Source organism: Ammodytes marinus (assembly GCF_949987685.1).
Source record: "Ammodytes marinus genome assembly, chromosome: 21".
NCBI classification, from domain to species: Eukaryota; Metazoa; Chordata; class Actinopteri; order Uranoscopiformes; family Ammodytidae; genus Ammodytes; species Ammodytes marinus.
In genome coordinates, this window is record NC_137225.1 from 15482604 (window position 1) to 15624064 (window position 141461).

Genomic DNA, 141461 nt, shown 5'->3' on the forward strand with positions numbered 1-141461 from the left:
CAAGGCTCCCCTTCCCTCACCTGGAGGGATAGGCTTCTCAAATCGCGTTGTTGCGCCACACTGAAATCTGCGACCAATACGGATATGTGACCATAGAGCCTGCACGAGCGAACCGAAAATCGGACTGGGTGTGCGACCAGACCAAAAGCAGTAATAAAAACTATATAAAAACGTCTTTCTTTGCACTGATGGTCTCGTTTGCTGTTAAAGGTCATTTATGATTATCAGAGGAAACATGAGGCTGTTTAAAAGATATTTAAATGTTACTCGTAGCCGCTTTAAACTACAGCATAGGTGGCAGTATATATAGGGAGCTTGTTACTCATTTAATCTGTTTGTTTAAATATCATCAGCTAAGCAGGTTCATTTTATAATTAACATTATTTGTATTATCAACAATGACAGTGTGCTGAAAGGATGAATCAATTGATTTATTTTTGATCATTTAAAATTTAACTTTAAATAGATAATTATCAACTTACTTTATTGCTCTGACAAAAGTAGAGAAACCATTGAATTCTTCTTCTAAATATACCGTAAATATAAAGTTATACAAATACAAGTACAAGTGACGTTTTTAATCAGCTTACCTGCAGCTGGTCTGATAACACTTTATAGACTTCAACTTAGGCTCTGGTGCTCTATTTCCTTACATGAAAAATGGATATATTATTTTAAATAATTCAAATAACCACTGGTAGGTTGATGAACAGGTGTAGTGTTGATCCAATCACACAGGAGTTTCCAAGGGCATAATTGGAGGTATCGCTGAGCTTTTGCAAGATGTTTGCATTATTGTGTCCACCCCGCTGTGCTCACATTCTGCCTGTGTGTGTGTGTGTGTGTGTGTGTGTGTGTGTATGTGTGTATGTGTGAGAGCATCTCAGGATTTGTTTGTTTAGATAAGGAAGGAGGAGGGGAGAGCCCAGGGACCGTGAGAGTCCTGACCTCCTGGCTCTGAGCCCCGCCCTCCGGCTGTGACTGACAGATAGCATCAGTGCATGGCTCCTTATCAGCTCCCCCTGCCCTCTGATCTGGGATCTGCCTCCCAGCACTGCAACCAGGAGGAGGGGAGACATGCCAAGGCAGGAGGGCACACCAACACACAGAGTTATGCACATATATGGACAGGTAGAGAGTTATGATCAGGACACGAAGTTCTGTTTTGACACGTTGTTTTCTGTGCTGTGATTTACGCTGATTTACGTTTTCTCCCACACGTTACTCAGACAATAAATCAATATAATATATTACCAGACGGGGAAAGAAAGAGAAAAAAAAACAGACAAATTTCTGTTTCACCGTAGAACCAGGCAGCTTTATTACATGGCTTCATTCTCCCCACACTTTCTCCACTTTCTCATCAGAATTAGTCATAATGAGAGTTGCTGCCAGTGGACGCCTGTGTGTGTGTGTGTGTGTGTGTGTGTGTTTGTGTGTGTGTGCGTGTGTGTGTGTGTGTGTTTGTGTGTGTGTGTGTGTGTGTGTGTGTGTGTGTGTGTGTGTGTGTGTGTGTGTGCGCGTGTTATTGCTCGTGCATAGTGGGCTGTGCTGTGTTTGCGGCCTGTGTTTGGGAGTCTCTGTAAGTCATTTGGTGTGTTTTTTGGAGGGTGGTGAGATCATGCTTTGCCACTGACACTGAACATAAAGACGCATTCAGTGCAGCGGGGACCATAGGCCAAGTCTGGAGGTACGGGGGGAAACATGGAACACACACACACACACACACACACTCTCTCTCTCTCTCTCGCTCTCTCTCTCTCTTTCTCTCTCTTTCTCTCTTAGGGCAGTGAGTGTAGAGGGCTCCCGAGGGCCAGGGGGACTATCGTTTTCCCTGTTAATTATGACCGTCTGGCAGGCTGGAAAGCAGGAAGTCAGAGAGGGAGAGATGGAAAGAGGGAGGGATGGTAGATAGATGATAGGAGGGAGAGCAGGAGGGGGGGGGGGTCAAAATAAGGGAGGAGAAGCAAAAGCCAAGAATGATGATGGGAGGAAAAAAAGGGAAAACTATAAGAGGGGAGTCCAGGAAAAAGAATGTTGGAGTGAAAGGGAGACATATCCAAATAAAACCATAGGCAGGGAGGGTTTGGGATGATAAAACCAGGTGCTTGATAAAAGGTGGAATGTCAGATTTCTGTCGTCTTTCCCGTCAGCCATGTCAGGTTTTTTAGATGTTTTTCTCTTCCCTCCGCCTGCTGCTCTCTCTCTCTCTCTCTCTGGCGTTCACTCCCTGCCTTCTGATATACAGCTTACACTCCCCGACCTCGGCTTTCGCGCAACCTTTTGACCCTTTCAGCAACACCGGCTGTGGGCCTATAACTTAGCTTTACTATCCAAACCCCTTTTGTACCATCCAACTCCTCCGATGGGCCGTTTTTCAACCGAGAATCCCCGAGAGAGAGAAAAACAAGAAGAGAAGAGTATGTATGCTGCACAGTGGTTAGTGTTTGTTGTTTAAAAAGTGAAGTGCTGTAAGGACAGTTCAGGCCAACCCCTGTGGCCAAGTGGCTACATGAGCTGAGCAGAGCAGAGTGGGCCTGGGATTTAACTGGCTCCAGGTCCAATTAGGGCCGCCTGTCGCATCTGGACACAGTTAAGAGTCAGAGTCAAAACTCACACTTCACTCCAACAGGGATCTTAAGTCACAACCTTTAGACTACATGCGTCTTACCACAAAGAGCAGAGAATATTTACTGCTCAGCAACAGTCATAACAGGGTGCCACTGATAGAATTTGAGAGAGGAGGAGAAGGCAGTGTGAGATGGAGTGAGGCAGCTGGCAGATTGTGCCAATAAGAGGTTGTTTTTTTCTCCAAGTTGCAACACTGGCTATGTTTGAGGATTTTTCTTTTGCTGAGGGAAAACAATATCTGGAAAAATTGCATGACCATGGCCAGTTTTGCCAGTTTTGCCTTTGAACATTTAAGTGTACAAACTTGGTGCCAAGAAACACAGATACAATCTTTCTTTATGTATATACCTACGAAGCAGCTACGCTGATCGCGTAAAGGTTGGACTCAAACCAAAACAATTGTTTGTGTGTGTAATTACATTGTTTTGCTCCGGAACCCTACTAATTTTGGCCAGAGAGCGATATCCCTCTTCCCCCAGCCCCCGGAGACTGGCCTCAGCCTTGGGTCTCCAGCTATCTGCCTGCTAGCCCAGCTAGCAATCCACCTGCATCAGCCTGGGCTTTGTGGGTCTACAGCTAGACCTAAAATACATTCCTAAATTGAACCTGACTGCTTCATGTATATCTGTGCTTTTAGTAGTGGTTTGCCAGTTTGGGAAATAGCGCTAACTCACACTCTTGTCTAGAGTTTGCTAAGAGGATTGATTCCATGTCTTCCAGTACATCGGAGTTAAACAGTTTGCTTAGGTAAGGTAATAAAAAAAAGTTAAGTTATTAAATCTGCATACCAGCATCTGTAAAGCTCATTGATTAACATACTGTATGATATGTTGTTCATTTATTCCAAACACAAACCAAAGCTTAAAAAAAGGCAATTGACCTCATTACATATATCTGGTGCATTGGACATATTGTTGAAATAGGCATAGCTGTGTCCCCCCTTTCCATTCCTTATGATAAACTAAGCTAACCTGCGACCTTACCAGGCCTACCTCCTAGTGGTATCTTCATATAAAATAAGAGTGGTACCAATCCCCTAATCTCACTCTCTGCAAGAAAGCTACTAAGCTTATTTCTAGAAAAAAAGAAAATAATTGAGGCTCTAGCAAGAAATGTGTTGAATTTTGAGTTTTCACTGCCTTCAAATGCAGCCCTTGTCTCTGTTCAAAGCTGAAATCCAAAACTATTAGATCATATTATGACTGTGTTTTGGTCAAGCCTTGTTAAATGTCAAGACTGACACATTTACAATAGCTGATCTCGTTGCCTGTGCACTGTAATTTCGGTGTCATTGAAGTTTACAAATCTAAAAAAAAATAAGTCTGCTCAGACTATTGCACACTGAGTAACAGACATTTTGCTATTGCTTTTTGTAATTTGGTGCATTCATTTAACATGCTATGAGCAAAGGATCACACTCCTTCCATCCTCCTCCTGATTGTCTAACTTCCTTTTCTAGATTTCGTCAGATGGCAGGCCTTCTTAAAAAGTATAAGCTTAAATATATGTCAGGCTTCGTCCTGCTGCCCCAGATTTTTTTAAAGAAATAGAAGAAGCAAAGAAGCCAAATGAAAATTGCTTCTTTGCAATCCTTTTGCACCGTGGCAACAACTAATGCATGGAACACAATTCAAAACTGAAATGGAGAGTTGCAGATTTTGGCTCCGGGGTAGAGTTGACACACTGGAAAGACATTAAGATTCAAAATCTTTGGAACAAACAAGTAAACACTGTAAATAAAAATAAACCAAACGACTTTCAAGAAACAGATGCCATGGCTGCTGCCTCAGCACAAGAACTTGCATGCAATAAAAAACAGTTGCAGAAGTCTCGGTGGAGATACGAGGCACCTCTCTGCAGAAAAAACAACGTCTAATCAGAGCAGTCACACAGCACATTCCACATCATGACACACACAGTAACTCAGCCTGAGGTCCGACCCCACCTGAGCATAGATCTCTGTCTCAACAGCACAATCACACTGGAATGAAAATCCAATAACAGACTATTACCCTCCATATCCCTCCAACACACACACACACACACACACACACACACACACACACACACACACACACACACACACACACACACACACACACACACACACACACACACACACACACACACACACACACACACAGGGCAGCATCTTGTACTTCATCGTTGCCTCGGGAGCTTCTCATATCCGGAGATTTTATTGTTCTATACTGATGTAAAGCTTGCCTTCCGTGTGTGTGTGTGTGTGTGTGTGTGTGTGTGTGTGTGTGTGTGTGTGTGTGTGTGTGTGTGTGTGTGTGTGTGTGTAAGACATCTGAAAAGTAAAAGACGGCCATAAATCTTTTATCCCTGAGTTGTACGGAGAATTTTGATCGTATGTCTGGATGTGAGGCCCAAGGCAGAGTAGGAAAGTATGTTTATTCCAGTAAGGATTGGGTACTTTATTATATACATTTTGCAACTAAATTATACCTCATTACATTTATCTGATGGTAGTAACCAACAAGTATGCGTTGCCCAATGAATATTTATGCAAAACAAACAAGTAGGTTTTACTATCTTTTTTTGGTTGAAAATCCTGCTCTCTATAGTTTTTTATAAATAAACTCACTAAAATAAAAACTAAGTAGCTACTTGTTAGTTTTGTTGCATGGTTCTTTATCTTGCTAATGGAGGTGCAAAAGTACAATAGTACGAAAACCAAAGTTTAGCTACTGTATATGGGCAGAGCCAGGCTAACTGTGTGCCAGTTTTTGCCGAATGTTTACACACATGTTGCAGACTTTGGCCCACTGTGTCAAAACTTAACACACAGGCCGAATAGGACAAAGCACATGGAGATAAACTTCTAACTTATACGGCAAAATGAAACTCTTGAAACAAAACCTAACAATCCCATCTCAAAACTGTTTCTAGCATCAAAACAATACACACATGCACTTTTGATTTACTCTTTCCTAGCAGCAACAACACACAGATGTGCTTTATGCAAAACACAGCTGTATTCAGTACTTTGGATGGTTTTTGACTTTAAAAATCTCATACAGACTTTTTTTGTGAAAGATTGATCCACTACAGTTGTTCTAGACACATGAATACAAAATGTATACGCTTCAGATTTTTTATTTTATTTTGCCATTTCAGGTTTTTGCATGAGTAAAAAAAAAAAAAAAACACAAAGACACACAAGAAATGGTACCACTAGAATGTTCTACAAAACATAGTGTTGTAGGGGAATGATTGGAAAATATTTAGGCTATGGATCCTGTCTCCTGTTGGCATCTGGCCACATCACCTCTGACACCTCATCCACGTCACAGGCAATGTCCTCCCTTGCCAAGCAATGGGGGAAATATCGCCTATATCCAACCTCTTGCAGAATTTTTTGGAAAGATTGATCCACGATATTTTCAATTAGACACATGAAGAAAATGTAGAAAAGCTTCTGAAAAAAAGTTTACATTGCAATTTCATGGTTTTGGCCAACAAAAGAAAAAAAAACAACGAATAGGTATGATCGCAGTTCAACAAGCAATTCAGTGTGTCACTATGATCTCTGAAACATTTACAGTAAAAAAAAATAATAAAATAAGTGTTGTAAGGAATGGGGCGAGTGGATTATAAATCCTTTGGATACCGCCTCCCGTTTGCGTCTGGCTACATCGCCTCATCGACATCAGATGCAATGTCATCCTTTGAGAAGCAACAGCAAAAATATTCCTGATATCCAGTCTAAATGTCCTAATTATGGAGCTCTTATGTTGTTGGGCTGGAATCTAAGACCAGCATCCTATATTGTTTGGCCATGATCTATAACATGGTCCACTATAGTGACCCTGTCTCCGTCTGTTGTCTCCTTTGTCATCATCCTCCTGCCTCTCTCTCTTGTCCTCTTCCCCTGTCTCTCTCTCTCTCTCTCTCTCTCTCTCTCTCTCTCTCTCTTGTCCTCTTCCCCTGTCTCTCTCTCTCTCTCTCTCTCTCTCTCTCTCTCTCTCTCTTGTCCTCTTCCCCTGTCTCTCTCTCTCTCTCTCTCTTGTCCTCTTCCCCTGACTCTTACTGTACTGTCTCACAAAGAAGCTGAGCTCACCTGAGGTCTATTTGTAATGCTAAGGCTCACACTGATTGGTATTATATTAGCTTTATTTTTTATTTTTCATGTGTGTGAGTCTGTGTGCTTTTCCAATTTTAGTTGTGTGTTGTATTTTAAATATATGTGTTTTCCCAATGATTGCATGAGATTTCATTTTTGAAAAATGTGTCTTATGTGAAAAACAGTGTGTAGTGTTTTGCAAGAAGTGTGTTGGAGAATTTCAAACACAGTGCAAAGCACTTATTGTGTTTGTAGGGTTGGTGCTTGTGTTTAGGGCATGGTCACCAAAGTTAGAGGTTGTGATGCTTTGGGCATAGCAACCACTATTAGTGTTTAAGCATTAGGTAAAAACTGTAACGCTAAGCTAAGAGCAGCTGCTGCTTCATCCACAAGATGTATTTAGTTCTCACTAAAATCTTGACAAAAAAAAGCCAAACATCTTATAACTCAAATTGCCAAGATAATTATCTAAGGGATGAACATTTATTTGTTTTGTCAAGCAAAACTAACAATTTGGATAATCTTTTTTGATTTTTTTTAAATGCATCATCCCAAAGCTGACAACAGGGCTGCAACATTTCCATAAAGAAGCACTATCCTGGTTATATCCTCTATAGACTTTACTATGGACAGCTTTCACCATAATGTTGGGCAAATAATAGTTCTGTTTTAAAGAAAGTTGCATTGTTGGTGTGTGGAGAATCTGGACAAATCAAACACACTGTAGCTCTTGATGCTCTAAACTTTACACCTTCAATGTTCTGGGATTCTTTGTTTCTACAGTAAATTACACCTTCTTTTTTTACAACCAAAAGTAGTTTTTCACTTTCAAGTCAGATACATTGTCAGGAATGCAAGGCTGGTGTTATTTCACTGAAGTGAAGGAGTCGTGTCCTTTTCCCTCCTCCAATGTATCTTACATAAATCATCCGCTTGAAACTGCAGTGCAGAGGTCCACAAATACCATCATTCAGTTTTCTATCAAGACATTTTCCCATGAGCTCCTTCTGTGATATGTTCTTCTTAGTTAGACCAAGAAGAAGCTATGAAAAGAAAAAAAACCCAGTCCCTGCTTTGCATCCCCAATTGGACAGCTGTGACATGTGCTCTTCAGTTTTCTTTAGCTCACAATGTTTTATTTTTTAGACGTATAATGCTAAAAAAAACATCAGGCCGTAGGAACTCCTGCATGTAGCTGTACTGTGGACCTCCTATCATGCTTCATTGAATCCTTTATTCAGATACTGCAATGTTATTATGTGTCATGAACTGGTCATGAATAGAGAAAAGGCCTTATGGGATGACACCGGGTTGGTATAGTAACACCTGTTGTTTGAATGTCTGGTTATTGTAATGAGCTGAACCGTGACTGAAGGTGTTTGTGCAGCGACCAGCGGCACACATTGCTCCTGTTAGTGCAGATGAACCCTGAAACTCCCACCGAGCATTAAGTTGTTGTTGTTTTCACTGAAAAATTCCCTTTGTCCCTTGTTTTTTGGGTTTCTTAATAACTTTCCCACATGTCCAAAGATTTATCGGTTGCTGTTATCATTTTACTACGGTCTTTCGCCGGCCGTGAAGTGATGACTCCATAACATGAAAGCGATAGGGGACGTAATTCATCTGAAGACCTAAAAACACAGTGAAATGGCAGCACTGTGACGCAACAAATTGCAAGTAGAAACACGTCATCGACCCGCATCATCCATCTGCACCACTTTCATGTTTTGAAATGCAGCAAAACAAAAAAACAAGCTTTGGCTGGAGCTGCAAGACAGTTCTTTTAGTGGCCCTGTTTTTTTCTTCAACTAAGTATAAAGGGGCCTACATTGTATTCTGCATCATTTCACATCATATTCCGATTGGTTGGCTTGTAGCAGGGAATGTAGAAGCAAAATATAACATAGTATATGTTGGTCTGGTAGATTTAAGGTGTCATTATGCGTCTACTGAGGTGCGTGTCTGATACTGTGGTGGTGGTGGGGTCCAGTGCACATCATGCAGTGATTAGCCAGCTGTGCAGAGATGGGAAATTGAGCAGGGTTTTCTCTTTTGCAATTTTTTCATGCAATTATCTCACTTTCCCCCGTGCCTTAGAGGTAAGATTGTCCAAAACGGCGTGCTATTATCCCCACATATTTAAACGATTATCCTGTCTCACTCCTGTCTACCACACCTGGCTTTTCAAGTCGCCCTTCGTCTTTGAATGTGTTCGTCTGGAACAGCTATGAACATCTTTGCCTTCAGATGTGGTCAGAGGACAATTTGTACAAATAACTTCATTTTGATCATAACAACACCTTTCTCAGACTGTGGTCTTTGGTCGTCAAAAAGGTCCAACGAAAAGGCAGTGGCCTTTTATTTACCACAGAATGATCTACTGTAGATCTGCTGTTATGAACCGACTACCAAAGGGTTTGTTTTGTTTTTGTTTTTCAAATCTTGGGCGGCCTTCAAGTTCAGCTGAAGCCATGATTACACTTCAGCAGTCTGATATATCCAAACATTAAGTGTGCAGAGCAAAGTGAAACTTCAGTGGATACCAACTTTTTATGAGGTATCAATGGTAGGAGCAGGGGAAACAATGAAATGAGATCCAGGGTGTCCAGTATCACAGCCATGTGTTTGAAGCAAAAAACTACATATGGACAGACAGGAGGAATGATTACAATGATGTATATAGCACTTTCAATGCACATGTGTACAGGTTGCCTCTTCTGTCTTTCTTTCATGAATGTGAGAGTGAACTCGTGCTGATTTAGTACTCCTCTGCACCACAAAGCCCAAGAGTGTATGTGTGATTCAATCTGGTTCTGTCACACTGAGGAAGTGACACAGCTGCTAAGGTCAGCAGGATACTGAGAGGGAAGGAGAGAGTGGGTCGTTGTCATGGCGCCCAGCTCAACAATGGAGCGAGGAGGTCGCAGTAGAGACTGTGCGTCGCACAGTTGAGACCCTCGAGGAAAAATCACCTCAAACTACAGACACACACACACACACACACACACACACACACACACACACACACACACACACACACACTCCAATAATGACACACACTGGACAAATTCAATCACACCTGACAGTCGACACCCAAAAACTCATCGAGCTCCAACTCCATCTTACTCCATGCTTTGTTGGCCAGGCGCACAAATCACACCACATCCCCACACACCGCTGACACTCCGGACTCTCCTTCTCTCTCTCCATTACTTTCATAACAACATTTATAATCATCTACATGACAATCTGTGTGGGGCTCCATAGTGAGACTCGGGGGTGACAGGGGTTAGCACTGAAGGGAAGCGTTGCATGCTGGGATTGCGGCCTGCTGAGAGAGTGGCATTCTGGGAGGCGGTGTCCTGCGGGCAGGGCCTCTGGGGGATGCAGTATGGTTAATAGGCCTTTCATGGCCGGCCCACAAAGCCTTTTGTCCCGAGCTAATTCATCCAGCACTGCATGGAGAGATGGAGAGGGGGGAGGGGCACCGTGGTGAGTATTCTCCTTTTTTTAGGGGTTGGGAGTCCCAATTTTTCTCTCCTCTTCCATCTCTACTTTGCAGTGCAGTGCAGGGTGGCGCTATAGTGTGAGGGAGCCACATACAAACACAGAGCCCACTGCTCGGTAGCAACAACACCAAAACATTGGCAGGGCCTGCAAAGTTCTGGCAAACTGCAGCACAACACTGGAAAAACTCACACACGATTAATGACTCCATGAAAACATCTCCAAGCTGGAATAACCTGCTGTGCATGACGAGGGTGTGGAATTATTAATGTGGATTTTAATAAACTGAAAAGCCCCCAAAAAGTCCCAACATTGTGTCTGTTCACATCCAAAAGACACTTCCACCTGAACAAGAGCAGCAGGTGTCATAAAAGGCCGCATCTTGTCAGTGAATGGAGCCACAGCGGGGTTGCAATAACCCCTCAGGTGCATCATGGTGGGAGTTCCCACATTCACAGAAGCAAGACGCGGCGGTTTCCCACCAACAGACCCCCACTATCAAACCCTGTGATCTCGGAATAGTCAGTTATTAATGAAGTGGACAGGAACGGCTCCCCTCGTTTCAAAGTGTGCTGATTGAAGTGGAGAAGAGAATTCCAGAGAGAGCACATGGGAGGGGGGGGGGGGGGTCGAGCTGTGATCACTGTGTGTGTGTGTGTGTGTGTGTGTGTGTGTGTGTGTGTGTGTGTGTGTGTGTGTGTGTGTGTGTGTGTGTGTGTGTGTGTGTAAGCTGTCCAGTCCTGACTGGACTAGTCCAGTCCACAACAACACAACACAGCACAGCTGCACTGAAGGGCCTGCAGGCTTCAATGGTCGGGGGTCAATACAAACTCTTTGGGGACCAACGCATACCAAATCAGGGGGAACAGAGCAGGAGGAGGGGGAGGGGGCGCACTTTTCTCCTCCAGGACACCGTAGTTGTGAGGAAATAAAGTTGGAGTCGGAGTATTTTCTTCTAAAATGTACATATCTTGCTTTATAAATAGTGCATCGTGGTTCTTGTTTTACGCAAAACCTCTGCAAAGTCCTCGTGGTGTTGTGAGTCGGGATCTGTGGTCTGGAGAAACGGCGGTGCAGCAGTAACCCGGTTCTGGGATTTTGGGAGCCAGTCCCTATTGTTCAGATCCCTCCTCCTGCTTGGGAAGTGGGAGGACCCGAAAAGGCGTCGCAAAAAGGAGAATTGTTTGAGAGCTCAGTCATCCAAAAACGGCCTTTCAATGTGAGAACTTGGGGAGCCGAAGAAAATGTCGGTGGCATCGCAGTAAATTACTAAAGCAGCGAGGCTTTAGAGGGAAAGGAGAAGAAGAGAAGTAACATTTGCCGTTATTTGGGATTAAAAACTCACCGCAGAAGAGAGGCACAAGGAGGATCGGGCGGTTACAACGTGGTGTGAGCACCAAATACAGAAGTTTTGGTGAGTTTTTATCCCTTCATGCGGTCCGTGTTTTTGCGTTGTTACGCTTCGTATTACCATGTTTTTACAAAGTTATAGATACATGTAGAAGTTTGCTGTTTGTTGCAGCCTAACGAAAGTATTTTACCAACTCAGATGTTACTTCACTTTAAGAGAAAGTTTTCGATTTTGTGTTGGTTAACTTACTTATAGTTAATGCTGGTCTCTATACTTTGCTAGCCGCATTTGTTTTGTTTTTTCCACTTATTGGCGGACGTAAACTATGCTACAAACTCTCTAATGCACATCTTTGTGTTTTGGATGGTCGTTTGTGCGTAATTGGCGCCCGGTTTGGTTACTTTTATTAAAAGCGTTAACTTTGTTGTCGGACTTAGCCTGTTGCTGATTGGATGAGCTCCGGGTCCCGTATTTTCCCCAAGTTTACCTTAATTTTTTCTGCCATTATCTGCCGACTTTTCCAGAGCGATGGGCTACAAATATGTGGAGGGGGATCCGATTTATGTGACACGTCGCGCAAAATCCATATTTGTGTTTTTTGAGAGATACGTGCGTTTTTTTCTTCCAGGAAAAATGCCTCTGCGCTTTTGAAGGCCGCAGCCTATAGTCGCTCCCATAGGGTAACAGAAAACAGACATGGTGAACTCTGCCAGATTTACCCCCCACATTATCACCGAGCAGTGCAGCAATGTACTGGTAGGTTGGGGAACAGTGACCATTTTAGGGAAAGCAACAACAATGAATGATCAGCCTAGTTTCTGAATGACTCCAACTGATATACTTTACTATATTGTTATTACACCATAGGCTAGATCCCATAGTTTCTTAATGCAGAAGGTGGCCTGCTCAGATTGTATTGTTGGCACAAAGAAACCCATAACAACTCTACCTGAGTGCATTTCTGTAGTCCCCACTCCACCCCCCAAAACCAAATCTGGTGTCAGAATAACCTAATTAAAGCCTCCTATAAACTGACAGCTGCCTGGAGCAGCCAGGAATGCAGCATCTTGCCTCTACTGTATGTCAGGAGAGTCTCTCCTCATTTCATGTTTCTTAAATGAGAAAATGTTTGTCTTTATCCCCGGGCTGCTAATGAGTTGTTGGGTCGGGGGGTGTCACTTCAGTCACCTTGGGGGCCGGAGTACAGAGAGACAGAGGAGGGCTATGGTGGGTGCACTGCACACGGACACAAGGACTGAGTGAGTGCCCGCAGCAGGAACAGCCGCAGGGGCTCAAGTTTCCAACCCCAGGTGTTGTTTTGTTGTTTTGGATTACATTTAGCCTCCGCCGCCTTTGCCTCGCATGGAGTAGCCAGTGACAGACATGGCATCAGACAAGAGGGCCCGATTGTTACCCCCCTCCGCTGAATCAATGTCACTTGGATTAAAAGTCGAAACAAATGGGCCCCGGCCTCCCTCCAATCAGGCGCACAGCTTATGAGGGAATTAATTGGTCTCAGTAAGAAGAAGGAGCCTCTTGTTGGTTGTTTGATGGTTGTTGTTGATCATCTCTGGCTGTCGGGCGGATCAAAGTTTTAGACTAATTGATTCCAGTCTGATTATCTGCCTGTGTCTCACACTGTTTGGCCTCCTCTTTGATTAGCGATGCAGAGCCTGGGAACCCCACAATGTCACCAGCTCATTATCAGTCTCCAAGTATGTGACACACGTATAACAGAATATTTCAACGCATATGGAGCTACTGCAAACTGTAACTATTATATTTTGAATCCTACAGTCTCACTTTAGGGGAAAAGACAATAAAGACCATACAATAAAGTGGACCCAGTTCATTGCTGGATACCACAGTTACACTTGCACTGGAATCCCTATGAGTGTTTTCATGTTTTTAGTTCAAGATGTTATACTGAGTGCTTGCAGTTCATGCAGTTTTCCTTTGACACTTAAGTACAACAGAGAATTTATCAGCAGCCATTTTGAGGATCTGCTGCTTTTCCTTGTCGTTTTCTATCATAACTTTGGATTTTGGACTGTTGCTTGCAACGAATAAGAAGTTTGAAAGTTGTCACCTGGGGCTCTGAGAATCTGAGACATCATTAGACTGATTTACTGAAAGTAATTGTTAGTTGCAGCCACAAACCACAGTAAAAGTAGACTAGATCCATTATCGAATACCACAGACACACTTTCATTCCCTATAGGAGTATTTTAATATTGTGTTATTGTTCCATACAGCACGTTGTGATGAATGAAATCATGTCGAGCTGTGGATGCAGGCCACAACAACAGCTATAGCTACTTAAGGAGGCCTGCCAAAATCCTACCTAAACTATAATTGTGAATACCTGTAGGTGAAAATGGACCTGAAGCCCAGGACAGGAAACCCACTTTATTGTCTTTTTGTTATAGAGATTGATACAGTATGTGTCAGGATTTTGAAGCCATTTTTTGTCTTACTAATTTTTACCGGCTAGACCTTTTTTTTAACAATGTGGCTGGAACTTAAAATGATCTTTAATTGATCTTGGTTACCTGCCAAACAGAGATGTAGCGGAGCCAGAAACGCTGGTGGATAGATTTTCATCCCATCTATAGGAGCTGAGTTTTCATGTGTGTTCATAGCTTGTAAAGAAAAAGTTACTGTGTGGATTTAGGTGTGCGGCCAATAGCAGGAGAGTTTCTCACTCGTATCTTAATTCGCCGTCTCTGCCACATTGAACTATGACGTAAGTACAAGTGGGAGGGTAGGATTTAACTTGTGCGGCCTGGTGTGTTTTTACATCTGGCCGTGCACCAAAAGTCTTTGGATTGGGATGGATTTCAAGATGCATTTTGGAGATTACAAAACCGCCAGAAGTTCCATGAGGAGGACTGCTGTTACTGCTTCAGTTTCGTGTTTGTGAGCCAAAGTTCCCGAGCCATTGTTATTGTAGAGGGTGTAACATTGGCGTTAATTGACAAAAGAGGAAAAAAATCCTTCCTGAGGGCAAGCTTTCATCTCTTTGACGGCGGGTACACTCATGCAGTCATAACAGCCTGCAGGCAGAATCTGTGGGCCTTTGCTGCACGTGTGTGTGTGTGTGTGTGTGTGTGTGTGTGTGTGTGTGTGTGTGTGAGAAAGCTCCTGTCCAATCAGGATTATCTGTTTGGCACTGGAATGTATTGCTTGTCACTAACTCACTCACCTGGTTAGTCGTTTTGAGGTGGGAGTAGTTTGCACTTTATAACTCTGACTGCAAGACTTTTTTCAGGGTTAAAGTACTTTTCATAAACCTAGCAATTCGAACACACTTATCGCCAACTAAGGCCTCCTCATTTCCTGGAGCCGGACATTATTGGCCTGTTGACCTACGTTGCGTTAGTCGTCCAGTGCAGACATATTGGAGGCTTGAGGGCTTCGGGAGGGTTCCTGTGTCCAGCCATTGGATAACCAGAGAGAGGGACACCTGGGCCGGCAGGTGGCCGGGGTCCAGGCCCCCTCCCATGGGGTTGCATACCTCTCTCCTCCTGATCCTCTCTGTCAGAGCCAGAGAGAGAGAGAGAGGGAGAGAGAGAGAAGAGGAATGTGAGGTTAGAAAAAGGGAGGGAATAGTGAAGGAGAAAGTTCTGACAGGGAGTTGGAAAAGGCTTATTAAACAGTCCATGATCAAACAGAGGGAGATTATTGAGACGGGAATCAAGACCAACTGAACGTGAAGAATCAAGAAAGAAACCAGAGGAGAGACTGTTGCAAGAGGACATAGTATATGTGCAACTTTTCATGGTCTTCTTCAGGGCTCTAATAATACTCTGAAAACCTTATGGGGATGAGCGTCTGGTTTAGACCTATATCATGAATACAATCATGCTTTTCCCTCCGTTGTTAACTGCCTAATAGAGATTATCCAAAGCCTTTAAACCGGCTGAGTTGATTTGTTCCACTACTTAAAGTAAAAGTTAAGAAGCTCTTGATTGGATAATGAAGTTACAGAGGCCATACTCTCACTCTCACTCTCTCCTACACACACACACACACACACACACACACACACACACACACACACACACACACACACACACACACACACACACACACACACACACACACACACACACACACACACACACACACACACACACACACACACACACACACACACACACACACACACACACACACTCACACTCACTCACATTGTGAGTGCTGTTAGATCATTGATCAACTCCAGACTTGGGTAAAAAAAGCAGCGTGTGTGTGTGTGTGTATAGACAAATAGCCCTGTGTGTGCAAAGCAGATATTTGGACAAAGATTAGGGGGTGTTATTACGAGCCAAAAGCAACCCAGACGCTCTAATAGATCATTCACATACAGGCACAAGATTGCACCCGGACTGGGGCTGAATTTAAGCCTCGGTCACTCACTCTTTTTCCCCGTTTCCCATCTCTGATTACGCACTTCTCTGGAAATGCGTCTCATTTTGGTTAGCGTTAATAGACTTGTTCAAGCTCTACCAATGCAACATAACTCCTATACTATAACCTTTATAACATGCTGGCGTATTAAGTGCGTAATGTGCTCCTGTCTAGAGCATGTACGAACAAAACAATAAAAAAGCTCCACAGAGACAAAAAAACGTCAAGGAGTCTGGGTTTGCGTTCCAGACCTTCAACCAATAATCAGATTTAAAGTGTTGCCCCAGAGAAGAGGAAAAAAACTCATCATTCAAGAATGTCAAACTGGCAGGAGAAGACATGATTCAACAGAATAAATCACTGGGCACCAGATTAGTTCGTTATTGGGCCCCGGAGGTTATCGCAACTGGAATTTTCCATCGACAGTGCTCCTCTCTTCCTTCCAAAGTGTGTGTGTGTGTGTGTGTGTGTGAGAGAGAGAGGATTCATTTTATATTTCTGAGCCTTTCCCCTGTAGGATAATGTACTTCTGTGGCTGTGAGTGACATGACAAATGGCAGCTCTGCTTAACTCTCTCTCTCACAGTCTCACAGTCTCATATACACACACACACACACACACACACACACACACACACACACACACACACACACACACACACACACATACACTCACAACCAGCTTCTGACACTGAGAGCTCTCTCTTTGAAACGAGCCTCCTCCAGCTGTTTCTCCTCCTTGAGAGTCCTCTTTCAGACCAGCAGCTTTTGGCTTTACAACCGTGGAGCAAGCGAGGTCAGCGTCAGTTGCACCATCTCTCAATACGCAGATGACGCCCCACACTCCCTTGCATTTTTCTGTTTCATTTCCTGCCTCTTATCTATTTTTCTAATTCCTCCCCTTATATCTGTTTATCCTATAACTTTCTCCTTTGGCCGTTTCATAAAACTTTTTAAAAAATGTTTACAGCCTTTCTCCATTCCCTCATCTCTCTTTCCGTCCTCCCCCCTTTCCTCCTCTCTTTCTGCCTTATCTCAATTTCCTAATGCGCCCTTGTATCTGTTTTTCATATAATATTTCACCCTCTCTGCTTTTCTCTTCCTTCCTACGTCTCCCACTGAGAGTTGTCGAGCCAGTGGCCCCTCCCCCCCCCCCCAAAAAAAAAAAAACTCCTCTCCTGGTTCCTGCTGAATAATGGGGAGAAATTGCTCTTGATTTATAATTGGTTCCATTCACTCTGATGCATGAGCTGCCAAAGGGAATTGGGGTCTGCTTTCACCCCCCTTACGTACCTCCCTCCCCCCACTCACTCACTCCCTCCCTCCTTACACACAGGAACACACAAGGCGCAGGCTGCCTATATGTACAGCTATGAAAGTCTATATGAGCATGCGTGAATGCCGCAGCGTGTGTGTGTGCAGTTTATCTCTTGGGCCGCGGATAAGTGGTAGCTTGTTTTTTTGCGTGTTGACATTTGGTGTTGGAAAAACTTCCTGAGGTCTACATATTTATGGGCCTCTGTGAGTATACTTTTTACCATGTAATAGGAGTTTGTGTGATTGCTTGCCTATGTGTCATTGTGTGTGTGCGTGTGTGTGTGTGTGTGTGTGTGTGCAGGGAAAGAATGGTTGTGGCTAACTGAAATATGTAGCTGCATGCATGTGTTTGTGTTTGCTTGTTTTGATGAGCACTGTGAAATACTGCATGATGTTAGTTAGTTTTCCAGTAGTGTGTTGAAGAATTTGAAGACTCACACAAACTGTATATTTTTTAGCACTAATGACGTCTTTAAATGTCCTGAACCCTGTAAAAACAGAAAGTTAAGTGTTTGTTGCATGTATGATCATACCAAACATGTACAGTGTGTGTAAAGGTTTTTTAAGTGTTAGAGTTCAGAAGTTTTTTTGGTCCATCCTCTATTAGATTTGATAGTCTAGTCTAGTATTGTTTAGACAATTCTTTATTTTTACTATTCCTTCTATCTATCCAATATTTATTTCTTGCTTTCTTTCCATCTTATTATCTTCAGTGTCCACCCAGTCATCTTTCCTTCTACGGCCCATATCTCTCTGCTTTTAATCGTCCATCTATCCACCCTGTCTTCTGTTGTATGACTTCCATCCATCTTTCTTTCTTGCTTTCCTTTCTTTCCATCCATCCATCATCCTTCGATCCTTCTTTGATACATCCCATTTGGAATTGCTTCTTTCACTCTTATTATCTAGGTATTTAGGTATTTATTTATTTGCACACACTCAACACACTCAACAATTACATTAACACATGTAAAGATTAAAAGAGTATGTGCTGGAGAGGTCAGAAACCCGAATGGCCTTATCGAGTGACCTCACCATTTTATATATTAACAAAAAAAATATATATAAAAAAACAAAAAAAAATATATATATATAAATCTATCCATATTAATCTATCTTTCCTTTTATCCATCCATCTTGGCTTTGTTCTTTTTCTTCCATTTCTATCCTTTATCTATGTATCTTTTGGTCTTTCTTGCCATCCTTCCTTCCCTCCTATTTGATTGGCTAGTGGTACCTACCTACATCCTTGTCTGGTCCATGTATCTATCTGGCTCAAACTCCCCTGTTCCCATGGCCCCCGGTGGGCACACTGGCATCCCACACCAGGCCGAGGAATGTGGGTGGGTGTGTTCGCCGCGGCACGGTAATTAGCTCTCCGTGGTTAATTCAGCTTCGTTATCTAAATTATGCAAATGCTTTGGTGCCTAATTGATTAGAACGCCCCCTCCTCTACACGGCAGGCCCTGTCCAGATCCCTCTCGTTAATCCTCGAGACGCTCTGTAGCTCGTTAGTGTGGGTTTGGGGGCTGAAGAAGGGGTTGGACGGGCATATAGCTCCTTAATACTTTGTGAAGCGTGTGCATTAGTCTGTGTGTGTGTGTGTGTGTGTGTGTGTGTGTGTGTGTGTGTGTGTGTGTGTGTGTGTGTGTGTGTGTGTGTGTGTGTGTGTGTGTGTGTGTGTGTGTGAGAGTATTATGAAGTAGGAGGGGGTACATTCTCAGCCTCGTTAGGGATGCTTAGATGCTTTTGATGTGTAATTTTATGGCATGAGAACGAGTGATGGTCTCGAGTGGAGGATTTGGACTGAGCCCCTCTCCACCTGTTGGGCTTTGCTTCCATGCCAAGATAAGACTGGAGGAGGTTTCTCTTGTGTCCGTGCAAAGCTTGTGAGAGATGGATGGGAATCGATAGAGGATTTGTCCTCTGCCAAGTTTTTGCTTGTGTGAAGTGCTAAAGTGAAGATTCTCCACCTCAGTTTACATTTTCCATGGTGCTTCCATGAAGTTAGACACAGTTGAATCTCGCTCGCTATATTTCTTCATATCTTCCTATCATTTTTGACCCAATGATACGTGGCAGATACATTTAACGTATCTCCTCGTTTTTTGTAAAAGTCAATCACAATCAATAATATACTGTATACTTTTAAAGATATTTTTTGCAATGTTTCGCTTTATTAGACAGTTTGGTGAGATAGAGTTGAAATGGGGCAAAGAAGGGAGGACATGCGTTGGAGATAACCAACCACCGTATGCATTCGAAACCAGTTCTGATGCGATGAGGACTGAGCCTCTAGGGGGACGCTCTAACCACTACACTACTAGCGCCCCCATAATCAATAATTGATAACAACATCAGTGTTCTTATTGAAGCCTGTTTGATGTTTTGGAATTCAAGAAAACCTAGCTTGTTTCCTATTTAAGGCTGAAAGCATTAATCAGTTTGTGGATCAACCAAGGTTTATGTGATTAAATCATTAATCATGGAATGTATCAAATGTTAAGATATGCTACTTTTCTTGTTTTTCTACCATTGTAGATTGAATTACAGTTCAAATATTTTGTCACTTAATCAGTCAGTCAATGGACAGAGAATATAAATAGGAAGCTAATAAATCATACATTTTGAAGTAAAAAGGCCTACAATTATCTTTTTCAGTTTCTCAAATGTTAGAATTAATAAAAGCTCTATCTCTGATCCTTTCCCTCTCCTCGTTGCCTTCTTGTTGCTCTCTCCTCGTGTGATGCTCGGTAAGCCGGCTGCGTTGTCGATTTGTTAAAGCAGCCTCCCCGTCCTCCTCTGCTCCGGCCAAAACAGAGAGACCAGCATACAGATTGACTGAGTGAGGGGAAAATATGTTGGGACACTCAGCGACGCTCTCACACACGCTCTCTCAAACACACCCTCTCATTGACGAGGCCCTGCTCTCTCCTCCTGCTCGCCCGCCAGTTGACATCCTCTCTATTAATTTGAGTAGCCGTTCTGCTTTCCCAGTCAACCTCTCCACCCCCCCCCCCCCCCACACACACACACTCTTACTGCCTCCACAAACCCCCTTCACCCATCTCACATCAATCCATAAAGGCATTGAACCCCCCTCCCTCCTAGCCTCCCCAAAACTCTCCACACACTACTCTCAAACCCTCATGGTCATTGAGCCCCCCTTCCTTCTCTTTGGTCATTGAGCAGGGCCCATCAGCTCTTCCCCGGGCCCTTCAGAGCAGCGTCTCCCCTTTCTCCAGGGGTCCGCGGGGTCTTTGTCCATGCACCGGCTCACTGCTTTACAATGACTCTCCACTCTATTAAGGTGCGTTCTGCCTGTTAGCGTCGCCAGGGGCAACCGGCCTCCCGCATGGCAGCTATGCGGCATGGCATTGTGGGCCCTGGGCCCGAGCGGGGCATTTGAACCCCCGGCACTCCTCACACTTGACACCGCATGTGTTTATCTAAAGGGGGGGCTTTGTGGTGTTTGGAGAACCTCGAGGAGAGGGAGGGGGAGGGGTAAGGCACAGGGTGTAAATAGACGTAAAACCAGGGTAGAGAGGGAGGGCGAGAGGGGACTTTGGCAAAGTGCTAAATATTCAACAGCTCAGCTCCTCAGAAGGAGTTACTACCCTGCTACCCCTCCACCACCATGACCCCACCTTCCCCTCCTGTGTGTCCTCTTCATGCCAGAAAGCAGATGGAATGTGAGCGCTCAGGGAGGAGGCTCCAGTTTGGTTTTATCCAATTAGCAGGGTTGTCAAAATGAATTTATCCACGGAGGCAGGGGGACAATGGGGACTGGCAGTGGCCCCGGGAAGCAGGGGCCCTGGTGTCCTTACTTAGCACGCTCACAATGAACTTCTGTCAAGTGACTCTCTCACACAGCGACATATAAGGCACTGGCATACCTACACTCACGATGCATGCCTGCACACCACCACACCACAGGCTTCACCCGAGTCCCCTCAGTGACATATACACCAAACATGGATACACGCCACTGTCTTCAGAGGTTTTTTAAGTTGGGGTCCAAAGTCCAAATCACACCGCAAGTGTTCACTACCAAAATACAAGTCTAGATGCCTTCGTGTCTCTGAATATTTACCATTAAAATGACAGACTTTGAATATGTTCTAGTTTTAACGGTAGGGGATGCACCAATCCAGATGTACAGTCATATGAAAAAGTTTGGGAACCCCTCTCAGCCGGCATTATAATTGACTCTGCTTTCACACAATAAAGATAAAAGTGGTATGTCTTTAATTTACCAGGAACAGCTAAGTACTGGGATGTTTTCCAAACAAAGATTTTTTGAAAAGCAGTATTTAGTTTTATGAAATTAAATAAAATGTGAAAAACTGCTGTGCAAAAATATGGGAACCCTTGTGGTCTTGCTGATTTTAATGCATGTAACAGCATGTAAAACTGAGGACTTTAAACACAAAATTGGTTGGATTATGTTGTTAAGCCTTGAACATCATATATAGGTCTGTTTAATCATGATAAAAGGTATTTTAGGTGCCTAAATGCAAGTTCCACTTCTCTTTGACTCTCTGCAGAAGTGAGACAGAATGCGATCATCAAAACAGCTCCCAAAAGATCTTAAAAACAAAGATTATTCATTGTCATGGTTTAGCAGAAGGCTACAAGAAGCTTTCCCAAAGGTTTCAATTGTCAATTTCTACTGTAAGGAACGTTGTCAGGGAATGGAAGGACACAGGCACAGTTGCAGTTAAACCCAGGTCTAGCAGACCAAGAAAAGTACAAGAGCGGCATATGCGGCGGATTGTGAGAATGGTTGCACACAACCCAAAGATCACCTCCAAAGACCTGCAAGAACATCTGGCTGCAGATTGTGTATCTGTACATGGTTCTACAATTCAGTGCAATTTGCACCAAAACATCTGTATGGCCAGGTGATGAGAAGGAAGCCCTTTCTGCGCCCACGCCACAGATACAGTTGCATGGAGTATGCAAAAGCTCATTTAGACAAGCCAGCTTCATATTGGAAGAAAATGCTTTGGACTGATGAGACAAAAATTAAGTTATTTGGTCTTTATAAAAAGCAGATGTTTTGGTGCAAATTGCGCTGAATTGTTGAACGATGTACAGATACACAATCTGCAGCCAGATGTTCTTGCAGGTCTTTGGAGGTGATCTGTGGGTTGTGTGCAACCATTCTCACAATCCTCCACCTATGCCGCTCCTGTTTTTTTCTTGGTCTGCCATGCCTGGGTTTAACTGCCACTATGCCTGTGTCCTTCCATTTCCTGACAACGTTCCCTACAGTCGAAATTGACAATTGAAACCTTTGGGAAAGCTTCTTGTAGCCTTCCCCTAAACCATGACAATGAACAATCTTTGTTTTTCAGATCTTTTGGGAGCTGTTTTGATGATCCCATTCTGTCTCACTTCAGCAGAGAGTCAAAGAGAAGTGCAACTTGCATTTAGGCACCTAAAATACCTTTTCTCATGATTAAACAGACATTTCTATGAGGTTCAAGGCTTAACAACATAATCCAACCAACTTTGTGTTTAAAGTCATCAGTTTTACATGCTGTTACAGGCATTAAAATCAACAAAACCACAAGGGTTCCTATATTTTTGCACAGCCAGTTTTTCACATTTTATTTTATTTCATACAACCAAATACCGCTTTTCAAAAAATCTTTGTTTGGAAAACATCCCAGTACTTAGCTGTTCCTGGTAAATTAAAGACATACCACTTTTATATTTTTTTTTGTGAAAGCAGAGTCAATTATAATGCCGGCTGAGAGGGGTTCCCAAACTTTTTCATATGACTGTATCTTTCCCGATACTGATTCTGATACCTCAACTTATAGTCGATAGTATCGATCATACACCACTGCCCTCTTTTCCCCATATTCTAAAAACTGTATAAAATACAGCATGGAACTCCTTTGGATCAGTTTTATGTGAGGCAACATAATGCTGTGGCGATAAAATCTGAATATATAATTGAATATAATTTACTTTTTATGATGACATTGACGAAGACACTGTATTTAATATGGAATCAGTGAAGTCATGGCCAATGTCCAATCCACTTAAAGATTCACTGACGGCTGTTTCTTGTACATCTTTTTTTTATTATCCCAGGGTTTGACCTAGTACAAATATAAAACTTGGTTCGATCCTTGATTGCTTTCAAGTCAAATACTCTGGCAGTCAAGTCACATGTAAGTCAGGTCTCACAGAGGTCAAGCGTATGTTCCCCAGCAACATGATTACAGAAATAGCTTTACTCTTCCGTAATCACACTTTCTGCACTTTCTGGCAGATTTGAGCCGTTCACACGCTTATCCTCACTGAATTATGATTTAATACCACAAAAGCCGCTCTCACAGTGTGTTTGCCATGCAGTGTCGGTGCTCCTCGCCGGTAGATATGTAGAGCTGAAACAAAACAGTCGCACATTAACGCACGCATTCAACCCGCTCTTGATTTAGGGGAGCTGTCTGTTTGTGTGCCCTGGTTTTTATCAGTCTCGCTCACAGCGTAGGAGGCTCTTCTTCTCCCTCCTTCTCTGTCTGCGACTTCGCTGGAAGGGAGGCACGCATGGAAAAAGTTGAACATGGATGTCAGGCCAACTTTTCATCTGGAGGCAGGGTATCCGCTAAGCAAACACAGAACCCAGCTGACTAATGAATCAGACAGACAGGCGCAGAGGAGTTTTAGGGAGTGATGATGTACAAGGGGCGTTCTCATACCATATTACAACATATCTCTATTTTGGTTTCTGTCTCTCTTCTAATTCACTGTCACTAGTTTTATTTTTGTGCGAAAGGCAGAATTAGACAGTCAAGAGGTTGTCATTGTGGAGGTTGTGTGCCCTGCTGTGTCAAGTTGGCAGATTGACTGGTGTGGTTTACGGTTAGTGACTCTCACAGCTGGGACAGGTGCTCGATACAGATGTACGTGTCTCATATGGGCAGCTGTCCCGGGGTTGTGTCCATACAGCGACTGGCCACAGAAGCCACAGGCCTTCAGCTTAGCTCGCTCCTGGGTCCACAGTAGCTTTTCTGTTTGTTTACTGAGTGATCCCACCACTGATGGGCCACTAAATGCAGCCCTCCATGCACGTCGGGATGCAGACAAGGATGGAAGTCACAGTTTCTTAGTCCATGCTAACATCCCCGAAGTAAGCACTTCAGCTCTCTGAAGAGTGTTTGCAACTTTAAACATTGTTTTTGGGCCCAACAGCTAAAATACCAACTGTTTCCCTCAGGAGTTGGTGGTGACCAAAAACAGAGCTAAAAGGAGAGTGAATATTGGACTAGGATTCCTCAGGTGTTGAGAAAGACGTCTCCAAGTGAATGCTAATGTTGCTTCATGTGTCCTGGATGTGTAAAAAAGCAACTGCTCGCTAAGAGTTAGCCACATCAACTTAAATAGCGACACCAGTTGTGTGTTTGTAGCTTGTTTCCACCGACAATAAAATCAGTTATTGCATTTAATAAAGACAACAGTGAGTGATTCATCGACTTGTTTTCGTGCGAGCTGCAGAGAGTAGTCCCACATCGCTGCTCATGTCGTGAGAGTTGACGATCTAAAAATGTTAACACACATTCATAATATGCAATTAAAATGTGGCAGTTGGCTTAGTTAACAACTGTTTTTTTCCAGCAGCCTGCTGCTTTGCTCGTTTTCAATAAATGTGCCAGGCGGCTAAACATTTTCACTGCTGCCACTAGATGATGAAGGTGCAATGTAAGAGTTTCCATTCTCTTACTGTCCTGCTTTGGCTGTGTGTGCCTGTGTGTGTGCCTGTGCCTGTGTGTGTGTGTGTGTGTGTGTGTGTGTGTGTGTGTGTGTGTGTGTGTGTGTGTGTGTGTGTGTGTGTGTGTGTGTGTGTGTGTGTGTGTGTGTGTGTGTGTGTGTGTGTGTGTGTGTGTGTGTGTGTGTGTGTGTGTGTGTGTGTGTGTGTGTGTGTGTGTGTGTGTGTGTGTGTGTGTGCGCGCGCGCGCGTGTGCGTGCACGCGTGTAGTCCCTTCTTTCCGAGCATCATTAATCATCCACTTTCCATAATAAGACCAGGACAAATATGTATGAGAAAGTGCTGTGCTTCCATTTTTACTTTATCTGAGTGAGTGCATGTTGGGCGACATGCATGTGTGTTTGAGAGGCGGAGAGAGAGAGAGCGAGAGAGAGAGAGAGAGCGAGAGGGAGGAATAGAGATTCAGTTTTGCAGGACCACCCTCCTCATCCTGACGGGAAGTTGTTAGTTTAACCTGACAGGAAAGAATTCGGGAAACTTGGCAGAAGGCGACAAGGGAGAGAGAGAAAAGCTCCCCCTCTCCACATTAACTGTTAATAGACTGAACATAACCATCGTCTTCTCCGTTTTTTCCTCCCACTCCATACTGTGCTGATATAGAACACACACACACACACACACACACACACACACACACACACACACACACACACACACACACACACACACACACACACACACACACACACACAGCCCCCCCTTCTCCATCCTGCCTCTCATTACTTGTTCTTTGTCCCGAACTCCTGAATGCAGCCTGTGTGTTTTCCACTTCTCCCCTCCCTCCCTTCCTCCCTCCCTTCCTCCTCCTGGACCCTCTACCTGTATCGGTTACACCTGAGCGAGAAGGTGGCGGGGTCGGGTTACGGCCCGAAGAATGAGGGCGCCCCTTTGATGGAACGCGGGCTGGATGGATGGATGGATGGGTGCGGGTACAGGCGGAGGTGGAGGAGGAGATGGGGTTGGGCGCTGAGATGGGGGCCAACAGAAAAAGAAAGGCTTTATTTGTGTCTGGAGTTTGGCGGCTGAGGGTAGTGTAGCTACTGCAGAGTCAGTGCACCGCCCTGGGTTGTGTTTTGAATAATGGCTGCCCGTTTTGGTACATGTGTGTGTTTACAAGTAAGATGCAAGTAGAGAGAGCAGCTTTCGTTTATATCAAGATTAGATGGATGATGTAGTTGTGTTCTGGGGGCTTTGTTTTCTGTGCAGTTTTGTTTGTTTCAGTTGTTTAAGTGGTTTATGCTGTTTGTTTTGAGTGAACCAAGTCTGTAAATGACCCTCTGACCTTCCTCTGTGTGTGTGTGTGTGTTTCAGGGGGTAGTGTATGGAAGATGTCTGGAAAGCGAGACTGGACTCCGTGGATGAAAAAGAGAAGGGCTCCAGTGTTGTGCGCTCTAGGTGCAGTGCTACTATGCTGCCTGCAGGGCGGCGCCTCTCTCCCCGGTGAGTACAAAAACTGGATCTGCAGGTCAAAATTAATCTGCAGAAGTAAAATGCAAAAGTTTACGTTGTTGCGCTTTCTGTCACTGTTTCAAAATGCATACGACTGACTCGATCAATGCTCACTCTTGTTTGAATGCCTTTACATTCATTTTTCCAAACACCTGGTGCAGGATAAGTCTTGCCAGGGACAAAATATTCTGGCTCAGGCACAGAGAGGGCGGTGTTGTACGTGTCTGGCAGCAGCAGCAACAGCAGTTTATTTCAACTGAAGAGAGTGGGTAGTTTGCATGAGCCAATAGTAGCCGTCATGGGTGAAGTAAAGAATTAAGAAAATAAGTATTGTATGTAAAGCTGCAGCAAGTAGCTAGCTAGCCTATTCATCGATCAAAGAAAAAAATGACATTTAATGACATACTTGTTTGCTGTAGGATACTGTGATAGGGCCATATGCTTGATAAGAACAAATGCTTTATCAAAGAAATTACCAGCCGATTAATTGATAACAAAACTTACTGTTATTGCAGCCCTTATTGATTGTATATTTTCAAAAGAAGGGATTCAAAAGGTGTCACCCTACTGGCCACACTGTTTGACATGTAATGAAAAAGTAAATGTAGATGCCTTATTTCTCACCCTTTTTCGTCAAATCATTTTTCAGATGAGCTGCCAATGTTCACGGAGGAGCCCATGTCCGTGGTGCAGAAGCTGGGGGGCAGCGTGAATCTGCGCTGCGCTGTCCGACCCACCTCCGCCAACATCAGCTGGCGCCTCAACGGCCAGGAGTTCCTGGATGGACATATGGGCGTAGTGCTAGGGCCCAACAGCCTGCTCATCCCTGCACTCTCCAACCTGACCGTGGGCAGATACCAGTGTGTGGCCAGCACCGGCGCAGGATCCCTGGCTAGTGTGCCTGCCAACGTCACTGCTGCCAGTGAGTAGCCACCCACACTAAGCTGAGACAAATAAACACAAACACACGGGGGCCCCCTTTTTTGGGGTGGGGGGTGTTTGTCAGAGTATCCAAAGAACGTCTTTGAATTAATTTTACTTCAAGTGGAACAAACAGTGAAGGGGGCGGTATTTGTTTGCTTTATGTCTCCACCTAAACAACACTGCTAACCGTGTACTTTTCCACTGCTGTTTACGTCTTATCCGTACCAAGGTCCAACTAGACTTCTGATCATGGAAAGACACTGCTTGATCAGCTCATTGATGATCAGTGATAAACACTCCAGACAGTCCAGCAGTGTTTATTCAGTGTGCTTAGATGACAGCTGCTTTAATGGTGTTAAAGTGAATTATTCTCACTGCTGGTGTTTTTAGTGCGGCTGGCTGGCTGTTGTATTTGATATGCATCATGGGACTGAGAGGGCGCCTGAAGCTGTGTAACCTGAGCTGGAGGAATGAAGGGGACCCATGGGCCGGGGGCCAGTCAGAGCAGGGAAGAGGGGACCAGGACTCCAGCCTGGGGGCCCCCTGCTTCCATCGGCCCCTCTGCTCCCCACAACACCACATTCCTCTCCACAGGGCCCGACAGCAGGGCTCACAAGAAATTATGGCCCCGTAATTGGGTGGAGGGCGGGTTGGGTTGGGGGAGTGGGAGGATGTGTGTGTGTGTGTGTGTGTGTGTGTGTGTGTGTGTGTGTGTGTGTGTGTGTGTGTGTGTGTGTGTGTGTGTGTGTGTGTGTGTGTGTGTGTGTGTGTGTGTGTGTGTGTGTGTGTGTGTGTGTGTGTGTGTGTGTGTGTGTGTGTACGGACAGATACGGGTGTATACCACACCAGAACACACCATTAGGTAAAGAAAGAGTGCTGTTAAGCGTATTGCTTTACATGCAGTGATGTGATGTATGAGTCTGCCATAGCCGTAGAAACTAGAGGTGTTTTAGGCCAGTTGAGACAAGATCTTCACACAAGATGAGACGTGATGTCACATTCTCTGTCTCCCCGACGCACACCAAGACGCGCACATGTTCCTTCTTCATCTGCACATTCTTCACTCTTCACCCTGTCACTCTCTCCCCTCTCCCCTCCTTTCATTATCTCCCCTCTTTTGTCATCTTCACCTCTGGTGTTTTCTTATTCATTTCGCCCCTCGTTTGTACAAAGGCAGTTAAAGTTATAGATAGTTCCAATGGTTGATGAATCGTGTTGCGATAACCACATGTGGAGCCAGACTGTTCGCCCCCACCGCCTCCCCGCTAAAAAACTTCTCTAATTTAATAACGGTCTCTCCTCGGCCACCCCCAAACCGCCTGAGGAATTGCTCCACGGGGAGTGTGCATACGTGACTGCCTCTCCATGCGAGCCGTCTTAGTTTCATGCACATGTTTTTTGTGATCAGGATAGGTTGGTTCCAGACCCTCCATGCTATCCGACTCTGGAGAATCTGTGCTTTGCTGGCATAAATTAAAGCTTTTCGCTTGGATTCTAGTGCAGACAACCCCCACAAACCCACCACCACCTTTTCTGCAGAAATCGTAGACATGTATCTGCACAATGTGAACGCACAACACGTTGCACAAACATGTTATAATTCAGACACACAAACACACAGTCTCACAGGCCTCCTACTGCTATGCATAAAGATGATGAATGCACTGTCTCTCTAGAAATATTTAAGTCTGCCTTGCCAAGCAGCCCTGGTACGGGAGGTCTGCTCTACTTTATGAATACAATCAATCCTCCATCCCTGCAGGATGCATACACATGTACCCTCACATGCACACTCTCTCTCTCTCTCTCTCTCTCTCTCTCTCTCTCTCTCTCTCTCACACACACACACACCTGAGAGGCACCCATGCGGGGTTCTTCCTGTGAAGAATGCGGGGCGGTAGAGTTGTTGGCTGGGAGGGTTAAAAGGTGTAACTGGAGGAATTTGGGAGAAGCAGGCAGAAGGTAGGATGGGTAGATATGAGTGGGAGGCAGAGGGGGGCTGTAAAAACAGCACCTGATTGATTTAGCAAATGGAGCGCCACACGGTCTCTCTTTAAGGTCCCCCCTCCCCACCCCCCAACAAACACACAGCACTTAGCTTGACATGTCCTGGCTGGGATTCTCATCTTTTGGAATAAGAGTTAAAGTGGAGTCAGAGATGTGGCTGTATTTGCGTGTGTGGACCCTTATGTTCCCCATTTCTCCCTTCAAAGCTCCCCAGACACAGCGACAGATCCAATGCGCATGGTGAATAAATCAGACGCCCACCCGCAGCGAGGCTGTTGTTTGTTCACAGCTCTGAGTAAATCACTGTGAGGTCCCTATCAGTACATAGATACCCCGGCCTTAACTAAACGTTACTTATTGAATTAGAGTTGCATACAAAGCCTCATCAGCTGACTGTATATACCCGCAGCTTGGTTTTCTTGCCTGAGCGAGAGAGAGTGGTCGGTCCAAGAAAAACACACTTGTTATAGCACCTCTGGAAAGAATGGAGAGAGGCTGTGTTTGTCAAGAATGAATCAATAAAGGCTGGTGGACGTTTAATTACGTTCCTGAAGAAGTTTTATTTATCTTTCGTTTCACTTCTGGACTCCTTGATGACAAATTTTATCCAGTTGTTTTTTTTATTTTCTTCCTCCCCCCCTCCCTCCCCGTCCTGTGCTGTGTCCTTCCCTCTTTGTCTTTTCTTGGTCTCACTTTGGTTCCCTTCTGTTTCAAATCTATAAAATGGCAGCGTTCCCTCGCTGAGATTTTTGTGGTTTTTAGTCCCCCCCCCCCCGGGCTTCTTAAGAGCAGAGGGTTTTGCCGTTTCCTCTCAAACCCAAACTGGATATCTTTCTTTGAAACTCTATAGGACGGACACCTCTCACCTTTAACCCTGTGTTCAGGCCTCCGGGCCGCTCAGGCAGGGGGGAAAGGGGAAGGGGGAGGAGGGGGGGGGGGTTAGCAGGTCAGAGGTCACATGAGTGTCTGTGCTGTGCAGACTGTGTGTCTGCGGGACACAGTCGCCGCACATGGCCCCAGTAATCCCACTCCCCCGGTTTCCCACAGAACCTGAACTGGCCTCCAGTCTTAGTATAATGTTCGACAGGATTAATGACACCTACTCCAATGTTACAGACACCACTTTGAGGCTTTGGAGTTATCCAACATGACATGAGATGAGTAAAAACTGAAAAATTAGCTACACATGGCTTTAAAAGCAAATGTTACTTGAGATCATTTTAAGGTGAGCAGTGGGAAATAAATAACTAAATTGAGGTAAAGGTTTTTTATGTCAACAAGATGGAAGGATGTTGTGTGAATGTAGTTGTGAGACAATGGGGACAGGCTGATGTGAGAATATTGTGGTTTTCTCCTCTTCTAAAGCTGTTTAAATGTGCATTTAAGATGCTGAAAGAAAATGGCCAACTGTGCTGCACTGATGTGACAGTGCTGACTTTTTTCTTATTTTTCTTTTCAGAGCTGCGAGACTTCGAGCCCGATCACCAGCAGGAGATCGAGGTGGACGAAGGCAACACAGCCGTCATTGAATGTCACCTCCCCGAGAGCCAGCCCAAGGCTCAGGTCCGCTACAGTGTCAAACAGGAGTGGCTGGAAACATCCAAAGGTACTGGAGCTGTTTTGATTCATTAGGGCTCTCTCACAATCTCCCCACTACTTCCCTCTTGATTCCCATACTATCTTCATAATTTGACGGAATGCTATAATCCTGCTATCTGACTCGCCATAAAAGCGGTGATAAGGGTTTTTATCTCAACTATGTTGAAACATGGGAATGAAGTTGTTTATTTTTCAAACTATTTACTTCCAAGTTGCCTGAGAGAGGAGAAGAAAAGCTCCAGTGGTTTGTGTCTGGTATGCTGATGATGCCTGGGAGCTGTAGGTACTGATATCTGCAGCTTATCTGTGAGGAAATGAATGCCACATTGACAAGCATTCACTGACTATTCAGTCAGACTCTGGGGCGCCACCTAGTGGTCTCTGCAGACAGTGTAAACAGGCACTGGGATGGCAAATGGTACTCTAATTACACACTGTGTTGGACAGTATGGACTTGATCGTCCTCTTTGTCTTGGTCATATTCATGTAAAACCTGGTCTCATTTTAAGGCTGGAACAGTTTTGCACTGTGAATCCTTTTCACTGTCCCGCACATTTGCAGATTTGCACTAAAACTTCAATGAATAGTTTTCTTTATGACATATGGCACACATATTATCTATATTATTGTTCTTTATTGCACTGTAGGCTTTTTCTCACAACCTCTAGACCAGGGGTCCCCAAACTTTTTTCACTGAGGGCCACATACAGAAAAATCTACGAAGGGCCGGGCCACTTTGCAAAAATAACACATTTATCAGGACATGTAGCTGCTCTGATGTTTAGTTTCATAGTGTCTTCGTAAATTGTAATCCTTCTTCACGGCAACACTTTCCTTGCACATTAAACAGACACATTCCCCCTCTTGTTTATATGCCAATGATACACCCAGTGTTTTCTGCCTTTGCGTCCAATGTCCAGCAGGGTGAAAATAGTATCCAGCCGAGGTCCCGACCCTCCTAGGGGGGTCCGGGGGTATGCCCCCCCGGGAGATTTTTTAAAGTTTTTAAAGCGAAATGCATGAATTTGGTGCACTTTGAGAGGGAAATTAAGAGGCTAAATCTGAAGAATTTTGTATGAAAAAAAAATGGAGACACTGTGTCAGATGAATTAGAAGCTATTGGAGAAGGACACAGATTTTCCATAATAATATTAATTTAAAATAAAATATTATGCAGGGTCCTCTGGGATGGGCTTGTTGCTCATTTTCTTTTATGGGACATATTTGTCTGTAATATAATGAGTGCATTTAAATTATTTAAAAGCGCCATATTACATTATATTTTTAAAATGTGCCACGGGCCAATCAATCAGTGTTTGACACCCCTGCACTAGTGGGTTAACTAAGAAATGCAAAAAAAAAAAAAAAATATTACATTATATTTTTAAAATCGGCCGCGGGCCAATAAAAAGCGGGCCGCGGGCCGCATTTGGCCCGCGGGCCGTAGTTTGGGGACCCCTGCTCTAGACTGTGGCACAAGGCATTTAACTTGTGAGTAAGACTCAAAAATGGCTTTGAATCTTTGTCTTACTCTTGATTAATTTGTGAGTTTGTTTGTTTTTTTCCTGCAGGGAACTACCTCATCATGCCGTCAGGGAACCTGCAGATAGCAAATGCCACGCAGGAGGATGAGGGGGCGTACAAGTGTGCCGCCTACAACCCCATCACCCAGGAGATCAAGACTTCCACCTACGCTGACCGCCTGCGCATACGCCGTGAGTCTCCATCGCTCTCTTGAACATAGTTTTCATTAACTTTGTTCCTTATAATGCAAATTTAATTTAAAGATGTAGAAAAAGAAGTCTAGAGTCATACTGTGATATTGACCTGGTGACTACATCAGAGAAGATTATCAAAGAGCACTTAACTGTTACTGTAGCCACATGTGGTGCACATCTGTCCCACATTTGTAAATTCATCGAGACTTTTACAATCCGATCCTCTTTTAGTCGACAGTTGAAGACATGCACCAGCACCAATCATGCTTTTGCATCTTCAAAGTAATTGCAAACCAGAAAATGCAACCAACTCAAAGAAACGGGAGAAGGGTGGTAAAAAAGATGTGAGCTGACCGGCTTTTCACGTCATATTGACAAAACATTGTCTCTCATCTGTTTCAGGCTCCACCTCAGAAGCTGCTCGTATCATTTACCCGCCGGCATCTCGTTCCATCATGGTGACCAAAGGCCAGCGGCTGGTGTTGGAGTGCGTGGCCAGCGGCATCCCCACGCCACAGGTCATATGGGCCAAAGACGGCCTTGAGCTGCGTTCCCATAATAACACACGCTTTCTGCTCAGCAACCTGATGATCGACGCGGTGGGCGAGCGTGACTCGGGCACCTACATTTGCCGAGCAGACAACGGCATGGGCTCGGCCAGCTCTGCCACGGTGCTCTATGACGTTCAAGTGTTTGGTGAGTGGACCAGAGGAAACGTTGTGATAAATTATATGTTTTTTTTTTATATAAAGACCTTGAACTCATTTATCAAATGCAGGTTCCTTTAGAGGGTTTTCATAGTGAATGGATCTCCTTCATTTGACTACAGTCATTTTTTTGTTCTTTTACGAGTGGAATTTTGTCTGTGTCATGGATTTAATAATTACTTAAGACACACTCCTGTATGGCGGACAGAGAAGAATGGGTCTGTATGTGTGCATGCAGTTGAGTGTGTAAAGGAGCATATAACTCTGGGCGGTGTTTTTGGAGACAGAGCTCTCTATTCTCTATTTTGTAGCAGGACTTGATTGAGTGTGTCTAGGTTAGGGATGACTGTTTTTACAGTGATTTTCTATGTGTGTGTATGTGTGTGTGTGTGTGTGTGTGTGTGTGTGTGTTTTGGGCTTGTCTCGCTGCAGCTGGCTCTAATTAAAGCCAGAGAGCTGCTGCGGCTGTAATGAGCTCTGTCTTTCCCTGATTCACAAGCAGCCAACCATCAACTATATACCCCCCACCCTCCACCACTCGCTCCATACAGCCCCCTGACATTCAGCCTTTACACGCACATGAATATGAAAGTTTGGGCTTCGACTAAAGATTATTCTCATGATTAATTCATCTCCTGATTATTTTTTCCGGATTCATAGACTGATCAATTGTCTGGGGATTTTTCACTACTTTCTGTCACAACTTCCTAAAGGGGAGGTCTTCAGGGTACTTATTTTGTCAAACTGACGATCCAACACAGAAAAACGTAAAACATTTGAACGATTTTACCGCTGTATAAAACACAAAAAGCTGAAAATCTAAGATGAAGAGAGAAGCTTGGACCAAATCCAAAAGTCCATGAACAAATTACTTAATATTTGATGGAGATAGGCTGAGATATGAGCTGTCCGGCAACGCTCATAGATTCCTCGCTGTATGGGGCCCAGTGCTGCAGCACATCGGGGCCTGAAATGTCTGCCCCCTTGGCGCCACTTGTAGTGGACGTGTGAGGTTTGCCCAGTTTTGTTTTTGTTTTTTTGTGTATTTATAGCTTATTTTCTTAATCATTTTGTCTTATTTGCTTTTTTTATGTATTTCTTGTCTGTTTATGTGAGGGGGTGGGGGTTGTGTATGTATTGTATGTGTCTACTTATTCTGTTTTTTGTCTGTGTGGAAAAATTGGTAAAACCATTAAAAAAAAGAAGTGGAAGCAGATTCACAAAATGAGTTAGTGAAATGTAAAATAACAGTCATCTCTAATCAGTTGCAGCCCTATATAAGCTAACGCACAAGCCAGCTTACACACACAAAACAGTCGCCAGTAAGCGCATAGAGCAGCCTCTTGACGTGTCTTTGTTTTGGTCTCTTGCAGAGCCTCCTCGGGTGACTGTGGAGCTGCAGCAGCAGGAGGTGGTGTACGGGGAGAACGTGCGCTTCACATGCCAGGCCCGGGGTAAACCCACGCCCTCTGTGATGTGGCTTCACAACGCCCGGCCCCTCGCCCCGTCCCCTCGCCACCGGCTCACCTCCCGCATGCTGCGCGTCTTCAACGTGGGCCCTCAGGATGACGGACTGTACCAATGCATGGCTGAGAACGGGGTGGGCAGCTCGCAGGCCTCCGCTCGCCTCATCACTGTATCTACAGGTAAGAACTGCTGCTGCTGCTTGTGGTGATCTGTCACAGATGAGATTGTCTTTCAGATTTCATCATGCATCTCCTTTTTTATTCAACAAATGTTGTTAGAGAATAAACCCCTTGATATGCAGCATCTCCTTTTCAAGAGGGGTGGTGGTGGGGGGGGGGGACCAAGAACATTGAGTAATAATACATAAGCCATTAAAAAATGATAGAACAGAACAGAAGACAAACAACTAAAAAGCCACACAATGACACAGGGAGACCGTTTACAACCTTAGAAAAAAAACAAAAAAATCATCTATGAAAAATAAATAGTAAATATTAGTGACAAGGGGAATTGTATTACTGAAAACATAGACAATCACATTTTAGATAAAAAAGTTTAAAAAATAATTAAATACACGGAAGATGAAAGCAAACAGATTTTTAAAGGTAAATTATTCCAATCCTTCTCTTTTCTCTTTCCAGGGATTACATCCAGGGGAAAGTTGCCCTCCATCTATCGGCCGCTTAGCCCGGACAAGGTGCTGAGAGAGCAGGCGCCTGTGAGGCCAGGGGCAGGGGGCGCCATGTTGCCTCTAGACTGCTCCGAGCTGCCCGGACAGATCCTGCCTGCTGATGCTCCCATCATCCTCAGCCAGCCGCGCACGGGCAAAGCCGACTACTACGAACTCACGTGGAGGCCGCGGCACGAGCGAGGAGTCCCTGTGCTGGAGTATATGGTCAAATACAGAAAGGTAATGCATTCTTAAGTGAGAATATACCAATACAGATGATAGTATCTCAAACATGTCGATTTTATTCAGTCAGTTCTTTCTGTCAGTGACTCACACCCCCCTGTCTCCACCATTCTCAGGTAGGAGACCCTCTAGCGGAGTGGACCTCCAGCAGTATCTCAGGCTCCCTCCACAAGCTGACTCTGTCCAAGCTGCAGCCGGACAGCCTGTATGAGGTGGAGATGACTGCTAAGAACTGCGCTGGTCTGGGGCAGCCTGCTATGATGACCTTCAGAACTGGCAAAGGTACGACACTGTCAGAGCGGTCATACAGTTCTTTTAAATATGCCATTTGATTCAGCAAAACTATATTTTAATTCAATGATTATACCTCATATGACATACTGCATGACAAGCTGGGCATTGGCATGCAAGACCACGTTAACATCTGTGGAAACAGTATACAAACAAGCCATTAAGATTTTAGATAAAAAAACGAAAACCTATCACCACTGCAATATCTTAAAGAAGCACGATTTACTGAGTTGGCAAAACATGATCAAGTATGCAGACTGCACCCTGGTTTTTAAAATTCTCAACAGACTCGCCCCAGCGCCATTGCAAATGTTTATACAAAAAAATTAAAGTAGATCCACCAGGGCAACTTCTCAAGGTGACTGTATTGTTCCTTTTAGAAAAAGTGCCTATGGACAGGCTGTATTTTCATACCGTGCAACTCATACCTGGAACACACTACCCGCTGCTCTACGTGAGCTTCCCACTCTTGGCTCTTTTAAAAAAACGTCTTAAAGTATGGCTGCTGGAATCTCAAAACTGTTCACACAATCTATCATAGATTTTTATTTTATTTAATTTTTAATTTTTTAACATTATTTGAATAATTGTTTTTACTCACTTGTTCTGTCGGTTGCATGTTTTTTTTATTTCCTTTTAGATTGTCTGTTTTTATTTATGAGTACACGCGTATGTTTGTATTATGTGATTGGTGTCGACCAATCAAGGGACAAAGGATGCAAATTAGCACTTGCTACAATCCTGTATATTTACATGTAAATGTCTATTAATATGCAATGTCCCTTTTAAATAAATAAACTTAAACTTAAATATGTACACATGTTGTTGCTTCAAAAGGCAGTTCCTTGATTTAAACTCTGATGTAACCATTGGTGTTTTTTCCATCCTCAGGTCGCAAAGGGCAAATTGACCCACCGAAAACTCCTGCTGTTCCTTCTCCGAGCCTCTCTCGTAAGGATCCCTCAGATTCTGCAACTGACTAAGCCCCTTCGCAAAATCTGCCTCCGTTTAACTATAGGCCCTACTAACAAATACAAATCACTTCTACTGGAACCACTGTAACAAGATATTGGCTTGCAGCGACTTTTAACCATTCTCCTTTTGACTAACATTACATCTCTTTTTCACTTCTGTCTGAAGGATGAGCTCTGAGTAAGTGCTGCATGTAATGTGTTTTGCCTTTCGTCGTCAGAATTACAGTGTTGTCTTGGGAGTTTTTCCTATGTGTTCCTGTCTTTTTTCCTCTATCTGAACCGACACCATTCATCCCTCCCCCTGCAGCTCCCGAAGCCCCCGACAAGCCCACAGTTTCCACTGCAACGGAAACGTCGGCATACGTTACTTGGATCCCTCGCGGAAACCGAGGCTTCCCCATCCAGTCGTTTCGGGTGGAGTACAAGAAAGTGAAGAAGGCCGGGGAGGACTGGGTGACGGCGGTGGAGAACATCCCCCCATCGCGCCTCTCTGTGGAGATCACAGGCCTGGAGAAAGGTGGGCCATCTTTACACCTTATTATTCACCGCAGTTTAAGAAAAGAATGATGTCGTGCCGTATAATTACACTGATGATTAACATTCCCACGGCCTGTAAAATCATCAGCAAAATGAGTGTTGTTTCAGTTATTTCAGTAATCGCTGCCATCAGTCAAACCCGTAGCGGAGTTGCATATTGCTCTGGAAGGAAAAACATAAGTAATGTGAAAACAAACATGGGCTTCATTCTAGGCAGCTTTTATTCCCTGGAGAATAATTAGTCATGGTTATCCCTCTCACTATAGGCACGTCTTACAAGTTCCGTGTGGTGGCGGTGAACGTGATCGGCTCCAGTCCTCCCAGTGCGTCTTCGAAGGCGTACACAGTGGTGGGTGGGAGAACCCACGAGCGCCCTGTTGACGGTCCTTACATCACCTACAATGAAGCCATCAATGAGACGACTATTATTCTCAAATGGACGGTGAGAAAAAAAAAAAAAAGATTTTGTCTATGTAAAGTTAGTTTTCCCTTTGGATTTTGTGTTCATTGTGTAACATGATTTATTTACCTCTCCACAGTACACCCCCGTAAACAACACGCCCATCTACGGCTTCTACATTTACTACCGGCCGACGGACAGTGACAATGACAGCGACTATAAGAAGGACGTGGTGGAGGGAGACAGATACTGGCATTCTATCACCGACCTCCAGCCCGAGACCGCCTACGACATCAAGATGCAGAGCTTCAACGAGAAGGGAGAGAGCGAATTTGGCAATGTGGTGATCCTCGAAACGAAAGGTGAGGGCTATAGCGTAAACTCACACCGCCCTTTGTGTGTGTGTGTGTGTGATGCAGTTGAAATGTCTGATCTTTTGCAATATGTCTTTTCAACATATTTTCTCCACTTGTTCCGTGTCCTCAGCTCGTCTGAATCACCAGCGACCCGATCCGTCGGAGACTCCGGACCACGGGTTTGGACACTCCAGCGGGCTGGTGCCTAGGCCCGGTGACCTTCCCTACCTCATAGTTGGTATCGTGCTGGGAGCCTTCGTCTTCATCATTGTCGCCTTCATCCCCTTCTGCCTTTGGAGGGCATGGGCCAAACAGAGTGAGTGCTCCTCGCCCGTACCACCGAGTCCTTGCAGTCTTCAAAAGCGTTCGCCCGTGCATATTTTCAATTGTCTTCTCTATGATTATTTCAGAGCAAACGTCGGACTTGTGTTTTCCCGCCGTGGCCGCCCCCGTGTCCTCATGCCAGTACACCATGGTTCCTCTACAGGGACTGGCCCTGGTCGGCCACTGCCCACTGGACGGCCACATAACAGCTCCGCATGGCGTATACCCGGCTAACAGAGAATACACTCCCAACGGCAAATCTCACCACTCTACGCACTGCCTGCCTGGGCTCCAGCAGGTAGAAAGAAACTCTTCAGTATGGGTCGTATGACCATTGTTATGAAAGCCCAAAAGCATTGAATATTATGAACTAAATCCGCGTGTGTTTTGCAGGACGAGGTGGACTGTGACATGGAGTGCGACACATTGTTGCCACAAACGGTGTCAAATGGACATCTCCCTGTTTACCAATACACCTCCAGGTACGTTGACATATAAAACATATATACAGTACGTGCTTTGATGGAGGGACATTATCAAATAATTCATAACTAATATATTGACAGGGAAGCAAAAGCCCTACTTAAAGAAGAAAAAAGCTAATTTGTGGAAATTGTTAGCCACCGAATATTCACTTTGTTGATCTTCTTTTAAAAGATTTTAAAAACTTTACTGAATTAAGAAGCGGAAGAAAACATTTTACAGACCGATACTGAAGATAAGTTGCAGCCTATACTTAAACAGTTATCCTTCTGGTCTTCCTCAGTGGTTCGGACCATCATGAAGAGAGCTGCTGCCTTCCCGATGACTCCACTCTGCAGCTCCTCGACTCGTCCCCTCAGCGTCTCCACTCACAGGACCTGGGAGGTGATGACAACTTCTCTAGTGGAGACAAAGCAGAGGATAGCACCGCTCATAGTAAGTTTACTGTTGTCTGAAATACTGTGTCCCTGAGCAAGACACTGAACCCTAAATTGCTACCGATATAGTTAGCTTGCTCCCTAAGTGGTACCAAACAATGTAAAGCGCTTTGGGTCTGTGAAAAACCAGGGCTATATAAGTAGGAGTCCATTTACCATGTACCATTGGCTTCGGATATTTCCGTTTCTAAATGTAAGATAACTTGGAAGTGAACTATGAGTTGAGAAGATTTTGACTTAACTTGGAAGTTTTCAACATCTGCTTTACATTCTCTTACCAGTTCTCTCTCTCTCTCTCTCTTCTTCCCTTTCGCAGAGCCAACGTCCTTTCCTCTCCTCTCTCTAGAAGATGAAGGGATTTTCACCACGTCGTCCTCTTCCGCCGCCACCACGCCGCAATCCCAGGACACAGCGATACAGGAAGTGAACATCCTCCCAAATGAAGCATCCCTCCAGGACCAAGGCACAGACAACACCATGGATGCATAAGAGACTGTTGAATAAGCAGAAGAAAAAAACAAGAGAAAATATTTATTTTTGTATCACAGATATTTATATATTTATGCTTTTGTAAATAAGTGTCTGATTATACTGTATATAAGGTTATTTTCATATTGAAAAAAAAAACAGAACTCTTTATTCACACATCGTCACAGATAAAGGGACTGCCATGTTGTTGTGATGCTGAGCTCTGTCTGTCATTTCCTGGGGGAAGGGAAATTAGTTTTGGAGACGTTATTCCTCATGTGAAGAAAGATCAGTCAGGAGAGCCATTTTAATCTGCAGGGGATTTCTCTCACTTCAGCACTTCGTGTCTTTAGTCCTCGCGTCATTCGGACATCCCTCCATCCAACCTTAGGTACTTAGCTTTATGTCCGACAGAAACAAAGGGACCATTTGAAGCAGTCTGAGGCTGTAATTATGAGGGGCTTTTATTGCCGTTTTTAGTTCTGTTGCTTCAAATACGTCCGTCAGTCATTGTTGTATAGCGGTAACACAAATGTATTATGCATTGTTCATAATTAACAAACTATTAACAAGTGTATGCAACATAAATCATGCTGTTTCAGTAGTGTACAAGAGATTATATATTGTATAGTTATTTATTTTTTTCTGATTTTTTTTCTTCAAATCACTGAATGGGAGAGATTCTGGAAAATATCTTTAACTCAGTCATTGATAAGCTGAACTTCATACTGCAACCACTTGTGTGTGTTTTACTCATTTGTTGGGTTACCAAATGACTGCCAGGTGAGGGCGCTGTGACAGATGTGTCAGTATTATTCCTCCCTCATAGTTGGTGAATAAGTATTATTAGTCTTTGTCAGAGGCATCTGTAATCAAAATGAAGGAGATCCCAAATCCACACTCCCCTTATAGGTGTAGCCATCCTGTGGCTGCAAATGCTGGAGCACTATTGCATGTAAATAAAAGCTTATGAAAATTCACCCTACTGTTTGTTGCATCTTTTCAAATCTTGGAATATGTATGTGTGGAAACTAGTCAGCACTATGAATAAAAGGCTTTTTGCTATGTTTTACAGGGAAAACTAAACATTTGCTTTGTCAACTTGGTCTAAACCCTGATCTTAGAGGTATAAAGACACCACTCCTTTTCATTCTTTCTCCCACTGTTGGATTTTGCACAAAACCCCTAGAGCTAGAACAACACAAGTTAGTAATGAGTTCAAGTGCCATCTGATGAAGTAAGGAACACACAAGTCTGTAGTTGCCAGGAAATACAAATGTCTCCTTATAAACTTTATTAATCAATTTTGTATTTACAAATACACACATAATCTAGTAATTCTGATATGAAACATTGGTATTTACAAAATAGCTCTTGGAGAAAAACACATTCTGTACAGCACAACCTGATATAAGTTAGTTAATTACATTGGTAGGTCACTGTGCAGAAAATTCCTCAATGTCCCATGATACACTGAATTCAAGTTGTAAACCTACTTTATCTTTGTTTTACTTCCAAACAAAGAGCTTTGAAGGACCACATTTTCCTTTCACCTTAAAATCAAATGATTTTTGAAATGTTACAAGTCATAAACTTTGACATCATACTTATGCCACATTTGAGATTCATGATCACATTTTAGATTCAAATTGGGAACATGTAAACAACAAATATCACCAGCAGACTAATGTGCTGTAATTTCACTTAGAAACCGTTCAGCAGGTGCTTCACCACCGCTCTCACAACTTGTTTAAGGAAACACCACCATCTCACATTGAAAAAGAATCTCCACCGGTTCAGCAGAATGCAGCAGGACCTCTCCTCACACAGCTGAGCTACCATCGTGACCCAAAATGTGGCTGATATTGTGGGCAGGACGATTTGGCTGCTTGCCTGAGTCTGCGGACGAGTTGTTTGAGAGAGACAGCAGTGGAGACATGGGCATGGCCGACCCGTCGGTGGGCATACCTGTGGCGATCTCTGGGAACAGCGAGGTGAGGCTGAAGTTAGATATGTGAGGGGTGATTCCAGATGAGTTGGCAATAGGCATAGGGGGCATATCTGGAAGCAAGGGGAAGCTGGCCTGGCCAAAACCCACAGGTCGAGGTGGCGAGAGAATAGACCCGAAGCGGTTATTGAGTTGGGGAGCGCTGCCCTTGTCAGCGCCGGGGCTGGTAAACATTTGGTTTGGAAAGTATTGGAGGGTGACATCACTGGAAAGGCTGGGGTGAGCAGCTGGAGAATAAGAAGGGTAGAAGGAGGGTAAAGTGTTCTGAGGCTCCACGGGCAGAAGGGACGGCGTACGGGAGGAGTTGGGCTGGCTGACTGGAGGGATGAATGTGGAGTTTGCATTGATGGTAGGGGGGCCATTCATACCTCCCTCAGGAATAAAGGGGAAACCAAAGTTTTGGGTTAGGTGTTGGTCAGGAACCAGGTTATTGTCACTAGGAACCTGACTGCTATCTGCCATAAAGCGAACGATAGTGCTGCGTCGCGCCTCTCCACCCTGCGGCCTGCCCAGCAGCATCCCTCCCCCTGAGGGCAAGGGCAGGTGGCCTTCAGGCTCAAAGGGGTTGCTTGGTCTCAGAGTCCCTGATCGAGGCCGGTCACCAGGTCTCAGCTTGGTGGGCTGAGCGTCTCTAGCGATGTGGCGAGAATGCTGGCTAACAGCAGGTGGTGGTCTGGAGGGGGCTGAGGAGCGGCCTGGCTCAGAGCTGCTGTGAGGGGTCGGAGGGTGGGGGAGGCCTGTGCGCACACCAGGGCCTCCATGCATATTACTGCTGACCTGAGAAATATGGCCTTTGTTGGCGTCTCCAAGCCGCATAGCTGGGGCCTTCTGCGTCTGGGGCACACTCGGGCCGGAGGCCTTGGCCTGTATGTCTCCTGAAGAGCTTCCAGGCACACAGCTGTACTCCATACCGACCGGGGGACAACACTGCACTGCCCGCTGGTGGTTGCTCTGTTCGGGCAGGTGGGGGGAGAGGAGGCTTTGCATGAAGCTCTGGTGACAACCTTCCTGTTCTCGGGGCAGTGCTGGTCCAGCCTGTAAACCCTGTGAGCCGGGATGAGCCCCGCTATAGACACCACGGTTCCTGCCGTCTCCTGGAAGGCCAACACCCATCCTAAACCCTCCCTGCTGCTGGCCTTGAGGCCCTCTCTGGGAGGACGGCACTGACTTAGGGGCCATGTCACTACCACGGGACACCTGAGGCTCAAAACCAACCAGTTGATGTCCTCCTCCTCCTCCCATGGCCTTGAATGGCAGACACTCGGAGACCCGTTGGACATCAGCAGACCCTGTATGGTCGGAGAGCAGGCGATTCTGTGGGTTGTGTGCAATGTTGGCCTTCCCTCGTGACGTGTCCAGGTAACCGCGGAGATCTGTCTGCTCCTGTGTGGCGCCGCGGCCAGGCTGAAGGTGCAAACCCATGCGCTGTTGCTGTTCACCACTGGAGGAACTTTTACCAATGAGCGCCTCTGCAGAGTAGTTGGAAACACGGTGACGTTCCTGCCGTGACGGAACGCAGGCCAGGTCAGACGAGCGGGACACAGGATTGCTGGAAGGAGAGATGAGCTGCTGCTCATGAGTCCTAGAGCTCATCATCCTCTGCATAGCGTTATGGTCCTGACCAGGCTGAGAGAGAGAAAAGGTCCAAATGTCACATTCAAGCAAAAGTCTTAACTATTATCAATCTGTGCTTTTAGTTGGAGTGATATAAAACAATAACAGCAATAAAGCTGGATAAGGTGTAAAATGTTTGCCTATCATGATTGATGCTGCGCAGATCCAAAGGCACAAGTTAAACATTTTCCTGACTGTTCTCAGACACATATAGACACAGTATAAATGTACTGATAATACATTACAATAAAAACGATGGTATTTCCCTTGAAAAAACTGTGAAAGTTTTAACTGTTCCTAAATGGTGCTGGGCTGCCTTTTTACTGGCCCAGGACATAAAACAAAGCTAGGCAAGCATTTTGTTTTTGGTTTCAGTGCTTTTTGCCTTGACAGTGTAAATAAGGTCTGCTGTTGTGTATTTCGACAGATAGGTCTATGTAAGGGGATTACTGTTATCGGCCACAGTGTCAAATACGCTGGAAAGATTTAACGACCGGTCCCAAAAAATACCATTATACCAGTATAACCCCTACCTGAGGTAGTGATTATTTTCCTTTAAATCAAGTTGTCATGATCAAATAACTGTGCGATCAGCCATTGTTACATATGGTTTTAACAGTAAATACAATTGATTGTTTGTTTTTGTTTCTTTGAAGTGTGTATTTTGTTTTGTTTCGGATTGTGTGTGGTTGGGTGTGAGGGTGTGAGGTGGGTGGGGTGTGTGCGGGGTTAAAAAAGGGGAAAAAAAAATTGTATTTCATTGTGCTGCAACTGTTTTGCAACTGTTATTCAATAAAAAAACCTTTGAAAGAACAGTAAATACAATTGTTCTTTTAATTAGTTGGTTCCAAGTATACTCTTTCATCAAATCTATCAAGTGATGATTTTAGCACTGTCAATGTCAGTTAAATGAAAATACACAAGGACCTAAGTACCACTGTCCTTTTTATCCCAGTCCAAATAATCTACCATGTAACACTAACCTTGAGGTGGTCCTGCTGGGCCAGGTGGCTGCTGTGGTGAACTCTGGATCCTGCTGCCTGGGCTTCACAGCTCTTTTCCTGATTTCTAAAGTGCTGTTGTTGTTGTTGTTGTTGTTGTTGCTGAATCTGCTGCTGTAGATGCTGCTGGTGTCTGGAGTGGGAGCTCTGCTGCTGCTGTTGTAACTGCTGCTGTTGTTGTTGTTGTTGTTGTTGTTGATGTTGTTGTTGTTGCTGCTGCTGCTGATGTGTATGCTGTGTGTGCTGTGCATGCTGGGACTGTTGGTGTTGTGTTGGCTGTTGGTGGGACTGTTGATGCGACTGTTGTTGATGTTGCTGCTGCTGTGTGAGTTGTTGATGCTGCGTCTGTTGTTGTTGTTGTTGTTGTTGATGCGCGTGTTGCTGAACTCCAGACTTCTCCATGTGATGTTGCTTCTGTTGCAGGCCGGCAGGGGAACCGGTCTGACCGCCTCTGACAAGCCCTCGCTTCTTAGCGTGTTGCTGCTGCTCCTGATGCTGCTGCACGAGCGCCCTCTGGTGGAGCGAGTGGCGCTGTGCGGGGTCGGGCTGCGTCAGGTGGTGTTGCAAGTGATACAGATGGTGTCTCTGTTGCTCTTGTTGTTTCATGTAGAGGTTCCCTCCTCCCAGGTGCTGGCCGTGCTGGGTGGTGGCATGCTGTGGGTGACCTTGGGGCAGATGAAGCACACCCGACTGGTTCTGCTCGGGCGGGCCTTGAGGAAGGCAGTGGACCACTGGGCTCATGAAAGAGTTGGTGGAGAAGAGGGGGCCTCCGCTTTCCGAATTAATCCTCGTCATGACAGTAGAGGACGCAGGGGGCAACTGTCCCAACATCATCTGGCCGTGCTCTGGTGCTTTCACGTCGATATGGATAACAGTAGGGGCTGAAGGAGGGCAAGGCTTTGGTCGTTTTCCATTGTTTAGCATCACCTCCTCCTGGGCCTGGCGCTTGGAGATGATCTTCGCTTGTCGCTCGCCCACAGCCACTCCGACCTGGGTCCGCATCAGGGCAGTCTTCAAGGGGGTGTACTCGTTCAGCTGGCCGGAGCAGGGAGAGAGGTTGGTGTTTGAGGGTTGGGATATGTGCGCAGAGGTCCCCACAGGCGAAGGAACTGAGCCCTGTTGGCTGGCCAGACTGGGAGAGCTGGGGTAAGAAGGGTGCTGACTGGAACTGGGCCTTATGAGATTGTTGACACTGAGGCTGGCCACGGTGCCGCCCTGAGACTGGACCTGGGGGAGAGACTGAGACTGGGAGTACGAGATGTTTTGTGGATGTCTGCTTCCATTGGAGCCACTGACAGACACCTGGGGAGCAGGTTTGACCGTTACCGTTTCCATGGGTTTCGTTACTTTAGCCTGCTGTCCAGTAGTTGAGCCCCTTTCTTTACTGCTAGACACCGGTGAGTTTTTCTGGGGCTCCCATGAGGCTGTAGTAGGGTTTGCTAAAGGTGCGTTTTCCCCAGAGCAGCCTCCGCTCCGCCTTCCCGGACTGTCCTGTTCTAGCATGGCCAAGGCCAGCATTTCTGCCTGCTCGGAAGTGAATGTAAACGTTCCAAAGGAGCCAGATGATGTGGTCATACTGTGGCCCTGTGGAAGCATGGACGCCACAGAGAACCCTCTGCCTCCACCGCCCACCACAGACATGGGAGAATCTGTCTGTCTGCTAGATGTCAAAGGGTGTTCTATAGTTTGATTGTCAAGGTTTGTGTACACCTGTTGAGATAGGGCAAAGTCCTTTCTAGAGGAAGTGTTGTGAGTTGCTGCTACCAAGCCCTCTTTCTCTGCTGTTGTGGAGGGTCTCTCCTCCTGAGCCTCCCGGTCTCTTCTTGGGGGCTGGGGTGGTTTGACTTCAGAGGGATGGCAGAGGGACGGGTTTGGCACATTCAAGTCAGTCTGCTGTGTTGGAGCTATACTCGTAGTAGTGACCCTTTTTCTAAACTCTGAACTTGTTGGAGGGGCTGTAACAGCACTCTGGGCTGCAGGAAAAGTAGCAGCAGATGATGAGTGCACCACGGTTGTGGACATGAAAGGTGTTGCCGTGGGCTGAGACTCCAGCTTATTACAGGGCAGAGGACCTTGGGTATTAGATCCCTGGTGACGACACACAGAAGTTGGTTGGGTAGCCTGATGTGAAGTTACTGTTGCTGTGATACTGCTGGTGCAGACTGGAGTCAGACATGCAGTAGAAACAGTAGCGGAAGTGCACTTAGTCTCAGTGGCACATGTAGAACTGAGCATAGACCTGCTCTGTCTAGAAACAGCAGTGGTGTCAGCTGACTTACTTTGTGATGTGCTAGTTGCTGAAGCGGTGGTCGCCTGTTTACCTTCTACAACTGAGGGTTTGGCTACAGTTGTGTTGCCAGAAACTACAGATGGTTTACACTCGATGGCCACAGCTGCACTAACTGGTGGTTTGACCGATGGGGCATTGACAGTTGTAACTGTAGTTTCTACACCACTAGTATTAGCAGGACTGAATGTAACATCTGTCTGAGATGCACTGACAGAGCTTTTGCTCTGTGGATTGGATTGACCTAATGTTGTTGACGCATTAGATGAACTACACACAATTATTATCGAGGTGTCTTGTGCAGAGGTGACATTTGCTATAGCCTGACCACAGTTGTTCATTGTGACAGCTGTGGTACAAGTGGAGGGAACGTCTGACACTTTTACAGTTGAGGATTGTAAAGCTTGGGATACTGTAACTTGAACTGTCTTACTTTCTGCTGCAGCAGCCACTGGCTTGGCTGAAACAGCGACAGTGGGCTTTGCCCGACCGAGCTCTTTTTCCTTGTCCGATTTAGTTATTTTAACTGTTGCCCTCTTTGTAGTCAAAGTTGAACGAAGCCTCTTTCTTGAAGGCTTAGAGGCATTAACCACCTGCCCTGATTTAACTGGATTCACACATGGGACCTGTAGCTGCCGGGCTGGTAGAGCAAGTGCGGTTCTAGGGACTGATGCTGTAAGATGAAGCTGCTTCTGCTGGACTATGGATAAGGGAGCAGCTGGAGGCGGACCATTGTTCTGGGTAGAAATGGTGAGTGGAAGGCCCTGAGAGATGCTCTGATTGAGACTACTGAGTGCTCCTAAACTGTTTAGAGCCACATTAGTAGTTGGTTCCTCTGTGGTGGTGGGCTGGACCAGCTGGAGTGTACTATGGCCCCCTTGGGAGCTGGGTTTGTCTGAGGTCTTCATGGGCTGCAAGGCAAACACCTGGCCGTTCACAGTGATAGTCTGTGGGGTCGGAGGGACCGGTGGAGAAGAGGAGGCCTGGGTCACCTGAAGGGGATGGCTCATTTGTGGCTGAACAGGACGAGGGAGGATGTGCACCAGCTGCTTTCCTCCGACACTCTGTAAGGGAGTGGCACACGTTGAACTGCTGGTCGTTTGGATTTGAGTGGACACAGCGGGGACCGCAGCAGGAACGGCAGCGGATACCATGCCGACCTGAGTATTCTGAGGGGCAGGTGCTGCCTGATTGGGCGCCTGGATGATTACAATATGCTGACATGGTGTCTGATTGGTTATTTCCTCTCTTACGACTGACTGGGTTGGACAAGCGCTGGCCTGCTGCAGGATGACCACACTTGGGTTGTTGGTGGTCTGTGGTGCTGATACACCTGAGGCTGTCCCTCCGGTTTGGTTGACCTGCAGCACCTGCATGGTCTGAAGGAGGGGCAGCACAGTGGCCTGTGGCTGGGGCACCAGGGCCGGCTGAGGTATGAGGGCTGTCGGAGGATGGGGAACCAGTGATGCGGGTTGAAGTACTGCAGACTGGGGTTGCGACATGATGGTGGGTAGGATTGCCGACTGGGGAAGAACAGCACACTGAGGTTGGGGGGCAATGACAGGCCGTAGCTGGGGTGCTCTCTGAAAGGGCTGTGCTTGAATGTGGGCTGTAATGGGTGCTTGCTGTACAGGCACATGCGGTTGCATCTGTATTTGAATGGGTTGAACGGACGCTTTGTTGACCATGGTCACCTGCTGGACAGCCTGGGTGGTGTTGATGACCTCTGGGGTGGGGAGACTCTGACAAACTGGCTGCACCGTGTTTCCTGCCATCTGCAGCGTTGTCCAGGTGGTCTGTGTGCTGCCGGCCGCCCCAGCCCCGAGGAGGGCTTGACTGTTAGGGACAGCGGTGTAATTTACAGTCCTGATGGCCGTGTCCTGTGTGACCCAAGAGCAAACCTCTGAGGCTGCTGCTCTCGGTGTGGTTATAGTCTGGGTGATCAGATTTGTCACGGGCTGCATTGCACTTAAAGTGGGGAGCTGTGAGGCTGACGTAGCTGATATATTGAGGGTGTGGGCTGGGGCAGCAGGCTGCGCATGTTGGGTCAGAGCTGTGGTGGCTGCAGGGATTTGGAGGGTGATGTAAGACACAGAGACTGGCAGAATGGGGGCTACAGCAGCTGGAGTATCCACCACACACTGCTCTATCATTCTCAGGCCTGGCGTAGATTGGTAGGGTGTGGCGGTCGACCCAGGGAGAAGTGCAGGGGTGGGAGAAGAGGTGTTAACTTGCACCAGGGCTCCATCTACCCTCAAGCTGCCACTGACCTCAGAAGGTTTCTGCAGAATTGGTGTTTCAGTAGGCTGTTTCCCTGGGCTGGTCTCCTTCCCAGCTGGACACATTACGTTGCCATTGGAATAGACGATTATCCCCTTTGGGAGTTGGTGAGTGGGAGTCACTGTTGCAACCTTGGCACTGCGCTGTTTGCCCTTCCAGTGAATTGTGGGGTCCTCTAGAATGTTGATATCGTGGGCTTGCAGGAGCTCGATGTAGTGAGCGCTCTCTTTCCTCATCTCCTCCAACTGACGGCGCAGCCGCTGGATCTCCTCCGCTGCACAGAAACATAGCAAACATAGAAAATGCAGTTAGTCATGTGAAGTGTACTGTATAGTCACTTCTATGACTTCTGAGTATATACTACTAACAAAACAGGGTGTGGGGTGTACAATTGTTAAACTTCACCTTGGACTTTGTCTCCTCCTTCCAGAAGCATTGTATCATTTTGTTTTTTCAGTTCAGTGATGTAGCTAAAAGCCTGGTCCAAGATCATGTTCTTACTCTATAGATAAAAGATATATTTTTTTGTTAAAACATACCACACAACAGTTAACTTGCCTTTAGCCTATAGGACAGTAATTACACTACAAAGTGTTGCTGGTAAGGCTGAACTGCAATGCCAGCTTTTCTCTTACCTGTTTAAGTGCCTGGGAACAGGGAAGAAGATTGCCAATGCGGTTAATCCCAGCATTAATCTTCTCTTTTCTGTGTCTCTCAACTATATAAAGCAGACATTTAAAGTGAACACCAGTTAAATAAACCTATCCACAATACATCTATGTTCACTGAGCAGTAAGGTTTGAGCAGAAGCGTAACATGAGAAATTAATTTACCTGCATTGTGAGATTCTTTGTTTTTCTTCTTTCTGAAAAATCCAAATTAATTAATTAAATAACAGTTCACATTTCAATATGTACATATTAATCAAATTATTTATATACAAAACAGGTTTCCTACAGTTTAATACAAGTTAGATTAAAGACTTTTCAAGACATGGGTATATTCCAAACTTCTTGGGTCCAGTGAAAATGTAAGGATATCATGAAGCATGAGCATGTTTTTTTAAAGTTTGGCATATCTTAATTGTATTTCTGGCCATTCAAACAAATAACTTTAAGCGCCAATTTAAAATAATATTGTGTCAGTTAAAATGTATCAACGTGATGCTATCAGATCATGTCATGCAGATCTGCATGACGTCAATGTGAGAGGCATTTGTAAATTATTTAAAAATAGATGCTTCCAAGAAAAGTAAAAAAAAAACTACTACTGAAGCCTTTATCATTTAAAAGACTTTTGAAATTTTGACCTATGACATTTTAGATATTATTTTTCAGATTAAGGCATTCAATGTTGTTATTTTTGAGACTTTTTAAGGATCTGTGGAACCCCGATAGATAGATATTGTAGATATACTATGATCTTAAACCATCCTTACTTGGGTTTACGACCAGGTGTCTGAGTTTCGGTCATCTCTGGCATCCTGTACTAACAGTTGCCTGTTTGATAAGGTACCAGTCAACGCATTTAACAGCTGGTCCTTAAATCCCTTCCGGGCCCGTGCTGCAATAAAAACATAAAGCATAGTATTCATTTCAAAATAAGTGAGTACACCATGCAACTGCATTACACCACAGAAAAAAATCACTGAGATGCAGTTAACCAGCAGTATTATTTTCTTATAACTTGGTACAATGTCAGATAAACAGTAAAAAAGACCTTGTTATTCTACACCATAGAGAGTATATAAAACACTACACTACACTGAGCTTGTACTAAAAATACTAGATGCTTACAAGCTCAGTTACCTTTCTGTTAGCTACGTCGCTAATGTCTTAGCTTAGCGTTACCGACATAATTAACAAGCCAATTAATATCGGATTTTTTCGCGTCCCAGCTGAAAAGAGGCTGCTAATGTATAGTAGTCTTCGCTCACCTGTACCCTCGGCATTTTGGAGACTGTATGTCCCCGCAAGAACTTTGAGATTGGAGGCTAACTGTTAGCTCGTGGCTAAAGCATTCAACTCATCTCTCAAAACAATCTGACTACATCGAACATGGTGTAGAAAGGGGAGGGTTCCGGGGGAAGCGGCAGCCAATAGCATTACAGATGTGGAAGGTTTCAGCCTATCACGACTTGTCAAAGGGTATCCAGGGTCAGCTTTGCAACGAATACACATTTGTCGTAGACCTTCAATGCATAATGTGTTTAAATTAATATTCAACCATATTTCTGTGTATTAAGCAAATAATTAAGCATGTACTAAAAATAGAATAAGACCAGTAGAAAAACATTTACTGCAAATAGTAATTCCTTTATTTAGACGTTAAAAAGTCTTACAATATAGAGCTCCAGAAAAGATAAAATTCTTCAAAGAAAGGAAAAACATGCTTATACTACAGTGGAGAGGACACAACTCTCCTTACATGCAGACGGGTCAGAGCTTCTTCGGGGTAAAACACTGTTCAAAAGACCACACCAAAAATTTCCAAACAATCGGCAGAGCTTCAAATGGAGGTGTGTATGAGTAACAACAAAAGCTGACTGATGCCGGGCGTTTGAGACAACAATTTCGGCAAGATGGCTACCTAAGGTGCCAAAGGTGTTTAAGGCAAGATGTCTAAAAACACTTCCATGTGTGTAGAAACCCAAACCCTCACACAAACCTTAATTATTTTTCTGAAAATAATGCCCAAATCTTAACCCAGACAGCCCATCGTGTTGTTATTCAAACAGATCTCACAATAATATATTTTGTTTAGCTTATTCCTTAAAATGTTCACTCTTAGTAATAAACCCAGGAGAACCTCTGAACCATTTGCCATCTTGATGTAAAAAATAAGGATAACAGTTGAAGGGGAATTAAATTAACAAGCTGGAAAATAAAGTTATTCAGAAATGATGAGTGGTGACCCACCACCTCAAAACCGTTCAGCCTTCCTTACGCCTGTTCCATGGAGATACATTTCTGCTTCTCCTCTCTGGACATGACATATCAATAAACTGGTCAGATACATTTCCCATTAATCCCAGAGTTCAGGTGTTGAGGGAATAGAGTAGTAACTGTTCCATGTAACTCAAAGAATCACTCCAAGCTGACCAGCTGGGACTTTGTGTGTGTGTGTGTGTCAAACACTTTTGCAGGTCCAATCCAACTGTTTCCTTTCGCTCAACAGTATAGATATGTCCCCATTTGATTTATAACCGCATAAAAACAACTCAAACACAAACAGTATGATTTGCTAACACCACAACCTCCCCCTCCACCAAGTCTAAAACTATCTGAAGTTAGTAACTTTTGTCAATAGGAGAATTGTTTTGATACTGAGCCTTTTGTCATGTTCAATTATCTGTCTGAGGAAAGGGGAGCACAAAAAAAAATAAATGCAAAACTGAAAAGGGACCCCATTGCAAAATAAATGCAGCATTTTTTTGTACTTTAAATTTGTTTTATCATTTTAGCGTCCTTTGAAGAAAGTGTTGAATGTGTCGACCCTGGGGCATTTGTCACAGTTCTGTTTCTGTGGAGGCGGGCACATCTGTGCTCTTTCCAAACGGTGTGCCCCTACTCTGCCTTCTGAAGCTCTCCGGTGGGGGGTGCACATGGGCTGCGCAGACTCTTTTGCAACACATGAGCATCTGCCGGCTCTATCCTCTTGTAGTAATTCTTTTTTGTTTCGATGATCTCAAAGCCAAACTTCTGGTAAAAGTGAATGGCTGACTCGTTGCTGATCTGCACGTGACTGTGGGAAGGGAAATAGAAAATTGTGTAAGTGGTAGAAGTTCGAATTGTTCAAAAAGTAACAATAAGATTCATAAAAAAATAAAAAATAAATAAATTTAAAACTTAAACTCTAAAAAATAAAGAATACAATTTGTTTTGGAGTACTTAGGCAGAAGAAAACTACCAGTATCTCCAAGACTTTGCCTGTTAGGTGACAGAAGTCAACTACATAACATGTCAAGTAAAGAGTTTTCTGTCATCATGGTTGGCATTACAGTGGCTGCAAGGACAATTCTTAAACACTGGAAAACAGTTACAATTCCAGGTTTTAAAGAATGGGCTAACGCCATGATAAAAAACAGCCTCATATGAACATATGCTTAATACTATAAACAAGGATAAAGCACCAGCATGGGATAGTTTCTGGACATATATCACACTGACCGATTAACCTGTAACGTGAACAAAGTTGATGGAATGTAATGATGCTCTTGAATGTTGTATGGATAACCATTCTAGTCACTCCAATATGAATGTGCCCCTAGAGCTGCTCTTTTTATCTCTTGATTTTACAGATACAAGTATTTATTTTGATTCTATTTTTTATATGGCAAAGACTTATTTGTACGGTAATAACAAATGTCTCTCTATGTGTAACGATGTACTGGCATACACCAAAGCGAAAATTCAATAAAAAAACTTGAATTACAAAAAAAAATAATAAAAAAAAAATAATACAATCTCCTCATGCACCCTCTGCTATAAAGACACTCACAGGTAAATGTTGTCAAAAGTGCCATCCTTCTCACAGATGTTTAGCACGTGATTCAACATCTTCGTACCTGGAGAAAAAGACAAAGGAAAAGTTGGAAAAACAAAGCACAAGATCGCATGGTTAAGTGTAGCGTCTTTTTAGAGATGCAGGGCTCCTTACCAATTCCAAGTCTACGGTAAGGTGCTAGACAGCCGAGCGTCATGATGTACAGTCTCTTCTGGTTCTGAGAGTGATCCACTCTACAGCACACAGCGCCCACTGCAATGTCATTGAAGTAGGCTGCAAGACAAAGCAGAGGTAATATTGAAACACAGAAAATCTTTACTATCTTCTATACTAAAAAGGCATTTTTTTGCTAGACTGCAGAGGACGGCGAAAAGGTTTTCATGACAATGCAGTTCTGGCTGTTAGTAGCCGTTTTTTTCAAGCAATCATGTGTGAAATGTATTGCTGCCCTGGAGGTAGCCTAAATGCATGGCATTAAGGCTATAGCCTATTTACAGCAATCAATATCGGTCAGGCCCTAATGTGAACCAAGCAGTGAAAGAAGACTACTTTTCATCCAAGCGGCTGTGAATCCCCATCATATCAGTGTCTCCATAAATACATAGGCTTCATGCTTCATATATTTTATTTTTTATTTAAAGTTACCTGGGTGCAAGTTACAGGAATGATGTATTCTTACCTAGCTTTGCAAGCTCTCCAACTTCCAGCACATCCTTGTAAAACTTGTCGTTGTAGCTGACAGGGAAGATGACCTGGTTCAGGCGTTTCAGCTGTTTAATGTTGTGGGGCGTAACATCCCCCAGCTCGATCCGGCTACTGGAACAAGAGCAAAACGGTCAAATAGCTGACAAATCATTAGCAGACTGACAATTGGACTTAAAGGCAACACTACAGCACGTTGGTAACTTTGATGCAAGATAGGACTGTTGATCACCTGAAAACTGAATTGAATAAACATTATAAACTTTAAATCCAAAACGAATAATTAATATCTTTAGTCAACAAAAAAATAAATAGTATTAGGTAAGCTTCCAAACAAACTGCTGAACCTTGATGCAGCTGCAGCTTCTAAAATGTGAGGATTTTTATGTTTTTCTTTTGTTTATGTAAAAGTAAACGAAATATATTTGGGTTTAGAACAAATAGACCACGAGGCATGTGAAGATGACGCATTTTGCATTCGGACACACCGATTGAAATTTTTCACCATTTCATGACAATTGAACAATGAAGGTAATCAACAAAAGACAACCAATTCACATATGGTGGAAGCTGGGCCACTATCCCACAAAGGCCACATGACACAATGGGACGATGCCACACAAAACCCAATTGTGAAACAGTTCACCTAAATGACTCACAACATAAACATCTGAGGCAAATCAATCTGATATTCCCGCCTTTTAATCACTAAACCAGGGTTCCTACAGTTGAATGCAAGTTTGGCTTTTTATAATGACACACATTATGCAAACATATTGGATCATATCATGCTGATCTGCAATGCAAATGTAAATTATCTATACAAAAAAGAAGATTCTAACAATTATAAGAGTTCATAAACTACAATGTCAGAAGAAAAAAATATCAATAAATTCCTACTGCTATAAATGTATTTTTTAAGACTATCGAAGATTGAGTTGAGAAATTTGAAACACATTTAAGGTCTTTTTTTAGATGCCCTTATTCAATTATGGAACCCTGCTAAGTACATGGATGTTGCACCTGCTAAAAACAAGTCAACTCTTAAGATAACATAGGTATGTTTGCTTGTGATAGTGTCCAAGTAAGTGACCCCAAATACAACACTCACAGCTTGTGTGATTGAGGGGTTCACTGTGATATTTATAGGAGACTAGACTAGACTACATATACAAAACAGCTGTTGGTCACGTGTCCAGCATCTCTATCCACACTTCAAACACTTCTACTGTCTGCCGAAATCATAAGTAAACAATTAATACATTTCAGCCTTAATCGCCTGCTACCATGTTATGTAATTTGAGAATCAAACACCGCAGGCAAATTAATATGAAAGTGCTACTTTGACATGTCAAGTTTCAGTGATGGAACGTTGACAGGGCTGAGCAACACGATCTAACTACTGAAAGACTAACTTCTGCTCTATGAGCTTAATAAACTGACTTTGCTAGTTTGCTGCAACTGGATTCCAGTTAAACTGACTGTGACGCTAAAACACAAATTATTGAAGTATCCAGGTTCTGCCTCTTTAGCTTAGCTGAAGTGAGGTTGACTGACTCAGCTTCCCACTAGCAGCTAGCTGGTTAGCTTCGCTAGTCCGCGGAGCTACACAAACCGACAGCCGGGTTAAGTTCACGAGAACAACAACGCCTTAAATGTTTCAGTGACGACTCTGTCGGTGTTATGTTCTTTATTGTCCTACAGCTAAATAAAGGTAGCTGAGCTAGCTAGCTAGCCTCGCCGCCTCCTCCCCGCCTCAAAAAACAGAAGAAAAAAAACAGACATGAAAAACTTTACTCGTGCTAAGCTACTTAATTGAGACTCAAAAGCTTACACTCACCCTTTCATTGTAAACAGATATTATCCCTGATTTTCGACGAGGCTGAACTTCAGAGTTGTTTCGGGTAACAAGGGGGGATTTCTGACAGAGTTGGGGTCGGGGTTGCCTCCCGTTTTACCCTCCACATGTAGCTAGTTGCAGTTAGCTTAGCCGCCACACTCCTTCCACCACGACTGTGGAGACTGTCAACCCTGACCCCGCTCATGCGCAGAAACACTGCTCTGTGTTCTTTATGGGATTTAAGACATCCTGAATTTGGTCTCTCAGGGTGTCTCAACAGTCCCCAAGCAGCATCCACCAAGCAAATGCAAAAGGTGTTCAGTTAAATTACATACAGGATCATTTCGATATTAAAACTGTTGTGTTATGCAATATTGTTTTTCATCAGACAAGGAGGGATACAGCCAATGTACGAAACCTGAAAGGAATTACTCCGGGCATATTATACCGCTCTGTAAAAGGATGTCACCCACTTTTTGGGGAAATGCTCCATACTTGTGCAACATGCAATAAATGAAATCCTTTTGACATACTCTCAGGACCATAAAACAAACATAAGGAACATAAACACAGACATTTACATGTATGTCTATCATATTAGCAACCAGACCACTTCAGAGAGGTATGAATAAATACATCTCTTGACTGTAAAAAAAAGTATTCTCTTGTCTCAGCATTGATTTTTAACAGAGATTATGGAGATAATGATAATGATTAATCTCAGCAATTTGTAATACAGCCTCCATTTTGGCTCAAACGTAAATATATTTGGCGTGTAAGAGATGGGCTTCTCACCTTGAATGACCGTAACTGTGTAGGCCTACTGTACTGTTAGATTATAATTACCATTTGTTAGCAGGGTCACATTAATTAACCCGCAAGGAGACTAATATCAGCTGTTCTACATAAAGTTGCTAGATGATTGAAACATTCAGAGAAACATGTTTTGGTAAGGGCGTTAATGAATCACTTTAATATAACTATAATAATAATAATAATAATAATAATAATAATAATAATAATAATAATAATAATAATAATAATAATAATAATAATAATAATAACAACCAACAAATAAATAAATAAAATAATAATAATGTGGGACAACTTACAATTGCCTCAATTAAAAGAACAACAGGGTATGCGTTTAAAACACTCCGGTTTCTATTTCAGCACACACCAGAATCAAGATCAAAGTGACGTTTAGGTATGAGGTTCACACATAGCCTACAAGGAATTTGTTGTGGTATTTTGGTGCACACTCACACAATACATACAATTAACATTAACAAAGAGAACATAGGCAAAAGGATGATTTCAAGAGATATGAATTAGAAAATGTACGATATAACATTACAGAAAGAGAAACTTCTATTGTGAGCAGCATGATTAAAACATTTGCAAATGATCACAGATTGTAGACAGACAAGGGTGCGTTGATGTAACACATTGAGGAGATTATAGTGACAGTCAAATCACATATGGGCCTAATAAACTGTACATTCGAAATGTCATGTCACAATCAAAAAGGCAGTCATTGATGGTGCTATAAACGGAGGGTATTTGACTTCACTATTGGGCTTATATTTTAGACCTAGCCTAAAAGGCCTAGGCCTAGGCCTATATGTTAAAATTATATATATAAAAAAAATCGTGCTCATGCTCTTTGTAGGGCTGGTTGTAGTAGAAGGAATATCAACCAGGAGCAATCGATCTCCATATGTTCTCCACTGGTTCTCCACTTTGAAAATCTTTGCTGTAGTCCCGTGGGCGGAGCCAGAATGGCAGCGGTTGCAGGGACCCAGCAGTAAAACTGAGCAGCCAGTGAATTGTCAGCTGATCTCAGTCCGCTGTCACGCACCGCAGCAACCATCGCTTTTCTCTCGATACAAGACAGCAAACCACCACTTCACCACAATACGGTAAATATTATCTTTGTCTTTTTTTGTTGGCCTACTTGTTCTCGATAATACAAACTCACCATTTCTAGTGCGTTGGCAATGAAATAGTTCAGCTTCCTCGTTGCGCAAAATAAAAGAAATAAAAAAAATGATTGGGCCAGCATATTTTCATCCAGGCCGAGACCAGTATTGCTACCGTTTTTACAATACAGAATAACAGAGCTAGCTAACATTGTTTTTTTTTTACCCTTAAGACAAAGTGTAAATTACAGATAGTGTTTATTCATTTAGTCTAACCTTTCTGTGTATGTTAGCTCGCACAGAGTTTCTAGATAAGCTATCAAACTGAATGTCCTGCATTGAGACCAGCTCAAACCAATGATCATCATAAACAGGCTACCAGTTCATTAATCTCACATTAAATCTCCTCTTCAAGAACCCGATTCCCCTTGTTTAGCAAAATATAATTCAGCTGAGTTTCATGCGAACTTGCTTCCAAGGAGTTTGCAATTAACATGAGTGTGTGAGGATGATTTTTCGTGGCCTTCTCACTAATGTGTAACATTTCTGAGTACATTTTTTGCACAGACACCCCTAAATATATATTTATATTTAGACATGTCCCTTAACTCAAATACTTAGTAATGAGCACAGACAACATTCCAGTATATGCCTGGTTTACAATATGTTTCCCTTCTGTCACTTTGAATTTGACATTTGTTGACAGCAAGCAGATAACCATTCCCATGTTTCTTTACTTTCTAACTCAAATTAGCCAACATAGCACTGAAGATCAGCAGTATACTAATAAAAAGGTAAATACATATTTACTGTGCCCCATTCCCATTTTCTGTGCAGGATTGTAGGCTATTTAAGGGGGGTAAATGTCATTGTCCTAAATGGTACTTCCCAGTTTTGCACCATGTGTTAGTTGTTCCACTTCCCTAAAGAGAATCGTGTAGGGAGGGCTAGCCGGTCATGTGCCAGGATCATATGATCAAGTGTCATGTCTGTAGCTGTGGGAGCCAGGATTATAACAGAATAATTTGACTTTAACTGCAGATTATTGTCATCAAATGTTGTTGTTTTTTCCACGTTATTCTTGTTTGATTGTAGAATTAGATTTAATCAAGCAGGTAGAGAGTTGTGTGTTTATGATGAATCATAGACCTTAGCTTTACCATTGTATTCTACTATTTGGAGGCTATTCATCAGGCACACATTGATACTGATCGGGTGGCTGTTTAGGGTTGTGCTTGGTCTTTCTCTGAGATAAAACTCACATAACTGATTTAAAAGGGAGGGGGATTTTGTTGTTCTGTTGAGTAAGGCCTGTTTAAGGTTGTCATTGTTGTAGTTCCTGCATCGACCCGTTGGTGGAGCCTGCACAGATTGGTTCACTCTGCCTGGAGTAAACAGGAAGATCTGTGCATCAGTGGGAAGGACAAGAAAAGGACATGGATGTATAGGACTGTATGTGTGATACAACTGTCGGATAAAGAAAGAAAAGCATCATATTTATGAAGTATAACTATGCATATAGCATCTACTGTCTCTGATGCATGCGGTATATTACTGATAAAGCTGCTCTTTGATGTATTCAAAATCTGCAGTCTGCTGCAGGGGGTGGGTTTAAGTCACGACTCAAAACAGACTGTGATTCCTGCATTTATCCTCACTGACTTGAGGCAGTATTTAGTGGATATATTATGTGATGAATAAATAAGTAAGAATAATAGGAGACAGAATATCATGCAAAGATTTTGAAAAAAGGAGCATGTGTGTACGACTGTTTGCGCAAAGGGAAAGCAGAGGAACATGCTGCTCTGTGGAATCCCCCTCTAATGTTAGCCTGATGCGTCACACTGACTGTACTTCTGGACCCGGAGTGTGTGCAGCCAAAGGAGGAGAATGGAGTGGCCTAGATCGGGCGCTGTGTGTAATAATGCTGAGAAATGAAGAGTCGTGAGAGAGGTGATGGTGCTGTATTTTTTCAGGGGGTTTCCATGGTAACAGTAGGAGGTGCCCACTACCATAGTGCCAAGCAAATATCTAGTCTGTTCATTTGGTACCGTAATATCTTTACATTTTTTGCTAACTTTATGTTTATCATTTTATTATCTTGCCTTTTAGGTTGAGATAATTCATTTGTTATGGTTGTAATCCGTTGTTTTTGTGGAAATTATGCAAACTGTGGTTTGCTGCTTTTATACAGACAAATGTATCAACAGAATGTAAAATGCTTTTGTTGCCATCAGTAATAAACGTCAGTCAAAGTGATGCTGCAATCCTGCACCGTCAGATCAGATTCTCTTCCCATAAAGCACTTGGTTCTCTGCTCGGTTCTTATACTGATTCGTAACACTGCATGGTCTCAGATTGAATGAACTGTAACACCATTATTCAAAGCACTCATACCCACGGCTGCTTTATGGTGGCTAATGAAAGCTCTCTGTAATTAAAATGTAGACACGGACATAAAGTGCTAGTATGTTAAAAAGTGACCATTGCAGAGGAGAGAATGGCCTCACTCTGTAACATCCTCTGGTTCATTTCCTCTATTTCACTGTGGCCTGATGTATCTGCTCTCATTGTCAGTTAAACCTTTAAGCCTGTGAAGATGGACATGTCCAAGCTGCCCAAGATCAGGGATGCGGAGCGAGAGAGCGAGTTTGGATTCGTTCATGGAGTCTCCGGACCAGGTCAGTTTCCATCACTGCCCACCACAAAGTTCTTTCTACACTTTGTTCTCTATAACAAAACAGAAGCCTTTAGAACGTTTCAGAAACAAGACTGAAGTCCAGATGTGGCTCTCTAGTGTTGATTGTGTACTTGCATTCGGTCTGATTGTTTAACCCTGTTTTTTGTTGTTGTTGTTTTTTTTCTTCCCCTAGTGGTTACGGCTACAGCGATGGCGGGAGCAGCCATGTACGAGCTGGTGCGCGTGGGCCACTGTGAGCTGGTGGGAGAGATCATCAGGCTGGAGGGAGACATGGCCACCATCCAGGTCTACGAGGAGACGTGTATCCTTTTGACACACATCACTGGCCATTCACTGATTTTACTCTATGTTGCAATTTTTCATATTCCACTGTACGACTGCTCCAACTTGTACTTCTTACAATCAGTCAGGGGCCCAAAACTGACACAACAACAGAGAGCGGAGTGATATAAAGCTAGCCAAATCTCTGTGTGTGTGTTTGTTTGTTTGTTTGTTTGTTTGTTTGATAGAGTAGTGAAACACAGCTCTATGAGGGTGAAGGAATACTACATAGACCAATATTTAATGCAATACAATTAAACAAAACAAATTAAATGTTTTAAGCCATACAAAGAACAGCTCTCATGTGCAATCAGTATATTGAATGGATCCACTGTTCTACTCCTTATTATTCTTTCAACTTCAAATTTAGCATAGTAGTGTCTTGCATATTTTAAATAACTTTCCTGAGCTTGAATGCAGCCGGCGTGTCTGTCGGAGATCCCGTGCTGCGGACGGGCAAACCCCTCTCTGTGGAGTTGGGTCCAGGAATCATGGGCTCCATCTTTGACGGTATCCAGCGACCACTGAAAGACATCAACGACATCACACAAAGCATCTACATCCCCAGAGGTGTGAACATCGGGGCCCTGAACCGAGACCTCAAGTGGGAGTTTACTCCCAGCAAGAGCCTGCGGGTGTGTGTCTGCTGCACTCAACCTCAAACCTTCACCTCCACATGACAGTGTTGTCTTAAATTGATCTTGTTCCTGTTTGTTTATCTTTGTTTGTCTTAGTTTTTTGTCTTATGTTGGTGTGATTATGAATTTGTTTGACGCTGTTTTATGAGAGTGCCAACACAAAGTTTGTTGTAGCAATACAATGATAAATACACTTTCTTATGTTTCAATGATCAGTTAAATGAGCCCTCCTTTTTTCTCCTCTTCTGATCGTTGTTAGGTTGGCAGCCACATCACAGGGGGAGACATCTACGGCATGGTGTGCGAGAACTCCCTCATCAAGCACAAGATCATGCTGCCTCCCAGAAACAGAGGCACCGTGACCTACGTGGCTCCGCCTGGAAACTACGACGTCTCTGTGAGTCCGCCCGCCCCACCTCCCCGCATACAGCCGTGCATGGTGTAGATGTTTTGTTTTCATGTTGACATTGTGTCTCTCTGTGTCAGGACGTTGTGATGGAGCTGGAGTTCGAGGGGTTGAAGGAGCAGTTCACCATGATTCAGGTATGGCCGGTCCGACAGGTGCGCCCCGTCACAGAGAAGCTGCCTGCCAACCACCCGTTGCTGACCGGACAGAGAGTACTGGATGCCCTTTTCCCGTAAGCATTCATTGCACTGCATTTGATACACAAGCTATGCAAACCCTTCCTAATTCACAACATGGGTCAAAAAGGGCAACAACTCGCGCATGAGCTGTTGCAAAGTGCCTGACAGTGGATGTGAGCCTCCAAGTGGAGGGCTGCAGCGGAAGAGCCTGACAGTGGTGGTCTGCAGCCATTTTTGTTTGTTGTGTAATACAAACAATATTTTCTACTTGCACTACTACATGATGTAGGAATGATAAAGGAAAATGGAAAATTATGATTTGTTTTTATCCAAAAACAAGATATTTAATGAATCGCGGAACAGCAAATGATAAAAATATTTTATTTTTTCAATAGATATAGAAAATAAAAAGCAAAGAGACACTTAGCCGTGTATGATATATTACAGGAAAACTTTTTTTTTAACTTTTTTGGACCCATATTGTTAATTAGAAGTGTGGTGACGCAAAAATAATTTTTTATTCAAAAAGTCAAAATTAACAATTAGATTTGTAATGTTTCCCTCCATTCTTGACTCTCTTCACTGTGTGTGCAGATGTGTGCAGGGAGGGACCACAGCAATCCCAGGAGCCTTTGGCTGTGGAAAGACTGTCATCTCTCAGTCCCTGTCCAAGTTCTCCAACAGTGACGTTATCGTCTATGTGGGCTGTGGGGAGCGCGGTAACGAGATGTCGGAAGTGCTTCGAGACTTCCCCGAGGTGGGTATTGATAGCTTTATGAGGGCGTTGTGTCCCAGCTACAGTGACTCTGTTTGGGTGTTCTGACAGTGTTGTCTGGCCAACAGCTGACCATGGAGGTAGGCGGCAAGACAGAGAGCATCATGAAGAGAACAACTCTGGTGGCAAACACCTCCAACATGCCCGTAGCTGCCAGAGAAGCCTCCATCTACACAGGTATATCTGTCAATATAACCAGGGGGAAGCACTACGTGGTCACCTGAATGTGTAAAAGTAAAGAATTTATTAAGGATGCTAACTCAGCTCGTTTTTGGCAGGAATCACACTGTCCGAATACTTCAGAGACATGGGATACAACGTGAGCATGATGGCCGACTCCACCTCCCGTTGGGCCGAAGCTCTCAGGGAGATTTCGGGCCGTCTGGCTGAGATGCCTGCTGGTGAGTTAGGAGTCTCCTGGAGATTTAGAATGAGAGCTGAAGGCAGATTTAGGTTCTAATGTGTCTTTTGTAATATCGACATTTATAAAAGGAAGTGGGAGTGAATGTGTAAATTACAAAATGTTCTGCTTGTGCAAACAAAGATCCACTCTCTATTCCGCCTTTTGACTTCTCAAATCAATGTCAGAAGCAACAATTATTTTATTATGTCAATTTTAAGATCCTATTAGGAGAGAGTTTTGGTCCTGATTTACTGTCTTTTATTTAACTGAACCATCAAATATAAGGTTGCTCAATCTGCTCTTCCAACAGCTGAAACAATTAGAAGATCAGTTCATTAGTTTATCCACAAATTGAAAGTTGAAATGAAATAATAACCGATTTTAAAGTCTTTTTTTGAAGACAAAAAAATCAAATGATAAATTGTGAACAGTTGCATTTTTTCTCATTCTCTTTTAAAGGACAGAATATTTTTGGGGTTTCTGACTCGGTTGGTCAAAACAAGTAATTTGATGGCGTCACTAAGGACTTAGATTTTTTTGTACTTTGTGGACAATCAAAACAAACCACCTCACACTTCTTTATATTCGTTCTTAATCCTTGAATTCCCTCCTACAGTAGAGCCAATGTGTCTTTTGTTTAGGAGAAAGCTGCTGTGGTTCTCTTCCCTCCTCTTGTGTAATCAGTTGAACCTGCTAGGAAGCATAAAGCCAGTGTACCAACAGAGTTTGTTTTCTGTGTCATGCCCACAGACAGTGGTTATCCTGCCTACCTGGGCGCCCGTCTCGCCTCTTTCTACGAGCGTGCTGGAAGGGTGAAGTGTCTGGGCAACCCCGAGAGAGAGGGCAGCGTGAGCATCGTAGGAGCGTGAGTACAGCTTTCCCCCCACTAGAGGGAGACTATCTGCAACTACTCTGCATCTCCTGTATTGACTGTGGCTGCGTTCCAATACCCATACTTTCTGCTATTTAGTATGATAGTGGAAAAAAGATGTAGGATGTCCCAATTGTTTTGGTCAGATTTTAGTATGCTTAAAAATACGCGGATGTTGGGGCGCCCTTAGCTCAGTTGGTAGGGCTTTTAGTTAGTCGGATTTTCACACTTAAATGAAACTTGTTCTTTTTCCTCAGTGTGTCCCCTCCTGGTGGTGACTTCTCTGACCCCGTTACTTCAGCCACACTTGGTATTGTGCAGGTAGGCGATTTGAAACTCAGATACTGATGATGTCATTCCGATGCAGTTTTTGTTGATTTTAAAGGTGTTCAGGTCTATGCTTGACTGTGTTATATTTGTTTCCCCTCTCAGGTGTTCTGGGGTCTGGATAAGAAGCTGGCTCAGAGGAAGCACTTCCCCTCCGTGAACTGGCTGATCAGCTACAGCAAATACACCCGGGCTCTGGATGAGTACTACGACAAGCACTTCCCCGAGTTTGTGCCCCTGCGCACCAAGGCCAAGGAGATCCTGCAGGAGGAGGAGGACCTGGCTGAGATTGTGCAGCTCGTCGGAAAGGTTTGTTCGGATTTTCATCTCTCCCTTTAAAAAATAAAATAAAATCACAACTATTCAATGACAATATTTTATTATTATTTTTTTTTACAGGCATCGCTGGCAGAAACAGATAAAATCACCCTGGAAGTGGCCAAGCTCATCAAAGACGACTTCCTGCAGCAGAACGGTTACAGTCCATATGACAGGTAACAAAGAATCCCATTTGAAATGGATATCAAACCTTAAAAGCAACGAGTAATCTACGTGATTTATTTATTTTGACCTTCCTCCTCAGGTTCTGTCCCTTCTATAAGACGGTGGGCATCCTGTCCAACATGATTTCTTTCTACGACATGGCGCGGCACGCAGTGGAGACCACGGCTCAGAGCGACAACAAGATCACCTGGGCCATGATCAAGGAGCACATGGGAGAAATCCTCTACAGGATCAGCTCAATGAAATTCAAGGTCAGTGTGTGTTTATGCCTGCAAAGGGGGCTTACAGTATGTCTCTTGTTTTATGTGGTAATGGCGTGGTCCTCAAGGGGATTTTAACTACATAGCATGAACCAAAAAAAGAGAATGTCCTACACCCCAAAGATAGAACTGACTTTACTAATATTGCAGATCATGTTTCAATCCTACTGATCTTCCTCAGGTCTTTGAGTTTATAGAATAAACAGTAAAAGGGACATTTGGTTTTGTCACAAGGTACAAAGATTGAGATCTGCTGTTTAAATGTTTGCTAAAGTTGACATTCTTAAATGAGGAGTGTCTTTGTGCTGTATTATGTGGAGCATGTCGAGGGATTGTTTGCTGCTTTTTAAGAGTTGGAACGATCACGATGGAAGTGAAACATTAAATCCTTCCACTGTACCTGTCACAGTGACCGCAGCTTTTCATTTATCGAGAAAGAATTGAGCCAAGGGTGAAATATAAAAAAACATTGTCGAACAAAACAAGATACAAAACATACACATACTTTTTCTCTTTCACCTTTTGTGAGACTGTGTTTTCCTTTTCCCGATGCAGGACCCAGTGAAAGACGGCGAGGCAAAGATCAAGGCCGAGTACGCTCAACTAGTGGAGGACATGCAGAACAGCTTCCGCACGTTGGAAGAATAGGCTATCCCGCCTCTCACAGCTTTTCCCAAACTCTCATCTCTCACCCCTCTGCTGCAGAATCACATTCCACATCCTCGTATGCTTCCCAAACCCAACCCTTGTGCCCCTATTTTGTGAGTGATTGTGAGTGTGTCTGTGAGTGCACACATTTTCATGTGGAGGGAAAAAGATGTACTGTAGTACTGTATTCATTATTATTATTTGTTGCCTTACATAGGCGCATTCTGGATCCTCTGCTTATCGAGCGTGTGTGTGTGTGTGTGTGGATTTTATGTGTTTACGAAAGAAAGTGGGATCTCTTTACCCCGTTTCTTCCTTTTCTCTGTTTACATGATTTTTCCTTGTATTTGTGTTCGGTTGATGTGTTGTAAATCATAAACCCATCTATTCTGTACAGAAGAAAGAGTATTGAATATAAATTTATTAATAAGATCAATCTATTTATTACCAGCATTTTTGACGTGAGGCCTTCGTTGTTTTTCCTATTTTTATTTTTTTTTAATGGTTGTGCTTCACGCTGTGCCGTGTCGTGTACTTTGCTGTGTGAATGTGCCAAGAGTCAATACTTTCATCATGTTACTCCCAAAGAATTAAAACATGGGGAAAACAACAATGTGAGCGTGTGTCTTTGTTTGCCTTTTTGATCTCTTATTTCCTGATGATGCTTTAACTGCTGCAGAACTGGTCTCTCTGCATATCGCTCATACCTTCCAGCACCCTGCCCCCTGATCATGGAAATCCTCTCAACTAGTCCTACTTTGATGACTATTATTTTCAAATGTCAGTTCGTTATTTAGTGATTGCAATGAATGAAAGAGATGTGATTTGAAACCTATTTTCTAGTTTAAAAAAACAAAACAAAAAAACGTTAACAATGGTAAATGCATCACATCACACTGGTAAAATTGCGTCATCCTGTCCTGTGTGGAGGATGAATAAATGAAGGGAGAAGTCCCTTTTTAGAACTCTTAACAAGTTGTGTGAAGACAAATGAGCGTCACCATTGACATGACAACTCCCTTCAGGTATGCTCCCCAGGCCAGATGAGATTCACATGCAGCAAAGTCGCACTAGCAGACCGTCGTTAGTGGAGCTTCAGAGCTGTGTGGCACAGCGGTGTTTTTCTAACTTTTAACTCGATAGCACGGGGAAAACGGAGACGCTGGGTCCACTCCGCGCCAGGTAAGTGACTGATATCAACAGGTTAGTCTCAGAACACCTGCATGTGCAGACATGCTAAAGGCTCAGCACACCTGTGCGCTCATGGCGCTGTGCGTAAACGTAATTGGGCGCACGTTTGACGGCTGACAGTAACCTTTTTATTTTATCCTTGGTATTTTTTGACAAGACTTGACGACAGATGGTTCCTATCAGCCAGCGCAATCTGACAGCGAACAAACAGGGTTTGAAAGTGTAAACTTTGGTGGGATAAGTTTGCTGTCATTGTGACCAGATTTCCGATTTCAAATTTCCACGATACTGTGACTCTTAAGGAACATTGAGGTTTCTATTCATTTGCATTACAGAGCTTAGCAGAGCTGAGCTCTCCTAGTCAAACCAGTTCTGTTGAAGATATAATGACTTGTTGGCCTGCTGGATAGCCCTGTTTGATGACTTTTACCGCCGAGCTTCAGATCATTTTCAAGCAGGCCATGTGCACAGTCATTCTGATCTTAAAGGATTCTCACAGATCATTATTAATATTGTTATTTTAAAACCCCGCAGCCGAGCAGATGGACCAGTTATCCATCCCGTCAGGAGTGGGCAGCGACGTGACAGATGAGTCAACTTCCCTGGCGGATGTCAGGTGGAGCTCTGATGATGAAGAAGAGGTAAGATATAAATAAAAACACAACATTGTATTTTGAAAATTTGCTACTTCTAGATGACATTAAGACAAACGGACCATTCCTATAATTCACAGAACTCATGCAATGCTAATACCCAATATCAAATTATGAATAGGAAAGTTTGTATTCGCCATACATAACATGTTCCATCTCACACAATATATATCACTGTTTCCTCTCTGGTGCAAAGCCCAGGCTTCCAATGCTGTTTATTATCTGCTCAAAGATGCAGAGAGAGATGCTTTTGTTCCCTGTCATACTGTGTGTATATATATATATATATACTCACTCACTCACTCACTCACTCACTCACTCACTCACCAGCCACTTTATTAGGTACACCTGTTCAATGGCTTATAAAAACAAAAAGCTAATCAGCTAATCACATCAATTTAATGCATTTAGACGTGGTCAAGACAATGTACTGAAGTCAAACCGAGCATCAGAATGGGGAAGAAAGGGGGTTTAGGTGACTTTGAACATGGCATGGTTGATGGTGCACGGCAGGATGGATCCATACTTTCATGTTGTTAACGCCAAATTCTGAACCTGCCATCTGAATGTCGCAACTGAAATCGAGACTCATCAGGCCAGGCATGATTTTTCAATCTTCTATTGTCCAATATTGGTGATCCTGTGAGAATTGTAGCCTCATTTTCCTGTTTTTAGCTGACAGGAGTGACACCCGGTGGGGTCTTCTGTTGCTGTAGCCCATCTGCTTCAAGGTTGGTTGTGTTTTGCGTTCAGAGATGGTATTCTGCATACCCTGGTTGTAACGAGTGGTTATTTGAGTTACTATTGCCTTTCTATCATCTCAAACTAGTATGCCCATCCTCCACTGACCTCTGACTTCAACAAGGCATTTTACGTCCACACAAATGCCGCTCACTTGATATTTTTTCTTTTTCGGACCATTCTCTGTAAACCCTAGAGATGGTTTAGAGTGAAAATCCCAGCAGATCAGCAGTTTCTGAAATACTCATACCAGCCCTCCTGGCACCCTCAACATTGCCATGTTCAAAGTCACTTAAAACCCCTTTATTCCCCATTCTGTTGCTCGGTTTCAACCTCAATAAGTTGTCCCATCCAGGTCTACATTCCTAAATGCATTGAGTTTCTGCTATGTTATTGGCTGATTAGTTGTATGTGTTAACAAGAAAATGAACCGCTGTACCTAATAAAGTGGCCGGTGAGTGTATATATATATATATATATATATATACACACACACACCACACGTTTCAATCGGTTTAACTCCATTAATCTCTTGTAATTTTTTCTAGTTTCTTGCGCAATAGTGGAACCAATACAGCTACTGTTCTAGTGTCTCTTTTTTAACCCAGTAACCTTGACCTCTCCTCCCTCAGAGCTCGGACCCTCAGACACAGTGTCTTGCTGCACCTCAAGTTCCTCTGCAGTCCTACAAACAGAGGGTTGATGAATTTAAGAAGCTTTTCAAAGAACTGCCGGACTCAGAGATACTCTTAGTGGGTGAGTTACAAAGACTGTCCCTCCATGATAGTGATGATAGTGTTGATCCATGAACCAGATATTGATGATATGATGCAAGGTAAAGATATGCTTTGTTTTATTCGTATATTTTCTTTATTTGGTCAACCCCTTTTATGCTCCAACTATTTCTTCTCTCCTAATATTTACCAAAAGTTATAAGCGGTCTCACACTGTCTGTGTCTAAAAGTAAGCCGAGAGAAATTAAATGACACAAGGGCTCTCCAGCATCTCACCACATTGACCTGTTTTATAAATATAGTGTGTGAAAGAACACCTCAGGCAGACTCATTTGATGCATCGATGGTTTGCTTGCTATTTTCCCCCTCCCTCAGACTACGCATGTGCCCTCCAGAAGGACATCCTCCTTCAGGGACGCCTCTACCTCACAGAGAACTGGCTCTGTTTCTACAGCCACGTATTTCGGAGCAAGAAGGTAAGATGAAAGTGGAGAAGGGTGTACAGCCCTGGAGCATAATTTCTGTATGTAATTGCAAATATTGACAACGCAACAAAATAAAGCCTTATAGTACGTTTTTGCAAATAGCAAACAATTTGCACTCTTCCTCTATAGGTTTTCAATAATGTTGGTTTATTATCTTTAAAGAAAAATTGGTTTACTGTATAGCACAATTGTAAAACTGGGTCAAATGTATTTAGATGTATTTTAAGCTCACAGCTTACCATTGTTAAAAGGGGGATAAATATAGATTTAGAGGCTCATGGTGTGCCAAATTATAAAGGACCCCACTGTAGAATAATTCAACTTTTCCACTTTTGTTGATTTGTTGTGATTCCCCCAACTAACTTGATGAGAATTGGAAAAGGTAAAAGCTCTCTTAAGAACTATAAATAAATGTACAATTGGAAGGAGAAACGCCTTCAGTGACAGTCAAACATAAACCATAACTATCAGATCTTTGCAAGAATTTGTAGTTTGCAGTCAATTGGAAAACAATGTTGGGTGAAAAAGCAGCCAAAGTTGCTGAGAATGTGTGCACTACCAAACAGCAATCTTTCACCTTTTTTTTCTTTTTTTTGTAGATTACACTCTATCTCAAAGACATCATGACATTGACCAGAGAGAAAACTGCTCGGCTGATCCCAAACGCCATCCAGGTCTGCACGCCCACCAAGAAGGTAATACTGTGTAAGGAGAAATCTGAGAGTTTATTTCACATTATGATCCAGGCACAATCAATAACTGTACATCTCTTTATATTGCCCTGCCCATCAGATCTTACTCACCACCTTCTCGTCTAGAGAGAAAAGTTACCTGGCTGTTTTCCGCATGTGGCAAAACACTCTATTGGACAAGGTAAGTCCGTGCTAAACCAACGTACACAGTATAATCTCCTTAAAGTCCCTCATGTGGGAGTTACCACTGTTGAGTCAAACGTCAGTCACATAACAAACCCTGTCCACAGTGCCTACATGTCGTATGTATCTCAAACACCACACACTTGACTTGGTTGACTGCTGTAACTAAGCGCCACCAGCAGCTCTGTGACTTTACCCTTTTATGCAGCACTTATCTAATCAGTCCAGAGTGTGTGACACACACACACGCACACACACACACACACACACACACACACACACACACACACACACACACACACACACACACACACACACACACACACACACACACACACACACACACACACACACACACACACACACACACACACACACACACACACACACACACACACACACACACACACACACACACACACACACACACTCTTCCATTGAGGTTATCAGTTTTTTTCTTCTATGGCATGTAGGGTAATGATCAGCAGGTTTTTCTCACAAGTCCAACAGACCTAAGCTTTTGTTTACTGTTCATTCTGCTGAGGCACAGAGTTTGACTATACAACTATGACAGACAGGGGATTCAGTGACAGTCAGATAAACCACAGTTCAACTCGTCCTCCTTTTATTGTTCATTTCAAGAATTGTGTTCACCCAACTCTTTTCACTGTAAATGTGACAAACAAGGAACTGGAAAAGCTTGATTTTCAAAAGAAGATCTAAGCATGACGGAAAATGGACGCTTTTAACACTATCAGCAGATCAACATGTCTGAGAGAATGTTGTAAGAGGTTGCACAGGAATACAAACACTCGGAAATGGTTTGAAACATCTGTCAAAGTGTAAAAGCTGTAGGAAGCACTGTAGGAAAGCTTGTGAGTATACCATAAAAACTATTTAGAAAAGTAATGGCAGAATTTAAATACACTGCATGGCTTGTGCTGACTAATAGTTTCTTTTTTTAGAATGGTGTTTGATTAAAGGAAGATCTCGAATATTACAATGTTAAAAACGTTATAGATTGATACAATGATTTCCCTCCAGCCTGTCTGGGTAATAGCAGCTCAGCGTAGCCATTTTCTTTGGAGAATTTAGATTGCCCAGCCCTTCGCATTGTGCAAAGAAATAGACAGTAAACTGGAAATAGAAAATATTATATACAATTCAAATATTTGAAAAAGGAGAGACCATGCAGCAATGCTTTTTATCTCTGCCAGTTGATTATGAATATAAACGACTTGCAGTAGGTCTAATTTCTTCTCCTTTTAAAATTGAATTCCTTACTGCAGTCAGTAGCGGCCTTAGCTATGTTTCAACCCATTCAATTGAATGGGGCCCCGCCCTCTGGGGGGCCCCCAAGCCCCCCCTAAAAAAAAAAATTATTATTATAATTATTTTTTTTTTTTGATAAATAATTCTTGAGCAGGCTACCGGGCCCTAGGCCTCGTAGTAACTTTTCATGTTGCATTGTCAAAGAGCTCAGTCACTCATGTCAATAACAGGGTCCAAAAAGGAATAAGCCTAAATATAAGGAAATAAATCATCATGGGCCCCTCAACTAGTAGGGGGAGAAATACAAAAGCATAAGAAAACAGCATTAGTAGCTCTGTCTAAGGGGCTTCATGATGAGCCTTTAGGGCCCCCACACACATACAGGAATACGATTTATATGTGTAAATTCTATGCTGTTCATAAAAAGTAGCTATCCACCCTGTATCTGTTGAAATGAGTCTCTCCATCATAGAACATGAGTCTGCAGACCAATCTACTGTACTGTTTTTACAGTAGCAGAGTAAAGAGTGCTGCCTGATTAAGAAAAATCTGAAAAATAATGTTCCTGCTGCATCTCAGGATTTGATATAGCCTCTAAATTTTCCCCTCAAAGTGCACCAGATTGATGCATTTTAATTCAAAAGGCACACATTTTCTTCCGGGGGGGATGCCCCCGGACCCCCCAACAAGGACCAGGGTCCCTCCCACAGTATCCCTAAATCCTGTGAGAAAAACTGACTTCATTAATATGTTTTTACCATTAATTGTATATGTGCTGAAAAGTCAGTGTGACTGGATAGGTAGGAGTGGGGGGGCCCTTTAAGAGTCTGCACCCAGTGGCCCATCATCTCATAAAACTCTACAATCTGTTTTATTTTTGCGGGAAGCATGCACAAGCATGCACAAGAAATATGTATTAAAAAAAAAAAAATAAGATATTTTTTTCAAGAAAATACAAAAAAAGTGGGGGGCCCCACACTAGGTCTTGAATGGGGCCCCTAGATCGTTAAGGCCGCCTCTGACTGCAGTCCTCATATATCGGGCACTATGGCATCCGACCCATGGGTGTCAGTCTGCTGGGATTCTGGAGCACAAACACCTGTTTAAAAAAACATCCCCTTGAAGTTCATTGACCTCCCCAGTCCCCAGGTGTCTCGGCTAAGGCTTATTTCCATGAAGCATTTAACCGCACAGTGCCCACTTGACGCTGCGCTGTTCTTAGGCCAGAAAACCGTCACCGGAGTAGCATTACAAGTTAATTTTCTTTGCGCGAGCTATCGGGACTTTCGACCATGCTTTCGACAGGTAGAGCGAGCTGTTTACCTTTATAGCCGTGTTGATATGGGCGTCCTGTCTTCACGCCCCTGATCTCAAATCCAGGACTTCCTGAATGTGAATGCGCGGACTGCGGTGCGTCCAGGTTACAGTTCAATCGGTCTGACAGCTTACTGAAGCTCACAGCTGCGGGGAAAATGTCCTTTGACAAGTAAGTAAAGTCTGCGTGAGTGGATATCTAACTTTTTCCTCGGCATTTGATGCGCTACGACACCGCGTGCGCTTCCATATGGCATACAAAACCTATATGGATTTCGCGTCGAGTAAACAGGTTCAATATTACAGACAGACCGAATATAATTTAATCTCTTGGAACAACACATTGTTTTTTTTGTAATCTTGTTTCACATCCAAACTGACTGTCCGTCCCTCTCAACACCTAAAGCCTTTTTATTCTGTTCTATTGTCTTCTATATGTCCATGCTAAAGTCCTACACTCTGTCATTTCTAACCTTCTTTTGTGTATTTTGTGTGTGTTATTTCGGTGACTAACTTCCTTTTAGATCGTACTCATAATTTTTTGGTGACAATTCTTTTGATAGACATAAGGCACTCTTCGGCTGCCAAGGGGAAGAGGCAAAAATGCAAGATGAATATCAGCGTGGTTGAGAACGAGACAATAAAGCTGAGAACACACCGGGCGCGTTGGCGCTTTGGGCCAAAGCGACCAACGCGCCCGATCTGGCGCGTGGTCATTTTGTGTCAAAAAATGGTCCAACGCGCCCAAAAGCAACGCGCCTACGTCATGGCCTACGTAGATGAGCCCGCACGAAACTTATTTCCCCCCGCTTTTTCTATTGCTGATCAACCATGGCTGAGATAATCCCCATCGCTGCTCTCTATCTTTTGTGGGAGTCCGAGGAACGGAGCTACGCAGCTAGTCTCCCCCGATATATTTATTCCCCTAATCAACCATGGCTGCGATCAGATCCGACCCGACACAACAGCGTTCATGTCCACACAAAAACAACACCTACAACAATTGTGCCAAAAAACAAATAAACAGCAAGTGAACGGAACAAATAGCCTTAAAACAGCATTGCAGATTCACGCCACTCGGAAATGAACACAAACAGCAAGGCAGCACCATACCAAACACATTTACAGCAGCATTGTGCACAGGGCAGTAGAAAATAAAGGCAAGTAGCCTACATTACCTGGCTGTGACGGGACCGTGGCTGGCGTAGATAGCCTATAGGGCAGGCATAAACACCGGTGCTTCGCTGTACTCGTTGTGAAAGTTCCCCGGATTTAGCCGTTATGTTTGGGTTCATTATATGGAGGTGGTGGCCGCACACAGCCGGGTGAGTTAGCTAACGCTATCCGACCGGTGCTAACTTGGTTTATCGGCTTAAGCACAGCCACACATATTCACTGAATTAACCAGGAAGCCCATTCTCCTGGCTCACTTTCCCCACCCGAGCGGCTTCATATCACCAGCCAGCCGCATTAACTCCACGGTGTTTATACAGTCTCGCACACACAGCGGTGATTATTTGCTCCTGGTTCACTTTCCCCACGTCTTGTAACCCCGAGCGGCTTCATACAGCACCAGGCAGCCAGCCGTAAATACATTTCCTACTCGGTGTTTGCCTCTGTGTTGTCACGGTCTCGCACACACAGCGGTGATTATTTGCGCCTCCATTATGTCTCAGATTTTTCTGTCCTCCGGCTCTCTGCCAGTGACGTAGGGTCAAGCTCACCGCTGATTGGCCAACGCGGCTAAACGTCACGCGCCGGAGCGTTGAAAGTTCAATATTTTCATCTTTTTTTTGACGCTTTGCCGGCGCGGTGACGCTTTTTGACGCTTTGCCGGCGCGGTGACGCTTTGGCAACGCGCCCAAAGTGCCCAAAGCAACGCTTTGCCGGGGCCAACGGATCCTCGCGCCCCAACCAATGGTTCCCTATGCAAAAATAGGATTTTTCAACGCGCCCACCACACCCAACGCGCCCGGTGTGTTCTCACCTTAAGGGTTGTAGGTTGTGTGTCACCCATGGATAAAAGGTTGCACATTATGCTGTGTGGTAGATACATGTTTCCAGGTTAACTACAGGTACTTCAGAAAACCGCTCACCCTATGGTTTCCAAACAAGCCAAGTAATTGATGTTTCCACCTCCTTGTAATGTCTCCTTTACACTTGTTTTATTCCCTCAGCATTTGACCTGTCCAGAGTTGTGGCAGATGATCAAAAAGCATTATGGGTATGACCTGGGCCTGAGCCATGAGGAGATGGAGGGCTTACAGACCGCAACAGAATCTAGCATGCAGAGCAGGTGAGCAAATTTACACACACACACACACACACACACACACACACACACACACACACACACACACACACACACACACACACACACACACACACACACACACACACACACACACACACACACACACACACACACACACACACACATACACACACACACCTCTGTCCGTCCGTCCATCCTCAGTTCCTCACACAAAATCACGGCATGATTTAATGTGACACCAGCTCTCTGTTTGCCTGCAGCATGACTGTGAGGCCCGCTGGCGGTGGTGGTGCTGAAGATCTCGGGAGGCTGGAGCTGATTCCCTCCGTTCGCCTCCTTGATGTGGAGCATCATGGGCCTTTAGAAACGTCCACGCCTCAACGGGAGGATTTGCCTTCCTTGCTCATCTCGCAGAACACCCAGAACTCTGCCAACTCAGTAATAAAAATTAGTAATTATTTATTTTATTGCTTGGCTTTTGCATGTCATGCATTTAACATACTACATACACTCTCTCTCTCTCTCTCTGTCTCTCTCTTTTCAGCAGGATGATCCTCGCCTCACCCCGTCTCAGCGCCGCAGTCCCGTCCCCTCTCTGGAGCGCCTGGCCCCGGAGCGCGTGTCCAAGCACTCCTTTCATTCTCTGGACCTCAACTCCAATGACAACGGCGTTTCCGAGCACAGCGGTTCGGAGAGCGTAGAGGAAGGTAGGAGTAAACTCAAGTGCTGGAGGAATGCTTGAGCTCAGGAGTTTTTTTTGGTTTGTTGTTGTTTTTGAGGTTTTAAAAATATTTTTCTTCATCAGTGGAGGAGCGAGTGAGTTCCTCCCAGGCGGAGGGTCGACTCTTTCTGAACAGGGTCTTCCACATCAGCGCCAGCAAGATGTTCGAGATGCTCTTCAGCGACTCCATCTTCATGCGCAGGTTCATGGACCTCCGCAAGATAACCAGTACGTGTGGGACCTGTTGGACCTGTCATTGTTTATCTTCGTGTGACAATGTTTACCGCGCATGCTTTAAAAAAACCAATGTATGCAACTGTTCTAGCTAGAAGCAGCTCTCCAGGGCATTATAGTCATGTTGTTCCTTTTGTATCAGACGGCAGCGTCGACGCCTGGCAGAAAGACACCTCAGGGAACATGAAGCGGAGTCTGAACTACACAGTAACCATCAACAACCCTCTGATCGGCAAGTTCTCCACGGCGACGGAGAACCAGGTGTGTGTGTGTGTGTGTGTGTGTGTGCACGGCTGAACAGTTGACTGAACACGTGTGGCCCGCTGCTTACTAACTCCTATTTACCTCTCAGACACTGTACAAAGAATCCAGGGACGGTCAGCATTACCTGGTGGAGTCCGAGGTGTACACTCACGATGTGCCCTACCACGACTACTTCTACATTCAAAACCGCTACGACATCACAAGCACCTCCAAGCGGAAGTGTCGACTCAGGTAAGGTGCCGTCATATCAGATAATCATCCATACATTGACTCATCTGATCATTTTGAAGTGACTTGCATTTCATTAAGATGTCCGTTTATGCCGCCAGGGTCTATACTGATGTGAAATACAAGAAGCAGCCATGGGGCCTGGTCAAGTCCTTCATTACTAAAAACTCTTGGGGCGGCATACAGGATTATTTCAGACAGCTGGGTGAGTCCTGTTCGCAACACACCCTGGAGGCAGAAGAGAGCACTTCCCTTAGTCTTCTTTCCTTAGCCTGTGGTGTATTTATATCTCTGATCTGATATGAACGGTTTCCTCTTAACACACACACACACGAGGGCTCGGCAGTAGTGAATCATATCATAGCTGCATTTGCTACTAAAAGGAATATAATGAGCATCAGACACTTTAGGTGCAGAGAGCTTGAGCAGTGGACCTTCATCAATGATGTACATTTTTCTTCTCTTTTTAGTTTCTTGTTTAGTTAGCTTTTCTTGTAATTCTTCAACCTATTTGACACCATGCAGAGCAAGAACTGCTGGAGGAGGATGGTGAGATGAACCAAGGAGCTGGAGACACCGGAAAGATTAGCGGACTTCGGAGGAGGAGGCGGACTTATAGCCGGACTCTGCCGGAGCACATGAAGCCCAACAACCAGTATGGGCAAGACCCGGACCAGCACAGAGATGGCAACATGGGTACGTAACAATACAATGTGTCTCATGGCTGTGAAGGAATAGTTTATATGCCAAGCATGTACAACCTCCTTCATTTTACTGAAGTGAACTAGGAACACTTTTAAGCAGTATCACAATGTTCAAACTGCTACTTGCTCTGCACTTGTCACTGAAGGTTTATTGTGCAGACTGCATGCCAGGCAACCGCCATAACTGCCATAACTGCTAAAAATCAGAGGCCTCAATGTAGTATGTTAAAGTCCCTTTTGGTTGTACCTTTTGAGAAACCCACAAAATAGCAGTAGTTTATACCGTAGGCTGTTGCAAAATGTTGTACACCACTGGGCGGAAATGTGTTCTAACCAGAATATTGTTGCAAAACGTTCTAATAGTGACTGAAAACTAGGTTTCTTTTTCAAACAGCCATTAAGGTTTTGTCTTTTAACATCAATAACGTGATCTGTCCGACTGTATTTCAGGCCCTACAGAAACGCAAGGCACATATAGTTGGAACACTACGACAATAGTGGCCGGGATGAGTTTGATGTAAGTTAACAACCTGGAAAGGTACCATGTGGTTTGTACTGTGTGGAAAGTAAAGTGTGCCTGTATTATCTGGAGGCCTGCTGTCTTGTCCTAAATGACCAACTGCATTGATTGTATAAAAAAATAAATAAGTGTGTGTGTGTGTGTGTGTGTGTGTGTGTGTGTGTGTGTGTGTGTGTGTGTGTGTGTGTGTGTGTGTGTGTGTGTGTGTGTGTGTGTGTGTGTGTGTGTGTGTGTGTGTGTGTGTGTGTGTGTGTGTGTGTGCCCCCGTAATCCCTAGCATGCTCATTTGACCATCTTATAACTCTGTGCTTTTACATGCGTTTCAGTTTGCTGATTCTGACAGTGATGAATCTGGGTCTTTTCGTCAAGCTGTGGGCCATGGAGGACGTGGCCCAACGCATGTTCCTGAGCACGAAGCAGCGGCTCAGGCAGAGGAGTGAGGCCAGGTACATATTTCTTTCATTTTTCGGACCCTCATCTTTTAACAGACTGAAACTATATCAATAGCTTCCACCACGATCACTGAGAAAGCACAAGTGTTGGTGTGGGTGGAGTGTGGGGAAAGGGGTTAGTAGGGGTTTGTCTCTGTGGCATTCAAGCATCCCTCATACTAGTGGAGGTGCTGGGAAAGTTTTGTATGCGCTTCATTTAGCGGAGAATATCTCAACTGTTATAGACTAATATGACCCCAGTGAACAACGTGGGATGTGTGACAAAATCTCTATCCGGGGCGAAAGTCCTGAAAATGACCACAACAGGTGACACTAGTATCACACTACGTGCTGAATGGGACTTTTTTTTTCCTTTATAGATATCTTCATACATTTCTAACAGATTAATCTTCATATTAAGAGAAATACTTTTTGTATTACACTTTGTCTAAAAAATAAAATAATAATAAATGAAGTGCATCCAAATCGTATCCAGGACCTCTAGGGTTTATAGGCTACGCATATTGAATGAGATATTGCCTCATTTGCATATTTTATAAAAAAAATAGCACCTAGACTAAAATGCCGGTGTGTGTGTGTGAGCCTAAGAAAATGTGGTTATGCAATTGACATAGTCTTGCATCAGTATACCCCTCTATCTTCGCCTTCTCCTTACATTTTCTTTACTTTATGTGTCTACTGAAACCTTTTTTTTATGTAGAAAATATGAATATCCCTCTTTGCCAATGAGATTAATTGCCTTCTTTTCCGTTTTTTTGGCAGCTTGTTCCCTGAATATGTCCCCGGGCAAGGACCCGGGTATAGGAGCAGCGAGGACCTGCAGCTGCTAAAAACTGTACTGCAGGACTCCATCAACCTATTAGAACAGGTAGGACAAGCTGAGAATGCACCGCAAAGACGAAAAGTCTTACTGGAGCTGGCAGCATTTGGCCCAAAACAGGCTGATTCTGCATCACTGTGTGAAAAATAGTGCAGTTGAGGTATTATTATGTTGGTGTGTGGTACTAAAAGAATATCAATCTTTAATTTCCTGATGGAATTTCAGACTAGTCGGAGCAATTATATTAAACATGTAACATGTATCTGACTGGAATCTGGACACATGGCCAGGATGATTCTTTTCACTGTCAGTCAGGATTTTAGCCGGGGAGAGGGCTAGCAGTCCAAAGGTTACAAAATCCACCCACTCAGTTAAAAAAAACACCAACTCACTGTTTTAAAGTGGGTTATGTTCCCCCTTATTGAGGTTTGCTTTACCTGGCAACTGCTCAGAGATAAGATCTAATCCAACACATAACCTCTGTAAAACGGTGCATTGCCAATTTACACTAAGCTTTTCATACAAACTGAGATATAACTAAACAGTGACCTCGGGTGCTGGTAAGTGGATTTCATTACCTTTTTGGACAGAGTGGACAAACATGACACTGGTGTCGATTTTTCTCATCTAACTTTGTTTACCTAAAAGAAAGGATGTGTCGGGGCAGCTGCAGAAGCAATTTGTGTAAACTGTGGTTTGAATAATGAATTTCAAAAGTGTGGTTGGAAGAGCAAATACGTTACACAAGTTCTCCTTTAGAGAAAGCATAGAACTGCAGCTGTTTATTTTTATGTTCGAGCTGCAGGTGTTCCTCGCATGAAGTCATGGATGCCTTTTTTATAACAAGTTTTTAAAAACAAACCAACAGGTGTTGTAGCTGCTAAGTCAGTTGTTCTTCTTATACTCACAGCTCCGCAGCTCTCTGGTGGTTCTACAACACAACTTTGCCATGGCCAATCGAACAGCAGCGCACTGATACTACACAGCCCTGTTCCTGTGGAAGGAAACTGCCTCAGAGGACATCTCAGGTCTCCAGCAACGTTGCCTTGTGGACGTACTCAGACACTTGGGATGTTTACTTTTTAAAGCTGTGGACTGACTGCTGCAAGGACAAAAGCAGCATCTGCGGGGTTGGATTTCTATAGGGTGCCCCTGCCGATTCCCTTGGCTGGCTTATTGTTCACTCTTTTCGTAAATACTGGCATTGGATTCTACTGTTTTCCCCTGACGTGCCTTCCTTTATTCACATGAGCAGGATGCCACACCAAATGAGCTATTGTAAATACCTTTTTATTTGTGAATCAATATTATTTAAAACCTCTTTCTATATTTACATTTTTGCACATATTTTAATTTTTGCACAAGTGCCTTGTAGATTAGGCTGTGTTAAGAGAGATATCTCCGGATTTTTAAATTGTTGAATGAGTAACTCGATAAATGATTTTCTTTTTTGTATTTGTATGGCTGCAACATTAAATACTGTTTATGAGCCAAATTTGATATGATGATGGTGTGCCTCCCCCCTTCCCCCACAAACAAACCACATATTTAATATATTACTTTTTTGCTCCATTCTTGAGTGATTAATTGCAAGTTCCCTTCAAATTTCGCAGCCAAAGCAACACAATTTCTCCTCATTACTTGTATATCAAATCACAATCCTTTTCCCCCACTTTTTTATGCACCTAAACCATGTTTAAAAAAAGGCAATTTGGGCCAAATTTAATTTGCTAACTTATTCTCTCTGATATTTCAGTAAAGGTTTGGATATTATTTGGCACTGTAGGCCTACACTTTTACTGTCAACACTAGATCCCACTTTGTTTTGTGATTTCCTCATTTACTTGAACACTAGTCATTTTTATTAATTACTGGCGATCTGCCTTGAGCCTTGTTGGATGTTTACAGTGTTGCCAGCACTTCCGTCAGAGTGCATTATGTTGTTCAGTTTGCACAACTTTAACAGTTGTGCAAGCTATCACTTGCTATTTCTCACATTTTTATCAATTTTTGCATTTAGCTGTTTTGATAAAAAGGCTTTCCGTCATCATTTTGTAATGTAGAAAATGTTAGAGCTGCAAATAGTTATTTTCATTGTTTATTAGTCTGTTTTTATTGTTTCATCATTAGCCTATTTGTCTGCAACATGTCAAATATTTAATAAATGTCAATAAAATATTGGTGAATAAAATAGTGAAAATGTCCTTCACAGTCCAGAGCAGCTCTTATCCAGAAATATAGGCCTATTCAATGTACCTTCATACAAGACAGAAAGAAGCAAATATTTAAAATGAGCTTGGTGCGCTCGGTCCTGTAGGTGTGGGGGAGTGGAGTGAACGTGTCCTGGGCGGGGACCTAACGTCATGAGGGAAACTGTTTGGGGGCAGAGCCTCAGGACGTCTCCCGTAACAACAACACAGACCGAACCCGGACGGAGAGAAGATCCCTGTTGAACACTTGAACAAAGACTTAATCTTTTTATATTTAACCACCAGCTACTGTTTTTTTATGGTGGCTGCCATGGACCTATAAAGAAAGGTGGCTGCACGCCTGCACAGTGAGACTGAGCCGGTAGACGCCGGATACAACAGCCGTTACCGGGAGAAAGACTTCCGGGCGGGGGAAACATAGGCTACTCGATATTTAAAGAAAAGCATCGGCATGTAGATGTAGCAGCTCTGTGTTCAGGTATGTGTTAAGTTAACGCTGTGTTTTAGCAATTGCTTTTAGTTTCTGTCGCTAGCCAACATTTAACCCCCGATGACGTGTTGTTACTCCGCTGAGCACGCGCCTTGTCCACTGGTCAGCTATGTAAATAGCCTACAAATCAGGGGTTACTGTCACTTCCAGTTTGTTTGTCACTAAATGGACAACCTCCAGGGTTAAACTTTTAGTAGGGCTAACATTTACTCCATAAAGCACACACTTTAGAAGTATAGCCGTTATTTTCAGTTATTATTTCGTGTATTATATTCGGTAAAGGTTACTTATACTTACTGCCATCGGTGTATGAGTGTGTGTATGAATGGGTGAATGTGGTAAAATACAGGTCCTTCTCATATAATTAGCATATTGTGATAAAGTTGATTATTTTCCATAATATAATGATAATAATTGAACTTTCATATATTTTAGATTCATTGCACACCAACTGAAATATTTCAGGTATTTTGTTTTAATACTGATGATTTTGGCATACAGCTCATGAAAACCCCAAATTCCTATCTCAAAAAATTAGCATATCATGAAAAGGTACTCTAAACGAGCTCTTAACCTAATCATCTGAATCAACTAATTAACTCTAAACACCTGCAAAAGATTCCTGAGGCTTTTAAAAACTCCCAGCCTGGTTCATTACTCAAAACCGCAATCATGGGTAAGACTGCCGACCTGACTGCTGTCCAGAAGGCCATCATTGACACCCTCAAGCAAGAGGGTAAGACACAGAAAGAAATTTCTGAGCGAATAGGCTGTTCCCAGAGTGCTGTATCAAGGCACCTCAGTGGGAGGTCTGTGGGAAGGAAAAAGTGTGGCAGAAAACGCTGCACAACCAGAAGAGGTGACCGGACCCTGAGGAGGATTGTGGAGAAGGGCCGATTCCAGACCTTGGGGGACCTGCGGAAGCAGTGGACTGAGTCTGGAGTAGAAACATCCAGAGCCACCGTGCACAGGCGTGTGCAGGAAATGGGCTACAGGTGCCGCATTCCCCAGGTCAAGCCACTTTTGAACCAGAAACAGCAGCAGAAGCGCCTGACCTGGGCTACAGAGAAGCAGCACTGGACTGTTGCTCAGTGGTCCAAAGTACTTTTTTCGGATGTCAGCAAATTTTGCATGTCATTCGGAAATCAAGGTGCCAGAGTCTGGAGGAAGACTGGGGAGAAGGAAATGCCAAAATGCCTGAAGTCCAGTGTCAAGTACCCACAGTCAGTGATGGTCTGGGGTGCCATGTGCTGCTGGTGTTGGTCCACTGTGTTTTATCAAAGGCAGGGTCAATGCAGCTAGCTATCAGGAGATTTTGGAGCACTTCATGCTTCCATCTGCTGAAAAGCTTTATGGAGATGAAGATTTCATTTTTCAACAAGACCTGGCACCTGCTCACAGTGCCAAAACCACTGGTAAATGGTTTACTGACCATGGTATTACTGTGCTCAATTGGCCTGCCAACTCTCCTGACCTGAACCCCATAGAGAATCTGTGGGATATTGTGAAGAGGAAGTTGAGAGACACCAGACCCAACACTGTGGATGAGCTTAAAGCCGCTATCGAAGCATCCTGGGCCTCCATAACACCTCAGCAGTGCCACAGGCTGATTGCCTCCATGCCACGCCGCATTGAAGCAGTCATTTCTGCGAAAGGATTCCCAACCAAGTATTGAGTGTATAACTGAACATAATTATTTGAAGGTTGACTTTTTTGTATTAAAAACACTTTTCTTTTATTGGTCGGATGAAATATGCTAATTTTTTGAGATAGGGATTTTTGGTTTTTCTTTACTTTTTTGCCAAAATCATCAATATTAAAACAATAAAAGGCTTGAACTACTTCAGTTGTGTGTAATGAATCTAAAATATATGAAAGTCTAATGTTTATCAGTACATTACAGAAAATATTGAACTTTATCACAATATGCTAATTATATGAGAAGGACCTGTATGTAAAGCGCTTTGGGGCTGAGAAAATCGGCTAGAAGGCGCTATGAGTCAAGTCCATTTACCATTTATAAGTTGAGACAATTTATACCACTCACATCTGTCTGTTAAATATCCTATATAGTAAAAGGCACGAGGACTATTTATTGGACAGGTGCAGCAACAAGAAGTCACTTCTCCCAGCCATCAGTAGACCATAGTTAGTCCAGCGTATTATCCCTCCATAAAAGCCACAATTAGTTTTGAGACTTTGGTTTTTGTACGGATTAAGGATTTAGGGAAGTGTGGTAGGTCGATATTTTTTCAATTAGACTAAGTTTGGACAGAGTGAGGCTAGAATCTTTTAGGTGTGTGTGTGTGTGTGGGCGCTGCTGCATCTTTTCAGTCAATCTTAAATCGTAAATAATTTTGGACCTATATACATTCAGATTCCTGTCCAGGTAGATACAATCAGCAAATCCTCAATATTTGTAAGCTGGAAGAACTTGTTCAAATAGTTACCGATTCATTTGATGTATCTAATCGATTAATCGAATAATGTCCCGAGAGCTACAGACATCTGGCTTTTTGTTTTGCAAAGATACAATGAGATTTTGTCTGCAAATCTTTTAAATTTCATGCAGAATTTGTAACACAGAAAATCCCTCTGTGAAAATGCTTGTAGCTGTATTCATTTATTTTTATGTCAAAGAGCAGCTGTGCCAGTTGCTGCAACCACACACCCATCCATCACCACATAGCCTGATATTTCTTCTATTCAGGCCCTTACAGAATCTGCTCCACAGCTGCCTGGATGCCTAAAAAAGCTACTAATTAGATGCTGGTGACCTCTCTAGGCCCTGGTGTCCCTTTTACAATGCTACTTTGAGCTGATTAATATTAATATTAGCAGGTCATGCTTTGATTTATTACTAATCAGAGGCTTATTCAGGCCCTTCAACTGGACCAGATCCCCTAGATAGAGGTTTAATTGAGCTAAAGGATTAACCCACACTTAGTGGTTCACTGGAATATCGTCAGCATTGCTGCCTTTCGATGGAGGGTACAACTGAGGACCTGCGGTATTTGTAAAAGCCTCACCTCAGCCAGAAATCCATCTGTGCTGTCTAATCGAGCCAACAGGCTACACCGATGGGGTCGTTCAGTTGCTGTAAAGCGCAGCAGATGTGTGTGACAGATGTGGGTAGGGTCAAATGAGCAGGTTAAAAATTTGCAGTGTTGCACTGGCGGTGGAAATCTGTTTGGAAGCACTCCACCATGTAATACATCCAAAAAGCTGGTAAGCTGCTGTATGAAAGAGGTCACGTCCGCAAAGTGGGCTTTTACATGTATTTACAGTGTTTGACTTTCACTTCCCGTTTCTTATCGGGACATTTTTCTCGTCATATCTTTGGCACAAATGCAAGTTCAGTTAGTAATTTTGTACCAATAAACTTTTTTTTATAATCTTGATCAGCTGCAAGGTTTTTTGGGGTCATGAAGAAGCGTGCCTACAAGGTGGTGCAGGAGGAGGAGACCTTGTGCTGCTGCGAGTATGTGAACAGGCTGGGAGATCGCAGCCATGTTGGTGCCTGCTGCTGTGACTGTGAGGACCTGGATGATGCCTGCGACAGGTGAGAGACAATAAACTGAGTGAACTGTGTGTGGGGTGGGGTTGCAACCCATGATTATATGAACTGACAATTGATCCTTTGGTTAATGTTTTTTTTAAAGAAATAGATTATTACATGTATGAAAACTGTGTGGAAAAAATGCCCATCCCAACTCAATGGATCTTATAGTGGCAACTTCAAATTGCCTTTTTTTTGTCAATTCAACAGTCTCAAAACCCATAGATACTAATTTGACAATTATATCAAATAGCGAAAAACAGACATTCCCCATATTTGTGAAGCTGGAAATGGTAAATGAAGGTGGGACACTGCAGGTAAACCATAGTAAAAACTTTGTTTTTCTAGCACTAGTAATTTTTGAGTTGGTCGGCTTTTAAGCTTCCATAACATATTTTTCTTTCTTACAAGTATAAATAAATGGTCCAGAATGTACATTAAAATAGTCTCTGGCTTTATCCAACATCTAGATTTTTGGTTGAAGGGGCGAAGGCTTTTCCCTTTTGGTGGCTTTGCTTGATTATGAAGAAGTTGATTAGTTAAAAGTAAACAATATTTTTCTTCATCAGGTTTCTGAAGAGGGAGCCTCAGAAACCTGAAACCCTGTCGAAGGTGGCCTCGGTCCTCACAGACCGGATTCGTGTGCCCTGGCTTTGGGGCGGAGCCCGGAAAGTGGAGCTGTCTGTCATCCCTCCCCTCATCCTCCTCCCTGCCCTGCTGCACCTCGCTGCTCTCCACTACCTGCTGGGCATGCTGGTCCTGACGGCTCTGCCTGGCCTGGTGTTGTGGTACTACTACTTCACCCACCGCAAGAAGGGACGCACGCTCTTCTTCCTCAGCCTGGCCCTCTTCTCCCTGGCCTACATGTACTACTTGTTCCTCACAGAGGTGGACGTTGGCCCGGTCCAGTTAGCCGTGGTAACTGCAGGGGTCATACTCACCCTGGTAGCCATGGTCCACACTAAGAGAGACCCCGGCATTGTGCAGCCAAACCAAGAGTCGGTCCACAGCACAGTGACGTATTACAGCCCTCAGCCGGATAGAGACCCTGCCTTCAACGGAGGGAGGCACCATGTAACCATGACAGTAGCCAATCGGGCCGGGTCGTCGGAGCAGGCAGGGGAGGAGCCGAGGGGAAATTGCGGAAGCAACTGGTGCCCAGTGTGCAGTGTGGAGCGGCCCCCGAGGGCGGGACATTGTCGGATCTGTGGTGTCTGCGTGCTGCGTCTGGACCACCACTGTGTCTGGTGGGTTCCATTCAAATGTCTCTCTCTCGGCTTTTCATCACTTTTTCTTCCCACTTGTCTCACATCTCAGACACTGGAGTTTTCTGCTTGTCTTTCTACCCAACCATTTAATAAATCTAAAAGAAAAGTTCAAACAATTTTCCATGAAAAATGTTTTCTTAGCATTGAGTCTCTGTCCTGTTCACACCTGCTGTGTCTTTATTGAACATAATGTGTTGTCAAGTCAATGTCAATATTCATTTTTGATACAAGTGAACGTTTCCTTGCTATCATCCATTTCTACACCTACATGTGTGGTCCTTCATGCGTGTAGTGTCACCCCGAGTTCTCAGTACAATGTTTTGTCTGCCTGCCTGTGTGTGTGTTTGTGCGTCCCCTGCTGTCGTTGGCGGGGTAGGATAAACAGCTGTGTTGGGCAGGCCAATCACCGCAGCTTCCTTCTTACACTGGTCTTCTTCCTGTCCACGTCTCTGTACGGGATCAGCCTGGTACTGCAGAGTGTGTGTCCAAAACAACACCTCTTCACCGCCCTGCTCTACTGCCCGGGGGTCTACGACCAGTACAGGTACCCAGAAAAAAGATGAATACACTTTGTACACATTCAGGCCTGAGTAACTTTCACATGATATTCCCTTAAAGTCACTATTCACCTAAATTCTGAAGTCCCAATTTGTACTTTTTTTTTTATCAGATATTAACACACTTTACAGAAATTATTCTGATGACAAGTTTTGTCACCAAAAAAAAAGTTTTGTTCACTGGCTAGAAGGATGTTGGTGCCAGAAAATCAGATTTTTTTCAAATCCTACACATAAAACCTTTTTGAATTATGAATGTAAAGATAGGAAAAATATACTAATAAAAAATCTGTATTCAAAATGTATTATTGGGAATGTATATAACATCTTAAATTCACTAACCAAGCCTTTCTACACGGCACAAACTTAAACATCTGCTTCAATGCACAAGGGCAAACTAAATTAACACTAAATGCCTGAGACTGAACAACTCTGCATTTGAGCACATCCACAGTTCAGACGGAAGATCGAAAGCCTTTTTGACGCAATCATGAGCCAAATTGCTTTTGTTTAACTGACATTCTGTGGGGAATGTAAACGCTTTTTCCTCCCCAGAATCCACTTTAAAAGGGAATACTAAAAGAGTTGGTGTGAGGTTCTTGCATATTGGACATATGGCTTCTATCAGCGTAGAGTTGAATTGGATTCTCAAATCTCCTTGGAGAGTTTCCTATCAAAGCTGTCGGAGAACGACTCACTGCTCAGGGCAATGAGAGAGTGGGTGAAAGAGAAGTATTCAAAACTAAATAAAAAAGATCAAATAAGATCCTATACTGATGATTTATATGCACATATAACTTTTTTGTGTTCGGTGCATGCTGTCTGTGCTGTGTTTTATGTAACCCTGCAGCAGGATCATATGTGATATTAGAATGTGGCAATTCAAACAGTTCAAAGCAGTTAAGATAAACCTACATGTATTTTTTTTTATATTTGTTGCTCTTTAAATTAGAATTGATGTGTGGCTAAATCCTTCCTAACCTTATACCACCACCATCAAAGAAATATATAATAATTACGATATCGGACAGTATTGGTATCGGCCCATATCCAAAACCCAGATATCAGAATAGGATCGTACTGAAAAAAAAAACAGTGGATCGGTGCATCTCTAATTTACCATCTTTGACTTAGTATATTATTGTTCTTATCTATTCTCTCTGTCTGTGTACCAGCCACTCTCTTTGCTTCACCTGTGCGTGGTACAGCAGTATTGTGACCTGTGGGCTGCTCCACCTGCTGACGCTGCAAGTCATCAACGTCAGCTACAACGTCACGGAGCGTGAGGCCCGTGCCGCCCTGCGAGACAAAAGCGCACGCAGCTCCTACTGTGGACTCGTTGTGGATACCGGCGTGTACTCCAGAGGTTTCCGTGGCAACTGGGCAGAGTTCATGACCATGGGGGAACACCTGGTTCCTCCCTCTCCGGCCCCAGCAGACCTGGTGTAAGAGACGGTTAACCCTGATTTTTAGCTTTGGAGCTTATGGCTGCTGTTCTGTTCATTTCCACTGGATGGCAGCATGGCTCCTTTCACCCTTTACTCTGCCAGGACTGCAGCTACTGAGTTGCACTGACTTTGACACATAGAAATAACAAACTACAAAACCCAATAAGATTCATTCATTGCTACTAACGTCACTGAAAACTGACATATCCTCTATGCACCTTTTTAAATCTCCTTCCACCGCTGTCTTCCCCTTCTCATCAGTCTCTCTCTCTGCCAAACACATATTACTGTTTCCGTCACAATGACTGTCTTCCCGGGACTTGAACATTGTCTTTATGTCTCCTCTACATTCTAGTGCCTTGATGGGAGTCGGAAAGCAAGGGAAAATGTGAGAATGATTAATCTGTTGATCCTGGTAGGGACATTTTCTCTGAATACAGCGCCAGCGACAAGATGATGCCTCCATAGTCGGTCAGTCCTGATACAAAACATGGACTGAACATTGTTGAAGAAGGCTCTCTCTGCACAAACTATAATATGCAGTACTCACAAAGGAGGCTACCTAATTTGACCATGTAAAATGTGTTGTGGATATTTATCAAAAACATTTCAGCCCGCAAGCCGCATAATCAAGCTAATTAAAGTTCTCCAGGGTGTCAATGAATTAAACATATTGAATGATTGGATTGATATGAATATGTAAGTGGTTACCTTTAACCTATTAAACAGGTTCAAATTGAATTAAAACAACTCTGGAAATATGAAAAAAAGCAAACACAGCCATACATATTAATGTGAGCTTGAGAAGTTTTCTTGTTTTCCATTATCGCTGCTTTTATTAGTCCTTTTAACTTCATTTTTGGAATCCTAAAAAGTTCTGTGGGTTCAGTTGTGTGTTTTGTATGAAGTGAATTATATTTATTTTTATTGAATAAATGTGGAAAAACATGCATGTGTATTCATCTGTTTTGTCTCCTGAATTATGGAGAAGTGTGTGTTTGGCCTGTATGTATTGCTGTAGGAGTTTCTTCCAGAGGCTTTACAGTGGATGGGAGCAGAAGTCAGGCAGAACCTCGGCCACTTTCCGCAACAGCTTCTCCCGCCGCTCCTCCTTCACTCTTTCTTTGCGCAGCAGACACGGAAGCTGCCTCCAGGCCAGGAGACATCGGTGCAGCACCCGTCTGAAATGCAGGTGAATGTAGGGACAGAGGGGGAACAGAGCGAGTGAGCGATAAGGAACTGAATTATGGAGACCTCTGGGTTTTGACAACAGCTAATGAGTTTTCACATGTTGTTACTGGGGGTTCATTGAAAATGGCAGCGAGGAAGCCAGTGGGAATTCACCCACACACAGCCTGTGGTCATTTAGCCGACCCAACCTAAGAAACTCTTTGTTTGTAAAGTTTGTAAACGCTCATATTATGGTTTCTATTCTGATCACGTCTACCGAAGGACAGCATGTCTGCTTTCACTCAGGTCGGACATTGCTGCTCAATGTCAAAAACCTGCAAACCGAGCAATTTCCCAGCAGGCTGAGGGTTTAATAGCGTATAATCAAATGTTAGCATAAACAAAAACAAAAAAGCATACATTTTTTTAACCCCCTATATTAGCTGTAATCACAAAATTAATTGACTGAGGGTATTATTGGAGATTTTATTTTAATTTTATTTATTTTTAATTACCCAGGACGCTATGCTACGCCAGCAAGTTTAGCAATATTATTATTATTATTATTATTATTATTATTATTATTATTATTATTATTATTATTATTATTATTATTATTCTTTACTTAAGCAGCAAAATGCCCTAACTGACTCCATTAATTACAGTGATTTATAGCTAACAGCAAATACTGCATGAGTCACTTGAGTGGATTTAAGAAGATGACGGTGTAATTTACAATCTTATGCACAGGAAGTTTGAGTGGAAAATACATCCTTTATGGTAAACAGCTTCTGATGAATAATGCATATTCCAGTGCCAAACCTTAATCATTCTGCAGTAGTTGTTCATGAATAACCGCCTGTATCGCAAATGACGTTTCTTTATAGAATAGACTCTAAAGTGTCTACTCTATACAGTAAAAATGGATTCAATTTATAAGAATTAAATGCACTGACGTTTCTGATAGACCGTAACCAAACTGCCCTGACCTCATAATTGAATTTTTTTGCAAGCTCAATTTAATTAGATAGCCTGTAAGTTGGTTTTGTTCTACGCACACACACACACACACACACACACACACACACACACACACACACACACACACACACACACACACACACACGTCAGGTCATGGAGATATATCATACATGTTATTGTGCTCCTGAGCCATTTCCTGGCGGTCCCACTCCACCAGCCTCTCTTGTGTCACGTGGTCCAGCAGCGCCAGCAGAAACCTCCTCAGTATGTGGGTGCGGCGGAAACGCTCGGCTCGCTCCTCTTGGATCATCCGCCAGTCCTTCAGCTGAAACGGACAACACTTACTCAGATCAGAGATATGTTCATTTTAAGGGTATTTCTTGACTGACCTGCAGTGGAACAAGCAGTTTATGTCGCTATTCAAATTTAAATGGCAAGTTACTCAGTTCCAGTGGCGATGATGGCTCTACTTTCAATAAGAAAGGAAGAAATTGTTTAAACTTTTTCACATTAAAGTGGCTACGAGGAACTTTTAAATATCTTTAAAACAGACAAATTTTCCCTCTGATAATCATAAATTACCTTTAACAGCAAACGAGACCATCAGTGCAAAGAAAGCCGTTATTATATAGTTTTTATTAATGCCTTTGGTCTGGTTGCACACCTAGTCCGATTTTCGGTTTGCGCATACAGGCTCTACTATGGTCACATATTCGTATTGGTCGCAGATTTCATTGAGCGCAGCAATGCGATTTGAGTAGCTTTCTGTGAGGGCACGGAATCTTTCAGCTCTGTGAGAGTGGTTAATGACACTGCATCAACTCATTGCAATCGTGTGTGTGTGGCACTGACTGGCATTGAGTTGATGCAGTGTCACTAACCACTCTCACGGAGCCGAAAAGATTCTGTGCCCTCGCACTTACAACATGGACATGCACTATATTGCGTTCCTAATCATTTGACACTCGCACCGTCCGGCACACGCTAGAAAACAGCTTTAAGACAGTTGGCGTCGTAAAAATACTACCGCTTTTGTTCATAGGGGCAGCCAGCCGCCAAAGGTTCCTCGTAGCCACTTTAAGGACACCTGAAAATATAATTGAGTGCATGAAGGAGGGTAGATCAGGAATAGGTGATGCTTCGAGACACTGGTAGATGAAGGGTAAACTGCAATCCTGATTGTGTGTGTGTGTTTTTGTGTGTGTTTGTGTACAAACTCTTTTCCAGCAGCTTAAGCTCCTCTGAAGCAGGAAGTGCTGGTACAGTTGGTCTGCAGAAGTTTGTTTCTCACTCAGGGACTCTCTTGCTGATTGCTGCCAGTCTAGAGTGCACCGCCTCAGGAGGAAGAGATTGTGGTGAGTCTGGGCCAGCTGGCAGGGAGTGAAAAGAAAAGTGTCGATTGGAACTGATAAATGCATCCAAACTCAGTCATATGTGCCAGGTTGAAACAATGGCCTGTCTTTGACTGCTTCTCACATCTAACAAAAAGGGCTTCTTTGTAGCTGTTTAACATGTATGCACAAGAGCTTTAGCGGTTTTGTTTTGTTTGTGTCGGAGTGTGTGTGCTCAATTGTGTGCATATCCAAGGAAGATATGTTTTGTAGCTTTGCCTTTGGCTTGGAGTGTTTAAATGTTTTCCTTCTGAATGACTATTTTTAGCAGAACACTTTGCTCATTGCCAACAATTATCAGTCCATTACATGCGTTACATTGGGTTGCCTATGGATACACAGCTCACGATTTGTGGTAGTTCTTCATAGCAATAACAGAAATAACAATCAACTACTCCACCTAACTTTTTTTTCAGCGCACACACACAACGGACAGGTATCTGATGGTGAGTAGATATTAGCTGATTTTGACAAAGTATTCTGGATTACAATCGCTGAGCATGCCTTTAATAATAATGGTAATAAGCCCGGCAGTGTTATGACATTTGTCCGAGGCATTTGACTAATGCAGTTGGCTAGTCAAGCTAATGGAAAAAAAGCTTGTAGGCCTATCCTCTGAATCTCAATTTTTTTTAGGATAGATTACTCTTAATAATCTTCCTATGGTGGAAAATGAATAACTACACAAGCCCCTCAGCATGAAAAACACTGGAAGGCATCATGTCCACCAATAGTCTATGAGCCATAAAAAAACATCCAGCCTATTGCAAAGATTTGAATTATAAATAAAAAAAACTTTTAATACGTGACTGCCTTCTTGCCAACCAACGAATGCAAATGCAGTGCTGTATGCTTATACTTATTTTGATGTACAAGCACGCCTATAACCAGCGAGACTTTTTATTATTCAAATCCATGGTGTGTACCATAACTTTGATTTACTCTTGAAAGTCAAAATTCCTCCCTTACTTTACTTATTGTTTCCCTCTTCTGTGTGCATGATTGAAAATGGGGTTTGCAGTTTTTTTTTTCATTTTGTGTGCGTCAAAGTTTAAGCAGGCGCTCAGCCCCTGGGTTCATAATGTGTTCTTTTGAAGGACTGAAAATACTCTGTATGATGTTGTATTGAAACTGGCAGGGGATCTACCTGCACGTTGGCCTGTCTGAGCTCAATGAGGCGTTTCCATGGCTCCAGGCCTCGCCGTAGCAATAAGTTTCTTTGGTGATGTTGACGGGCCAGCTTTAACAGCTCCTGTTGCCTTATCAACTGCCTCTGTTTTTCCTCCTCCCTCTGCACACACACACACACACACACACACACAAAACGCACGCACACATGCACGTATGCACGCACGCACACACACAATAAATATTTCGATTTGCTGCGATGTGCCACAGGAATAGAGCCCTGCTACATGTCACAGTATTGCTCCTCGGAGAGGACAGCTCCCTGTGTTCTGACAAAGGTTTTATCTGAAACATCCATAAAACATGAAAGGCATCTCACCTCTCTCTCCTGCCTTTTCTCCATCTTCTTCTTTTCAGTGACTTTGCGTTTCTCCTCCTCCTCCTCCCTCTGCCTCTGCTCCTCAGCAGCTTTCATGTCAGCCTGGAAAGTAAAAAAAATTCAAATCTAAATTTCATAAACATTTCTGACAGCCACACCTTGCTACTTATCCTACACGTTCATTGCTTTCTTACCAGTTTATCCTCTTCCCTCTTCATCTTAAGTTCCTCGATTTCCTTCCTTCGCTCTGCTCGTTGACGTGCACGGGCCTCCATGGCTTCAAAGAGAGGGAGAGTCGGGGGCAAGGGGGGGTTAGCATAAGTTCTTTCTCTTGAGTGAATGTTAATGTTTGATTTGCTTTTTTTGATTCGCGATTTCATATTCTGACCACGTAACTGAATGGGACAGTATACATAAGCCCTACTGTTGTGTGACTATATACTCTTCTTATGTGTGACTCAGGGTCAAGCAATTCTGTGGACAAAAGAGCTACAGCATTCTGCTCGAAGAAGATAGGCACCCGCTATTTATGTTTATACAGTAATATGCATATTACATGGGATTTGCATGCCTTGGTCTTGCTGAGTGAAGGAACCTTGCAGACTGACCTGTGACGACTGGATGAGGGCACGTTGGGCGCGTGACGGCTTTTCTCGGAGGTGCACAGTGACTGTCAGGTTCTCCTATAACTCTGCAGCAGCAACAATCACAGCCAAGAGCACAACAAAGGCCGTCATAACTCTGTCTGCACATTCACAATGCAAATTTATATTCAGACCAAGTGTCTTATTAATTAATTTGACCGACAGACGTTCAACGGTCCATTGTTACTGGAAACAGTGACAAACTCAGTTCAAGGTTTTTCTAGACTTCTCGGAAAGGGTGTTTCATCTGCAATCAAAAACATATCGACTTTCGCACAACCTTGAAACTTTTGAAACTCCTTGTTTCGCTAAGCTGTACATGTCTTCTGTAGCTGCTATGCTTCTCTCCTACGTGGCTAGTATTTAAGAAGCAAAGCTATTCAGCTGATATTGACTTTCACTGCAGTTCACTTTGTTGTAGATCCTGAAAACAATAAGCATTTAAAAAGGTATTATTTCTGTAAAAAATAAATCCTTTCAGACAATTATTAGCCAGGGATGTGAGCTTACCCAAGTGACTAATACATCATCTGAAAGGGAGTTTTAGAGTTAGCACATTTGGGGCACATATTGTCCAGGGGGTTGCAGTGAGAGGGTTGAATAGGAGGCCAGTATGTACAAGAGTGAATATATTTTTAGGGTAGTGTACCTTATCCAGTACCAGTAAAAGTACATAACCTCCATATTCCTACTAGGGGTGGGAAAAATAATCGATTTTCCGATTAATCGCGATTCTCTCTCGAACGATTCCGAATGGATTCATAAAAGTTAATAATCGATTTATAAAAAAATATTTTCTATTTATTTATTTTTACTAGTATTTAATATTAGTATTTCCTGCGCCACTGCGCATGCACACCACACAAGTGCGAGTTGTTAAAAGTGGCGACAAAAGGGCAGAGAGCAGCAAACCCATTTGACCTGCACTGGCTTTGTGTCTGTTTACGTTTTTGTATGAGAGCTGAATTCCAAGCCATACTTTTTGCACAATGTGTTGAAATGACATATAAAATAATAGAATAGAAATCCTATAGAAACGTGATTCACAAGAGTAGAAAGAAAAACTGAATCGGTTTAGTTTTTACATACTTCCATATTGTGTTGAAATGCAAGCTGCATTGATTATTGCACTGGTCATAGAATGTCATATTTGTGACAAGAAAAGCTTTTTCTCTAATACAATATTAGAGAAGGTAATTCATCTGTTGATTGTATTTAATGATCATCACAAAAGTAGGAAGTGATTAGCAAACTCTGAGTAGCAAACTCAGATGTGTATCTAAATATATTTTTGAAAATCACACATAGGTATGTACGTAAAAAAAAAAGATCGCATCGAGATGCATTGAGAATCGATTTTGAATCGAATCGTTGACCTCGGAATCGAATCGTGAGGTGCCAAGAGATTCCCACCCCTAATTCCTACATGCATTTTTAAACATAGGTTTCCCATTATTTGTTCTTTCCTATACTCTATTTACAATCTGACTGTGTAAAAAATAATTGAATGCAATAATAAACCTACTGTAGCTGGATTCACTATGACTGAAGTTCTAAACTTGCACTGGAACAATTTTAAATGGTTAAATTTATTTTTTTATTTTAGTATGTGTTATAGTGTAGATGGACCTAAACAAAACTAAAAGATTCTTACTTAAAGTTCTAAAAAGTCACACTAGTAAGTTATAACTAGTGGCTTTATCGATGGCTAAAATGTAATGTACTGACACTTTATATATCTTGTTGACTGGTGTGTATCCCTTTAGCATGTAGATCACTCCAAATGACTATTTGAAATATGGCCTTCTGTAGAATAACTGCAGGACATCTGGCCCCCCCCTTTAATTAACTATTTAATCACATTTATAACTACAGACTTAATGGATTGATGTGCAAACCCTTAATTAACCACTTTTAACCACCAACATTTACAACAGCAGATGACTCACTAATCTTCTGTGGAGGGGACGACAGTAGTTATGCACTATAGCTTTAATACACACATATGTGGAGCTTGGGTGCTTTACACTTTGCAGGGGTCCTACCTCTGCTCGGGGCGGTCAGAGTTGTTGCTCATTGGTCTGCTGGAGCCTCTCAGCATGGATAGCCGTGTGAGCTGGGCGGTTTTCTCCATGGTCAGCTCCAGGTCCGCCATGCTCTGCTCCTCCTTCAGACGCACGATCTGCTCCTGCTGTTCCTTCAACAGTTGCCTCTGCTGCGTGATGATCTGCCGCTGGACCGAGTGTCTGTTCTCAAAGCTCAAACCTGCGCCCGACGACCATGCTGCCATCTTGGAACGGGCCAAACAGCCAGCGCCCTCCTCATCCCTCCTCTCCTGGGCCCGGCGGAGCTCGGAAGGGGTTGGTGCTGCATGGCGACGGGTCACCTGCCAAGGCTGAGTGGGCGGGGCCAAAGTATGAGTATTATTATTCTTAAGCACTGCGGAGGAGTCTGGGGATGAGATGCTTGACCTGTGGTGATCCTCCTGCTGGGAAAGGAAACAGAATAGCTTTATATAGAGAGAAATCAAATCATACCCTCAGGTCTACTACAAGGAGCTCAAGGGGGATAACACAGATATAATATCAAGTTTCTTAATCTTTACTGAGTTTCAGGAATCCTGATATGAACGCCAGGGGACTGCTGGCCTCTCTACTGACCCCTCCACTACGAACTCCCTCCCTGCATAGTTTCTTCCGTCCCCCTGAGCTGTTCCACTATCCTACGCCTCTTATTTCTCTCTAGCCTTACTTGTAGCCTCCCTGTGCTCCAAGATCGACACTGCTCCATCGTTACCCATCTCTCCATAGTTGTGAATATTTCAGCAGCAGGAAAAGTTTTGATCCCTAGTGTACTGTATGTGCTGCAGCGAAAAGTTCACTTTATCCCATGTGAGATTTGTAAAAAAAGAAAAAAAAAGAAAGGTATGCAGTTTAGCACCAAACTTATTTATAGCTTTAGTAATTGGGCCTTAAACCTGCAGTGGGTAGAATTTTTGATTTTTTTTCATAGCAGACTTGGTAGAAAATAATTATAATATCCTTAAAGAGGACCTATTATACTACTTTTCTGGTCTTAATTTCTTGTTTTACACTGCTATAGAGCAACCTGACACGAATCACATCACAAAAAACTATGTAGATTTTCGGGAAGCTCTTTCTCTTATTTTGGCGATCCAGCACGTCCTGTCAACACTTGAGTGTGTGTGCTTCGGCAATCTCCGCTCCCTCCGCCTGTGCATCGGCCATCTCCGCTACCCTCCCCCCCCTCCTGCAAACCCCACTCCGTTGTGATTGGTTACCTTCCTTCCGGAACACTTTCAGTGGCGGGAAGCGCGAGCATGGACCTATAAGGGCGTGAGGCAGACGCGAACAGGGAAGTGACAGCATTACCATACATGAAAACATCCGCGTGGTCACGTCACAAATTTTTATGCGACGTCACAAATTATGAAAGGGTAGACCGCTTTGAAGACGTGACTTCTCGACTGGCTAGAATAGTGTTTAGTGCTCTGCACAGACACCCCAGACGGTCAGCAGGGAATACGTCGAAATGCATGTAAGTCATTATTTGATAATTTAGTATGGTTAAGCATGACTATGAATCATCATAACAACGTTTATAAGTCATAAAATTCAAAAAACATCATAGGTCCTCTTTAAGTACGTTTAATTTAGTGCGTAATAGCTGAACATCTTTTTTAGATTTATTAATATTTTCATTAGAAAGGGTCTCTTATATCTCCATATTTCTCCATACCATGGACCAAGGCATGGGCGCCGCCATTTTGGAAGCGTCATAGTTGGAATGTCATCAGGTGCATTGTTTAGAATGTAGAATTGTTCTTGTCCTTGAAGGCCACTGTAGCTTTTGTTATTATTCGAAAGGGGTGGGGTTACCCAGGTATGTTTGCATTCTAGAACTTTCTTGATGATGTCATATTACACACTACACCTTTAAGCACCACCTGCCAGGGATAGGGCAAATGTGTGAGTCCTGATTAATTTTTTGGTGACACTTTTTTTAAATGAGATTTGTCAGGTTATTTTCAGTGGGAAGCATTAGCATGTATTCACTGTGCGTTGTTTCTAATGATAGGAGGGTTTTGTGAGTGCACCTCTCACCTGCTCCGTGGTCTCCGGTTGCCTAGGCGCCGCCTCAGGTGAGGCCATTACTGTCTGAGAAGTGGAGGTTTCTGTGACCTTGACGTGGCCTGTTGATGCAGCGTCTATTAGTGCGGCCATCTTGCGCCGGGTCTCCTGCTGCCGCGCCAAAAGCTCTCGCTGCTCCTTCTCCATCCGACACCATAGCTGCCACTCATTCAGGCATCGCCGAAGCAACCGCCTACGGTCGCTCTCTACAGCCAGCTGGCATTGTCTGGAGGAGGAGGAGGAGGAAACAAATGTGATTGTATTTTTAAACCTCAATGGTTCGTGGCCAGGGTATCAGGATATAAATACTGTGATGAAAGACCCTTTAACCATCTTGCCTGTTTTCAGCTCTTAGCCCCGCCTCCGTTCTCTCCACTTCTCGCTGCCTCTGCTCCGTCCACACCAGCGCCCGCCATGCTCGCCACGCTCTCAGCTGCCTCTTCCAGTCACAGAGGGCCTTGGCCTTACCCAAACGTAGCCTTCGATCCATTACCACTGAATACCATCCAGAGAAATGCCTCTGCAGACACTGAAACATGCATGTAGGGCCGCAGTGATGAATTTTGTTGTCCAAAATTTGCAAATACTCCATAAAAAACAGTAATGATACCAACCTTGAGGTCACGCATGTGAACCTTGGTTTGTATTTTCTGTTCAATATGTAGTCGCTCCGTGTTCTGCTGCTGCTGTTTTGTGTGTAGTGGAGGAGCTGACTGGGGGCTCCTGGCTGACCTCAGCCCTTCCACTCTCTCCCTTTCCCTGTGGAATAATAAACATACATGAACAATGTGTTGGTATACCAAGGACCCATTAGGGATTTTTCTAGGATTTCTTAGGCCATCGATTATTCTATTCTTGGTGCTCAGCTAGATCTTTTTTATGACCACAAAATAAAAAAATAACAATCCATTGATCAGAATGCCTTAACACTCAAACCAATCGTGAAAATTACAAGTTAGGTTTTAAAATATAATTTGTACAGACATTAAAGTTGTCTTGACTCTCTCTCTAGCATCAACATGAGGTTTACAATTTGGGTTTTGACTTTTACTTTAGCACCATCATGTCAATGTTTTATCATTAAATACCTGCGGCTGTGAAACTAATGACAGCCCAATCAGCCTCAGCTGTAGTTTGTGTTGGCTGCTAACTAGCAAATATAAGCTTGCTAACAGGATAATATAAGAGGGTGAACAAAGTTAACAACTGCGACATGTTGGGGAGCAGTTCAGAGCACCGACGTGCCTTGGTTTCACAGAGCTCCTAGCATGGCAGTAAAGTCAACTCATAGCATTGTGTTTATTTTAAATTTTTTCTATGTATCTTATATTGAGTGCACTGTGAATAATTCCTAGTAGGTACTCTACCTCTCCCTTTGTATTTCTCCAAGGGGGTTCTTAGTTCAGAAGTGCTTTATCGCCACATAATTCCCCTACTCAATCTTGTTGCATCTAAACCATGTTTAGCATGAATGCTTTTCTTAGCTGCAACATTATGAATCCATCAAGGTGTCATTTATATTTCTGTGACAACAATTAGCTTTTTTTTCGTTCATGGTTGAAATACTAAATATTTACAGTTGCGATAAAGAAAGGCACATTGTGACATTATAACTGTTCCTCCACAGATGACACTTTCCAGTCCCAATGTATGGGTCAGGGAGCTGGCAGCGCGGTAAATGCATTACCATCAATGAATTTACTCCACCATAGTAAGGTGGAGCAGCAGCAGGCAAGTCTAGTACGAAGCAATCAGACAGGAGAAGGCTGAGGGGACATTTCATATAGGGGTTGATTGTTGAAACCCACTTAGGGCTAGCTGTTGCTGTGGAAACCATACCTCTGTCGAAGCAGCTGTTCCAGGCCTCTCCTTTCCTCCATGTGGCGGCGTAGTCGGATCATTTCCTTCTGCAGCAGCTCCTCTTGCCTCCTGGCATCCTGCTTCTTCCTGCTCTCTTCCCCTCTCTCCCTCCTCCTTGCTTCCTCTCTGGCCCCCCACCGCACCTCCTTCTCTTTCTGCTGCCTCTGCCTCTCAGCCTCCCGCAGAGCCCTGTTCTCACGCACCTCAAGTGAAAATCAATAGCAAATTAAGAGAAACTGAGAAAAACGAGCAGCACGGGTGGGTGCCCATCGTGCCAGTTTATTGGCTCATGTTGACAAGTATCCCCAACCGACGGTCCCAGCAGTCACATTACCTGCATGTGTCGTGCTTCCATGGTGACTATGGGGTTTATCAGTCTCTTCCTGGTTTGTCCAACATCTAGCGCCAGTTCCTCCATCATCCCAGAGTCCAACACCTCCTGCTCCATCAGGTCTTGTAGGAAGCTGTTGACAGCAGTGTGCTCTTCCTCCTCAGCCAGGCACTTGTACAGATCTAAGTGTTTTTTGTTGTGTTTGTAAAAGAGAAGTATTATAATATCACGGCTATAACAGCAAGTCAACCTTTATAAGCTACAGATTTCAGCTAATTTCAACAGGATGTGAAAATAGATGTGCCGAACCTTAAAACTTGCTTGAGAAAGGGAATCTATTACAGCAAGCATTCAGTTCACTATCAATTTTGAAATTGTGTTTTCAACTATGTTGTAGTGCAGTTAAAAAAATGACTTGCTTTGAAACCACGACTAAGAGTCGGAAGACACTGTTGCATTCCTAAGTTGTGATGTAGGAGTGTGAAACACAAGATACTGTATTTGAGACTGTGAATGCACCAATAAAGAAGAACACAGTACTGAGCCATAACTGCGTTCCTACTGCTTCTATGATATTTTCCCTCTGACAAAAACTAAGTGATTAAAATTCTCACTGTGATAAATTTCTTATCTCAGTCAAGTCACGCGTCTGAAAAATGATTTTCATACTGCAGTGAAATAAATTCAATTTAATTAATGAGTAACTGGAAAGAAGAAAACCAATCTATAAACTGATGATAAGCTTCATAAAATGAACTAAAATCAGTATACATGACATACTTATGTATGTTAAAATGAGAAAAACCACTAGTGTGTTTTATAAGTTGTTACCTGAGTAACATGGTGTACGGATATGACTGTAGTAAGCAGTTAGTACAGTAGGTATTGTTTCCCCTAGGATTGAGACAGCGGGGCATTTGGGGACGCAAGGATGTTTTGGGTGGAAATTCTCAATGGGGTAACACTTATAACCATATGAAAACAAATGTCTTCATTTGACCTCCTTCCAAAACATTGATGTTAGATTAGGGGGTAATAAGTTACCCTACTCATCAATCAGCCTTGAGAGCCCCGTTGCAAAATGAATGTTATATGATATTTAAGCCTAAAAATATTATTCTATCTGATCATATCCAGCCAATTTTTATGGCGAACAATGCACTCGAAAATGTTTCCTTAGGGGTTTTTATTGACAATAAGCTCAATTGGAAAAAACACATATCACAGGTGTCCAATAAATTAGCGAGAAACACTGGGGTTATACGACGAGTAAGACCCGTGCTGTCAAGAAAAATTTGTATGGATTTATATTACTGCCTTATTTATCCCTTTATATCCTATGGAAATATAGTATGGGCAAGCACATACAAAACCAGTCTAGATTCGATTTTTATGTTACAGAAAAAGTTTGTTAGAACTGTAACCAACTCCAGTTGGGACGCTCATAGTGCTCCGTTATTTCAAAGTCTGAAGTTGTTAAGCATATATGATGTGAATACTCTTCAGATCGGCACTTTTGTTTTCCAGTTTTTCAATAATTTACTTCCCTCTTCTTTTAACAGTTTTTTTATAACCAGGTCACAGATCCATAGTCATCAGACCAGATCTGTAGATCTCCTTCACCGTCAATTTTACAGAACAAATCTTGGACAGTTTTCAATAAGGGATAGAGGTCCAGTCATTTGGAACAGCTTTCCTGTTACTCTACGTAAACACTCATCTTTAGTTACTTTCAAAAAACATCTTAAAATGTAGGGGAGAACGGGGTAATTTGTCACATGGGTTGGATGTCACATTCGTTATATCTCGCCACCAGAGCGCGCTAGCTCTGAAATGTTGATATAAAAAAGGTCCAGAATTGGGATCAGAGGTCACATACATAGACTTCCTTGGAGGAAGACAGCTGCATTTCAGGTGAGAGGATGTTTTGTGTTTTTCATGTCAAATTCAAAATATTTTGCTTCTCAGTATTTTTCTTCTAGGCTTTTACACAATGGGTTTATAACAAAACTCTTGTTACCCTCAGAAAGTGTGAAGGGTAAACTATAGTTTAGATTGTGGTTAGCAAGCTAATTAGTTGTCAGATGGTTGTTGGCCTTGATGCTAGCAAGAAATTCAAGTTGGGGTTGGTCGTCAAATTTTTTGGGGGGTTGGTTGTCACATGTTATCTCAAGGCTGCAGCCAGAAAAGGAACCCAATAACGAAAGAAATTGTCAAGCTGTATCCTCACTGACACCCCAGAGAAGGAAAGAATAGAGCAGGAAAAGGCAGCTAGCAAGCAAAAGAAAAAAGGGCAACAAAATCAAAACAACCCAGTGCATCCCAAACTAGACCAGCTGCCAAGGCTACAGAACGTTATGTAGGCCTATTTGTCAACTTGACAATGCAATTAAACATTCAAATTTGGTTCTGCCTCCTTGCCTTTTTTTTAAGATTTTTCCCATTAAGATAACATTGTGACAAACAACCCCATAGTGTGTGACAACCGACCCCTTGATGGGGTTGGTTGTCACAATGTGTCAGAGTGTCTTTGATGGTAAATTACTTCTTCATTACAATAAGTTGGAAAAAAAGAGAGACACACATTTCTAGCCAACACCTTAAGCTTCAATTTAATGTAGGAATGGCTATTGACAGATGTTTTGGTGATGAGCAATTCTCACTAGAGTAAAAAGTGTGCCTACTTACCCCGTTCTCCCCTACCTCATTTTAAAAGCTTACGATACTGTGTGAAACTGAATGTATGTTATTTTGTCTTTTTGCTTGTTAGTTACATCTTTACTTTGCTTTTTTACTATATGTACTTAAATGTATTTTCATTTTTGTAACATGACTTTGTAGTTGTTTTAGCTCTTTAATTTAATTTTTGTTTATCTTTTTTTTCTTTTACTTTATTTCTTTACCTTATTGTATTTTAATATCAGGTGGACATCCCTTATAAGCCCTTCGGGGTTTCTTTTGTCCCACCCGTGCATTTATGTATGTCTATGCGCATCTTCTTGCCATTTTAATCTTGTTTATCTGCACAAATAAAACTAAATTAAACTAATGTAGGGCAGAAACACTGATTATATTTCTTCTTGTTATGGTTTTGGCCAAAAGGGGACCCTTTATGTAACCCATTAAATCATATTATAAATATTGTAACAATGCAAAGAGTTTGGTGTAATGACAAAATGCTTAAAGCTCCCATATTATACACTTTTCGGTACTATTATAGGCCATATTATATGGTCTTAGTGGTCCCTAATACGTTTTTCTTTAATTGTTTGCTGAAAAAAACTTTCAGATAATTTATTGTACTATGTTGATGTTCACCTAATCTCACAATGGCCTATCTTTTAAAAAGAGCTGCAGCTCCCCTCGTAAATATACAATCTTTGAGCTGCCCCCGCCCCCTGTCCGGAAGCGAAGCCAGATACGCCTCGCCCTCTGTCTGTCAGGGCCGTGGACCAATAAGAAATAGGGGTGTGGGCTGCACAGTGGAAGCTTCTGGCTTTCCAGTTTGTGAGGTCAGAAACGAGGAGAATTCTGACTGGAGTATATTGGGGGCAGGGGTGGGGGTTTCAGAAAGGGGGAGAGTGAGAAAAGGAGAGATTGTTATTTTTTAAATATTTTGGCAGTCTCTAGGCACACCGTGGACGCATGGATATGTTAGAACACATTTAAAAAGTGCATTTAGCATAATATGTGACCTTTAAAGTAAACTGCTGCTACTACTACAAACTAGCTTTAATTCATTAGTCCTATATGATTTATTTTTGTTGTGTAAAATATTCAGTCATTATGGCTATGTGAAGTCATATTTGAACCGGTTTCGGTAAATTAAAACAATAATTCTCAGATAAGTTGGGTAAGTAACACGGTTTTCTTCCTTGCTTTGTACCATCGAAGTTGCTGTAGTTCAAAGTGTCAGGCTGAGGCCTAGCTGACACGACTGGGCTTCTCCTCCCGGCGGAGCACATCAAGTCATCTTCGTCCTCCATCTCCAGCTCCAGCCGCAACTTACTGCCCAGCCAATCCCCAAGAAGAGCCTGAGCTGCAAGCAGAAACCACGCAGATAGGCTCAACTCTGTTATATAGGCTACATAACGCTTCTCCTAAGTTTTTTTTTTACCTACCTTCACTGTAAGCGTCTTCATGATCTCTTAACTGATCAGAGCTTTGCAATGGTACGGCTAGTAGGCTGGTCCCTGAATGAGATTTATTTTGGGGGAAGACTTCAGATGCAGCAAACTCAGAGGCCACCTCCACACGCTTAGGACAAGGACAGAGAAAAAAGGGACGAAGGCCTCTTGTAACTTACTCAAATGGTCATCACCAATTTGTCTGATGATTGTTCAAAGAATAATTTTGTCTGTACATTCATTGCAGAAAACACAAAATCATTCATCACAAAAACACACATACAGACAGCTGCACAAGCACAATCATTCTTTTCACCTTCCTCCACTGATCGATCTCACCATCCTTCACATGCAGCAGTTCATGAAAGAAAAACAAATTCAAGTGTAAGCAAATTGTTTGCAAGAGAGAGGCCACAGGGTCCGTACAAAATGCTGCTCTCATGATCTCCTTTGCCTGGCCGGAGCTTGCAGACACCTTGAGCTGTGGGTTCAGTTTGCAAATTGAGAGCTCAGCCAATGTCAGGTGTCTGCGGATTATTACACAGGAAAGCTTAGCCATTGCCCCAAATCAGCAGATTATTTGAAAATCGTTTTACCAGATGTACAAAAGGTAGGGCTTTTACTTGCAGAGGTTTAATTATAGCCTACCTCCATCTCAGGCTGCAGACATTTGACAGTATTTGAGAAAGGCCATATAACCATTTCTAAAGTGTCCACTGATATGAGCTATGCCTTGATATCTAACCATATGCATAGTATTAACACGGATGGCTTATCCTTTATTCATAAATCCAATAGTGCTCTTTTTACAATTGGAGTTTTACATCTCTTGGAGGAGTGATAATCCTGCAGAACATTTTTATTGTATGTTTTCCCTTTAGATATGGTGAGAACCTTGGATTTTTTATCCAGAATATGCAGCCACAGTTTAATTGGTTCCCTCCCTCCAAAAGCCTTATACCTCCCCATTTAACATTAATCCAACTGTAAACTTACTTTGTCTGCAGATGGTTTACTCTCGCCGAGCCTTTTCCAACTAAACAGCTGAGCGTTGTGACCTGAAAATGCCATCGTCTATGTATTTGTAGACTGCGTTGCTAAAATAATATCGTCCCCAACCATAACAGTGACCTCTTCTACGCCAAGCCCTAATAAAAAAGATTTCAAATTGATGTAAACAGTAAGTAACAGAAGTCACTACAAAGAGCCCAAGCAAAACGCAAAACCTGTAAATAAAACTGCCGACGACTTGACCACTTAGGATTTTGGGTAATGTAGTGAATGAACAATTTTTCTAAGCTAATTGTTAGATCCATGAAGCATGTCAGGACTACGTGTCCCAGGTCCGACTACCTTTTATTTGTCAGTCGTCTCTCTGGTAACTATAGCAACGGTGATCTTTTCTCTAAATGAACAAAACATACTTTTAACATTTTGTAAAACTGCTATGTTAAATTGATAAAATCGTTGACACCACTCATGTAAAGGTTTGCATACAGCACAACAAAACGAATTCATGTTTTTGTCAAAAAGGGAAGCAGTTTCTTTAAGCTGCGGCCGCGGACTTTGATGACGTCATATTTCCACGACGTGTAGTTCCTATCAGGCACCTATGCAGTAAGCGTATGAAATATGCTTTTGAATTAAAAAAAAAGTGCGTATAATCAGGTCCATAAAGCTCTGAGTTCTAAGGTTTTATTAACGTGCGTCATTTAAGGGCAGTACACGTTTCAACTCGGGGAAAGCCTGCATACATTCGTAACACGTGAGTAGCTACGTGGCTAATTCACATGTTCTTTCGCTAACATAACAGCAACTATCCCTGTCATTTAAAACTCGCCGTGGTCAAGTTTTTGTACATTTGCGTAGTTCAGTGAATATCTGCGGCTGCTGGGCTGCGCGTATGGCGGGCAGCAGGATGAAGCTGGAGCTGTCCCGTGTGGTTCAGGGAGGGGGTCGGCTGGGTGTGCTGAAGGGGCTCGGCAGGACGGGACAGCACTCACTGGAAGTCCCGGGGTGTCTGCTGTACACACACTTTGGCACAGTGCCCCACCTCACCCAGGACACACTGCACACCCTGAACAACTTGCCTTCTGTTGCTCAGCTCACCCTGTCCAGCGCGTAAGCTTACCTCAAATCTCTCTCTCTCTCTCTCTCACTCTCTCAATTCAATTCAATTCAATTCAATTCAATTCAATTCAAAAAGTTTTATTGGCATGATATTTGTGGTACAAACTGTGTTGCCAAAGCATTACAATATTACGAATATTACAAATAATAACACAAATATTACGAAAATAACACTCACTCACTCACTCACTCACTCACTCACTCACTCACACACACACACACACACACACACACACACACACACACACACACACACACACACACACACACACACACACACACACACACACACACACACACACACACACACACTGAACTCTGTGCGATCTGACGCCCATCACCATCACCTTTTCTTCCTTTCTAAAGAGCAGAGCACCAGGAAGTGTTGGAGGAGTTTAAGGATGGATTCAGGAAGTTTGCAGGTACTTGTGTTCAGTCACATTTTCTTCTTCTGCACCTCTCCTCTATCGTTACCTCCTATCATACAAACAGAAATCAGGATTAGCTAGGAATTTCTAGCAGACCAAACTGAATTGATAAAACTTACGGTACCCAATGCTATTCCTATATTTATGCAGTATTGATGAAAAGGTCATCAATCATCAGCATTTTACCCTGAAGTGTTGTTGTTCATATTAACACATTGGATATGAAAGTGTAAACAAGTATTAGTATTATATCTACAGGTGTTTGTGATTTGCAGATCTAATACTCATTGGCCTAGACATTTGACTGGATTTAGCTCACAATAAAGTAATACTTTCTTGTAAAGGTATAAAAGCTTAAAAATGTAATAATATTTTTCACTTGATTGAAAAGGAATTTAAACCCAATAATGTAATATGATGTCCTGACTGGTAATGTAATACCCTTCATGTGGGTCCAAGCCAAGGTGGGATGCTGTCAGAGTGTGGATTCTGCTTTCTTTAACAACCGTTTTATAAACTAGACAGACTATTCTATTGAGAACCTGTGATGCTGCTAACCTGCTACAGACCTTGATCACCTTTGTTACTGCATAGCAACAGATAAAAGTAAAAAATCAGCTCAGCCAGGATCTGTAAAACAAGGTTATCAGGGATCTTTCAACACTAAACTTCACCAACTTTGTGCCTTTTTTTAACACAGTCATTCTTTCATTCCAAATATATAATGTGTTCAAGCATCTTAAATTCTTACAACACGAAATGTAGAACTCTGGACTGAAATTGAACAGTTTTACATCATCCGTAATTAATACATTTCCAGTGCTGATCTAGTCACTACGTTATTGGGTTTTATTACATTTTCAGAAGTGTATTACATTTTATTTGATGCTAAATGATATATTTGAAAATCTATTATACCAGAGTTATAGATTATACATCAGGATATGTCATATCATATGACAACAGTAGTAGCAACACTGTGCTCAAATAGTTTATCAAAAGTTTTTTGAGAACAACAGATCACAAACAGTGTGCGATACTATCGAAAGCTCCACAACAGTGGACCTTATGGAGTCAATGTCACTCTTTGTAGTATGTGTTCAGCAGAAGAAACATTGTGTTACATTGGAATTGTATTAGCATATAACAGATTAGCTAAAATAAATAACAACTGTATGTAGGAAATCCCTCAACTCTGTTTATTAATACACTAAAACACATTACTTTCAGCATGTCACTTTAACTGTGCTGTGTAAGCAGCTTTGGTAGCTATTTAATCACAGCTGTCTGTCATACTGTCAAAAAAACAAAACAAGTAAAAAAAATGAATTACTTTTTATTTAACCCTCAGCATAATAACCATAATAAGAAATGCTGCAGGGTTCAAAATCCTGTGCTAGTTTGACGAGTTGATTGATGTAAATGTCATGCATGTACAGCACAAATTTACTCTGAAAAGCTTTCGGCATATGTGGCCTACATTATTTCCACCGATTGAATTGGAGAGACTCGATATAAAAAACAGTTTTAGTTGTAAATTGAAAAATTGATTGACTAAAAAAAAAGTAGTGCTGTTTCTGAGTGACATTTATTTAAATGCCTCTAAAGACTGGCTTTGCAGTACAGCAGTAAGCTTCATCCTTCTTTGAGGCAACCAAATTTGAAATTACAAAATGTAATCACTGTAGCGCCACTTGTTGTAATCTGTCAGGGGATTGCTACAGTGCTTACTCTTAAAGTGCGAAAGGGGAAGAGCAGTGATTGAATAAGTTGAAAACAATAACAGCGTGTATTGCTGCTGTTACCCCTTTTGTTTTCCTCACCTTTTGTTCGTCTGCTGGGTTTGCTGATAACCTCAGTCCTTCCTCCTGACTCGGAGTTGTCACATTAACACGCGGTAATCAAACGTCTCGCTCCGTCACTTCGCTTCGTGCTCGGCATGTAACACCTTCGTCTGGTGTTACTCTCTGTGAGTGATGTGCCTTGATTTTGGATTTGTTCTTTTGTGCAGGTCTTCACGACACTGTGTTGTACTGCTCCCTTCACGACTCCGCCAGCCCCTGCCCTACAGGTCATACCACTAATAAGGTGAGATTTAGATTTTGCTCAAAGGGATAATTACACATGTTGGGATATACACTCATTCCCCTTTATGCAGAGAGTTAGATGAGGAAAGTGATACCTCTGGCGTATCTTTCACTCCTGGATCTGTCCGAAGGTTGCAAAGGCTGCCTAACATTCTAGATACTCACATATATAACCTCCCATCAAAACCACGAGTTTGGACTTCAAGTTCCTCAGGGTCTTGTTGGCGAGTGAGGGAACAATATAGTGTGAAATTGGCCGGTGAATCGGAGCAGAGGGGTGGTGTTGCACTCGCTTTATCGCATCATTGTGACGAAAAGAGAGCTGAGCCAGAAGGCAAAACTCTCGATCTACCGGTCAATCATTGTTCCTAATATCACCTTAGGTCATGACCAGAATGTAGAAGATAGATTGCTGGTACAAGTGGCCGAAATGGGTTTTCTCAGGAGGGTGGCTGGCGAAATAGGGTGTGAAGCTCCGTCATCCGTGAGGAATGCAGAGTAGAGCCGCTGCTCCTTTGCGTAGAAAGGACAGAGCCAGTTGAGTGGAGGCATCTGGTAAGCATGCTGGTAAAGACCCCGGACTAGGTGGAGAGATTTGACTTCCACACTGGCCTGGGAATGCCTCGGCATCCCCCAGTCAGAGCTGGTCTATATGTGGCTCGGTAAAAGTAGGTTTGGGGTCCCCTGCTGGAGCTGCTGCCCCCTGCATAAGCAAAAACAACAAGTGAGGGAGTGAATGTCAGCTTTGGTCAACCTCAGGTGGATTTTGTTACCTTTGGAGGGAAGCAGGCTAGCTGAAAACCACTGCTTCCATTCAATGTTAAACTAAGGTAGCCTGCTTCTGTAGTATTTGTATTGATTTTCTTTATCTTACTGTTCCTCTTAAAGAGCGAATCATTTTTTAAAAGCTATTGTTTCTTCTCAAGCCTCTTTTACATGAACAAGCCCACTATGCTTTGTCATTAGACGGTGTCAGTGTGGGGCAGCGGTGGGCGGATAGAGCTGACCGTGGCCAAGTTCATGGCTCTCCAGAAGACGTTGCAGCCAGACTGGTACCAGAGCATGGCCGACGGAGAGACGTGGCAGAACAACACCTCTCGCAAAAGGGTCCGCAAATCAGTGGATCGAACCCTTGCCCACTTGGATGAGTGTCTGCTTGAGCACCAAAAATCAAAGGTACACACACACACACACACACACACACACACACACACACACACACACACACACACACACACCGAGAGAGTAGTCTAAACCCATTCCACTCCACACAGCTTACATGTTTGAATCAGTCATGCACGGCGTACACCACATGGGACAAAGATTGATGTACTACGTCTTGAAACACAGTGGGATTATCAAGGATACATTATCAGTGAATGTGTAAGTGCTCTGCATCCAGCACGGCTAATGAAATCCACGTGTTTTCCTTATAAAGGCAGTCGAACATGACCTCGTTTCATGATAGAAAAAACAGTGAAGATCTATTCACATAGGGCTGTGAAGAAGACATTTCATTAGTTACTACACCAGTTTCAGTGCCTAAAACTAAATGCATTTATTTGCTCCTCCGTATATTTAATTGCCTGGCTGCATTCCGAATGTTCTCTGGAAGATACATGTAAAGCATTGAATAGAATTAAGAAAAAAGACAAACAGAACCGACGGCAGTGAACAAATTACTCAAACCTATTGTTAAATCAAAAACAACAAACAAACAGGCACGCACGGCTGATTTTCTCTCTTTCTTTCTTTCTTTCTTTCTTTCTTTCTTTCTTTCTTTCTTTCTTTCTTTCTTTCTTTCTTTCTTTCTTTCTTTCTTTCTTTCTTTCTTTCTTTCTTTCTTTCTTTCTTTCTCTCTCACTCACTCACACACACACAAATCCCTCACACCAGGGGCTGAGGCGTACATAGGGGAACAAGTCAAACCTTCGCTGATTCACACTAGCCTACTACTTCTAAGTGTCGAGGCCAAAGCCGTCTCAAACTCAAACAACATATCCACAGCCATCTCTGCTGTTTACTATCATGACTTTGACGGCGCATGCACAGCACTGTCGTCATCCGGTTACGTCCGCCCCAGAGCACCATATATAGGGCTCTGGCCCGCCCATATCAGATAGAACCAATTGAAACTTAGCTCAGAATTTTCTGACATATTAAATGCGCTTCTATGGAGCGTGCCCAGACCGACAGCGGCAGGTTTGGATTTCCAGGCTAATTATGGCTTGCACCCTGAATCTCTGGCTGTAGAAAAAAAGCAAGCCGATAGCAATCCAGAAGCTGACTGATTGCACAGCTAGCTAATCCTTTCGTTCATGTACCTGTTTATTTAAAAGGCTCGTAGTAAAACAAAGTTTTTTAATTTCTATTTTTAGGGATTTTGCTGGGTAGGCAGATGGCACGTCACTGAGCGATGGCATACTGCAGGTAATCTAGACAACGTTGTACAGAGGGAGCTGCTGGACTGCTGCTGAGCTCCACACTGTCTTTCCTCCCTGTCAACTTCATGTTGAGTCATCAAAATCCAGAGGAATTCTGCCAAGAATAGAACGTTTATGTCCCCTTTTTTAAGTTTTTAAGGGTTTCAGTTCAATGTTTCTTCCCTCTTTCTCAGTCTGTTTCTTTGATCTCATTTCTGTTGGATAACCAACCTGTGTGTCATTGGCAGGAGTTGGAGGGAGTGGAGGTGTTCGGGGTGGTGGAAGGAGGAGACATCCTGGACGAGAGGCTGCGCTCAGCCAGAGAGACCTCCAAGAGGCCTGTGGCAGGATTCTGTCTGGACGGCCTCCAGACAGGCGCCATGGACCAGGCCCTGAGGACCCAGCTCATCACTGCTGTGACCAAAGAGCTGCCTGAAGACAAACCCAGGTCAGCACAGCTTGTGACTGTGTGACACAAATGTTCATTGATTACAGTTGTAAAGGGGAGATTTTCACACACTCCGTATTATTAATGGAATAATACTCACTGATTACATTATGCCAACGGCAACCAAACAAAAAGTGGAAGATTGAACCAACCAACATTACCATCTATGTTAGAATTGTATTCATCATAGTTAAGGAAAAGTCATGCCTTGTATTTATCCTCCAGTTTTCCATCAGCTTGTAGATGCTCTACAGTAAATCAACACAGAAGCAAACTGAGCGACCACTCCTGATTTTCGTCATTAATTAATGTGCTGATTTTATCAATCATTTACTCATTAGCATTTAGAATAGATAATACGTGGACAACAATCTAGGGCTGCAACCAACAATTGATTAATCGTCGCCTCTTTAACTTCAGATATTTGGCAACATTTCCAAAGTGATGTCTTCAAGTGCCTATATTTGTCCCAACACCTAAATATCTTTAAATTATAATGTGGTTAAACAAAGATTACCAGCACACCCTCATGTTGGAGAAGCTGGAGACGGATTGGATTTAGATTTTATTTTTAAATTGTTTAATCTATAATTTAATGAATAATTTAAATTGGAAAAAGAACCCAACCCTCCACAAATTGTTAACCTCTAACAGGAGAATATGTTTCACTAACTACCAAAACAATTTATCAGTTGTGAACATTTTATATAGTAATTATTTGCAACTGAAAAATAAAATGATAAACTTTTCATGAATCTTATTTATCTTCATGTATTTATTTCTATTTTATTTCTAAACCAACGCAGAAGTGCGGTTTAAAAAGCAGAATCTTCTGTGTTAAAACAATGATTCAGAGACTGAGTGGACCCAGTTGGTGGATACTGTTTTATCAGTTAATTATCCTGCTTGATTGATTATTAGTGAAAACTCAGCCGCTGTGCCATGCTCCCTCCACACACTTGCTGTGTCTCAATCGAGGGGCCGCATCCTTCTAAGAACGCGGTCTATGAAGGCCATAGCCGTGAAGGCCGAACCGAAGGCCGAATGAGCGTTGTTAAATGAGACGGTCTCCGCAGGTCTCCGTTTACGAGCATTTCCGGTTTGCGTAACAAGCCGTTACCTTGCGTCACGACTCGCTGCTCCTGTGCTGCCTAGGAACCCTGATTGCTGCCGACGGAAACAGCCTTGTCAACGGATGAAAAAAGAAAAAGAAGTTGCCTACTAGACGAAAAGGAAGAAAAGTACAAGAAGAAATAAAAGAAAAGACAAGAAAGAAAGGAAGATAAAAGAAGATGGAGCAACACGTTGCTGTTTAGTTATTTTTTATTTTATTTTATTTTATGCCAAAAAAACGCAATGAATCTTGGGATATGTTGAGCCACGAAGGATACATCTGTTGGACCCTTCAAAACCGTGAAACGAAGGCTGCATTTCTCGGCCGCATATGAAGGAGCCTTCCAAATGGGACAAGCCTTTGCGCGCCGCTATGACGCAATCGGTCTTCAAATGCAGCCTTCGCAGGCTGCGGACCCTTAAATGAGACACAACCACTGTCAGCATACATTAACATATCCACCTTAAAGGATAGCACCAGCGCTAATAATAATTTATCACTGTCTGCTGACAATGATTGGCTTTTTTAAAATGTATAGTATGCTTGAGCTTTGTGTTTACATCTGTACTGGCTTACACATAACCTTAAACAATAATAGACATGGATGTTTTTACAATAAGTGGCTGTAAAACAACACGTTCAAAGGATTATTTTGTGGTGTACAGTCAATTATTTTCTTCCGGTTTGAAATATTCTTTAATTAGAGCTGTAATGATTTGTTCATTAAGTGATCAACTGACAATAATCAGTAAATCGTTTGTCATTTTTTTTTCATTCTCTGGTTCCAAATTCTTCAATGTGAGGATTCCCTTCTTCTCTCTGTTATATTTCATTATACATTGAATATATTCAGCTTTTGGACTAAAACCAGTAATTTTAACACAACTTACATTTGGCTCTGGGAGCTTGTGGGCAATTTTTATTTAAAAAAAAATCTAACAATTGTAAAAAAATATATATATATTAAAAAGACAGACTAGAAAGGCTTTCTCTCCAACTGCATGCCTCTCCAAACTACATAAGCCTGTAGCTTTACAGAGGCTTCTCCCTGGAGACTGTCCCACTTGAGCGAGCTTCTCTCCCGGGCGTGATTGATAACGTCTCTCTGTCAGAAACAGACGACCTGCTGCTTTCTCTGGCTGTCAGGGAGATGCTGCTTCCTACTGGAATGTGGAGTAATTATCAAAGGCTAAATTGGGCTTGACCTTGATGCCTGCAGGCACAGCGTGAGAGGGGGTCGGTTGACCGAAAGCACAAACACACAAGCGTGCACATACTGTATAGTTGGAAGGTAGAGAAATACTGCTGGTGTTTGTGAGCGCCTCTATTGTAGATGTTTATGTGTGTTACATGAAATTTTATGAATTATTTAGTTTTTTTTCCCTTCTTCTTTTTATTGTGTATGTTGTGTGTATGTGTGTATGTATGTGACTCAGACTGCTACAGGGGGTAGGGCGACCTGAAGAGGTGCTGGCGTGCGTGGAAGCCGGCGTGGACCTGTTTGAGAGTTTCTTCCCCTTCCAGGTGACTGAACGGGGCTGTGCTCTCTGCTTCAGCTTCCACGTGTCAGCGGACCCGGAGCGCACAGGTACAGTTTTGGTTACAACTTTCTGATTTTAAAAGAACCATCATTTGCCCATTTATATTGCTCGTTTGAACATTTTTGTTCCTTTGAAACACAAGTTCCCCCCAGAAGTATAGAAAAAAATTGTCTTCGAGTCGAGACCTTGTAACATTACGCCTTGAGCAAGTTGACATGTCAATTTGTAATTTAGGAGTTTGGGTAGGTGGTCTCTCTCTCTCTCTCTCTCTCTCTCTCTCTCTCTCTCTCTCTCTCTAAATGCGTTTGGCTGAGAATGAAGCTTGAGGGAGATGGGATTGTGCTGTGAAATATGATTACTTTTCACTATTATAATTAGCATCAGAGAGATTTGTACAAAGCAATTAGTGAAGGCATGTTATCGTAAATATCATAGATAGTAAATAATATGAAATATAAATATGCAGAGATGTCATTAAAAGAGAAGTATGGATGTTATAGGCCCCACTTTGATGTGCACTGGAGGGATGATTAAATATCCCAATAATGAGTCTAACAGGCTAATGCTAATTCCCAAAGGAAGCCATAGCAGTTAAAAATGCTTACAGATGTCCCTGGTTCAAATACATAGAATAAAGGGCCTTTCGTCTAACATCGGAGAGTTTAATTACACCTTCCTTATCGTGTCTTAAATGGTTCAGTGTCAAGAAGACTTTGCAGAGTGAGAAGCCCTTAATCTACTTTCAATTGCTTGAATGTGTCTGCTGTTTTTGAGCCAGTTTTCACAAAATGAATAAGTATGAAATGATAGTCACAAGGGATTTATTTTGCATAAAAAAAAAAAAGCTAGATCTAATGGTTAGTAAAGTTATATTTGTACCAGTTTGTTTGTGTGTAGTCGGCTGGCCGGTTTGCATTTTCTTAGACCCAGGTCAAGAAATAATTGGTTGGAAAGAAAAGTCAGCTGAAATGAAATCAATGATGTATCTCACAGCTGCATCAGTAAGGCAACAATTTAGTCCAAGGCCCGTTGTTCAGATTTACGTCCCAAGCGAAAAGCCACATGACTGTCATGAGCTGTGGGAACTCAATGTGACCGATGAAGAGGACTTAGCGCTTCATTAAAAAAAGTTGTGTTAAACCTCTTTTATATACAGTACAGTACATTGTTAAAACGGGCATGACTGACAGAGTGGAGTTTAGTATCCGGCAGCATCTAGTGTCAGACGGCACTAATCGATTGAGAGTTATGTGGCTCAGCTGAGGTGAGAGCAGCGATGGTGTCAAACCTGAAGGGAAATTCCTATTCCCCTTTGAGGCAATTACCCGGCCCCATTGGGGGAGCCGGTGTCCCACAACCCCCACTTACGGTCCTTTTTGACATGGCTGACCATATATGCTCATTCACCCCTTCATTCCTATTCCCCTCATTTTTTTCTGTCACACACTTCTTCTCTCCATCTTTACAACTTTTTATCTACATTTTCCCATCTTTCTTTTCTCGCCCCACACTGCTCATCCACCTTTACTTCCCTCTGAAGCCAAAACACAGCAATCCCCAGTAAAGACCAGAATCTGTTTCAACTTGTTATAAAAAAAAAACATTGTGTAAAATAATTTTTTTTTTTTTTGGGAATGTTCTGTATTTTTCAGAAGTTGCCACTTGCAGGTGAGATAGATTTTTGCTCAACATAGATGTCCCACTTTTTTCTTTTCCCTGTAGTTAAACAATATTTTTAGATGCTCAAACATCTTAAGGAGATATTCTTTGCTTTGAGATTGCTACACCATATAAAAAATTGCAGCGGCTACATTTGATCATGTAAGCCTGTGATGTTAGACAAACTGGCCTAGTTCATAAATTGTACTATTTATTTGTTCACTTTGAGAAAAAGAAAGCCGCAGTATCCTTTTTGTTTAATGTAAGGTCTGTGAGAATGATTAATTATCAGCCTCTGAAGGGCATGAAGTTAAGGTTTACAAGGAAATGTTTCAAACTCTTTTTTTATGTAGCTCTCAAACTTTAGACCTTTCGTTTGAATCATTTCACAGCTTCACTGTTTCTGGATTTACTGCCCCATACATTTCTTAAAAAGAATTGCTCTTCATCTTCCTCTTTATCTTATTAGCTTTAGTCAAGGCTCATTTCTTCTCTTTTCTTCTCATGCTTATCACTTCCTCCGTAAGCTTACACCCCCAATATAAATAATTTGTATGCTATGCTTTAACACTTTGTTGCTCTCTACTTCACCCTCCACAATCTGTGCTACACCCATGTTAGCCCTATTGTTGCTTTTTAATCTCCATCTTTAATCATGCTTTGATATGGACCCCTTCTTTCCACCCTCTCCTTCCCTATATTATTCCCTCTTCCTTCCATCTCTTGTCTCTTTAACGTTAGTTATTTTTACAAGGCGTCTCTCTCCACCAGCTCTCGTTACCTTTCTCCGTTCTCATTAAATGATTGGCAGTCACCTCGCTGTGAACACCCATCTGTGTTAGGGAGGCTTTCATAGTCAGAAAACAGCAAGTAAGTAATTATATTTTGAATGGCAGAGAGAATATAGGAGTGGGGGAAGCAACAGTATGTGTTCCTGTGTTTTGATTAAGTGCTGTGGTTATGTACAAAGGGATGTATTTATTTTAATTTTTTTTCCCGGAGGGAGAGATTAGTGTGAGTGTTTGTGGTGTGCTGGGATTAAGAATGTGTATGGATCTTTTGGCAGTGCTGGAGCTGGACAAAGAGCCAGACACAGTGGAGGACACACGACAGAAAGGAGATCTTGATGTTGGTGGAACACGGATGACTTCCTTTGAGATGGACCTCAAAGACAAGAGGTTTGTGGCGGTGACCCAAATGCTTTTATATGCAGCGGTGCTTGCAGAATGTTTGCTGTAAAGCCTTTTGGAAACATGTTCTAAAATATAATTAAACAAAAAAGTTTATTTTTTCCTTGAAGACCGTTTGAGAGGTCTCCATGGCAATAGTCATTTGTATTTTTAGATCGTTCGTGATTGGTTCAAAATACTTAGTGTGTAATCAGAACCGGAGCCTGACCTCATCTAAACGTAATTTCTGTAAAGTTTATCAAACCTAAATCACAATATCTAATTCTAATTGATAATGCCTGACTCTTTTCAGATGCTTACTATCATGCAACCATACCCGTCGCTATGGGCGGGCCATAGGGGGCCGGGCCCGCCCCCAAGAATGCTTGTGCCCCCCCCCCCAGTTGGGGCACAGATCTCTCAAAAAAAATTACTATTATTAATTTAATTTTTATTTTATAATATCATAGTAGCTAATTTTGTGTTGATAAATACTAATGTTGCATTCTTTATCATCAAAACATTTAAAATATAAAGAAACAATGGTGTGATTTTGTTTGATTGATGGGAGTCTGTCTAAACTGCAACAGCCTATCACGGCCTTACTGAAAAGAAAGTAAGGCTACGTAGGCCTACGTAATACGTCAATGTAGCCGCTCAACAGTTACCGCGCATTTTTAAAAGTGAAGCTGGATGAGTTTTCGCCAGCTTACTATTTCATTTCTAGTTCATCATAATCGATATTCGGTAATGGTTGAAAAGCCCACCAACAGTCTCCTCTGCCAAATCGGATCGTCAAACTGTTGTCACTTTTCGAGCCGCATTATAACAGACTAGACTACTACAAGCCGAAATTATGGACATGTTCAGCGCGGTGACACTTCTGATTGCGTGAAGCCACAGTTTTGCACTGTGGGAACTCTGCGCTCCTCCAGCCACGGCCATCGAGGCTGTGCCGGAGACCGACCCCGGACCGAACCCGGTCCAAGCAAGAGAAGACGCACAATTTACAAGAACCTCCGCGGATTTGCAGTTGAGGAAACAGTTGGTCCGTCACAAAGTGACAGACGAAAAGACTGAGTTCAAGAGAGTATTTTACAGTGTTATTGATGCTGTGCAAGGAGAGATGGATGGGCTTTTTTGAGAGCGCAGTAGCGAGCTCATTCGCGCACTGGCTGCTTTGAACCCGGTGGCCGAAAGATATGTTGATGAGGAGGTTGAGGTCGGAAAAACGCCGCCTCCCGCTGTACTGATAGAAGGGACTGGAGAGAGCACAGCCCTGCCTCCACTCAAAGTAGGCTATCGTTTGTGTGTGTGTGTGTGTGTGTGTGTGTGTGTGTGTGTAATAGCAATGCATATCCCTCTGTTGACTGCTTTAAATGCAATGTTTGAGATATGCTTCTGGTGTTATGCTACATCTAATATGTTGTATAGTCAAGTGTTTTATGGATATTCATAACATTGCTTCTATGTAATGTATTGCTTTAAATTATGAGGACTGATGTTGTAGGCTATAGAGGCTACCGCTGTTGGTTAGTTGAACGTGATGATGACGTGCTGCGCGAATAGAGTAGGCCTATAGGACTATTAAAAATATACGTACTGTAGGCTAATAATAATTGTGCCCCCCTATGCAGTTCATATGCCCCCCTTAAGACTGAGGTCTGGCGACGGGTCTGCATGCAACTAACTAACTAACTAAACCAAATGAAATAGTTATAAGGAATTTGTGGATTTGGGTTTACAGGGGCTTTTTATACATTTGTTGAACTCTTCTTGGTGTACATTTAGGTTTTTTGTGAATTGACCTTGAACTTGTGTCCAGGTACCACAATGACTTCAAGCCGCTGGTGGAGGGGTGTGGCTGCTACTGCTGTAAGAACCACCAGAGGGCGTACCTTCACCACCTGCTGGTGACCAATGAGCTGCTGGCTGGAGTCCTGCTCATGATCCACAACACAGCGCACTATCACGGCTTCTTTGGCGCCCTGAGGGAAGCTCTGGCCACCGATACACTAGCCCTCCTCAAGAGGAAGGTTCTTGGGGAGACAGAACCAAAGTACTAAGACGGATCAACCAGATAGATAGGGGGAGGGGGATTGATCTGGCTCTCTCCCTCTTATCTTGCTGTTCCACACTCCAGTCAGTCGGAGAGACTGTGACACTGCAGAGTCACTCCGTATGTTGCTTAAGTCACGTCTGTCAAGCACATTGGAAGGAGGAGGATTAAAAGAGAAGGTAGCAGATGAAGACAACCTTTTTAGTGGTTGAATTCTGCCATCACATCAGGGGGACCCGCTTCCACAAGTGTATCGATTTGAGCTGATAGCCAGGAGATAGAGTCATGGTTAGGTGGATTAGGATATCAGGAGGAATCTGCATAAAGAAATAAAATGTGAGGGTGAAGAATTGTGGGCCCCGACTTGAATGACAGTGCTCCTATAGAGAGGAAGAACCAACTTTGGGGACCACTTTGGTTTGGGGGTAAAAAAGGAAAGTAAGTCTCGCTTTTTCTCATGCTATACATTAAAAAGTAATGCATATAATAAGACTCCCTTGAGGCTTTGTTGTCCCTTTTTTTTTGTTTCATACATTATTGATCCGTTTTCATCAGGCAAACTGTTATTGTCCATGTGCTCCATGGTTATTTCGTTAATGTTCCACTTGGATGAGTTCTCACACAACATGTAGATTGTCTACATGAGCATGCATGATATGATCGTGCTTTGCATTTAAACGTGCCAATCTACACTCCCAGATGTGGCGGTGTTAGCTGGTCGTCCTCTCGCGGGCAATGCGGGGAGGTTAACTCAAGTCTCGGAGGCTGCCAGCTCCTCCATTCCTGCTGCCGAGGGAGGATAATGATCAGATAAAGATATGGGTCCTCTCTGGCCTCCCATGCAGGCTTTCTGAAGGTGATGAGATATAATTGACTGCCAGCCCGTGCATATGTCTGTGGGGGGACAGGGCACAGGCCGAGAGAGAGAGGAGATTGTGACAGATTTATGGAACAGCACTGGGGATTTTTTTGTCATACGCGTGATGGGTTCCCTTTTAACGGCACAGAGCAGTATAATGAAGCAGGTTGGAGGATGTGCTGTCGTCAATATGTGGGCGCTGTGCATAAATACTTAAAAATACAGTATAAAATTGTGCAGTGAAGTTTGTAAAGTCAACTAATACAGAAAATAGAATAGATGGTTAATGGATACTGCAGTCCTTTCCTCGGACAACTGCTTTTTAAAAATGTAGTCAGAAATTGTTTCAGCATGCTCAGTAAATATACCCTTGGTAAATATGCACTGGTTTGATTGATTTCATTGTTATTTCAATAGTTATACCTCCTTGATGCTTTTGCTAATGACTGTTGAGTGGAATTGCCCCTAATGACTCGCACAAATGATTCCTTCTGACATGTACTTAACATTTTGACCCGTAACATAAAGTACCACAGGGATTGCAACAATGATGATACAGTCTATTGAAATAGAAAATGATACAGCCCATTGAAATAGAAAATATATAAGCATAAAGCAGATGTGGGGGGTGTAAACACACCCCAGCTTACAGTTTATTGCTAGAGTGTGTTAGGCTGAGAGCTAAGGCAGTGGGAATGAGAACAATGTGATTGTATAGCATCAACAGATCCACACAAGGTTTGACTATTTCCTACTCGGTGCACACATGCAATACTAAAACTATTAATGCAGACTCATTTTAGTACAAAAAGGTGAATTTGCCTTTTCCAGCTCACTGTGACATTTTATCAACCATTCTAATTGACAGCAATGCCCGTTAGTTATATAGAAAAAGTATAGTATATAACAAATATTATTTTAAAGTTGTGGCAACAGTTAGAATTAATTTCATTAATGCACTTATAAATACAAACGTATGATGCATAGCTATTGTCTCAGTTATGTGCAGTTCTTTTTTTTACAGTTGGGATCAGGTTCCATGACATACCGCTGTTGCTGTATAAACCAAAAGCAAAGCTTATATGAAAAATAAAATGTTTTGAAAATACCACTTAAGGCAGTGTGTAAACCTTTGCCTGAAAAGAGTTATTTTTTAAAAATTACTGAAAGGTAGTCTTTAGCTCATGCTTATGCTCGCGTGTGTCTCTTTCTCTGCTGCACTCTGAGTGACTTTGGGTACAATTTCCATGTAAAAGAGCTCTGAATGACAGTCAGCAGGTGGCCCTCATTGCTCATTTCAACCAATTATACAGATGGAGAGTGCTATTCACGCTCTTTCTTTTCTCTCTCTCCCTCACTCTACTTTCCTGGACAAGTTTGCTGTGTGAGCCTCACTTTTATCTCACACTTCACACGGCAGATTTGTTTCTGCTGGCGTGGCAGCACAAATGAAAAATAATTCTGCTCTTCAAATAACAAAAGCAACTCTCATAAGGCCGGTGGTGTGAGTTGCAGTGGTGTTACTGTGGAGGAAATGATGACCAGGATAGAAATGTGTTAGTGATCCATTGTGTTGTCAGAGCAGGGCTTCCAGAGACTACAGGAGTGTAGAAGTGCCAGTATTTGTCACTTACTGAGGCAAGTATCCGTGATGCAATGGAAGATTGAATCATTGATTTGACCAGGTTCCACAGTGGCCACAGCCATGGATGGATTACTCGACTCGGCCTATCAGGCACAGACCTGGGGGGGTCACATGACTACGTTAGAATCTTCTGTTTGTGATTGTTAACGTTGTAACAAATTCAATCACACATGTACATAGAGACACAAAACAAATACAAAACAACAACAGAAGAGATGGATTAAAAGTAGGGCTGTCAAGCCATTAAAAAAATTAATCTAATTAATTACAGGCTCTGTGATTAATTAATCTAAATTAATCGCATACTTTTATGACACTTTTATACCTGTTTATAAACAGCTGTATAGCCTATATACAGTTTGTTTCTCTCTCTCTCGCTCTCCGTCTCTCTGTCTCCACAACAGACAGCGCTGCACTGCCACAGATGCCTATGCCGATTCATTCACCATCGTCGTACTCATAGGCAAAAATATTGACACACACACACATACACACACTGGGCGGGTGTCCGTTTACGCGGGAGACGAGACAGCTAGCAAACAAAATTGAGACACACGGAGGAAGATTGAGAGATACTTTTGAACCTACATTGTTGCACCCACTAAATCAATAATGCACAGACACTGCGGAGAATAAAGTAAGATGTCTTCCTACCTTCATGCTTATTTGCCCGAAGCATCCCATAAACCGTCCATAGAGCCCTCGGCCCCGCCCTTTCCCCTGCTTCTCTCTTTACTTTTCTCCCTTTCACCCGTGCGGGCTGTGTATGCAAGCTACAGGTGCAGCTCGGTGCAGCTGCACACCACTTTTGCACCGGGTCAAAGGGCATTATAGAAGTGCGATTAATCTGCGTTAATTTTTCTGTGATTAATTAATCGAAATTAACACGTTAATTTGACAGCCCTAATTAAAAGATAAAAACAAACACAGAACAACAACAACCGAGGGAAGGAGGAAAACAAAAACCCCAAGAGAAAAACAATTCCAAAGAGACAAAACAGACCAAAAACATCTAGAAAGAGATGCAAACTGACTACAAGGAGACAACAGCAACAACCAAAAGACTCAAGGCAACACATGGACAAAGTAAACAAACATACAAAGTGCAAAATGGACTTGACAGAGACAAAAAAATCTACAGAAACATTAAAAAAGGACTACAAAGAGACACAGAACTAACAGATACAAACAAACTTGAAGGGGTCAACAAAGAGACTTAAAATGACCAAACAGTAAGGACACTCTTTACAGTATAGTAATAATTTGACATATTTTGGTCTGAGTGTCATGCTTCGGTGTAGGGCCGTTGGGGGGTTCTTTTATGAATCAATTCTCATTAGCTTGTATTATCCATGACCCATATAATCCATGACTGCTGCTCTCGCTTGACTTTACTCTTAGTCTTAACACAATATAACACCATTATGTCATCTTATCCTTTATAGGTTCTCCTCCATTTCATCCAGTGCGAAACAACACCATAAAGAAGCACAGTGCCGACTTCCTCAGTAGCTCCCGGTCCTCACCTATGTCCTCATTGTAACCTTTGATCGCCATCGAGGAGCAGTAGGGCTTCTCAACACTATTAATAACGCACATTAAACAGGAGGCCAAACGCCTTGTTACCTTGCGGATGTACTTCATGATTCATTTATAACCATAAATCATCAGCCAACAGTTTTTTAAATTGGCTCCCCCTGCCGGATGCCCTATAAGTGAATATTTGATCAGGGAGGGACATCCGCACATCATAATGTATAAGTGTAGGTTAAATACACTGCTGAAATATAGAAAAAAGGTCAGAGTAGATAAATGCTCCAGAGTTATCGGTTAACCTATGTCATGACCTTGCTCCCTGGTGTCATGTGTGAATTTCATGGGATTTGATATATATATATATATATATATATATAGTAAAAGCAGAATAGTTTCCCCTTTGTGAAAGTGAGTATATTCCACCTGTTTTCTGGGTCTGTGCACCTCTTTAACTGCATTCCGTCCAGCTTGTGATCACACATACACTATCATGATGTATGGATTACATTGCAACACTGTGTGCAGACCCTTTATTTTCTTGTAGTTGTACTGGAGCAGATTTAACACCATGGTGTGTGTTTGTATACTTTGTACACACCAGATATGCCTGCAACATAACTCAAAAGGTTCTTCACAACTTCCAGGAAACAGTTAAGTCATATTTCAGCCAGAGCGTGCGCCACAACTGGCCCCCCTCGACTACATCTAGGCCATATCTATGCTTGATGTAGGATAGCAATAAAGGAGGAAACTACACATTCGACTGCCCGTGTACACACAATTTCGATGAAAGACTAAGAAAAAAGAGTTACAGGAGAGAGTGTAAAGGTTGGCTGATTTAGCCCTAAATCAAGTTTTATTGGATTTTACTTGCCTCTGAGTCAGCAAAAAGGCACTCAACAGTAATAAAAATGTCCAACATTCTTTAAATTATATAAATATACACGTTTAATATATAAAAGCCTTTTCTGACATACATCTGTGAAACCTAGGGCTGTCAAGCGATTAAAAAAAATAATCTAATTAATTACAGGCTCTGTGATTAATTAATCTAAATTAATCGCATACTTATATGACACTTTTATACCTGTTTGTAAACAGCTGTATAGCCTACAGTTTGTTTCTCTGTCTCTCTCTCTCTGTCTCTCTCGCGCACGCGCTCGCTCTCCGTCTCTCGTAACTTCTGTCTCCTCCCCTCAGCCAGCTTTATACATGAACTAGCGCCGAATTTTCTCAAAAAAACAGGCAGACAAAATTACGACTTTCCATCTCCCACAACAGACAGCGCTGCACTGCCACCATTTCGTAGCCTACTCATAAGCAAAAATATTGACACACACACACACACACGCACATACACACACACACACACACACATACACACACACACACACACACACACACACACACACACGGGGCGGGTGCTAGACAGCTAGCAAACAAAATTGGAGGAAGATTGAGAGATATGGCCTACTCACTGTTTTGAACCTAGCCTACATTGTTGCACCCATAATGCACGGACACTGCGGAGAATTAAGTAAGATGTCTTCCTACCTTCATGCATCCCATAAACCGTCCATAGAGCCCTCGAGTCGGCCCCTTTCCCTTGCTTCTCTCTTTACCTTTCTCCCTTTAACCCACGCGCCCGGCCCGGCGAGCTACAGGTGCAGCTCCGCACCACTTTTGCACCGGGTCAAAAGGCATTATAGAAGTGCGATTAATCTGCGTTAATTTTTTTAATCGCGTTAATTTTTCTGTGATTAATTAATCGAAATTAACGCGTTAATTTGACAGCCCTAGTGAAACCTAATAAAAAAACAGAACAATATACACAACAAGCACACAAGGGCAACAGTCTCATTTCACTTTTAAATTGTGGGAGTGAGGATCCATCTGTGCAGTGATTCACTTCCCAAATGCTTGATTATCATATTATGAATGTAGCTGTTAGTGTCCAGGAAGCTCAAGCCCTGAGAGGATGTAATTGTCTGGATTTACTGGATAAGAGTCATTTGGAAAGTCTGCTCCAAACGTTTTTGTTAAGTGGGGGTTCATTCAAAGTGATTCAGAAGGTCAGATGAGCTTTTCCTTCTGTCGTTTCTGTCTTTCGCTATAGCAGGCGTTTTTTCTTCTGCCCGACCTAGAGGTCACAGGAAGTTGAACGAAAGGTCAGCTGTGTTCAGTGTAGTGGGACGGCGGACGGATGAAAAGGCCATGTAGGATTTGACCTTCTGCTGATGAGCATCAGTGCGAGGTGCGAAGAAAAATGGGGAACAAACGCCTCATTCGGAGTGATCTCAGGTCTGGGCGGCTGTTTGCTAAAAATGGAAGGAGGGAGAGAGGCGTCAAGGATAGGAGCGTTAGGTTAGAAATGAACACGTTCTGTGCAACTGCTTCACAGCCCAGGGAGTGTGCCTGAAGTGGTTTGCTGTGCATTAAGTGTTTACAGCTGTAGATACTGTACATCCAAGGATGCTTCTGCCAAGTATTTCTAAATAGACCGTAGTTTGAAACCCCTCTTAAACAACTAGGGATGATTGATGGATGTGTCTTCTCGTAATTTACCATTCACCTTCAAACCGGTTATATTTGATTGCCACTGACGTCTATAGCTGACTTAAGTGGCAGTTGTTTGACAGGAGATGATGCCATCAATGGTTTTTTGTTACTTCTAAATAAATTATTGTTCTGGCAACATGGTCTCATCTATTTTTTCGAGAAATTCTCCTGCAGAGGTTGCATGAACAAAAATGGGGCTTCAAGAAATGACACTGCTGGAAAATGTGACTATGTGTACTGCCTCATTCACAGCCTTTATCAAACGTGTGACTTCATGCCTTATTTTAGTACAAAGTGTAAATGAACATCCAGAAAATATTGGACTTTTAAACTGTCTTTTCATGTACAACCATAGTCATGTACGTCAACACTGGCAGGAGGCTGAACATCAACCATGATGTAACTATCAATCAGGCATAAATCAATAGTATTGGATTGGAATGGCAGCTAAGAGGCTTTGATTCTCAAGTGTGTGACTCAACATCCTGATGGGCATACAGGCTGAGCCTTGATTAAATAATGATCGCATTCGCACAAGGGTCTTGTTGTTCCTCGTAGTGAATAAGTGAGGCATCAGTGAAGGTTTGTCTTCTCTGCCTTAAAGGCACCAACGAAGAGAGGATTGCCCAATGTTGCAGTAGCCTCTTTGTGGCGTGTGTGCGTGGCATCATTTCTTTATGGTGCTAAAATGTAAGATACAGCACAGATGGGGTTATCTTTGTTACTAGAAAACAAAGATACTTTTCCCTATTTTCTTTTGTAGGACTAGCTAGACGTTCATTAACCATTGAATGTTGAATGCAAAGAAGTGGGAATGAGGATATGATTGAGATAGTTGATAGCCACCTTCTTTGAGGGAGCAGGAAACCAATATAAAAGAGTGAATTTTTGAGCGGGTGGAACAAGGAGTGTAGAGGGGAATACAAGCCTTCCTGCGCTTATATGGGGGTTTTCTTTCTTCTATGACTTTATGAGTGGAAATGGCAGTTAGCAGAGAATGATTCATCTGTAGATGAAGGAACATAAAAAGCAGATTTAAATCTGTTGCTCAACATATAGAGTTGACTCTGCATATGATGGTGCACATTTTTCACTTAAAGATATCTGCTGGATACAATAAAAACATGTGAAAGTACTCTGCATTGAAAAATGTGTTGTTTATAATGTTTTTAAATGCAAAAACAAGTTAATTTAACAAGAGAAACATCTTTGAAAGCACATCTTGCTCCTTTTTGAGAATTGCATATGAAGTCGTTGCCTCAGGACAGTTTGCAGGCCTCACGCCAATCAACTCGCTAGAAAATAAGTCCACATGTTTTTCTCTCCTTATGTTATTCCTTGGATATGGGTATTTATATAACAAAAATAAAGGAACTAAGTACCCCATACACCAAGACATTTTGAGTGTATGGGGTTAGCCAGTGCCTACATTGCGAACCAGTTCTTTGCATTTTGCATATTTAGCCCCTAGGCATGGGGGGGAAAAAGTCAAGAGCAGTAGCATATTTGACTGGAGTGGTATTTAAGTAATCTAAATATGTTCTGGGTGTGTACATGGAAACCAGTAGAGTGATTAAAGCTGGGGTATGTGATTTCTGATTGGTCAAAGTTAACATGAGCTGTACACTGACCAATCACAGTGAGGCTCCAATTCTCTGTTCTTATTGGCTGTTGGGACTGTCCATTCACTTTGGCAAGACGTTGTTGGTGTAGAGCGTGTCAGGGAGGGACCATAGGGGAGGGACCAAAGAGAACAAGTTGAGCGGTTGAGGTATTTGGATTCGAATCTCTAACCCAACTGCCATTTTCTCCCCAAATCCACAACCTCAGCTTTAATGCTGCCAATATAATGGATGCTGTGACATTCATTGAGTTTGAAGGCAATTTCCTTGCGTCTTGATTAAATCAAGAGACGGATGTCCATTTGTGGGTACTATGTATTCAGCCTATAGAACCTGGACCAACCTATACTCCTTTTGCTCTAAGAAAACGTATTTTGTGGGTTTTTGTGAATGATGGAGCTGAAAATGCTCACTGAAACCCTGGTGTTAGTCCAGCGTTTCCATGCTGTTGATGGAAAGGCTGTGAGGCAGCCAAGCGCAGACACAAATCTCTGCTGTCGTCCACCTCTTCACACCTCAAGTCTTGAGCACGCCTCAGTTACTCAGCCCCACTTGGGAGATTTGGCAGTGAATTATGGGGCTGATGTGAGTGTAAAAATGTAAAAAGTAACATTTGCATTGGGTTTTTCAAGTGCATCCACCTGCACAACCAGTCATTTAAAATGCATAACATGGGGCCACAGTAAACTCATGTCCAATCAGAAGTATCCCACCTGCTTCAAGTATAATTGCATCCCTGACCTGATGTGACACTAAATAATTTAGAGTATGAAATCATGTGCACAGTGGTGAGTGTTAATTTGACTTTCAGAGTCATTTCAGTCATGTTAGATAAGGTTTTTTTGAAAATGTGTGTGACATAATAGTAGTTGTTCCTGTAATGTTTGTAGCCGGTAATGTTTGTAGCAAATAAAGAGAAGCTTATCAAGAAAAGTGCACAAAGAAATGCACAAAATACATGTAAAATATATATAAATAATTCCAAGTACAGGAGCTGAAACAGGAGCAGAATATTATTATTTCAGCCTGTTGGTCCCTGAGGCCACTTGCCTTTTGAACAGTGGCCTTTAGTCTGCTGCTGCAACATCTTGTTCTGTTCAAGTACACAAGGGAGCCTTAATTAGCATTTTTTCCCAAAGGTATCTGCATCACTATTTATAAGACATCGTAAGATGATGACAGAAATCTAATCAATGGGTAATCGAAGCAGACGCTGCCTTCTGATATAATGCATACATGTCACTATGTCCTCTGAGAGTATGACTTTGAGTGTTGGCATTCTTGATAGATTCATTTGCAGTGTTATTATTATTGTATTGTAAAATTGCTTTAGCAATAGGGATAAGGCTCAATATCTGTCTGATGGTTGGTCGGTTAAGGGTTAGGGTTACAATTTCGTCCAATATTTTGTTTTATGACCTAGTACCTGCTTGTCCTGCTACGTATGACAATCCCAACAGCCCGAGCTGCACTTTGTCTTTAGTGTCGATAAGCAAATATTAGCATGCTAACACCCTAAATTGAGACGATTATTAACTGTTAAACACTAGCATGCTCAGCATCAGCATCATTGTGTGAGCATGCTGATGCAAGCGTGATATGCTCAAAGCGCTAGTGTGCTCAAGTTCAGCTCAGTGTAAAGTGGAGCTAGCAGGGCTCTTGGAGGCTATACTTGATTTGTAGAAGTTGCTAAAAAACTAAAAGTATATACAGTATAAATCAGAGAAAATTACCACAAAAAAACCTAAGCACAAGCCAACAATAAACAAGCTTATACAATTAATAGGCCTACACAAAATTAGTTAAAACAGTATCTGTAAAACCTTTCATATTCAAAACCAACCTCTGTTGTCAGGGTTTCTCAAATTGAGACAATTTCTGGAGGAGACTTATTTTTATTTTTGCATCACAGCTGGTGTTTTATTGAACGGCAGACCCTGAATATGACTTAAATCCAACAGATGTCTGAATTCATCAGCTGCTGAGTCTCAACTATCTTATATAGGCTATTCTGAGGAAATACAGTTGCTCAGCTACCTTCATAGAAAGCAAAGAAACCGAACAAAGGAGATTGCATGGTAGTAAGGGGAGCCATAGTAAAACAGTTAAAAAAGGTTTATATTTTGGAAGGGTTTTTTGTCGACTCATATCCTCCATATTTCTTATTCAAGGTCATTGTTGTAAAACCACATATTGTGCCAAGCTAAGTGTTGTGCTTGGAAACACAGGTCTCAAACGTCTTTGAGGTGACCTCAAATAAGTTTTTTTGTGCAGCCGTCTAACTTACACAACTAAACCTAAGAATAGGACTTTAACCAGTCGAACAGGTTTTTATGAAACAGCCTCAGAAGTTGACCTATGAAAGTGTAACATTTGTCGCGGGTCACTGAGGACATCTTTGCTAGCGCTTTAGGTCTATTTTGGCTATTTTCAGAGATATTTGTTTTGTCTGTGATGATTCACTACCATGTGTTCTCTGTGACTTTGCATTCGGGCATTGTTGTGGGTGCTGCCGATGTGAGCCAGCTGGGTCGAGCTGTTGTTTGCGGAGATGGGGAGGTCGGACACAGAGCTAGCTGAAGGGGCAAAAGAACAGCTGGGTGAGATGAAATACCGCCTGCAGCACGAAAGCTACAGAGTATGCCTAGGCTTAGTATGTGTGTGAGTGCACACGTGATCATGCTCCATGCATGAATATTTGTCTCCATTTGTAAAGAGTAGACACAGTTCTAACCTAATTTGCATGTAACCTCTGTTCTGTTTCATATGAATCTCCAGTTATGCTGGTCCAGCCTTGGGAATAAGATGAGAGGAAACCACCTCTGCAACACATCAGGAAGGCTACTCATTAAGTCCCCAGTAGAAGCTCCGTCTCTCCTGATTCAGCTGGCAGATCAACAGCCAGAGAGGAGAGCAGAGAAGGGAGGAAACACAACCCAAGGGAAATGGGGAAAAGGCAAGAGCAAAAAAAGAAAAGAAAGATAACAACAAAGGGACGTGTTGAGCAGTAGAGAAACCATTCACTTTCCTAGTCAGAAGGTGTTAGTTCACATTAAGTAATTTATTCACTGTTTAGCTTCTTTGCAATTGTACTGGGGGCCCATGCACAGAAACTTCTGTCAGACAAAACATTGCTCCCCGCGGTCTTTTAATATGCAACTTTAATTAACAAGTTTCACAGGAACAACAGGCGACTTGCAGGGGCCTGCTGCTTGTGGAACCAGAGTGTACTGTGGGGGAGAGGAAAAGCACAATATGAAAAAAAGGAAAGACATGCCTGACAAAGATGGGATTGGTACGAGAAAAATATATATTTAGATTCTAAGGGGAAGAAGTACTTTAAATTCAGTTTCACGTATCAGTAACACACATTAAGGGATTGTTAATTACTGAAAATACAATTATACGTTTTCTTGCTGAGCTAGAGATGAGAACATTCATACCTCCCTCGTGTCTGTAAGTCCGTTAACCTATATGAAGCAACCCGCAGCTGTTAAGCTAAACTTGGCATAAAGGCTGGAAACAGCTAGCCTGGCTCTGTCAGAAGGTAACTTAATCCACCAATGATCTTTTTAGATTTGTTTAGATGAAGAAATGAGAAATTACGTATTCTGAATGTGATTAAACAAACTGTAGCATCTCCATTAATGAGATAGCAATATCTTTACACAGGCTAGTTTTTTCTTCCAGTTTTCTAGTCTCTCTCCAAACATAGGACACCTTTTACCAAAACTTGCTTACACGTTAATTAGTGTGCTAACAATGAAAATACAGTACGGCCAGCAGATGGTTTGGTTAGTTTTGCATAAAGACTGAAAATAAAGAGAAACAGCTGGCCCGCTGGAAGGTAACAACAACAACATCCTGGTGAGATATGAGAACATAAGGTAACAAAATGTGAGTTAAAGAAGTTGATGGATTTAACGAGGGTGAAGAACCTGCTCAACAAATTGAAAGTGTTATAAATTCAGGAGCTCACAACCAGTCACACAATTTAAAGATTTAGAGGAAAAGTTGGCTTTACTTTCTTGCTGATTATTTGGACGGGAAGATTGATAAAGCGCCTTGACCAAAAGTTTTAAGTTCAGTTTCCGCTTTGTTTTTGTTTTTTTAATATCAAAATAAACAAAAGAGATATAATCAGATACATTTTGAGCGAAGAACCCTTTCCCGCTCTTTCCAGATCTTATGCTAAGCTAAGCTTACTCAATGTTGTGGTGGTATTGGTATCAAGTAGTGGTATCAATCTTCTCATCCAACTCTGGATGAACTCTTCTCAGCAATTTTTTACAACTAATCTTCTAAATCCAATCTCGTTTCTAACCACATGGCTACAAAGCGGTCAATATCGCCTCGGAGTAACACCAACCTGTTCATAATCTCTTAACAATCAATCCACGACATGCCTGACACATGGATAAAGTGCACATGATTGCAAAACAGAATGAACTGGGGAGGGAAGAATTAAGAAATGTTGTTGAGAAGACAAGAAAATGTGATTCCTTCATGGGACCAGTTTAGTATTGCTCGCAACCCTCTGTAGCTCGGCGCCGGAGTCACGTGCGCAGAGTTTATCAGCCGGCAGAGAGAGGAAACAAGTAGAATGGGGAAAATTAAAACTGAGAGCAAGCAGGCTAGATAGCAGAGGAGCCTATCATTAAGCAGGAAGATGGATTGTGTGTCTACAGTTGCTTCCAGGTGCTTGTGAGGGTGTGATAAAAGAACCCCAATAGGAACACAGACTCTGGAAATGTTATAAGTTTTCTGAAAGGGCACACATGAGAAAATATGAATTATATTTGCTGCTCGTCTTGGATCTGGTGACGTATTCTCTGTCAAAGTTTCAGTTACCTGCCTAAAAGAAAAACGTGTATAATTAGTAGTCATTATGGCGGATCGAGTTGAAATGGGATGTAATCATACAATATTTAATGCTGTGTGAAATTGAGCCTATAGGAAAAAGCGTTATCAAGCTTTTACGTGACCATCTCTCCATCTCCATTGCTTTCTCTCTCTTCTGCCTCACATGCAACTTCTCGCACAGCGCATCGCTCCCGTCAACCCTCAACCCTAGGGCCTTAATTGCCCAACAGATTGACAGAATAAAGGGAGCGTAGGTGCTGAGGGTCTACAGAGGTACAACTACAAGGTGTACTTGAAACCGTGCATATAGAAAGCATTACTTATGCATCCTATCTCCTGATACAGTATTGAATGTGTGAGGCTTGTCTTAGAGGCACAGCTTATCTGCAAGTGTGCAATTTGCTAAAAAAAAAAGTGCAAAAAGTCACTCTTTCCAATTGAGTAAAACTATAATTTTCTTGGCATAATTATTTTTTTCTCTGTGGAAATACAGGATTTTGAGGGGGCTTAACCCCGTTGAGCTGTCTCCAGGTAAGGAGGGAGAGCAGGTGTTTCTCAGATAAATCCTGATCGGTGTGGTGTGGTCGTTCAGCTTCTCCCGCCTCCCCATTGCTCATTATCTCTAAAAGCAGCACCGTGGTTAAGACCCGGCTTCCCGATTATAATCACATGGCCGCATTGTGATGGTAATTCTTCAGCGTTTGCCCTTTAATCACTTCTACGGGAGAGGATCTTTAGAGACGTTGGAAGGAAGCACTCTGCCCCCGAAGAGGTGGAGCACGTTGGCTACTGTGCAAACCCTTTGGGCGTGATACTGTGTTCACTATTGTTTTGTGCGTATCAGAGTTTGAATTGGTGTGTGAGTGTGGATGTGATGGAGCAATTTGTAGGTGAAGGTTTCTCTGGGGTTAATCAAGGGATCTGTCAGTGCATGGGTTTTAATTGACTGTTCACACAGCAGCACACACAATGAACGGTAGTTAGAGGCTTTATACTGCATGTTGACTTTAATTAGCATGCTCATGTCATTGGAACATTAGCCACAGCTTTTTTTTTTCGAAGAGAAAGAAGAAACGGCAAGTTCATTCTTTGCACCTTGATTTGAAAGGTGCCTCATTGTAGTAATTTACTCTTTAAAAAGGCCTTTTAACTCTATGTTACTAACACTCATCACCAGCCATCCAGAACTGATCAAACCTAATCAGGCTTAACAGTTACCTCAAATCCTCAGTGCCACTTGAGAATGCTAGTCACGAAACACATTAGGAATATTCTTCTCTTGAGGCCTCTATTGGTCCTCTTGTTAAAGGCTTATCACAGGAGTGAGATAGATGCAGCAGGGGAGGGGATACATGGAGAACGTGTGTGTGGGTGTGTGTGGGGGGAGGGGGACTTTTCAGGGGTTTGTTTTCAATACGGCGTTACAGGCAGTCGCTCACGCAGAAACATGTGAATATTTGCTTGTTATCAGGAAGTGACCATACTGCGGCTGAAGATAAATAAACCACAAAGTCTGGTCACGTTTGTTTTTAACAGTTCAACTATGGTGAATGAATTATTGGCCAATCATTGCAGAATAACCCTGAAAAAAGCAGGGTCAACACACGAAAACCCACAACATAGATACCACTTTTAATTATATGTACATAAATGTATGTATGATAGCTACAACTGAGCAGGTTATAACATTTATCGTAGGATTGGTGATTTGCACACATATCTGTCCCTGAAGACCTTCAGCCCCAAGTTGTCACTGATGTAGGCTATGTGTAGACATTTCGGTTGTTCAAATTTAAATCTATATAATTTATGCAAAAAAATAATTTATGCAAAAAAAGGTTAAAAATAAAGTCACTTTTGACTTAGGCTATTTCCAAATTATGAGTTAAAAGTACGAGAAACAAATCTCAAATGGATAAGAAAGTGGATAACAATTATGAGAATACAGTATAAATAAGAATTTGACTATAAGTAAAGCTCATAATTTTGATTCATAGCAAGTACCTGGTTTGACTAAATATCTAAATTTGAACTCACTATCTAAAATGTTGACTTAACATTTCGTAATTGTTTATACCTTTGAGGATATACTTTTATTGTATCCCCCCTGTCCTAATAGGAATAGGTAATAGAACTCAATTATATTGATCTAAGTACTTCAGAAATTCTGTTTACATCCCTGGTATAACATAACATGCTGATTTGAAAACAACAGCAACATCTAGCAGCTGAATCATGATGTAACCAGATGGTGGAAATGTGATAAAAAGCAAATAAAAAGCTGTGGGGATTTAGTTTCTGATTTAGGTCTTTTGCATTTCGCATTAGGATATTGGTGAAACATCCCACTCTTCTCCTCAAGTGATCTTTTAAAACGCTGACAAAGTAAAGATGTTGGAAATGTAAAACTAAAATCCAATCTTGATACAGAGATTAGTACTATTCTTTATCCCCCTAGAAGGAAGCCTGTTTGAAAATAAAAATAAACACAAATCTTGCAGAACCAACTGATTATGTCTGAATGAAACCTTCCAATGTTTGAACCCATCAGCTTTACTGTGATTATATTTGTCACATTATGTATGCCAGTGTTTTCATGCGAGTGTGAATGAGTGGGATGGCTTTCTTTGATCCTCTAATTGGTTGATACTTCCATCTTGGCTACATTACGTATTCATTAGCAATCTAATGGTGTAAACCTGTTACCAGGGGAACCTCACACACGCACACCACACCACACATACAGTACATGCTTGCGCAGAGACTTGTTTTTGTCACTTTGTAGATAGACCTTCCTCAGAGACTAAGACTGATCTCTATTTAAACCTAACCTTCGACTAAGACATAGGCTAACCCTTACATTTGATGAGTAAAGTATTAAGTTAAACGGGGAAAACATAGCTTGATTCTGCTTGAAGCTAATAAAATCACTAAACCCTTTCCGAGTTGTTAGCAGATTATGGGATTTTCTAACAACCTCCTGTCTCCTCTTGCCAATGATTCGAAACAAAAAAATTACACAACCAAAAATGCCAATTTATGCTATTTAACCGGTGTGAATACGAAGCTAGCAGTAAGGTTCCTGTAATATTATTGAACACATCCAAATCGGGAAATATTGCTGGTTTCCCAAATTTTCCCTCTCTAGGTCGTCCTCAGACGAGCCCTCCATCTTTGCTTCCAGTCATCCCGATTCTCCATACATCTGGCCAGTTCATTGGTACTTTGCGCTCCTGCATCCTTCTTGAGTACATCCACGTATGTTAGTATAGGACGTCCTCGAGACCGATAACCATTATTTGGTTCCCATAGTACCAGTTTGCTGGCTGGCAGCTCTTGGTGTCTTTGGCAGTGTCCCGCCAGTCTCATTCTTCTAGAAGCTACTTTCTCACTAACCTTTGGTATTCCTTCATACAGGATACTGTTGGTAACATGAGTACTCTTGCTGATGTTAAGTACTGCACGCAGCATCCTGGTGTAGCACCCGTCTAGAGACTTCTGCAAGGTTGGCTTCAGGGACCAGCATTCGCTGCCGTAGAGGAGAACAGACTCTACCGTTGCATAGAAGAAGCTGAGTTTGATTTGACGGGGGAGGTTAGAGTTCCAAACACAGGTCATTCCGTTCAAGGCCCTCCATGCGAGTGCCTTCCTCACCTTTAGGTCCTGCTCGGTTGAGTTGACCCATGAGCCCAGATACTTGAAGTCCTCGACTTCCTTCAGCGCCTGAGATGTTGAAGGTGATGACCTCTGTTTACCACTCTTAATACATCCCATGAATGCATCATATTTTACACATACTGTAATAGTCTACCTTGTTGTTTAACCCTTTCAGAGATTAAATACCCCCCCCCCCCCCCCAAAATGGCTGTTTTCGCCATTCTTATTGCTAAGCTAAGCTAACAGTCTGTATGTTGTACTAGCTACACATTTACTGCACAGATAAGTGGTTGAACTTTCATGTCACTTACAGGAAGAAAGTGCTTTTAATCCCTACATGCAAAGTAATGAGGCCCCATAATGAGACTGTGTGATCATATACAGTAATTATTTGCCTCCATCCTGATTCTCACAGCCCACACACAAAGATGAGAAAGATGAGAGGGGACTAACTGTCACTGTCACTGTCCGCTGTCCTAATTTTGTTTTTTAGAAACAAAATGAGGACAACAATGGAGTTGCTGTGGTGTATTCAGCCAGGACTTTATGTGCCACTTTATATACAGGCCATGGTCAACTCCTGTGTGTAGTCAAATTGCCAGAACTGTTTTACCCATCACTTCAGGATTGGCCATCAAATGAACGGTTAAAGACAGCATGTGTGTAAACGACACAGAGCAGCAGAAGATGGGAGGATGATTATCATGCTGGTTTGACTCCCTGGTGGGAGGAAAAAAAGGGGGGAGAGAGGCATTGGTAGAAGACGAAAAGAAACAGACTGAATGTCAGTTAAGGCGTGGAGCCGCCCAATGTCTGTAATCAACATCTTTATCTATTGTCATCAGTCACTGGTAAACCCTTCAAGTGCCCATCACATCTGCTCGTCCACCCACAGCCATGCACAAAGCCTGGAATATATTAAGACAAAGGGAAGAAGCAAGGGGAAAATTGCTATTTGTGTGCGAACATCAACTCTTTTTTTTGTGATGCGTGTCTCGTCTCCCTAGTCACACAGGCTTGAGAAACTGAAAGTTGAAGTGTGGAAAAAGCTCATAGGACTTGATCACTTCTGGGTAATCAAACAGTGAGCAGAGCAGTCATCGTCCTTCTGAGACCTGCTAATGAACATGCAAACGCTGCATCGCATTCATCTTTTCCTTCCTCTGATGTGTCATCCCCAGTCAGCAGCGGTGAGCGCTGCAGCTTAACCCTCCCTCAGCCTTTCAACCATGGATGGGCTCCTTCATTTGTTTCATTTCATTATGTCCCATCATGCACTGCTCGTAAATGTGCTTAGACACAAAGATGGTAGGCTCCTGTTTGTGAGTGCACAGACATGAATGCAACAGACTCTGCATGTCACGCAGCAAATAATTTTATCCCCAAAGCTCTTGTAAGTATCAATCCAGGCATTCTGTGCATAGCTGCACAGCTTACACCCTGACATCAAGTCGGCTAGAGTATTATACACGCAAAGATCAGATTCCATAGCATTAAAATATTCATTTATATGCTTTTGAGATCAAAGAGGTTGTGGTTCAGAGCACGATATCCCACAAAACTACTGGCTGGATCCATTCATTTGAAATTGTTATCTTTGTAGCATAACAAAGTAAGTCAAATGGGATGTTATTTTATAAGAAATAACACCATCATGATATGTTTTTTTCTTTTCACTTTTGCGCAACTTGAGTGTTGAGCATCAAGACATTTGGCTTTGTAAAATGTTGCTAGATCGCATTGGTGTTTGATATTCATAGTCCCGTGAATATGATTTCCCATGTTTTCTGGGACTCATGCACCTCTCCCACTTGCCACCAGGAAGCCAGAATCTCCACTATTTTGATATTTTGTGCTGGTATAAGTATGCTGGTATGACACAAAACAAATGCCAATATCTTAATAGAACCATTGAAAAGTATTTAGCCATTAAAGAAATGCCTGAACTTTAAAAAACGAATGAGAAAAATATATAGATGAAGCGTTTTCAAGTGTTAAAATATATATTTTTCTATACAAGTATACTTGAGGTTTGGAAACGTGTGGAAATATTCCTGCTACACTATCAAGATAAATGTCTTCTACACAACTTCAGACAGTCAGAGCTCAGCTCTCCATTAGATTGCATCACGTTCTGGTCAAAATGTCAATTTTGCTCACAAGATATCTTTTCATGCAAAAAGCGTATTGCCATGAAATTGGATGAGCAAGTATATGCTCCCAAAGGGATAAACTCTTTTCTTTTCAATGACCCTGTAACATTTCCGATGGAAGCATCTAAAGAAAATAAAACAAATTTTTAAGCCTCACTGCTAAAAAAGATGCACAGCAATATCACCATCATCATCATCCCTGTCCATCAAGCTGATTTGAAATTGTTGAAGTAACACAGCAGTGTCTGGGGGTCTAGGCCTTTGGGGCTGTAAGCGTATGTGCTGTTCATTTACTTTGACAGGTGAGTAACTATTTTGGTCTCCGAATGATTCAATGTAATTAAGAGGCCGGTTTTGCACAGCTGTGCTGTATTATTTATATTAACTCATACTTAAATTCAATTAAATACCAGAAGAGCAAACACTTCATGCAGTCACCATGGAAGCTCAACCTCAGTTTGTATATGCTTGATACAGCCCTGCCAAAGAGTCCCTACATTAGAGGGGAAAATAAATCGGCGCTATGGGTTATTGATGTTTGCCTTGTGATGATCACGACCTGGAGGTTGGCCTCCGCACTTTGCAGCAGACATCCACACCTGGTGTGTTATAAGTAGTCCCAGTGGAATGAGGCTGAGTTGAAGTAATGGCTCAAAGTGTCATGGGAGCAGGTGTTTATACCTCTCAGAGGATTAAGAGAGCTTGAGATGTGTCTGAGAAAGACGGGCCCCTTCCCCCTCCATTGTGCAGGTATCCTCAATACATCCACAGACATCGTTGATCCTTTTTCTTTTTGTTCATTTCTATCCTTTTTTCCCCTTCCCACTCAGCTCTCCTGTCATCATTTATCTCTCTTCTCATGTTTCTCTTCTCCCCCAGATTCATCCCTCTATATTTGTTTCCAAATCTCCCAATATCCTGTTCACTCAGCTCTGTTGCTCTTGTGTTTCTCTGAGAAGGCCCACTCACGCTTGTATCCACAAATACCTGTCGGTGTCTCCCTTCATTTGCAACATTGAGAAAAACACACATACACACATGAGCTGTGTAAAACCGTATGCAAGGATTGCAAGGAGAACATTTCATAATTTTCTTTTTATTTACAACACAGTGCAGTGAATGCTCCATGGCATCCCTGCCCACCACACAGTTTACAATTGTGCTTGTTTTGTTGAGATTGCAAAGCTTCTGCCTTCAGAACAGCCATCAGGCAGCTCTTAATCATGTGGGAAGTTTTGCCAATGAACAGACTGTCCCTTAAAAAAGCAACACTCAAAATGTTTCGAATGTGCAGTACATCAAAATCTCACATTGAATAATTCTAATGAATCCACATTGACCACAATGCTTCCACATCGATATATATGACGATCTTCTAAATTATGTGACTATTGGCAGGAACCAATACGATCCCCTCGGCGTAATTCAAGTGAACGCCCTCGGAATTTGATGTGTGCATGCACTGGTGAGTAACCAATGGGGCTGTACCATGAAGGAGGAAGGTGAGTCACATGACATCAGTTAATCCCATGGACATATAAAGAAAGGTTAATCCACACAGCGCGGTGGCAAGGGTGCTCATGACGAAATGACCCGCTGTTTTTACCATCTATTTACCCACCTGAGAGCTCCACCTTGCCTCCAAAGACCTACCAGAATGACATCCATTTGAAAAGTCCTGGATTTTTGTCAATGAGCAGTACACATATTGAACAAGATGTATCCACTAGTAAGTCCATCAACTTGTGCTATCAATAAGACTGTATGCAAGTGAACATTTAAGTCTCATTTGAGGAGTAATACTGTTTAAATGGAGTCCAAGCCCTGAAGAGAAACAAAAGCTTGAGTCTGTTCTTTTCCTTGCATTTATTGCATTCAGTGTGTGTTTTTTTTGTATCATGCTTCATCTTGCTGCTACTGTTTAATTACTGCAGCACACACAGCAGGTTTTCTTCCCCTGGACCTCAATCATTGTAGGCTGTGGTCACTCT

At 42.7% G+C, this 141461-nt stretch overlaps 8 protein-coding genes across 11 annotated transcripts; 5 read left to right on the forward strand and 3 right to left on the reverse strand.

Annotated features, from left to right (window-relative positions):
* Nucleotides 1-11437: 11437 nt before the first annotated feature.
* Nucleotides 11438-41128, forward strand: boc (BOC cell adhesion associated, oncogene regulated). Its single transcript, XM_080050516.1, has 18 exons — nucleotides 11438-11642; nucleotides 26406-26534; nucleotides 27193-27465; nucleotides 30934-31080; nucleotides 32645-32788; nucleotides 33194-33487; nucleotides 34872-35144; nucleotides 35607-35875; nucleotides 35995-36160; nucleotides 37061-37120; nucleotides 37451-37660; nucleotides 37947-38122; nucleotides 38220-38442; nucleotides 38567-38752; nucleotides 38847-39058; nucleotides 39154-39242; nucleotides 39527-39678; nucleotides 39997-41128. Exons 2-18 carry the CDS (start codon nucleotides 26423-26425, stop codon nucleotides 40167-40169), a joined length of 3159 nt encoding a protein of 1052 aa, XP_079906642.1. The 5' UTR covers nucleotides 11438-11642; nucleotides 26406-26422; the 3' UTR covers nucleotides 40170-41128.
* Nucleotides 41129-41434: 306 nt separating this feature from the next.
* Nucleotides 41435-51361, reverse strand: usf3 (upstream transcription factor family member 3). Its single transcript, XM_080050157.1, has 7 exons — nucleotides 51275-51361; nucleotides 50777-50901; nucleotides 50172-50203; nucleotides 49974-50056; nucleotides 49744-49840; nucleotides 44754-49612; nucleotides 41435-43782 (listed from the first exon to the last, which is right to left on the reverse strand). The coding sequence occupies exons 2-7, from the start codon at nucleotides 50818-50820 to the stop codon at nucleotides 41971-41973; spliced, it is 6927 nt and encodes a 2308-aa protein (XP_079906283.1). The 5' UTR covers nucleotides 50821-50901; nucleotides 51275-51361; the 3' UTR covers nucleotides 41435-41970.
* Nucleotides 51362-51638: 277 nt separating this feature from the next.
* naa50 (N-alpha-acetyltransferase 50, NatE catalytic subunit) lies at nucleotides 51639-56563 on the reverse strand. Of its 2 annotated transcripts, none has more exons than XM_080049869.1 (5): nucleotides 56387-56563; nucleotides 54524-54657; nucleotides 53998-54117; nucleotides 53839-53905; nucleotides 51639-53082 (listed from the first exon to the last, which is right to left on the reverse strand). In XM_080049869.1, the coding sequence occupies exons 1-5, from the start codon at nucleotides 56392-56394 to the stop codon at nucleotides 52905-52907; spliced, it is 507 nt and encodes a 168-aa protein (XP_079905995.1). In that variant the 5' UTR covers nucleotides 56395-56563; the 3' UTR covers nucleotides 51639-52904. The 2 variants fall into 2 exon arrangements, with proteins under 2 accessions (XP_079905995.1, XP_079905994.1); XM_080049868.1 differs by having other exon boundaries at nucleotides 54524-54660.
* Nucleotides 56564-58241: 1678 nt separating this feature from the next.
* On the forward strand, nucleotides 58242-66940 carry atp6v1ab (ATPase H+ transporting V1 subunit Ab). Its single transcript, XM_080049941.1, has 15 exons — nucleotides 58242-58308; nucleotides 60886-60989; nucleotides 61182-61310; nucleotides 61751-61965; nucleotides 62228-62365; nucleotides 62455-62606; nucleotides 63148-63310; nucleotides 63397-63505; nucleotides 63607-63729; nucleotides 64482-64596; nucleotides 64860-64923; nucleotides 65035-65238; nucleotides 65329-65423; nucleotides 65513-65684; nucleotides 66249-66940. Exons 2-15 carry the CDS (start codon nucleotides 60908-60910, stop codon nucleotides 66339-66341), a joined length of 1854 nt encoding a protein of 617 aa, XP_079906067.1. The 5' UTR covers nucleotides 58242-58308; nucleotides 60886-60907; the 3' UTR covers nucleotides 66342-66940.
* Nucleotides 66941-67390: 450 nt separating this feature from the next.
* On the forward strand, nucleotides 67391-81964 carry gramd1c (GRAM domain containing 1c). Of its 2 annotated transcripts, none has more exons than XM_080049842.1 (18): nucleotides 67391-67523; nucleotides 68067-68173; nucleotides 69559-69682; nucleotides 70036-70136; nucleotides 70745-70840; nucleotides 70938-71018; nucleotides 75784-75902; nucleotides 76142-76319; nucleotides 76426-76588; nucleotides 76687-76830; nucleotides 76979-77097; nucleotides 77189-77331; nucleotides 77430-77533; nucleotides 77854-78024; nucleotides 78483-78549; nucleotides 78879-78998; nucleotides 79767-79872; nucleotides 80735-81964. In XM_080049842.1, exons 2-18 carry the CDS (start codon nucleotides 68075-68077, stop codon nucleotides 80798-80800), a joined length of 2001 nt encoding a protein of 666 aa, XP_079905968.1. In that variant the 5' UTR covers nucleotides 67391-67523; nucleotides 68067-68074; the 3' UTR covers nucleotides 80801-81964. The 2 variants fall into 2 exon arrangements, with proteins under 2 accessions (XP_079905968.1, XP_079905969.1); XM_080049843.1 differs by having other exon boundaries at nucleotides 76429-76588.
* A 268-nt stretch (nucleotides 81965-82232) lies between these two features.
* zdhhc23b (zDHHC palmitoyltransferase 23b) lies at nucleotides 82233-90226 on the forward strand. 2 transcript variants are annotated; one of them, XM_080049936.1, is made up of 6 exons: nucleotides 82233-82512; nucleotides 85930-86086; nucleotides 86653-87330; nucleotides 87815-87895; nucleotides 89084-89353; nucleotides 89712-90226. In XM_080049936.1, exons 2-6 carry the CDS (start codon nucleotides 85950-85952, stop codon nucleotides 89746-89748), a joined length of 1203 nt encoding a protein of 400 aa, XP_079906062.1. In that variant the 5' UTR covers nucleotides 82233-82512; nucleotides 85930-85949; the 3' UTR covers nucleotides 89749-90226. The 2 variants fall into 2 exon arrangements, with proteins under 2 accessions (XP_079906062.1, XP_079906061.1); XM_080049935.1 differs by having other exon boundaries at nucleotides 87728-87895; nucleotides 89712-90218.
* Nucleotides 90227-90383: 157 nt separating this feature from the next.
* ccdc191 (coiled-coil domain containing 191) lies at nucleotides 90384-106077 on the reverse strand (the record flags this gene model as incomplete). The annotated part of the gene is made up of 16 exons (XM_080050059.1): nucleotides 90384-90537; nucleotides 91678-91832; nucleotides 92725-92877; nucleotides 94046-94189; nucleotides 94406-94507; nucleotides 94600-94682; nucleotides 95014-95096; nucleotides 97095-97534; nucleotides 99174-99426; nucleotides 99539-99729; nucleotides 99815-99959; nucleotides 101040-101263; nucleotides 101395-101573; nucleotides 105278-105430; nucleotides 105513-105648; nucleotides 105835-106077. The coding sequence occupies 16 exons, from the start codon at nucleotides 106075-106077 to the stop codon at nucleotides 90396-90398; spliced, it is 2826 nt and encodes a 941-aa protein (XP_079906185.1). The 3' UTR covers nucleotides 90384-90395.
* A 1047-nt stretch (nucleotides 106078-107124) lies between these two features.
* On the forward strand, nucleotides 107125-121066 carry qtrt2 (queuine tRNA-ribosyltransferase accessory subunit 2). Its single transcript, XM_080050623.1, has 8 exons — nucleotides 107125-107639; nucleotides 108015-108070; nucleotides 110088-110164; nucleotides 111130-111339; nucleotides 112835-113034; nucleotides 115585-115736; nucleotides 118415-118526; nucleotides 120343-121066. The coding sequence occupies exons 1-8, from the start codon at nucleotides 107422-107424 to the stop codon at nucleotides 120581-120583; spliced, it is 1266 nt and encodes a 421-aa protein (XP_079906749.1). The 5' UTR covers nucleotides 107125-107421; the 3' UTR covers nucleotides 120584-121066.
* Nucleotides 121067-141461: the final 20395 nt, after the last annotated feature.

Coding starts and splice junctions, on each gene's coding strand:
- boc (XM_080050516.1), top strand. CDS start 26,423: ATGTCTGGAAAGCGAGACTGGACTCCGTGGATGAAAAAGAGAAGGGCT. Junction 26,535..27,192: donor GGGCGGCGCCTCTCTCCCCG/GTGAGTACAAAA, acceptor ATCATTTTTCAG/ATGAGCTGCCAATGTTCACG. Junction 32,789..33,193: donor TGACCGCCTGCGCATACGCC/GTGAGTCTCCAT, acceptor CATCTGTTTCAG/GCTCCACCTCAGAAGCTGCT.
- usf3 (XM_080050157.1), bottom strand. CDS start 50,820: ATGCCAGAGATGACCGAAACTCAGACACCTGGTCGTAAACCCAA. Junction 50,204..50,776: donor ACACCTGGTCGTAAACCCAA/GTAAGGATGGTT, acceptor TGGATTTTTCAG/AAAGAAGAAAAACAAAGAAT. Junction 49,841..49,973: donor GTTCCCAGGCACTTAAACAG/GTAAGAGAAAAG, acceptor TTTTATCTATAG/AGTAAGAACATGATCTTGGA.
- naa50 (XM_080049868.1), bottom strand. Junction 54,118..54,523: donor TGGAGAGCTTGCAAAGCTAG/GTAAGAATACAT, acceptor TTTGTCTTGCAG/CCTACTTCAATGACATTGCA. Junction 53,906..53,997: donor TTACCGTAGACTTGGAATTG/GTAAGGAGCCCT, acceptor CTTTTTCTCCAG/GTACGAAGATGTTGAATCAC.
- atp6v1ab (XM_080049941.1), top strand. CDS start 60,908: ATGGACATGTCCAAGCTGCCCAAGATCAGGGATGCGGAGCGAGAGAGC. Junction 61,311..61,750: donor CCAGGTCTACGAGGAGACGT/GTATCCTTTTGA, acceptor GCTTGAATGCAG/CCGGCGTGTCTGTCGGAGAT. Junction 65,424..65,512: donor GGTTACAGTCCATATGACAG/GTAACAAAGAAT, acceptor CTTCCTCCTCAG/GTTCTGTCCCTTCTATAAGA.
- gramd1c (XM_080049842.1), top strand. CDS start 68,075: ATGGACCAGTTATCCATCCCGTCAGGAGTGGGCAGCGACGTGACAGAT. Junction 70,841..70,937: donor TCTGCACGCCCACCAAGAAG/GTAATACTGTGT, acceptor CCTGCCCATCAG/ATCTTACTCACCACCTTCTC. Junction 76,589..76,686: donor TTCGGAGAGCGTAGAGGAAG/GTAGGAGTAAAC, acceptor TTTCTTCATCAG/TGGAGGAGCGAGTGAGTTCC.
- zdhhc23b (XM_080049935.1), top strand. CDS start 85,950: ATGAAGAAGCGTGCCTACAAGGTGGTGCAGGAGGAGGAGACCTTGTGC. Junction 87,331..87,727: donor CTGGACCACCACTGTGTCTG/GTGGGTTCCATT, acceptor TTGGCGGGGTAG/GATAAACAGCTGTGTTGGGC. Junction 89,354..89,711: donor CCGGCCCCAGCAGACCTGGT/GTAAGAGACGGT, acceptor TCTACATTCTAG/TGCCTTGATGGGAGTCGGAA.
- qtrt2 (XM_080050623.1), top strand. CDS start 107,422: ATGGCGGGCAGCAGGATGAAGCTGGAGCTGTCCCGTGTGGTTCAGGGA. Junction 107,640..108,014: donor CAGCTCACCCTGTCCAGCGC/GTAAGCTTACCT, acceptor TCCTTTCTAAAG/AGCAGAGCACCAGGAAGTGT. Junction 110,165..111,129: donor CAGGTCATACCACTAATAAG/GTGAGATTTAGA, acceptor CTTTGTCATTAG/ACGGTGTCAGTGTGGGGCAG.